The following is a 144179-nucleotide window of genomic DNA, read 5'->3' as shown; positions in this document are numbered from 1 at the left end:
GGATCGATGATTGAGTATCGACAGTTGCAGCATCAGGGATCCATTGCATCGAAGTAGGACGTATCATTGTATCAAGATATCGTAAAATTTGATAATCGGCAGTTGGAAACTTATGAAATTGCAACCTTTTAAACGATGTGACAAGGGAAATAGGCCAATAGTGTAAAATCGTTAGGGGACTCAAATAATTTTATAAAGGATTTCCCCACAAAACCAAGGGCGGATGGGCCCTTTTCTCTCTCCTCCAGCAGGATATGTGGGAACATCTGGGTGATCCTGATAAGTTACACATGGCAGCACAGGATTGGCTCCAATAAGAATGCATGGCGGCACAACATTGGCTCCGTTAAGGACACATGGTGGTACAACAAGACATGTGGCAGGAAATTTTGGTGTTTTGAGTGGCCTAAGGGCACGAATTTGGGTGACACATGTCACCACTCAACTCCCATTGTTATTTCCCCGATTGGAAACCATTAATGGGAGCGACTCAAATATATTGGGCTAGCATGTAGTCTATAAGGAGTTAAAGAACCTTAGGCGCTAAGCAATTTACAAAGGAAAAATAGCCCCCGAGAAGAAGCAAAAGGCCTTAACACCATAAGGCTAAGAACTAGGTTGCAACCCCCGGTCATATGACGAGAAATGTAGAAAGGGGCTAAAATAAAGGGGGCTAAAGGAACATAAAAACTCATTGTTTCATAACATTTTTAAGAGTAAAAGTTCTAATGAGGTGAAGCTCTGGTATAAAATTACGACACTGTTACTGGGTATATCAGGCTACTATAGCATAATACAAGAAGTTTAGAGAGATCGATGAGTCGGGCGCTACAATTCCCAAGCAACAAAGAGGTCATCACCATTGATCATTCCCAGCTCTAGAAAAGGTGGAATTCATTTAGTTAAGGAGGAAAGTGACAAGCGAAGAGATGTGGCTAGATCAAAGGCCATCATAGGAAGTGGAAGGGAGATATTTTCCTTCACCATCATTTAGTTTTCCTTTTGTCTTTTATTCTGTAATTTCTTGCATTTTAAAGAAGGAATCAAATCCTTTTTAATGATTTAGGTAGCAGGCCTACACACGCCGAGACATCTAGTTGATCAGACAACTGGAGCTCAGGCTAAGATATTTGTGTAACTATTTTCCAAGCTCTCCCTCTCCTTATAAAAAGATGGAAGAAAGGCTTAATAAGGGTTCCATAATTCTGCAGCCGAGAGGTCCAAATTCTGTGGTTCCACTTTGGTTCTGTTTGTTTTTTCATGAGGGACTTGAGCTATATATTTCTAAATGTAATGGACTGGTGATTTGGACTCATTTGAAGGATTAATGAAACTCTTCAGTGATTCCTATTATAGAAATGTGCAATATGTTTCCGTCTTTGTTTATCACTTCACGTATCTTTTTCTTCCTCTGAAATAATGTAATGAAGATATCGGTTTCACTCTGATTCATGGTTGTATATTTGTTGCTAAGTAGTAACAATACCTATGTTAACTACAAATTTACTTATTTAACTGCAATGTGCACATATTTACTTAATGTTATTTGGTGACAATGTATTCATGATGTATAGAGCTTGGGACCTCAATTATCACTCTACTATTTTTGTCATTTCACCTCCTCATTCTTTCATACTTTTGCTGGAGCTTATTGTTAGGATTTTGGTTTGTATCCAACCCTCTACATCGAATTCCCTCCTTTCCTCCTCTTCAATTTCACCTCAATACCAATATTAAGTTGCCTATTGTTGTGTGTTGGCCATCAGAATCAATACATTTCTCTTTGAAATTACCCCATTTACCCCATGTATTTAGATCCATGTATTTGTTTGAGTCTACCTTGATGAAGGACTATTGAACCAAGTCCCCTGAATTATCTTTTTCCAATTACATGACAATATGGAGTGCAACAATAATCCCTCAGATAATCTTCAAAATAACTCCTCTCTTTAAGATGCCCAAGGCACTAGTCTCTAATCAACCCAGAGGCTGTCTCTAGGAGGCTTCTATATCTTTTGAAGCACTTGTGCGATATGTGATAGAAAAATCTATAACATAATTCTGGCATTGTTACCCAGGAACGATTCAGAATATTTTTCCTTGGCTATGACAATTTTTACATTCCCTTTGTCAAGTGAGCAAGGGAATTGTGGGTTGAAGATCTCTCACCTTGGCGACTCCATTGTTTTAATATTATTATAAACATCTTGGTGAATCCATTGTCTATATCTTTATTTGATCATCCTGGATTTCAAGAGGCCTCATATTCACTCTAATTCTAAGCAACGGAAAATTTCCCCTACATCTGAACTTGAGATCACTCACCTAAAGGGGTTTTCAAAATGGCCATTCCTGCATTCTTGGACAACAAATTTTCCCTACTGGATTTTTCTTCTATTGTTCGTTATCACAATCATGTCCCTTCATTTCATGAATGGTATACCTATTTGCCTACATTTAGTGGGAACACAGATAGAAGGACAGACCAACACCTCAAGGATTTTCATGAATACATGGAACAATGGGGTATTGTTTTTAAAGATGTGAAAATTAAATTGCTCATGTATTCTTTAGAAGAAGATTTTAGAGTCTGGTACAAAGAACTACTTTGTGTCAACATATCTTCCTTAAATATATTTTATATAGAATTTAATCATTATTGCAAAATATTATATCCATCAGATGCTCTTTTTGAAGATTGTTGTGCACATTTTAATGTTGAAAATATTTCTGAGGTTAATGATATTGCTGAAGATATTTGTGGGGCTCAACTCCAAGAAAACATATACGTGCATCAAGAAGCACTACCTAGTAGTGATCAAGAAAGAGAAGGAGACATCATGTAGCTACAAACAAACCCTCAGATATGTTATTCTGCCAAAATTTAGGATTCTCCTTCTTATGATGTGTATGACTCTGATGGGGAGTCGAGCGATGCAGAACCACAACAGTCTTAGTCAAGGGAAGATGTAAAAAAATAGGAGGTCCACCATGAGGTTAAGAAGGAGGCTTCAGCTTACAATTCACATCCTTCACCTGGATAAAAATTTCAAGAACCTTCTCCAATATATGATTCATATGATTTAGAGGAGGATGAGACTGTTGCAGATGTTCAAAGGGTACTTACAAACAAGTAGGGAGAATACTACCAAAAACTACTCCTTCAAGAGGAACCAAAATTTGAGGAGCTAAGCAATGTCTGTGGCTGCTGGTTGTAGAAAGATTCCTCCCTGGAAATTGTTCAAGGAAGGGAGACAACTATAATTTTTTCTCATTAGTTCCATGATCCAATAGCTGACTACATGGCATATTTCTTTGGCCTACAACAATATACATCGATTCCAAGGTATGTGTCAAATATTTGGTTTGAAGTTCCTATGGGGTGAAAGCCTACTTTAGTCACTGATTTTCAAGAACACACCCCCATTATAAGATTAATGGAGATGATTAAAAGAGTTGAGCATCAACAATCAATTTGGGGGCACATATAAAAAATTTTGTTTGAAGATTTTATATGGTGCATGCTTGTTTTGATTTTTGAATTTCAGGAGCATGGAGGCATTAGGTCCAACACCCAAATGCTGACCTGGTACCACTGGAAGGTTGAACTCACTTGGTTAAATTGATCCCTATGCCTAAGTAGGAGTTGTATATAAATAAGCTCACTAGTTGAGCATTTAATTTTCAGTTGTTAGAGTTTCTATTTCTGCATTTTAGTATTATGAGGAAAGGACTCCCAACAAATAAATTTCCATAGAGATTTTATGGTTTTATAGATCCATTATATTTTTGACTCCATGCCCAATGGTGAAGGTTACTGGTCTGCATGTTCTCAGCACCTTGCTATCAAGGCATTATCTCCAATTGGAGCCAATCTTATCACCTACTGCAAAATTGTTCAAATAGTGCCAAATGAGCTCAAAAAAATGCAAAAGAGCAGAGGATATCATATTCATCTTCCAAGCCTCGGAAGGACTCAAATGCCAAATCATACCCTCTCAATTGGAAAGTTCTCTGAACAAGCTTTCCAATGGTACATGGAAATCCAAAAATGGACTTCGGGATCAAAAGATATGGTCTTCTGAATTTTCAAGGATTTAAGCCTTAGGAAAGAAGGAATATAGGAGGTTTGATATCGGAGATTGAATATTGGAGGTACAATAGCATGGCATATCAACGCATCACTTATCAGAGGTCCAATATATCAGAGGTCAGGGCATATTGGTGATTACACATCAGCGACACCAAGTGGATCGACGATTGAGTATTGGCAGTTGCAGCATCAGGGATCCATCGCATCAGAGTAGGTTGCATCGAAATATAAAGATATCACAATAATCGGCAATCAACAATTGATAACTTCTAAAAGTGCAACCTTTTAAATGGTGCGATAAGGGAAATATGTTGCTAATGTAAAATTGTTAGGGGACTCAAAAATAAGTTTACAAAGGATTTCCCTGCAAAACCAAGGGAGGATGGGCCCTTTTCTCTCTCCTCCAGTGGGATGTGTGGTAGCATATGGTTGGTCCCGATAAGTTACATGTGGCAGCAAAGGATTGGCTCTGATAAGGACATGTGGCAGCACAGGATTGGCCCTGATAAGGACACATGGCAGCTGATGTCAGCATGGCGTGGTGGTCTGGTAGGAAGTTTTGGAATTTTGAGGGGCCTAAGGGCACAAATTTGGGTGATACATGTCACCACTCAGGAAGTTCCACGTGGCAATATGATGATATCACAATCAAAGATCGGCGATTGAAGAATGAGCATGTCGCAACTCCCATTGTTATTTCCCCAATTGGAAACCACCGATGAGAGGGTATCCGATATATTGGGCTAGCGCATGGTCTATAAGAAGTTAAAGAAACTTGGGCGTTAAGAAATTTACAAAGGAAAAATAATCCTCAAGAAGGAAAAAAGGCCCTAGTGCCTTAAGGCTAAGAACTAGGTCACAACCCTCGATCATTGGACAAGAAATGCAGAAAGGGGCTAAAACAAAAGGGGGCTAAAGGAACATCGAAACTCGTTGTTTCGTAACGTTTTTAAGAGTAAAGGTTCCAATGAGGAAAAGATCTGGTATAGGGTTATAGTAGTGTTGCTGGGTATATGAGGCTACGATAGCGTAATATAGGAAGTTTAGAGAGATGGAAGAGTCGGCAAATGTGATTCTCGAGAAACACAGAGGTCATCACCATTGATCACTCATAACCCCATAAAATGGGAAATTCATTCAGTTAAGGAGGAAAGTGACAAGCGAACCAACCGAATCATTGTGGAAGAGACATGACTTGATCTGAGGCCATCACAGGAAGTGGCAAGGAGATATTTTCCTCCACCATTGTTTAATTTTCCTTTTAGCTTTTATTCTGTAATTTCTTGCATTTTAAAGAAGGAATCAAATTCTTTGTAATGATTTGGGTAGTAGGCCTTTTCACGCCAAGAAAACTAGTCGATCAGATAGCTGGAGCTCACGCTAAGATATTTATGTAACTTTTTTTCAAGCTCTTTGTCTCCTTATAAAAGGAGGGAAGAAAGAATTAAAAAGGGTTCTAGAATTATGTGTTGAAGAATCTAGGGAAATTAGGTTTAGTATGATTCTTCTTGACTTGATAACAATTTGTGGAGTCTTTTCACTTTTCTTGTTAGATTAATCTTCTTCTTCTTCTTAATGCATGTGTGTGTACTGCATCAAACTGCTGTAAAAAACATAAGAACAAGAACACAAGATGTTGACTCTCTACCAGGGCCAAAACATCTCTTCTCTTGAGAGGAAAACCCTTTAGTAAGTTTCTCTTATTGAAGCTTATTATTGATCAATGCCAAACCCTAGACCCTTGAATAGAATTTCCTCCAAGCACAAGTCCTGTCCTTCCTCCTTTCTACACTTCATTCCTTGACACTTCCTTCTTCCGGCACTTCATTTTCCAGCACTTCATCCTTCTTTCAAATGTTGTTAGATCTTGTTGCACTTCTTCTAGAAGAGATACCTTTGATGAGACCCTTTCCTTATGATTATCCGTTCCTTCTCTTCACCAACCAATGAACTTGTATGACTGTAATGGCAGGTATGTTATGATAGTATAGATAGCCTCCTTCTCCTAGCACATGTGACCGTAATAGGCTTTAGAACAACCCTATTACCTTTGCATTTCTTCCTTGCTACTTCGCTTGAGGGGGAGACCCTTTATGCCTATGTCTATAGCCCAAATGATGAGATATGTTTGGCAATGAGTCTCTGCTATTATGACTGCAGTCAACCTTCTTCTTCCTCTCATGTGTGACTGTATTTTCTCTAGAAACCAGCATCCAACCTTAGCTTATGCTTCCCTTTACTTTGTTGCACTAGAGGCTTCTTGACTTCGTCCTTTTTTGTTCGTTTATTATCTCCTTAACTTCACTGATTTTAGATCTATATGAGTGCGTTATAATGTAGTGGACAACCTCTATATATAGAGGATTATCCCTCCTTTTAGGCCAACTTGAGGATTGTTTGTAGGCCAACTTGCTATCTTACTTCGGATGGCTTCTTTGGTGGTGTCACATGCTTGGAGGAGACTCTTTGATGGTTCCTTTGCTTTGGATGAGACTTGACTTTGCTTGGAGGAGTGTTATTTGACTTCTATACAAACATATACATGATGCAACATGCCCTTAAGGTCTTCAACATTTTCTTTTGACTATTTGACTCACCTATAGCACTTTAACTTGTGCTAGACCTATTTTAATGAGAAAGAAACTCATTGAAATATATTATAAAAATAATATTTATTTTCTTGAATAAATACAAATATCAAAAGTACATTTATGAAGACAAAACCTATTTACATTTCCTTCAACAGTCCCTCTTAACTAGTGAGGTATTCATACAACATTACAAGGTGTTTGTCTATGTTTCAATCTTGAAGAATTCACATAAAAGAAACCTGATTTTCAATCCATCTATTATAGAATCATATCAATCATCATTTTCATAGTGCAAGGCCTTGACTAACAGCTCCATCTCTTCATGAGACCATGAGCTACAATGCTAGTGAGACCAATGATTTTAGACACCTTCATCATTTCCTCTCTGTTATGAAACCAACTCACAAAAAGATAGAAAAGATAGATCAACACCTTAGAATTCAGCCTCTTTGAGGGGGCAACCTCCTTTACATTACACAAATGAATGATTCTTTGATGATTCAAATGAAAAAACCTCCTTTCTATATATAGGAGTCTAAGGAGTCACAATATAACCCGGCTGACCTAACAATAATAATAGAAAGGCACAAAAATAACAATAGAGGGATTCTATGGGGCACAGTAATAACAATATGGGGACAATAGGGGCACACCAATATTAATAAGGGATATAACTACAATAATAATGGGGTAATCACTAGTATTATAGGGACCTAACATGCCCCTCTCCTTCAAAAAAGTGTTATCCTCAATGCTTGAGTAGTTCTGGATGCTTCTGTATAAAATTCTCATCCTCCCATGTGGAATCTTCAGTGGATAAGTTCTTCCACTTGATGAGATACTCCGAAATTGATCGATTTCGTAGCTATCGAGTGCTTGTTTCTGTGACTGCTTCCGGTTCCAATATAGTTTTGCATTCCTCGTCAAGTTCTGGAAATATTATTTGAACTGGGAGCTTGTCGCCTATAACCTTCTTTAAACATGAAACATGGAAAACTGGGTGCACTCAAGAAGTTGCAGGAAGCTCCAATTTGTATGCCATAGTACCAATCTTTTGCAACACCTTGTACGGACCATAATACTTTGGTGATAGTTTATTATCCTTCTTAACTTGATTGAGGGACATTTGTTTATATGGTTGTAGCTGTAGGAATACCCAATCACCTACATCAAAACTTCTTTCACTGCGATGTTGATCTGCCTGTTGTTTCATTCTATTTTGCGCCAACACGAGGTTATCCTTTAAGAGTTGGAGGACTTGTTGTTGATGCTTGATGTGATGTTCCACTGCTTGAACCTTAGAATTTTCTCTTAAATATGATGTGATGGATGGTGGTTGATATCCATAAAATGCCATAAATGGGGTCATTTTTGTTGCTGTATGGAAGGAAGTGTTATACCACCATTCAGCTAGAGGCAACCATTTGACCCATTGTGTCTGTTTATCAGATACAAAGCAATGAAGATATCCTTCCAAAAATTTGTTTACTATCTCAGTTTGCCAATTAGATTGAGGATGATAAGATGAGCTATGAGCTAACTAAGTACCGAGACAAGAAAATAATTCTGTCCAAAAATTTCCAGTGAAAATGGGATCTCTGTCACTTACAATAATCTTTGGGTTTCCATGTAGCTTTTGAATTGTTTCCATAAATGCAGTAGAAACTGTATTGGCTTTAAATGGATGTGATAATGCACAAAAGTGTGCATACTTGGTAAGTCTATCAACTACCACCATGATGACACTCTTTCCCTCAGACTTGGGTAAACCTGTGATAAAATCCATTGAAACCTCCTCCCAACGTTGGCTTGGAATGGATAAAGGTTGTAATTGACCCGGGGTCTTAATTGTTTCAACTTTATTTTGTTGGCAAACCAAACATTCTTCCACAAACTTTTGAATATCTGATTTAAGGCCATCCCAAAAAATTCCTTCTTAACCCTGTGGTAAGTTTTTAAAAATCCTGAGTGCCCTCCTAAGGGAGAAGTGTGCAATTCCATAAGAATCTTTTGTTTGAGTTGGGAATTCTTACAGAGGTATAAGCGATCTTTGTACCATAATGAATCATTTTGCCAGCTAAATGTATCAGATGTACTGGAATCTTGTTGTAACTTTTGAATAAGTGCCCACACTTCTTCATCATTCTTCCATTCCTCCCTTGCTTCGTTTATCCAATCTGGTTGGATAATAGAAATGGCACACAATAATGCTTCCACATCCTCATCCTTTCTTGAGAGTGCATCTGCCACCACATTTTGCTTCCCTTTTTTGTAGATGATTTCAAAGTCATAACCCAACATCTTTGTGACCCACTTTTGTTGCTCTTCAGAGGATAATATTTGTTCTAAAAAGTATTTAAGGCTATCATGATCCGTTTTTACCTTGAAGTGTCTTCCCATTAGGTAGGGTCGCCATTTCTTAAGTGCATGTAGTATTGCAAACATTTCCTTCTCATAAATAGCTTTGTGTAAAAATTTCCCTTGATTGGACGACTTTCAAAAGCAATGGGTCTTTCATCTTGCATTAAAACAACACCAATTCCATTTCTTGAAGCATCACATTCCACAATAAAGGTTTTTGTAAAGTCCGGTGTAGCTAAGACCGGTGCTTGGCACATTGCCTCTTTAAGATGTTCAAAGGCCTTTGTTGCTTCTGGAGTCCATGAAAATGCATCTTTCTTCAATAATGTTGTTAGAGGTGCTGCTATTCTCCCATAATTCTTAACAAACTTGTGATAATACCCTGTCAACCTGAGAAATCCTCGCAGATGCTTTATGGATGTGGGGATTTTCCATTCCTTAATGGCTTTAATTTTGCTAGGGTCTACCTTAACTCCTTCATGAGATACAATATGACCCAGATATTCCACCTCTTGTACTCCAAAGAAACATTTGGATTTTTGCATATAATTGTTTCTCCTCCAATAGTTGTAGCACCCTGTCAACATGTTCAACATGATCCTTCCAAGACTTGCTGTAGATTAGTATATCATCAAAAAATACTAACACAAATTTTCTAAGGAAGGGTTTGAAAATGGAATTCATCAAACCTTGAAATGTAGAAGGTGCATTGGTAAGGCCAAAAGGCATGACCAAAAATTCATAATGACCCTCATGAGTTCTAAATGTTGTTTTCGAAATGTCTTCAGTCTTCATTCTGATTTGATGATATCCTGAATGAAGATCCAACTTGGTGAAGTAAATTGATCCATGCAATTCATCCAGTAATTCATCAATGACAGGAATGGGAAACTTATCTTTAATAGTGAGCTTGTTGAGCTCCCTATAATCCAGACACATGCGCCATGATCCATCCTTCTTGTGCACCAATACTACTAGAGCAGAGAAAGAACTTTGACTAGGTTGAATTATACCAGCCTCTAGCATTTCTGCAACCATACATTCAATTTCACTCTTTTGGGCATAGGGATATCTGTACGGCCTGATGTTTGGAGGAACACTTCCTGGAATCAGATGAATAGCATGATCATGATCACGAATAGGTGGGAGACCTTTGGGAGTCTCAAATACCTTGGAATGATTGTCCAAGACTTTTTGGAGATCTGGAGAAATAGATGATTCGATGTGGAAACATCTAGTGAACATAATTGTGCAATTACACCTCTTTGTTCCTTTTTTAGAAGCTTTGTCATACCGTTAGAGCTGATTATCTTTCCCGGTTTCCCTGCAATACCCCTTAATTCAACTTCCTTTCCTTCTGCAGAAAATTTCATGAAAAGTTCTTGAAAATTAAAAGCTATTGTACCCAAGGATTGTAGCCATTGGACTCCTAGTACAACATCAACACTTCCCATTGGAATGGAAAGCATTGGGCTAGTCAATACATATTCTCCCATGGATAGCTTGATATTATGGCACTTTCCAAAGCAATTTATTGTTCCTCCATTTGCAACCATCACTTGACACTCTGGTGCTGGATATAGGAAGCAATTCAATTCTTTTGCTACCTTACAATGAATAAAATTGTGGGTACTTCCTGAATCAATCAACACTATTACCTTTTTCTTCTTGATTTGTCCTTCTATCTTGATGGTTTGAGGAGTGGTAATTCCCACCAATGCATTACAAGATATGGTCAGATTCATTTCTTCTTTATCTAGGCTTTGTTCCTGGAGTATATCCTCTTCTTTTGACCTTTCTTGCTCCTTTTCTTCTTCCTCTTCACAATCTATGTAGAATAATTTCTTCTCAACACACTTATGACCTTTAGTGTATTTTCACACTATAACAAAGCCCTTTTTCTCTTTTTTCTTCTAATTGTTGTGGTGTCAACCTTATAGGTTGTGGAAGACTAGGGGCAACAACACTTCCATCTTTATAGTTGTGAGTGGTATGCTTCCTGGTTGCCATAATTTTGCTTTCCATTTTTCTTGCTAACCTGAATGCCTTCTCTAATGAATCAGGTTCCCAAAGGTGAACATCATGTTGGATATTATCCTTTAAAGTCCCTATGAACACATCAATCCTATGCTCCTCTGGAATATTTTTTACCCTTATGTTCAATTTTTGGAACTCCTCAATGTGCTCCATTATTGAACCCTTTTGTTTGAGACTTATCAATTGGCTAAAAAAAGTGTTGCTTTTTGTATCCTCATAATGTGCTGTCAATTCTTCCGTAAAAATTGCCCAAGTGATAATTTGTTTACGAGAGAAAAGCCATTGATACCATACAAACTGATTTGGTTCCAAATATAAAGTTGCAATACGTACCTTTTGTGTGTTTTGCACATTATTGAGATCGAAAAATTGCTCCATCTGTAATATCCATGTTGCGGGATCCTTGCCATCAAACTTCCTCATATCGATTTTTGGAATATGGTGGGTCTTTGATCCAACATTAGAGTCTATGAAATCATGATTAACATTTGTTTTGTTCGCATCATGAGTTTCCTTTACTACCCTTTCACTATTTGTAATTATTTCTTGTAGAAAATTTGTCAAATCTGTCTTCAAATTTGCCATGTCTATCTTCAAATCTGTCTTCAAATCTCCCATGTCTCTCTTCAAATATGTCTTCAAATCTATCTTCAAATTGTCCATCTTAGCTTTCGCGCCCTTTATCTTAGATTCCACTCCATTTATCTTAGCTTCTGTTAGCTTTTGTGAGAGTGACATTTGTTGCACTTGGTCTTGTAATTTTGATATATCATGTAGCATTTCTTCCTCTTCTTCATGAGTCATGCTAGAGCTTTCAGGTTGCTTACTAGATGTTTGAATTTTCTTTCCTTGGGGCATTAGTTACCGATAACAATGCTCTACTATGCCCTTTGAATTCCTTCAAAATAATTTTTCAAACCAAGCTTAAGCAAAAATTAAAAAAAAAATCTACACACCTTTTTTTCACTTTGTAGGAGCTCGATATTGCCTCTGATGTATCTCTATAATTTTGGATCATCTAGTTCTGAAATTGCGATCTGCAGTAGCCCTCTGTGTCCTCTTTCCAATGCCACCAGTCTGATCCAAATTGGATTCTCCAAGGAAGAGTTATGCCAAATCTCCCACAATGACTTGATTATAGACTAGTTCAGTAGAGCAAACTTGTACGACATGCCACGTGTCCCTGTTTCGACCTTTGGCTCTGAAAAATATATATAAGAAACTACAGTCCATCCTCTTTCTGTACCTTCTTACGAAACTTCAATCTGATGCTCAAAGAGAAATTTATGACGATTTTCCCCAGGTCACTTGTTTGGAATGTAATTCAAGGGTCTGCAAAAAGACCAACTTCGTTAGATCATACCTCTGCAAATATAGTCCGAAAAGCTCTGAAATTCAGACCCAAGGTTCAGTGCGATTTCCTCTCAAATGGGTTTTTTTTTTTTTTTTTTTTTCGCTTCTGAAATGTCGCAGAAAAAAGTTATAGCGAAAATGCCACGATGACCTATTTGGAGTAGCGAAACCCTAGAATCCAAACCTTTGATACCAAATGTTATGAAACCAGCTCACAAAAAGATAGAAAAGATAGATCAACGCCTTAGAATTCAGCATCTTCGAGGGGGAAACCTCCTTTACATTACACAAATGAATGATTCTTTGATGATTCAAATGACAAAACCTCCTTTCTATATATAGGAGTCTAAGGAGTCATAATATAACCCAATCGACCTACTAATAATAATATAAAGGCACAAAAATAACAATAGAGGGATTCTATGGGGCACAGTAATAACAATATGGGGACAATAGGGGCACACCAATATTAATAAGGGATATAACTACAATAGTAATGGGGTAATCACTAGTATTATAGGGACCTAACACTCTCAAGGTACATACCCACTTGGGTGTTCTCTGAGTATGACCTTTTAAGACTATTCTTATCTTGGGTTCCCAACCCTCAAAGAATATCAGTCCTCTTGCCTACTCTTATCTTGGATGCCCTACACATCCTCAAAGAGTATCGGATGCCAGATGATTACCTAATCCTCCCATTCTTCTTCCAAGTGAATACAATAATGTTGTGTTTATCTTGTGTCTGCATTTCCATTCATGACCTTCATCTAGACTTACGGATATTAGTCCTAGTCTAGTGCATGACACATGAAATGGAAAAACAAAATTGTCACTCCTTTGTAATCAGGGGTGATACAAAAGTCCCTCTTGATCTAGGACCTGTCAAAGCTCCCCCTTAACTATGGAATCTTTCATTCATCTGCAATGTCTTCTTCGTGGGTCCTTCAATTGCTTGATCTCATTCCTTTATTTTATGTCGTGAAGTCTTTGTTCGAACTTCTTCTAGGTAGGGCACCATTCATTGATCACTTTCCTTCCCGATTTGTCATGTTATTGCTTCCTTCGTGGAAAGTGGATTTCTTGTCATACATCAGATTTTCTTGTCATTTGGATACTCCTTTGTCATCTCTCCATGCTTTGGAATACTCTTCTCATGTATGCTTCATTGTACTTGCTTGTTTACATGCTTCAACCTAGTAGCCCTTCATGAATTTATCCTGATATTGCTTCAACATTAATTTTTTCTAGATGGATTTCTTCATCATGACATCTTCATAGAGTAGACTCAGTTATTTGTTCCTTTCATATCTCCAAGGTCTTCATAGATGTCAAGGGTCCTTCCTTCCTTCATCAGAGTTTTCTTGCCTTCTTTCGGGAGATATTTTAAATGTATCTTGTCAGATAGTGATTATCGGTGATCATGGTGTTATTCACATGCTTGATCTCTTTCTTCATTTTCTTCCTTTTGGATAGATTGTTCAACCACCTTATGCTCCTTGTGAGAGCACTTATTCATTGCTTTCTTCTTGGACTAGTCAACATTTCTTCTTGTCTCTTAGTCAACAATCTTATACTCCTTATGTGAGCATAGCCTTTTGTTGACCTTCATTGCATTGTAGTACATGCCTTCGAGCATGTCCTTGGTGAAAGATATTCTTTCATACTTGATCATGTTACAGAAATATTCCCGTGATTCAATAATATACATAAGCTAACATGACTAAACTTTGATGGATACATACTTCATCTTGATTCTCCTTTGATCATCTTTACTCTATTTGATTTTTCATGGTGCGGCCCTTCTCGCTTCATCTTAGGTTTCCTGCACAACATCATATCCTTGATTCCCATGAATGGGACTTCCCAATGAGACATTTGCTTCTTATTCATGAATCTTCTTTTGAAGATTCCATCATAAGATCTTGAAGACCCTTACCCTGCAAATGTTCCTTTCCTTTTGATGATGGAGGTCTTCTAAGATTCTTATTCATGATCAATTTTCTTTCATAGTGGATGAAGTCCTATTCTAGGTATGCTCCTCCTACATGAATATCTTGACCTATGTCCATCATGCTCCTATATTCTAGAAGATATTTCTAACCATGCATTTTGTTATAATTTATAAATTCTCTTTCTACACGAGTATCTATAACTCTATGTACTTCATGTTCCTATGTTCTAGAAGATGTTTCTAGCTATGTAATTTTATTTTATTCCTACATGCTCCTGTCCTACTCAAAATTTTGAAAGAAGACTTGAAGTAAAGAGCTTGACTTAGTCATAGTAGATATCTGAAGAATCTTACTTCTTTTTCTTCTTTTCTTCTTCTTTCACCTCTTGAGTCATGTGAGCTTTTTCCCTCTTCCTTTTGTTGTTTTTATCCTTTTTAAGATTAGGACAATTCCTTTTGTAGTGTCCATATTATTGGCATCCATAGCATTGGATTTTGGACATGTCTTTGTTGTTTGTTCTTCATGGACCAAATTTGCCAAATTTTCCCTTTCTCTTGGCCATGGTAGAAAATTATTTCTCTTTTGATCCCACACCTTCCTTTTCTTTAAGTCTGGTTTCCTCTGTCTTGCATAGAGACCACATTTCACTGAGTGTGGTTGCTTCCTTCTTGGCATATATGCTTGATGTGAAGTTGCCCCAATCCTCAGGTAGAGCATTGAGTACTACAATTCTCACTTCTTTGTCATACATGACTTCCCCAAGTTCTTGAAGTTGATCCCTCATCTCAGAGATCTTCATGAAGTAGAGAGATATTCCTTCCTTTGATATCTTCATCTTATACAATTCATTTTTTAGATATATCACTTCTCCCACTGTGGATACCGAGAATAGCTCTACTAGCTTATCATAAATTTATTTTGATGATTCAAATTTGGAGACATAAGGAATGAGGGATTCTTTGATAGATTCTATTAGAATCCTTTGAGCCCTTGTCTCATCCTTATTATACTTGGCTAAGGCTTGGATTTGTTCCTTAGAAGGGATAATGATATTCCCTTTGACATGTTCTAGGAGTTCATTCTCCTTGAGAAGTAAATCAATCATGTTTTTCCATGCAAGAAAGTTATTGGTACCTACCAATTTGTTGCTTTCCTTGCAAAAATACATTGATGTATATTCAGAAGGGGACATATACTTACTTGATAGATTTTAAGATGTAGTGTATTTTCTTTCTCCTTGAAGACTTGATGGCTTTCCTTCCTAGGAACTTGATGTTCTTCAAGTTTCCTTCTCCAAGTGGACTTTCTTGATGAAGAGGTTTGCTTGGTAACTTGTAGATGATGTAGGTCCCTCTTTGATGTGCTCTTGTTTATAGGTTCCTTTGTGTAAGGCTCTTGTTATTGCTATGTAGTCTTCCTTAATTAATGATAAATGGTAGGCATTCTTTTCCTTGAGTATATTTGGCTTGATGTTTCAACCTTGTAGATGCCTTTCCTTGATGAGTGTTCTCGAGTTTCCATTTCCTTGATGCGTCACCTTAGCTCTTATACCATGTTGAAGAATTTGGGGAAATTAGGTTTAGTATGATTCTTATTGACTCAATAACGATTTTTGGAGTCTTTTCACTTTTCTTTTTAGCTTAATGTTCTTCTTCTTCTTAATGCACGTGTGTGTACTTCATCAAACTGCTATAAAAAACATAAGAACAAGAACACAAGATGTTGGCTCTCAGCTAGGGCCAAAACTTCGCTTCTATTGAAAGGAAAACCATTTAGTAAGTTTCTCTTATTGAAGCTTCTTATTGATCAATGCCAAACCCTAGACCCTTGAATAGAATGTCCCCCAAGCACAAGTCAAGTCATTCCTCGTTTCTGCACTTTGTTCCCTATCACTTCCTTCTTCTGGCACTTCATTTTCCTACACTTCGTCCTTCTTTCAATTGTTGTTAGATATTGTTGCAATTTGTCTAGAAGAGAGACCTTTTATGAGACCATTTCCTTATGATGATACCTTCCTTCTCTTCACCAACCAATGAACTTGTATGACTGTAATGGGAGGGTTGTTATGACAATAGAGATAACCTCCTTCTCCTTGCACGTGTGACTATAATAGGCTTTGGAACAGCCCTATTACCTTTGCATTTCTTCCTTGCTACTTTGCTTTAGATGGAGACCCTTTAGGCCTATGTCTCTAGCCCAATTGATGAGATATGTTTGGCTGTGAGTCTCTGCTATTATGACCGCAGGAAGGCTTCTTCTTCCTCACACATGTGAATATATTTTCTCTAGAAACCAACCTTCAACCTTTTCTTATACTTCCCTTTAATTCACTTCACTAGAGGCTCCTTGAATTCGTCCTTTTTCGTTATTTTTTATCTCCTTAACTTCATTGATTTCAGAGCTATATGAGTGCATTATAGTGGAGTGGGAAATCTCTATATATAGAGGACTATCCCTCCTTTTAGGCCAACTAGAAGGCCGACTTGAGGATTTTTTGTAGGTCAAATTGCTATCTTACTTCGGATGGATTCTTTGGTGGTGTCACATGCTTGGAGGAGACACTTTGATGGTGCCTTTTCTTTGCTGGAGACTTGAATTTTCTTGGAGGAGTGTTCTTTGACTTTTATACAAACATATACATGATGCACCATGCCCTTAAGGTCTGCAACATTTTCTTTTGACTATTTGACCCACCTACAACACTTTAACTTATGCTAGACCTATTTCAATGAGCAAGAAACTCATTGAAATATATTATAAAAATAATATTTCTTTTCTTAGATAAATACAAATATCAAAAGCACATTTATGAAGACTGAACCTAGTTACATTTCCTTCAACATTTTGCACCTGAGACGTCCAAATTCTATGGTTCCACTTTGGTTCTATTTTCCTGTTCATGAGGGACTTGAGCTATATATTTATAAATGTAATGGAATGGTGATTTTGAATCATTTTGAAGGATTAATGAAAATATTTGGTGATTCCTATCAGATCAATGCACAGTATGTTTTCCTCTTTGTTTATCACTTCATGTATGTTTTTCTTCCCCTAAAATAGTGTAATGAAGCTGCCAGTTTCACTTTGATTCATGGTTGTATATTTGCTGCTAAGTAGTAACAATAATTGTGTTAACTACATATTTACTTATGTACGTGTAATGTGAACAGATTTACTTAATGTTATTTGGTGACAGTGTATTCATGATGTATGGAGCTTGGGACCTTAATTATAACTCCACTATTTTTTCCATTTCACCTCCTCATTCTTTCATGCTTCTACTGGAGTTTATTGCTTAGGATTATGGGTTGTATACAACCCTCTATATTGAATTCCCACCTTTCATTCCTCCTCTTCAATTTTATTATAACTCCAATATTAAGCTTCCTATTGTTGTGTGCCGACCACTAGAATCAAGACATTTCTCTTTGAGATTAGCCTGATTTATATGTGTTTTTAGATCCATGAATTTCTTGAGTTTACCTTGATGAAGGATAAAACCTCTTCCATTAAAGGATTTTAAAGTAGTAGGAGACTGATTGATAGTTGGAGAACATAAATATTTCCAATAAGTAATAGACATGATACACATAGAGGATCCTTCGTCAATACCAGGGCGAAACATTCGTTTGGTTTTGAAAAAAAACTTGTATTTGGAATGGCAATTGATGTGGAAGTCTAGGTATATGAATTTCAAGATATTAGATGATAATATTAGAATCCTGAGGATCAATTGATCCAATAGCTAAAAAAGTAACTTTCTTTATGATGGACATGTTTGCAACACTTCAAGAGCTGACGTTGCTGAAGGAGACATTGTCATGTCTTCAATAATGTTATAGTTATGAGCAGCTCTAACATTTGGGTTGAAAGATGATTTTTGAACAACATCTTTGGGATGCAATTGAATCATCATGTCAGGGTTTGGTTTCTCAATCTATAATGGTTCAGAAAGAGGAGGAGGAATTGAAGCGGAAGGTTGACTAGATGGACTAGCGTTGTTTCAATTTACTACAAGACCCTTAGATCTATAATATTTTGATCTTGTTGCTACCATAACTTGTTGCAAAGACATCATCATGATATCCGATGATAAAGAAGAAGAATATGGGTTATGTGAAACCATTTTATTGTCTTGATAAGGAAAGGGATTTGTTATCACCTATGCATAATTCAAAAAATGCCAAATGAGGTCAAAAGAATGAAAAAGAGAATAGAAAATTGTAGTCATCTTACAAGCCTTAGAAGGAATCAAATCCCAAATCAGACCCTCTCCATTAGAAATTTCTCTGAACAAGCTTTCCAATGATATGTGGAAGTCCCAAAATGGATTCCCAGATCAAAATATATGGTTTTATGAAGTTTCAAGGATTCAAGCCTTAGGAAAGAAGGAATATCAAAGGTCCAACAACATGGCATATTAGCACATCGTGTATCACAGTCTGATATAACAGAGGTCAAGGCACATCAGCCATTGCATATCAGTGATTGCACCTCAACAACATGAAGCGGATGAACGATCGAGTATCGGTAGTTGCAGCGTCGAGGATCCATCGCGTCGGAGCATGTCGTATTGGCATATCAAGATATCGCAACAATCGACAATTGGAAATCGCCAACTTATGAAAGTGCAACCTTTTAAATGGTGCAACAAGGGAAATATGTCGATAGTGTAAAATCATCGAAGGACTCAAAAATAAGTTTACGAAGGATTTCCTCGCAAAACCAAGGGCAAATGGGCCCTTTTCTCTCTCCTCTAGAGGGACGCATGACAACATTTGTTTGGTCCCGATAAGTTACACGTGGCATCACAGGATTGGCTCGATAAGGACGTATGGTAGCACAAGATTGGATTTGATAATGACATGTGGAAGTTGACATCAGCATGACATGGCAGTACGATAGGACACGTGGTAGGTAGTTTTGGAATTTTGAGGGGCCTGAGGGCACGTATTTGGGTGATATGTTTCACCACTAAGGAAGTGCCACATGGTAATGATGACATCACAATCAGAGATCGACGATTGAAGAATAAGCATTTCGCAACTCCCATTGTTATTTCCCCGATTGGAAACCATCGATGAGAGGGGCTCCGAAATATCCTGCTAGTGCATGGTCTATAAGAATTTATAGAACCTTGGGTGCAAAGTGGTTTACCAAAGAAAAATAGCCCCAGGAAAGGAACAAAAGGCCCTAGTTCCTTAAGGCTAAGCACTAGGTCATAGCCCTTGGTCATATAACAAGAAATGCAAAAATTGGGTAAAACAAAAGGGGGCTAAAGGAACATTGGAACTCGCTGTTTCGTAACATTTTTAAGAGTGAAATTTCCAATGAGGCAAAGCTTTGGTATAGAATTATGGAAGTTATATTGGGTATATCAGGCTCTGATAGTGTAATACAAGAAGTTTAGATAGATGGATGAGTCAACAACTACAATTCCAGAGCAACACATAGGTCATCACCATTGATCATTCCCAACTCTAGAAAAGGGGAAATTCATCTAGTTAAGGTGGAAAGAGACAAGAAAACCAACCGAATCATTATGGTAGAGACGTGGTTTGATTAGAGGCCATCACAGGAAGTGGCGGGTAGCTATTTTCCTTCATCATTGTTCAGTTTTCCTTTTAGCTTTCATTCTATAATTTATTGCATTTTAAAAAAGGAATCAAATCCTTTGTAATGATTTGGGCATCAGCCCTTCGTACACCAAGACAGCTAGTCGATCAGAAAACTAGAGATTGGGCTAAGATATTTGTGTAACTATTGTCAAGCTCTCCCTCTCCTTATAAAAAGAGGGAAAAAAGACTTAATAGGGTTTTCAGAATTTTGCACCCGAGAGGTCCAAATTATGTGGTTCCACTTTGGTTCTGTTTGCTTGTTCATGAGGGACTTGAGCTATATATTTCTAAATGTAATGGGCTGGTGATTTGGACTCATTTTGAAGGATTAATGAAACTCTTTGGTGATTCCTATCATAGCAATGCACAATATGTTTCTATCTTTGTTTATCACTTCATGTATGTTTTTCTTCCTCTGAAAAGTGTAATGACACTACCAGTTTCACTCTGATTCATTGTTATGAATATAATTCATAACAAGTAATTAAATAAAATAAATATTAATATTAAATAATTAAATATTAATTAAGTTAAATAGTCATTAAGTTAAGTGAAAAGGCCATTCATGAAAGGACACCTACTTGGGTATATAAATGCGGGTCCTCATTGTAAACAATCATCACTTATACATTTTATATATATTAATAAATTATTATTACAAATACCTGTGTGTATTTTACATTCAAGCCTTCAAGCTATCAGTTTTCTTACTTCAACCATAGTTTTTAGGCTTCAGTGGTATCAAAGCCATGGCACATGATATAATCATGCGAATCTTTGAACGTTGTTCATTGTACAATATTCCATTACGATCACATACTGAATTCATGGAACAATTTAGTAAAATTCAAGAAGTATTTCAGTGATTAGAAAAATCATTTGCAGAACTTAAAGTATGTCGAGAAGAAAATGTGGAAGAAGAAAAAAAAGAAGAATTCGATCAAAATATTGAAAATGATCCAGATGAAGTTGATCTTGATGTGGATGAGAATGATATCAATCAAGAAGGTGAAAGAGAGGTTATTGTTATTCATCGAATGAGTTGCCAATGCAAAGGTCATGATATAATTCACATAGTGCCAATGGTTGATGATGATGATTAGTTATCCATGCCCTGCTCATTCACCGGAATAAATAGTGGCAATACAGTCATTAATGCCACTGAGAGTACTGCTCTTTTCACTGCAACCATGTGGAGAGGCATCGAGAATGAAAGGCTGGATCCTAACTGGTCTTCAATGGAGCAAAGACAAGAGCTTCAACTTATGCCTTCCAAGCAACAAGGCACATCTGAAACTTCTGAATTTCCTCAACCATATTCAAAGCCAACAGATGAAAAAAGTTCTCCTCAGTTGCAGCTATCCATTGGACTTGGCAGTGAGATCACAGAAAAGAAACTCGAGGAGAATGAGATCAGGGTTAATGAGGAAATTGAACAACAAAAGCAGCTGGTGATGAGATTGGCATGCAATGAAATGGCTTACGCAGAGCATGTACGAAGGGTGGCCAAAAGGCAGCTGGAATTAGCAGATATAGAACTTGAACGAGCAAAGAAAATAAGAGAACAGGCTCATGCAGAGCTTGATAAAGCTCGATTCCTGAAAGAAAAAGCAACCAGAGAAATTTCTGAGGCTGCAATAACTCCTCTGGAGATAACCTGTAGATCTTGCCAGCGCCAGTTTCAGTGGCCGCTGCAATATCAATCTCCTTCACTAAATGGCTTCTTGTCATCTATTAATTCTAATAAAGGTGGTGCACATGATGAAAATTGTCATGGAAAGGTGTTTCCAGAAGTTAGCATGATGAGGTACATGCAGTTCTCCAATCCAGCTATCATAGAAATTGACGAGGGCAGTCAAGATAAGAGGGTCCCAAAAGCTTCATGTTTCCCCCCTGTTCCTATTATGTATTCACCTCCAAGGCTAGTGACTGTCAAGGATCAGCAAGACTGGTAAATCCCACCTTGCATCTCCAATTGGAAGAATCCCAAGGGTATACAATTCTACTTGACAAGCATCTTGCGACTGATGGAAGAGGGATCCCAAGGATTAAAATTGTTCATGTTGACGTCTCCCGACAGAAAACTGTCAGCCCATCATATAGCAACATGGTCAATCGATTTAAAGGCATATGTAGTTGCAAAGACACTTGCAGCGTAAGAAGCACTGCAATACGGAAACGAACATGGTCTGGGTGTGGTAATTATCAACCCTGTGGTGATGATTAGATCTGCCACTGCCCCCAAAGTTCCCTACTCTATTGAGTTAATGCTTTCGCTGCTTATTAGAGAGAAACACAACATAGAATTGCTAAAGGCTCTACAAATCTTATTCAGCACACTTTCGCTGGGTCACATAGACAACGCCTCCAGCGATCATATTTTCGTGATAGAGGGTCACTACATTTTTTGCCTAGTCAACTCCTCAGGCCCAATGTTGGCACACTACGTGTCAAAACGCTATCCACAACTCAATGTCCAAAACAAAAACATGTGTGTATTAATTCCATGGTCAACCGATACACTCAAACAACATGCCCGTTCGATTTCCGTTCTCCATCCTCCGCCATTAGTCCATAAAATTTCTTCCCCGTCTGCCTTCTCACTATCCCAACACCGATATTCATTTAAAAAAATAAAAAAACAACATAACAAAACACAGTGTTGTCATCTACTTCTACTATCGTCAGTGGTATTGTCAGAGGAGCTTCCGGTGGAGAGTCTTATCTCAGCTGCCAATTCACCACTCACCACACGGACAGTCGAAAGCACAATGGTGCGTGGCCATGTTGCGAAGCGACGACAGGTGTTCTCGCTATCTCTATTGCGTGGTCTGTCGAGCCCGTCAGCGTCAACTATGTTGCAGACAAAACCCCACACCAGACAGACCCTTGACCTGTGCACGCAGCGTAAATTGTGGTGGGCGGATTAGTTGAAAAGTCGTGCCTTTTAATTTCGGTCACCATCGATTAATCCCGTGACATTTCGATACACCGATTGGTCATGTATAATTGGGTTTTCGTTGAGCGTTGGTTAAGTGCCACCAGGTTGGTGATATGTGTGTCTGCAGTTAGAGGGTTAGATGCATATGCGTGGTCCGTTAAATTGATGGGCTCGGTTAAATTGCTGGGCTCGACGTCAGGTTGAAATAAGACCAAGTTCTATATAATAAATCAAATTAAATTCATATAATTTAATTAATTAAATTATTTAATTAAAAAAATTATTATAAAAAAAATATTTCAAATATATATATATATATATATATATATATATATATATATATATATATATATATATATATATCTATATATATATATATATTATTAAAAAAAAAATTGATAACCCGAGATTCAGACAGTGTCTAGCAAATTACATATGCCAAGATGAAGAATAATGAATTACATATGTCAAGATGACAAACACAAAGATGAAGAAACTGTTAGCAATACAACTTTGAGGACAAAGCCTCTGAAGGAAGGGGCTATGTTATGAATATAATTCATAACAAGTAATTAAATAAAATAAATATAAATATTAAATAATTAAATATTAATTAGGTTAAATAGTCATTAAGTTAATTGAAAAGGCATGTCTAAAAGACATGCCCATTCACGAAAGGACACCTGCTTGGGTATATAAATGCGGGTCCTCATTGTAAACAATCATCACGTATACATTATATATATATATATATATATATATATATATATATATATATATATATATATATATATATTAATAAATTATTATTACAAATACCTGTGTGTATTTTACATCAAGCCTTCAAGCTATCAGTTTTCTTGCTTCAGCCATAGTTTTTAGGCTTCATTCATGGTTGTATATTTGCTTCTAAGTAGTAACATTACTTGCGTTAACTACATATTTACTTATGTACCTGTAATGTGCACAAATTTACTTAATGTTATTTTGTGACAATGTATTCATGATGTATAGAGCTTGGGAGCTTAATTAATGCTCCACTATTTCTACCATTTCAACTCCTCGTTCTTTCATACTTTTGCTGGAGCTTATTGCTTAGGATTATGGGTTATATCCAACCCTCTTCATCAAATTCAATACTTTCTTTCATCCTCTTCACTTTTATTACAATTCCAATATTAAGCTTCCTATTGTTGTGTGTCACCCACTAGAATCAAGACATTTCTCTTTGATATTAGCCCAATTTACCCCCTATGTATTTAGATCCATGCATTTGCTTGAGTTTACTTTGATGAAGGACTATTGAACCAAGCCCCTTGAATTGTCTTTTTCCAATTACATGACAATATGGAGTGCAACAATAATCCCTCAGATAATCTTCAAAAGCACTCCTCTTTTTAACATGCCCTAGGCACTGTTCTTCAATCAACCCAGAGGTTGTCTCTAGGAGGATTTTATATCTTCTGAAGCACTTATGCAACAGGTGATATAAAAAGCTACAACCGGATCCTTCACAACAATAGGAGTTGGAGGACCTTTTATGAATTTGGTAACCTCTACCTGATGTGGGGATTCCTTTGTATAATGATCTTCTTTACAAATTAGGCAAGGATAACAAGGTTTATTTTTCTCTTCAATAGGTTCATTTTTAGTTGGTTTCTCTTTTTGAGAAGCATTTTGTTTTGTTTTACCTTTCCCCTTCTTTTTACCTCCATATGGTTGATTCTTGCCAGTAGATGATTCTACGACATTAATTTCAGAAGTAATTTCCGGAGAAACGTTTTAACTGGGTCAATCTTGTATAGCCAAAGTCTGAGTGCTTTTAAAATTCTTCTTTTTACCCTTAGATTGATGGTTGACATAACCAATTACACCATTAGTGGTGTTAGATCCTGTAGGAGTTGAATCTGGTTGATCTAAAATTGTTGGGCGAGGTAAATTTGGGATTTTCTTGTAAAAGGCACCAGATTGTGTCTAGACTAAGTCTAAGTACTGGGAATGGGAAATTACCTGCTCTTCCATTACAACACCTCCCTTAGAAACATCCTCGGTAATGTCAAGAAGTGATGATTTTGTGAAGCGTTCAACCAAAATTTGATCTCAAATAAAAACCTTAACTAAATGATGCCTACGTCTCCATTCATGTATATGATCTAAAATTTAATTAGATGTTGATTGTTTTAGGGAAGTAAAAAGTTCAATACCAATGTCATATCGAATTGGTAGCTGGAAATGTGTGAAAAATATTGTTGCTATAGAGTTCAAATTATGGAAAGAAGTCTGAGGTAACTCAATATACCATTTGTTGCAGAACTGGTTAATGTTCATTGTAAAAGGCATAATATGATATAAGCATCAACTAATGAATTCGACGCACACCAAAGATGATATTTCATAACGTGATTTAATGGGTCATCTCCTGATTTACCTTCAAAATTCAGTATATCACTCGATAACTTGGTAGGAATCATCGACAAAAAAGGATAATAATAGATAGGATCGTTCATAAGTCAGGATAAATCTGGTAAATCTCAGGTTGCAATAAATGACAACTGCCGGTTTAGTTCTTGTTTTGGATTGTGATAACTTTGAGGGTTAAGTCCAACCCATGGAGAAGGATACCTAGGATATCCTGGAATAGCTTGCACGATTACTATTTTCATTCCTCCAGGGTAACCAGGTTGAATCATGCCAATTTTTGGTTGAAAAGGAACTTGATAAGTATTACTAGGGTATGGTTGACTCTGGAAAGATGGACTTTGACCCATTTGACCCAAGTAATATTGCCCTTGTAAAGGTTGAGCTTGCAAAGGTTGACCTTAAACAAATTGATTTTTAACAGGTTGACTTTGGAAAAATTTACCTTGAAAAGCTTGGCCTTAGAAAGGTGGGCTTTGAAAATATTGTCCTTGGAAAGGTGTAACTTGAAAAGCTTTACCTTGATAAGGTTGGCTTTGAAAAGCTTGGCCTTGATAAGGTGTTTTAATTGTCCCCGTACTAGGTTGTACGATAGGAATCTTTGTTGTAGACTAGAAAGTAGGATGAGTTTGATAAGAAAATGCTTGAGGGATAGCCTGTGTAGGTTGTGTAACATGTATTTGAGGGGTAACTTGGACAGCCGTTTGTGATACTCCCGAGATAGGTGTTTGAGGTGAACTAGGAACCGGTTGCTGAAGAGACATCCAAATAGTAGATTGAACAGGTGTTTGAGGTTTACTTTGAACAAATTGTTGAACTGGTTGCTGAATAGGTGTTTGTGGAACTCCTTGGACAGTTGTTTGTTGAATTCCCTATAAAGGTTGTTGGACAGGTATTTTAATACTTGGAATAGGTATTTGTGGAATAGATTTTCCAATAGGATGACAAGCTAATAAACTGGCACTTGTGGAGAAACTTGAAGCTGATGAGAAAAACAAGGGTTCCAAATAGTATTTGTCCCAGGATAAGGAGCACCAATCAAGGTTGAGCCACAATAGATTAACCCAGACTGACCTCAAGTATCTGACCATAATTTCTAGTAAAGGGTTGTCCTCTAGGTGTAGGATAAGCTTTGACAACAGGTTGTCCTCCAGGTGGAGGATAAGGTGGTTTCCCCTAGGCGGGTAATAAACACTATTGGGGCTTACTTGAGGATTACCTAAGTTACCGGATACCATGTGAACATATTTATATAATGCTAAATGTGCTTCGGGCATGGATGTCATGCTCTGAACAATAGACATAGATAAACTAGATGACCAAGTAGAAACTTGAGGGGAAGGAGTAGCTCCTGAAAATGTTCCAGTAAGTGACTGGTACCCAGGAGGAACTAAAGGACCACCATACAATAATGACTCTGGAGAGTTGGTAAACATAGAGGTATTAGTAGGTTGACTCCCAGGAGGAATAGTAAAAAGGAATGCAGTGATATGGAAGACCTTGACCTAAAAAATCCAAGGGAGTAGAATACCAAGGATTGGGTCGGAAAGGATCCAAATGAACTCTTGGAAAAAATATTGGTTCACCAATAGTAACTGGAGCATGAGGTGGTTCTTACTCCTTTTTTAGAGTAATATCTTCAATAATAATTAAACCAAGAGGTAGTCCAATTGTAATTATAAGCTTCCTTCAAGGTGAAGGTGGTGCGAGAGTAGGAGCTATAGCAACTGAAGGTGATTCAAGTTGAGAAATATCATACTCAGGTTCTCCAACTTCTGGTTCAATTAGTTCTATGTCTGAAACTTCTCCAGTATCATATTCACTTTGAATAACTTCAATACCTCCTGGCCCAGAATGAACTAAGCCTGGTTCTACTTCTTGGGTTGGAATCACTTCAGTTTCTTCTGTCTAAGATTCTAAAACTGTAGATGTTTCGGGTTTTTTTGAGGTTCCAAATTTTGTTGATTTTGACCTTTCTGATTTAATATTTTCCAATTGAATAGGTGTAAATTCAAGGGGTAATGACTACATTCTATGTGAATGCCTTAGTGAATCATCCACGATGAAATTTTATTAAGAAACCAAATAATATTCACAATCCACACCTAAGGTCTCTAAAAAGTAAAAACAAGAAAACAAACATGCGATAGCAAATTTAAGAGATCAAACCATGCAAACAAGATTTTCACAATGAAATCACTGGTTGGTGATGAAACCCAATGTCATAGAGATTAATGTGAAAAGTGGCTAAAGATAGAGCGGGTGGAACTAGTTACGCTGGAAACCTACTTAATGTACATGATCTGGTGCAAGTAATCTTCACTTATGCCATCTCGAGTGAATAATATCCTCCAAAAAGGTCCAAGTGAGTCTAGCCAATGTCTATTCCAGGTACAACAGAGACTTCCCCACCGCCATCACCATGGGCAGAGTAAAAAAGCTCAATCCCCTTGAAATTTCCTCAACATGGTTAATATGATGTTTACTTCCAAGTGACTCCCAAGTACCTTTCGGCACCATTTTTAATACGTGTAAATCACTCTACCATAACCAATGAAGTGGGGTCAATCACTCCACTGGATCCGACATGATCTTGTGCTTATCTCTTTTGTAAGGGGAGCTTCCGAGAGCCAAATTGTAGTAAATGCATTTACTCCCTATTGCAAGATTCTAATGTTTGTTTGCAACTTTAGAATGTTAACTCAATTCCCTATTGCAATGACCTACAACTTGAACTAATGTATGTGGAAAAGAATCCTAAAATAAAAAAAAATATCTAAATTGATTTTATTAGTGTTTTTTTTTAAGTTTTTACTTACTTAAAGCGTAAATGGACATGAAAATAATGGTGTTATAACTTTCTACAAAACCTTAATGCAATCGAACATGAAATTGTAATATTTTCTTTTCAATGAATTTCTAACTGAAGTAAGGAGAGAGTCTTTTCAAATTTTCAAAGAAAATGCAAAAAATCTTAATTTCCCACTATATCCCTTTTCATGAATGCAAATCTTCAATTTCGAATGACCCAAATGCAAAAATTAACTTTTAAAATTTCAATTCGCCTAATAACTCAAAAATCAAGAAACTTTCCTTTGACATACAATCACTCAAAAATTTCCAAAATGCATGAAGAAACCAATCAAAAACTTAAAATGAATTTCTCCTAATGAATGCTATGAATTTAATGTTGTTAAGAGTACAATTCTGAAAAACTTCAACACTGAAAGAAGAATGGCTTTTCGTTTCAAGTTCAACAAAAGAAGCACTTTCATAAAAAATACTCATTCTTGAAAATCATTTCTTTTCATTAATGAAACAATCTTTCACAAAAAAGTAAAATAAACACAAGATCTGATCTGTTCGAAAGAAGAAAGATAGGGAGACAGAAAACCAAGACCAATTGATATTTCTTTTGATAGATCTACAACACACCAGATGAAGCTTTTACCCTAATTTGTGAAAACAAGAAATTTCCAAGAAGACTCTTTCACAACACTCAATTGAACTGACATAGACTTTTTGAAGGTGTAAACAAGTGTAATCAAGCAGAAAAAACAAAATTTTATGGATTTAGTGAAGAGAAAACTCAAATTTTGAAAAATTATAGACATGTGAGCAAGAAATAGTTTAATCCAGTGCACATACACACTATTACTAAGGGCCAAGTGTGCATAAGTACACTCTGTGCCTAAAGATAAAGTGTGCACAACGGGAAAATTTTAGAAAAAATAAAAACAAGTCAAACAAATCATAAAATCCAGACTTTCAATATTTTTCAAACACTTAGAGAGGGCTATGACAAAAGGATCAAAATTCAAAACAAGGAGATGATGGAGAATGAGAAGTTCCCCAACAGAGTCGCCAATTTGTTAGGTGGACTAATCCTTCTTGCAGACAAGATGGATCTCCCTAGATCTCAAACAAAATCTAGTAACAAACAAGAAAATAGCTACTACCTTTCCTTAGCTTATGATTGATTGAAACAAGTAATATGTGAGGGATCACTTACAGGCTTAAAAAAGTTCTTGTTGAATTCCTTACATTGCCTTCCACATTTAGCTTCTCCTTGATGCTTTAAATACCATTCCATCGCTTTCCACAACTTATCCATGATGTTTCAAAGGAGATTTGCATAGACAGAAACACAAAAAGGATCAAATCATCTAGTATATAGAATGAAAGATAAATGAAACACTTAACTCATCATATATCATAAATTAAATCAATAACTAGTCTTCACCTATGTGAGTGGTCAAGGAATCTCACAAATGATATAAGAATAGACATGATTAAAAAATAAAAATTTCTTTTTATTGAATAAAAAAGGAGAAAAAACTTACAACCTCAATGCCTTGATGTTACAATCCTCTTCCCATGATCTCCAACCTTCTCCTTGGATGAAAATACTTCTAGCCCTATTTCTACAACATAATCCTACCTTTAGTGGTCCTCTCCAATATTCTAGCCTATGTTTTATTTATAGGCCAAGAGGAGGAGGTTTGGGATCCTCTTCCTAAGGGATCAGATCCACAAATGGTGCGATAGGGGATCCACAAAGACAAGGAAGTAGCTCTATGATGGGAGGGATTAGGCTTGAGTAAGCATCAACTCAAAGTTTTTAGTTGGGAAATATTTTACTAACAAAGATTCTAGACTTTACTTTTTATTTTTTTTACTTGTGTTAAGTCATGTGTGCAGGCCACAGTGTAAGACAGAGGGCACTTTTGCATAGAATCTAGTTGTCGCTTCTATGTATGTGCAGAAACTGGCTAGGGAACTGTGAAGATAGTCAAAAATAGGTTTTGGGCCTTGCTATATAGCAATTTCATTATATTTGGGTTTGTTTAGGTTCTAGCCTTGCAAGGGGATGATTTGGATTACTTTGATGGAGAACAAAAGATCCAAACCGACAGTCTTTTGCCTAATGTTACAAAATGACATGTAACAAGGAGGCGGGGATTAAGCACTATGATTACACAATGCACAATTCTTAGGGATAGTGGTTGTTTTTTTCATAGTTCCATGAGGCAAGGATGGCTAACTGGGGCTTAATATTTCATAGTGCATAGTTCAGGAAGTAAATATGAGGAGTAGTTGATCAGGCAAGTTGCAAAGAAAATAACATTTTAGAAATTGACTAAGTGTGGGATCAATGAGGTGAAAGATGAGACAAAAACATGTAAAATGACATGAAAATTATCACAAACTCATAGAAAATATACCACATAACAATGAAACACTCAACACCCAATATCAATATGTATCCATTGAAATGAAACTTTCCTCCAAGTGCGAGATTTGATACACCTTGCGACACTAGTTTTAACTGACACTAGTTTTAATTGCAACAAGAAAGTGCATAATACTTTAGGAATAAGTCCAATGCATGTCTCTATGATAGATAAAACCCATTAGTATAGGAGAAAGCATCATAACTACCTCTTAAAATTTGCGCTATGATGCCATTTCACAAAGAGCGACACTTCCCTTAACAAAAGATGACACTTGAAATTTCTTCACAGAGAGACTAAAAATCTTAGAGAACAAGTATGGAATGACTTTAACAATTAGAAACAATGATACACATGATTAAATTGAGGCTCAAAAGTTTGAATATAGGCCAAAATTTGGAGGGTGTTGTAGCAGCGACAACATGAACATACTAGGTCATTTGGGAATCTGGTGGTTTAGGGGTGTACAGAACATGCCCATGAGATTTAAACTCATATTAATATTCAACTGTAGAGGAAGACTAGTTATTGTTCTAGTTGTCATTGTTATATACATAAATGATTAAATTGTATCTGGCCTTTAATCCATTCAATCCTTAAATAAATATGCGGCATAAGAAAGGACCTGAATTCCTAGATATCTAGGGCTCATACTTTAAGGTTATGGCCTTTCCAGGTGGGCATAGCGATGTCATTAAAGGAGTTGGAGTTAAAAGTAATTCAAGGAGATAAAAGAGTAAGTGTCTAGTATCTTATTACATGTAAGTGGACTTGGAAACATATTTAGTGGAATGCGTGTTTAACCAGAGTCACATCATGTGGTTTTGTGAAACAAAATCTAATCCCTTGAGGATCAAAGGAGTCATTGTTTTAATTCTTATCTAGGTCCTCTAGACTGAATATCTAGCTAAGAAAACAAAATATTTGTGTCGTCCTTGATGGTCTCTCAACCCTACTAATTTAGTATAAATAATTTAAGCTAGAGAAGCTTGAGAGGTAGAGGATATGTGATTGTGTGTGAAATTTGAGTTTTTTCGTGGAACAATCATTGGTACAGTTATGGTGTTTCTATTGTGTGATGAGTGAGAATGAATAAACACATATCTTCGTGATCAAGAGCAGAAGAAGTTTGATAATGAAATCTATGAAATATGTGCGATAACGAAATAATTTTGGGATTAGGTATAAATATACAGACTGAACTGTATGCATAAGTGAAAGATACAAAATAAGGAGTGAAGAGGAGAATCATACAATAGTTGTGATCAAACAGAGTTGAAGATAAAGAAGGGATCTAATAGGAATCACATGTTGGTGCTTTCATTTCTCAAGGGACTGATGTATCTTGCTAGTTGGTGCCAGTAAATCAATGTAATATGAGATCGGTTCCTACAAAATCATTTAATAATAAAACATGTTTCTCATATATATATATATATATGATTATGATGTGATTGAAATTATATATGCATTGAAGTGTTTTGATTGGTTAAGCTTTACCATTATACTGATTCATATCCCTCTCAGTATAATCATATTTCCAACAATTGGTATCAGAGCCAAGTACCTTAAAGAAGAAGTTAACCATTGGAAGGTAGATCAGAAGGGATCACGATCAACCATAAGGGATCTTCTTCAAGCAAAAATACATTGTTTGATGAATCAAATTATGCATTTTGGAAAGTAAGAATTAGCTCCTACATCATGTCTCTAGGTACCTATGTTTCGTTAGTTGCTGAAAATGGTTATAAAGTTCCAATAACTCCTCCAACTAATGGACATGGAAAATTTCTCCATTCTAATAATGCAAAGAAAAAAATTCCATATTATGTGGACTATCAGACACAAATTTTGTCAAAGTGATGCACTCTAAATCATCTAAGGAAATTTAGGACAAGCTTCAAAGAAAAATGATAAGAGTTAGTTCAAAAGTATGAAAATGAATGAAGATGATAATGTTGTACCGTTATTTATTCATTTAAATGGGATATTCAATGCTATTAGAGGTCTTGGTGAGAAAATTAAGGAATTTAAAGTTATTCACAAAATGCTAAAATTCCTTCCCTCAAGATTTAATCCAAAAGTTTTGATCTATTGAGGAAATATCAGAACTTAAAAATATGAAGATGGATGCTCTTGATGGAATTGTCACTACATACAAAATGAGAATATAGAAGGAGAAGTCAGGATCAAGAGAATAAGAATTTAAAATAGCTAATGAAACAAACAAGCAAAAGATCCATGATGACTCTGGTCATGAACTAGATGAAGAGGAAGCTCAATTGGTGAGAAAGATGAAAAGAGGAATTATAATGTTCAAATGTAATATTTCATTCAAGTGTTTTGAGTGCGGTAGAATAGGTCACAATCATATAAGTGTCCTTATGAAAAATCAAATGATAGTGATGATAAATAAAAAGTCAATCTCATGACCATAAAGGAAGAGGATACATCAAAAGAAAAAGTTTGTATTGAAATATAATAGTGATTATGAAAGTGATGAATTCATGTCTGATGAAGAGAGAGGAAAAATCATATTCATAGCCATGGATGATCAGAATGTTGAAGAAGATATTGAAGGGGAAGTGGATTTTGAAGGAGAACTCATAAGTTCCCTGGAAGAGATAAGACGACTAAGGAAAAAGGTTGATCTATTACAACAAAAACTACAAAAATATAAGGATGAAGGATGTGATGTAAATTCGATCATTCTCTTGAAAATTGAATTAGAAAAAACTAAAAGAATAAAGCATATTCTAATAAAACAATTGAAAGATGAGGAAGGACACTATGATAAGTTGGAAGAAGAGATTGTCTCTTTAATAAAGGAACTAGAAAAAGTCTTAGATTAACTGAATCAAAATTTAAGGATAATAAAAGGTAATGAATAGTTAGCCATATCCTCGACTTTTAGATATATCCATTAATCAAAATTGGCCTTGGTTATGAAGAGAGCCTAAAAAACACCAAGGGAGATTCAAGCTCAATATCAGTAGAAAATAAATGCAAAGAACCTATCATCTATGCTAATGCACTCAAAAATAGTTTAAAGGGACATCAACATCATGAATCTTCTTCCATCAAAATAGGGTGAGTCATTCAAAAAAAGTTAAGATACAATCAAAGAAATAAAAAAAGGGTGGAAATGGAAACCACAAAATTATGCTAAAAGGCATTAATACAACTACAAATCAACAATATTATGTCTATGTCAAATAAAGCATGCAATTAAATTCAACAAAGTTATTCCCTTTAGCAGGAAATATACATCCAGGCACCAAAATTTCTTTTATGTATATTGCTACTCATGGAAAATTTTAGGGGCGAATTTTCGCCCTTGGGATAAATTAAGGGGTTTTATATTTTTATTGGGCGAATATTTTGTATCATAGTACATTGTTACAAATCGTCTCAAATTTAGTTTATAAAAAAGTTAGGTATGGAGGTTAGCCCACCTTATTTTAAGGGAGAGGGTAAAAAAAGTAAATTTAGCCCTTGAAATTTGGAGTTACATTCTTCCATTTTCCCTCGTTTTCAAGAAAATGTATTTATCATAGTTATAAATAAAAATATAAACACACTGGAGGTATGGTAAATAAATAAAAGCTCTTTTTATACTTACTCCAAGTTATGATAAATAAATAAAAACATAAATAAACTAGAGGTATGGTAAATAAATAAAACCTCTTTTTATATTTAGTCCATAACCCTCTTTCTATTTAAGAAGGCTCAAAAACTAGGTTTCATTTAAGTGAATCCTATGGGCCAAATACCATATTTATAAAAGAGGTATGGTAAATAAATAAAATGTTTTTTTTTTAATATTTACTCCATATGTCACCTTATATTTATGAACACACAACCGTATAAATAAATAAAAATATAAATAAAGTGGAGGTACCGTAAATAAACAAAACCTCTTTTTATACTTCAAAGGTATGGTAAATAAATAAAAATATAATAAACTATAGGTATGGTAAATAAATAAAACTTCTTTCTATATTTAGTCCATAACCCTCTTTCTATTTAAGAAGGCTCAAAAAAGAGGTTTTATTTAATTGAATCCTATGGGCCAAATACCATATTTATAAAAGAGGTATGGTAAATTAATAAAAATATAAATAAACGAGAGGTATGGTAAATAAATAAAACATTTTTTATATTTACTCCATAAGCCACCTTATATTTACGAACACTCAAAAAATGTGTTATATTTAGGTGAAGCCTATGGGCCAAATACCATGGGCCAAATTATTATTAATACCATGCAAAAAAACATTATTAGCCCTAATATTAATATTAATAAAAATAAAGATGGCACATGGTATTGACCCATGGTATTCACATGGAATGCAGCCTATTTAAAGGGGGCAATTAAACTAGCATAGATCCATATTTACTCTAGATCAAATATCGTGATATGCAAACTAACATAGAGTGAAAAAATATTTGATCCCTCTCAGGGCTTGGTAGAAGCATAGATCCATCTTTACTCTAGATCAAATATCGTGATATGCAAACTAACATAGAGTGAAAAAATATTTGATCCCTCTCAGGGCTTGGTAGATCAAGAGTAAAAATGGATCTTGTAACTTAATGTCACTTATACATTTTAACTTGGTTAAAATAAAAATCAATTATTAATTTTATTAATTTTTATAAATTACTAATAGTAGTTTTTAAACTCCAGGTCTATTATAACCCATGGTATTGACCCATGGTAATACCATGGTATTCATGTGAGCATAGACTATTTAAAGGGAAATTCTATCAGCTTAGATCCATCTTAATTCCGAGTCTACCTAGTGCTAGGAGGGATAAATAGATTTCATCCCTCTAAGAGTGGTAGATGTGGAGTTAAGATGGATATAGGTTGGCTTTTATGATAATGAAGATATTAAATAGACTTAGTAAATTATATTGTAAAAAAAATCTTAATGTGAATGGTTAAAACTACATTTAGTCACTTCACAAAATTTAGTAAAAAATACTGATATCTCCATTAATATTGGTTTTTCTGATTTAACAAAAAAAAATCAAAACAATGAAATCTTAACTCTTTACGCATCACCCTCGCAGAAGAGAGATAGTCACTATCCAGATTTCCCACCATTTTTCAAACATTCTCAATATGATATCTTCATGAAAAGTTAAGGTACTAATCTTGTATTAGTTGTTTGAAAAATATGCTTGTTTGTATAACCTTTCATCTTCTCTGCTATTCTTAGTTTGTCGTAATGATCTGTAGGGGTTGGGTTGCTGCACCATATTGTCCTAAAAGGGGGAGATTGTGCACCAAAAAGGAAATTAATCCACATGTTACAACGCTATTAAAAATGGTATGAAGGTAGTGAATTATGCTAATAAGAAATTTGATTGGGAGAGACGTAATTAAATTTTATTATTTAATTGAAGATTTCCAATTAAAATAATAATAAATCTACATTTATATATTTATATATTGATTGGAAGGCTTCTGAAAATGGTCACTTCTTTCCATTAGATCCCCTTCAGGCCTTTAGGATACCTACTACTTCATTATATTATATAGTTGGGGCTTGCTACTTGTTGGCGTGTTAGGGTAAACAAACTTGATGTGTGTTTTTTTTTTTTTTTTTTTTCTTGCAGTTGGAGTCTATGGAATAAGAAAGAAATTTGATAGCTTGGCAAAAGTGATAGCTTGACAAAAGTGGTAGAGAAAACATTAATCTCTCCTACCATGACAAACATGGCCACTAAAACTTCCAACATTGTTTGTAGGAAGTGAAAATTATTTTTCTTTTTTCCAAACATGTATGTTAGTATATTACAGTTTAATGAATATGTTTTATTATTATCATATATGGTTTCATACTTTAACAAAACATTCGCCAAGACTTCACAATGTTTTATTTTTCAGTGAAATATTTTCCAAGATCCTACAAGATTTTATAATTCAGTAAAAGATTCGCCATGACTTTACAAGATAATATAATTTGGTGAGAGATTCTCCAAAATTTGGTGATAAAATCGCCTCCCATTTTTCCTATGTATCATGGAGATTCGCCCATTTATTATACATATAAATTTAGTGTGGTTCTTAAAATTTCCCCTGTTGCTACTCGTGTAATAATTTGGTCATAGAGCAATTGATTTAAAAGTTGATGCGAGAAAAGATTATGGAAGGAGAGAATATCTTAAAGTTCAAATGAACAACTAAAGTGACAAATCTAAAGGTATGCATGAGAGTGGTATTAGAAAGGTAGTCTTTTTTCTCATCCATTGAATTACATTGAATGTTATATATGCCACAATTATTGTCACAAAGTATGGGATATCTTAAGCAGTCTAAAAAGGTCTCAAAACCAAGGAAAGGAAGATTGTAACTTCATATATAACCATCCAATATTGTGAAAAAAAAAAACAAGGGAAGCAGGAAAATTGTGGTCATATGTTATATTTCTAAAGACAAGAAAACATATGGTATATTGATAGTGGATGTTCAAGACACATGACAAGAGACCATAGTAAATTCATTAAACTAAAGGAAGAATATGGAGGCAAAGTGATACTTGGTAATAATGCATCTACAAGAATAAATGGGAAAGGAACAATTAGCATAGATGATGGAAGAACTAAGGCCCAAAATGTTTATGTGGAAGGACTAAAACACAATCTCTTGAGTGTTAATCAAATGTGTGATCAAGGGTATGATCTCACATTTAGTTCCAAAAAATGTGAAATTAGAAATGATGATACATGAAAGCTGGTCACAAAGGATAATAGAACTTCCGACAATGTGTACATTCTTGATGGAGTGAAAGGAGAAAAATGTTGTATGGGAAATATAGATGAGAGGTGGCTCTAGTACAAAAGGATGGGACACATCAATTTTGATAATATGGTTAAGATTAGAAAAACCTAGGCCATTAAAGACATTCCAAATATATCAAAACCAGATAATGTCCTCTGTAAGTCATGTTAGCATGGATACCAAACCAAGGCCTTCTTAAAAAAAATAATACTCTATGTCCAAGCCTCTCAAACTCATCCAAACAAACCCTCATGGACCAACCAAGAATCAATGAAAGGTGAAAGGTATTTTATGATGTTCATCGATGATTATACAAGATTGACATGGGTAACCTTTATTAGAGAAATATGTGAGGCTTTTGAGAAATTCAAAGATTTAGTTGAAAATGAAACTGATATAAAAATCAAATACCTGAGAATTTTTGTGAAAACCATGGAATTATAAGACAAATAACTATTTCAAGAACTCCATATTATAATGAAGTGGCTAAAAGAAAAAATGAGCAATGCAAGAAATAGCTAGAACCATGCTTATTGAACCTTAGTTACCAGAGATATTTTGGGAAGTAGTAGTTTACACAACAATTTATATCTTGAATAGAGAACAAATAAGGGTAAATAATACTAAAACATCACATGAACTATGGAATTGTAGACCAACCACTATCAAGCATTTAATGCGTATGGAAGAAAATTCTATATTAAGATAAATGAATACAGTTTAGGGAAATTTGATTCTAGAAATAAGGAATGAATTTTTATTGGATAAGCATATATAAGGGATATAGATGTTACAACAAAAGGACACATAAGGTTGTTGAATATATTGGTGTAAGCATAGATGAAGCATTTCCTTGAACCCAACCAAAACCAAATAACAACCAAGAAGAATTGGAAGAAGAAAAGAAAAATAAAGAGCATGATGAGGAACAAGAAGAAGAAGGTAAGACATTGCATCCAAAAAGCCCATCCAGGTCTATCCAAAATAATCATCCAAATAGCCATATTATTGGAAATAAAGAATCAGGAGTTCAAACTAGAAGGAAGCTTGGTAGCATAACAAGCCATGATATCTTAGCTCTGTTATCCTTGATGGAACCTCAAAACTTTTCTCAAGGTAATCAATAAGACCATTGGGTTAAGGCTATGAATGAAGAACTAGACCACATTGAGAAGAATGAGACATGGGAGTATGTTCCAAGACCTAAGGACAAAAATGTCATTGAACTAAGTGGGTTTATAGAAATAAGTTGAATGAAGATGGAAACATAGTAAGGAATAAAGAAATACTTGTATGTAGAGGATATGCACAAATCTAAGGTGGTGGACTTCGAAGAAACATTCGTTGTAGTAGCTAGACTTGAAGCAATATGAATGTTCTTAGCCTTTATAATATTTAGTGGGTTTAAAGTTTATTAGATTGATGTAAAATCAGTTTTTCTAAATGGAGAAATACAACGAGTATATATTGAGTAGCCAAAAGGATTTCAACTATTAGAAGACAAGGATTATGTGTGCAAATTGAAGAAAGCTTAGTATAGTTTAAAAAAGGCACCTAGGGCCTTGTACTATAGATTGGATAAATATCTTCAACAACAAATCTTTAAGAGAGGGGAAGAAGATAATAACTTTACTTCAAGACTAAAAATGATAAATTTCTAATCATTGTTGTTTATGTGGATGAAATAATTTTGGAAGTGATGTTGAATCCATGAGAAAAAGTTTTGCAGCTAACATGTAGAAGGAGTTTAAAATGTCTATGTTGGGTGAACTGTCTTTGTTTCTTGGCTTGCAGGTTCATGAATCAGAAAAAGGTATCTTTATTTCTTAGACCAAGTACCTTAAAGAAATACTGAAGAAGTTTGGTTTGGAAAAATGTGCACTTATGAGCACTCCCATGACAAAAATGTGCAAACTTAATAAGAATGACGAGTCTCTAGAAGAAAATTAGACCATGTATAGGTCCATGATTGGAATCCTTCTTTACTTAATAACTTCAAGGCCATAAATCATGCAAGAAATAGGTCTAGTGGGTATATTTCAACAAGCCCATTTTATGGTGGTTTCATCAATGCCAAAGGCATATATTGTTGCACATATGTTACCATTGATGTCAACTGCAGTGTCATTGATATTACAATCAGTAAGCATTATGAATAGCATATCTTTGAAGGAATTTCTTCTCTAGCCCCTAGTCCAAACTGATGAGCCTCATCATTGGGTAACTATATGGACCTTAGTTCACCTCCTAGATTAGTCAAATCAACTCTTCTCACAATTTATTACATGTTTTGATTATATTTTGTTTAATGAGATAAGTCAAAGTGAGATATTATGCCTAGTGGACTAATGTGCATTGAATGCAAGTTTGTGAGAGAAAATTAGGGAATTTTGGCAAGATTAAGGGCTGAAACTCGAATGGGACAAGGAAGAGATATTGTAGGAGTTAAATCCTCCTCATTTACTCCTAACTTATTCGAATATTCCTCCATCAATTACAATAGCTCGAAGTACACACACCCAAGTCATGAATATCAAAAGGCAGTCGAGTAAGTGACATTCAAAGAGTTATTTTTGTAGAAATTTTGAATAATATGACACTTATTCACAGAGATTATCCTGATTATACACTATTGCGGAATACATGCATAATACATAACCTCCTCTACGTTGATCATCAATTTAGCAGCATTAAAATCAATGAAACATCAATTGCATGCACACATTAACACAGTGTGTAACCCGAGGAAAGCATACAGCTGAAAACCCCACACTATTTGTATATTATAATGATGGAGAACATGTAACAATACATAGTACAATACTCCTCACAAGTACTCAGTACTATCTCCACCTGTTACACACAAACTAGCTCAGATCTGATGCCTCAAATCTCCTCCACTGTCTGCTTGCCTCTACTGCGCAATCCTGCATGAGAATAATGATGAATGGCCGAAGAAAACTCGTATTTCCTTGGCTGAACTGATGAGCCCCAAAAATGGACAATTATTTGGGCTCATCCAACCTCCTAAGTTGACTTAATCCACCATTCTCATTGGTTTATTGCATGTTTTTGATTATTTTTATGTTAATAGAGTGAATTTGGTTAGTCATTATGCCAACAAGTCTAATGGGTGCTTTGTGTAGCCTTTTTGGTCAACTTGGAGACAAAATTGAAGGTCTTAATGAGCACTTGGCAGCCAAATTCGTGGGAGAACAAGCTAGAGGATTTGTAGGAAGGTGTCCCCCTCATTTATGGGCCCTTACCTCGAATTCTCCACCATCAGCTCGGAGTTCAAAGGCCACCAAATCAATGAGCACAAGGGCAGCCAAGCAAGTCAAGTTGGACTACTGTTAACTACAAGTCTTGGGCAGCCAAGTCCCTAAATTTTAGGAGGACTGTTGGGTCCTCAAATTGTATAAATAAGAGGGCTTAAGACCTCATTTCAGTTAGTCATTTTGGGGAGCTAGTTGGTAGTCATTTTCGTAGCTAGTAGTTAGTCATTTTTGGGATTAGCTAGTTGGTAGTCATTTTGTAGCTAGTGGTTAGCCATTTAGTCATTTTGTTTTAGCCATTAGTTAGCTAGTTTGTAGTTTGATTTTCATGTAATAGATTAGCTTTGCTTTCAGCTCATTCTCAAGCTCTTCTTGTGGACAGTTTTGATGTAACTCTTCATTCTTGTTTAATAAAGATGAATCCAGCTTTGCACCAGCTCTAAATCTCTCTTGGGAGGCTGTAGCTCTTGGGGTTGGGCCCATCTCAAGCGCCCAGTACCTCCCTTGTTTATCTTTATGTGTTTTGCTGCATTCTGAGAATAAAATCTGCTATTTTGTTTTGTTATTTAGTTTGTCTTTTTGATGAGTAAAATAGCTTTTCATGTTCAGATTTACTTGATATGTTAATCACAGGGAATATATTCAGAAAAAGGCTACCAAGTACTTTGGATCTCACCTCCCCTTCAGTGGAATCATGAGCTGGGACCAATGTAACCTTGTTGCCCACAAAAACACATTCTTTGCTGCACCATGCAATTAATAGTGTTGGATTTTTAGTGGTCGAACTTGATATCAGTTTTGATTGCATGCTTCAGTTTATGATTGCTTAGTTGTAGAGTAATTTCACTTATTTCATTTCGAATAAACTTCTATCCATTTCCTTTTGCTGTTAGGTCAGATTAGATTAAAGTAACTAGGTCATAGGTTTTATATGTGTGTGTTCGTTCAGTTTGGAAAACCACTTGCAGAGTACCTATTACCCTTCCTTACCTGCACATACCCCATCCAACCGACATGTTTCATCCTTCACTCAGAACCCTTACCTTGCATTTACCTCACTCGCTTACTTTGCCATGATTCTCATCTTTTTGTGCAACATTACTCCAGTCTTCTTGGAACAAGTCCAGCCATCCACACCTTCTCCTCAACTCCATCCTCCAAGTCCTAGACCTCTTCACACCCCTATTTCACCCCCATACTCATTCCATCATCTTTTTCCCTCCATCCATGCTCCAAAATCCTCTTTTCAGAACATCCTGTAGAAATCTCTGAACATCCTGTAGAAACCCCTGCAGACATCCTGTAGAAGCCTGCAAACTCGGTTGCTGAGCATTTGAACGTTGTAGACTTCTGTGGGAAGATGTTAGAGGTCCCCTGGAACCTCTCCTAGCCTCCCTGACCTTTCCCAAGCTTTCTTCCCTTCACACTACCCCTGCACAGTCAAACCCTAATAAGAAACACTGTCATAATCACTTCCACCACTTAAGCAAAAATATAAAAACAATGTTCTCTTCAATGAAAATAGTTTAATTTCATGCATTTCATATCACTAGAAGTAATGGCATCCTTTTTAGACATTTGCACTTTCACTATTGCATCATAGAGGTCAAACTAGTCAAATTAGGGTTTACTAGGGTTTCCATGTTTTGGTTGGCTTTCAGTTCATTTTTGCAAAGTAGATTAATTTCCTTTGAGATAGCCTTCGTCCATCATTTAGAAAGCTTCTTCTTAGAGCATATAGAAGTTGGCTTGAGCCCTAGCGGACTTGTGCCAGCTGACCAAGTGACAGCTGCGACAAGAGCTAGTACTTGTGCATACAGCACCGTCGCTTCCAAGTTTGTACGAACTACCGGGTTGATAAAATTAGAGATAGGAAGCCCCAGGAGTTGTAGCATTATTGCTACAATACTGGAGCCCACCATCTTTTTGGCGTTGTTGCCGGGGAAGCGTCAGAGTATTAGTAATTGTTGCTTTTCTTCTATTTTCTTACTCTTGCCTTCTGCTAAGTAGTTTATTTCATTTCCATTCTGCAAAAGTAGCATAGACATTTCCTGCTTTCATAGATTAGCATTTCCTGCTTTCATAGATTAGCATTTCCTGCTTTCGTAGATTAGCATTTCCTGCTTTCATAGATTAGCATTTCCTGCTTTCATAGATTAGCATTTCATTTCTGCAAGCGTAGACTAGCATTTCATTCCTGCAATTTCATTTGAGCAAAATAGATTAGTCCTTTCCTGCTTTCATTTCAATTCCACATTTTCATTTGTAGCAAGGTAGTTAGTTGCAGTTCAATCTATTTCAGTTTTGCAAGTAGAAGTAGAAAAAAAACAAAAATCAACCAAAAAGATTTCATTTCATGCCTTGTAGGAGTAGAGATAAGTTAGAAAAATGATTGCACAACACCCCTACTGCTTCACACAGCCAACGTTCTCTCTTCTTCGATGGCTGTGATTAAAGAACCCCTGGGTGGACATCAAGGCATATCTAAAGAACCTCTAGGGGAGAAGAAGAAGAAAACATTCCTCTGGAGCAAATGGCTACAAGCAGAAATGTTGGGAGCAACATCTTCTCCAAAGATGAATTTGAAAATTAGATCAAAGATTTCAAGAGTGATATGAGGCAGTTTCTTGCCATGCAACTGGATACCTTGCGGATCCAACAGAAGCAAGAGGAAGCCAAGAGGGATTTGGTCATTTTTTGTCCTAGGTGCACTAGAAAGCATCCTAGGAACGAATGTCCATTGTACTCCATAGAAGTGTGTTTCATCTGTGAAGAATACCATCCTACAGATCAGTGCCCTTCCTTACCCAGATTCAAAGCTGCATATCAGAGAGCCAAAGGAGCCACTGAACCACTCCATTATATGAACCAAAGGAGGCCGCATGAACCTAGATCTTATCAGCAGGAAGTGCAAGGGACATCCGAGACCTATTATGACCCCTATCAAGCCACTTTCATGCCTTCTTGGGGCCCCCCTGCTCATCCTTCCTGGTCCACACCTCCTCCTTGGTCATATTCTCCTTGTTCCTTCACAGATCCATATTATGCCCTACCAGTTGCTCATTCATTTCACTCTTATGCTCAGCCACAGCCTCAGTGGAATGCACCTTATCAGGAGTGGAGACCCCAGTACAACTCTCATCCCGCTAATTTTCCTCCACCACCTGCTCATCCACAACCATCGCCTCCTCCTCCACCAAGGCAACCCCAAATGCCTACCCAACCACAATGCCATCCATCTCCATCTCAATTTCACATCTCCACTCACTTACCCGTACCACCATTTCCAAAACCACACAATGGAGCAACTCAACCCCATTGCAAATCTGAGGCACAACATATCCAAACAACTCCTCTTGAGCCCAATGATCTTCACCGAAGCTCAGGAAGAGTGTTGCAAAAAAGAGATCATCTTGGAAGCATTGAAGGACCAAAGGCAAAAGAAGATCCAAAAGAAAAGATCGAAGAACCAAGGGCTGCACTTGATGAAGAGAAGAGATCAAAATCAGAGATGGAGAAAGTTCCCTCATGCTTACCATCAAATCTTCCATGTATTCAAGAGAAAGATTAACAAAAAGAGGAAGATCAGAAGGTCATGATAGAAGGTGACATGAAGAATGATCCAGATCAGCAAAAGAACCAAGGATATCAAAGCTATATTGAGATATGGTTTCAGAAGGTCACTAAGTTGCAGCAGTACTTTCTTCCTCAACTTCGTTTGATCCCTTCAAAGCCAGATCATTTGGTCTCTGAGATCTGGGTACCTGTCAAAGCATGCATTTCGAGCCTTCACATCATTTTGTCTCTAATCTCGATGTGCACATGGCTCCATTGGAAGTATTCTTATACTTGAAAATGATTTTGTTTTTCAAGTAGGGTAGGGTAGGAAAAAAAAAAAAAAAAAAAAAAATGAAAATAAGAGAAAAATAAAAATCTAAGGTGAAAACCTCCTTGGAGGCGCCTTAGATTGGCTCATTGATTGAAAACCTCCATGAGGCGGTCAATGGGTTGAAAAAAAAAAGAGAAAAGAGAATAAGATCTTTGGGTGAAAACCTCCCTTGGAGGCGCCCAAGGCAGGCAATTAGGGTGAAAACCTCCATGAGGCGCCCTAGTTGTTTTTCAAAAAAAAAAAAAAAAAAAAAGAGAAAAAAGAAAAAGAAAAATAAAGCTAATCTCCATTGAATAAGTTCATGTTGCAACAATGACATTGCAGGTTAAAGAAGGACGTTTCATGACAGGAGGAGCACTCAAATCAAGGTCAAAGGACTCTTTCTTGTGCCTTCTACAGGAAACATCCTGTAGAACCTTTGGACGAGCCAAATCCAATTTCAAAAGTGAATCTGATGGTGGGAATCTGTTGATTAGGCCTACAAGCACTTGTGTGTCCATCCCTTGCCTTCATCCATCATTTTTTTCACCTCCTTGTGCTTCTCATTGTGCTTCTACAAGAACTTCCTGTAGAAATTGTGGGAAACTAGGCATGCATTTCAAAAAGTGGTTTGGCGAACATGGTAGCTTCCTCAAGGGTTTAGAAGCCCTCATGCAGTCTTCCAAATCCTCCTCCATCATCTCTATACCTGCATCACAACCAAAATTCATTTTGTCATCCCATGCAACCAAAATGCAAAGTGCCTTGAAGCAAAAACACATAGAGCAGAATTTGTTTTTGCCATAACTTGAAAACCATGCATCCATTTGACAAACCGTTTCATGGGGAATTGTACAAGGTTGATGAAAACATGCCTGAGCAGTTTCCTGCCATTCCGGTGAACGGTTTCCAAGAAATCAGCCTCCATCACCATCAGCCATTTTTGCATTTTCTCCATATCCATGCATCCGTTTCAAAACCTGTTTCATGGGGAGATGCACATGTGTGATAGTAGCCTACCCCAGCAGTTTCAGCCGATTCCGAAGCACGGTTTCCGAGAAATCAAGCTCTGAAATCTTCAGCCATTTTCCATTTTTCTAGAAATTCGTGCATCCATTGATCATGAATTTTCTATGGGAGATGCATAATGATGGTAGGAACATGCTCACCGAGTTTCAGATCAATCGGATCTACCGTTTGGGAGAAATGGCAAAAAGAAGTTCTGGTTTTGTGACCATGCAGCAGCAGCAGCTTGAATGGGCAGAGTTGAACGTGGAAACGATTGCATGCAGCTCAGATCCGGCCAGAGGACACCTGCACAAGGAAAAGCAATAAAAAATCATCAGCCACGCCCTCATGCAACCAAGGAATACAAGCATGCAACAACAGAACATGAGCATGCAGCAGCAAAAAGCTTCACGAGCGGCCGTTTGACTTCAGGTACGTGACTAAACCTTCTTCTATTACATGAATCTGATCTAAACATGGCATGAACGAATGAGATGGGAGGATTCAGCCAAGAAGAGAGCCATATTCAATCGCACTCATCAAGGCAACAATCACGCAGCATGATCAGTCATTCACGTGAAAAAAAAAACACAGTTAGTGTCAGCTGCTTGAACTCCAGTGCAGCGGATCAAGAAGAGAACATACAGTTCATAAGTAGAACATGCAGTTCACGATAGCTTAACTGTCTGCATGGCCAACACATGTCTCTGCCACCTCACTCCAAAAATCACGAAGAAATCTGAGCGCTCAGCTGAAACTCACGAACTGCTGGTCATCTGCCCTTGCCACATCGTCAACTGAAGTTTTCACAATCTATTAACTTTTCATCCTCCACCAATCTTTCTCGGCCATTTTTCAGAACCCTTCAGCTTATCGGCATTCTACAGGGAGCACTGTTTCGTTCTACAGGAAACGAGAGCCACCTACAGGAAGGCATCTACAGGAAAGGCAAAGAACAGCTCTGCGGAAGGAAAACCCGAGATTTTTGTCAAAATTCAAGCTTGAAATGAGAAAAGTAGTTAAAGCTCGTGTCCAAGGTTACCAGGTTTCTTGAAAGTGTTGATTTCAGAGTTTTTAAACGCATTATAGATCTGTTAATGATGGAGCAATCTGTTTGAATTCAGAATCTGATCAAAAGAACATATCCAGCCACCCTGTGTGACTGTGAGTTGCAGTCAAAAGCATGCATGGTGTTTGCAGGAACTACAGTTACCAATGGCTGCTGCAAATGCATTGTTGTGAGCACTGGCATGTTTACAGAAATAGGTAAAATCCAGGCACAAATTCAGGAAGCTTCAATGGAATGTCATGATTCCCCTTTGAAAGGAAGTTAGATGAATTTGGTGAAAGACTGACAACAGTGATTGGTGCCATTTGTATTCTTGTCTGGATCATGAACTACAAATATTTTCTTTCATGGGAAGTCATAGATGGGTGGCTAAAACAATATCAGGTTTTCCTTTGAGAAATTTACGTACTACTTTAAGATTGTTGTTGCTCTGGCAGTTGTTACTATACCAGAGGGATTGCCTGCTGTGATTACTACATGTTTGGCTCTTGGCACTCGTAAAATGGCACAAACGAATGCTATTGTGCGTAAGTTACCGAGCGTGGAGACTTTGGGTTGCACCACAGTGATTTGCTCGGATAAGACAGGTACTCTTACAACCAATCAAACGTCTGTCAGTGAGTTTATAGTCATAGGGCACAGTGCTGGTTCACTTAGAGAGTTTACTGTTGAAGGAACAACATATAATCCTGAGGATGGAAAAATATTGGATTGGCCTGCACATAATATGGGGGAAGATTTAGAAACTCTGGCAGAAGTTGCTGCAGTTTGCAATGATGTAGGGATATCTTGTCAAGGTCACCAGTTCCATGCTACTGGTATTCCCACTGAGGCAGCCTTGAAGGTATTGGTTGAAAAAATGGGAGTTCCAGACCAAGTGCCATTCTTAACAGTGGCACAGTGCAATTGGGCAATTATGATTGGTGGATACAAAGATCAAAGAGGCTAGCTTTATTGGAGTTTGATTGTGATCGAAAATCCATGGGTGTTATTGTCATGGAACCAATGGGACAAAATCGTCTGCTAGTAAAAGGCGCCATGGAAAACTTGCTTGAAAGGAGTGCTTTTCAACAACTTGCAGATGGATCAGTTGTTGAATTAGATGATGCATCAAGGGAATTACTCTTGAGCAAGTTTCATCAAATGAGTTCAAAGGCTTTGTGTTGTTTGGGCATTTCTACAGGAAGTTCAGAGAAAGGGCAGCAGAAGGAGAAACTGGTCGATATTTTAGCTAAGGAGGCAGCACCTGTGTTGGCCACCCTAAGCACATCCATCCCCTCCATGAACACTCATTTTTTCAGGGTTCAGGCACAATTTAGTCATGGTTCAACCTTCTACAGGAAGCTACAGGACTTTCTACAGGAAGTTCTGTATTTTTACCAGAAACATCCTGTAGAAGCCTTTGGGCAGGCCAGAATCAAGTATGGAGAGGGATTTGAAGCTTGAAGTCTGTTGAGGAGGCATGCAACCACTCTTCTCTTCCATTCTCCATGGGTTTTATCTCCTTTCACCACCATTTCAACCATCATATTAAATATACTTACACAATCATACCAAGGCTGAGAATTCTCTAGGAAAAGGAGCAGACAGTGGGAAGAGCAGAAAGGGGGAGAAGATGAAGGCTGCCACAACAAAGCTGAAAGGAGAAGGCACCCTCAGCCAAGCAGGCCAAAACAGTGAAGACTGTTTCTACAGGAAAACAGAGGATTGTTTCTACAGGAAGCCAGGGAACAGTTTCTACAGGAAAGTTTGAAAAGAGGGAAGCCAAAGGAGAAAACAGCCGAGATGTTAGCCAAAGAAGCCACCAGAGCCATCAAAGATAAGGAGAGAGATTGGTTGCTCAGAGGATGAGCAACACTTTCAGTAGGGGGGTGATGATGAGCCCCAAAAATGGACAATTATTTGGGCTCATCCAACCTCCTAAGTTGACTTAATCCACCATTCTCATTGGTTTATTGCATGTTTTTGATTATTTTTATGTTAATAGAGTGAATTTGGTTAGTCATTATGCCAACAAGTCTAATGGGTGCTTTGTGTAGCCTTTTTGGTCAACTTGGAGACAATGAAGGTCTTAATGAGCACTTGGCAGCCAAATTCGTGGGAGAACAAGCTAGAGGATTTGTAGGAAGGTGTCCCCCTCATTTATGGGCCCTTACCTCGAATTCTCCACCATCAGCTCGGAGTTCAAAGGCCACCAAATCAATGAGCACAAGGGCAGCCAAGCAAGTCAAGTTGGACTGCTGTTAACTACAAGTCTTGGGAAGCCAAGTCCCTAAATTTTAGGAGGACTGTTGGGTCCTCAAATTGTATAAATAAGAGGGCTTAAGACCTCATTTCAGTTAGTCATTTTGGGGAGCTAGTTGGTAGTCATTTTCATAGCTAGTAGTTAGTCATTTTTGGGATTAGCTAGTTGGTAGTCATTTTGTAGCTAGTGGTTAGCCATTTAGTCATTTTGTTTTAGCCATTAGTTAGCTAGTTTGTAGTTCGATTTTCATGTAATAGATTAGCTTTGCTTTCAGCTCATTCTCAAGCTCTTCTTGTGGACAGTTTTGATGCAACTCTTCATTCTTGTTTAATAAAGATGAATCCAGCTTTGCACCAGCTCTATATCTCTCTTGGGAGGCTGTAGCTCTTGGGGTTGGGCCCATCTCAAGCGCCCAGTACCTCCCTTGTTTATCTTTATGTGTTTTGCTGCATTCTGAGAATAAAATCTGCTATTTTGTTTTGTTATTTAGTTTGTCTTTTTGATGAGTAAAATAGCTTTTCATGTTCAGATTTACTTGATATGTTAATCACAGGGAATATATTCAGAAAAAGGCTACCAAGTACTTTGGATCTCACCTCCCCTTCAGTGGAATCATGAGCTGGGACCAATGTAACCTTGCTGCCCACAAAAACACATTCTTTGCTGCACCATGCAATTAATAGTGTTGGATTTTTAGTGGTCGAACTTGATATCAGTTTTGATTGCATGCTTCAGTTTATGATTGCTTAGTTGTAGAGTAATTTCACGTATTTCATTTCGAATAAACTTCTATCCATTTCCTTTTGCTGTTAGGTCAGATTAGATTAAAGTAACTAGGTCATAGGTTTTATATGTGTGTGTTCGTTCAGTTTGGAAAACCACTTGCACAGTACCTAATACCCTTCCTTACCTGCACATACCCCATCCAACCGACCTGTTTCATCCTTCACTCAGAACCCTTACCTTGCATTTACCTCACTCGCTTACTTTGCCATGATTCTCATCTTTTTGTGCAACATTACTCCAGTCTTCTTGGAACAAGTCTAGCCATCCACACCTTCTCCTCAACTCCATCCTCCAAGTCCTAGACCTCTTCACACCCCTATTTCACCCCCATACTCATTCCATCATCTTTTTCCCTCCATCCATGCTCCAAAATCCTCTTTTCAGAACATCCTGTAGAAATCTCTGAACATCCTGTAGAAACCCCTGCAGACATCCTGTAGAAGCCTGCAAACTCGGTTGCTGAGCATCTGAACGTTGTAGACTTCTGTGGGAAGATGTTATAGGTCCCCTGGAACCTCTCCTAGCCTCCCTGACCTTTCCCAAGCTTTCTTCCCTTCACACTACCCCTGCACAGTCAAACCCTAATAAGAAACACTGTCATAATCACTTCCACCACTTAAGCAAAAATATAAAAACAATGTTCTCTTCAATGAAAATAGTTTAATTTCATGCATTTCATATCACTAGAAGTAATGGCATCCTTTTTAGACATTTTCACTTTCACTATTGCATCATAGAGGTCAAACTAGTCAAATTAGGGTTTACTAGGGTTTCCATATTTTGGTTGGCTTTCAGTTCATTTTTGCAAAGTAGATTAATTTCCTTTGAGAAAGCCTTCGTCCATCATTTAGAAAGCTTCTTCTGAGAGAATATAGAAGTTGGCTTGAGCCCTAGCGGACTTGTGCCAGCTGACCAAGTGACAACTGCGAGAAGAGCTAGTACTTGTGCATACAGCACCGTCGCTTCCAAGTTTGTACGAACTACCAGGTTGATAAAATTAGAGATAGGAAGCCCCAGGAGTTGTAGCATTATTGCTACAATACTGGAGCCCACCATGAACCATGCAATCCTCATGGGAATTACTCAATCCCACTGATTTTGCAAGATCTCATGCACAACTATAGTCACAACTGATAGCAATCTCAACCTCTAACACTTGTCTCCACTGAACTGTCCATGCAATAAGTTAACTGATGTATTCTTGAGTTAGTTTATGAGTTAATAATTAGTGAATTAATTAATAATTAATTCACACAACTCATCACCAGTGTATTTTTCAATTAGACTAAATACAACTAGTTTAACCAAGTCAAACTGAACACAACTCCATCAACTCCACAATCAACTCCACCGAAACTCAACCACATGAGTTCTAACTGAAGTCCTACATGTAATAGCTCAACTGACCCACAAGAAAAGTGTATTTCCTTCTGACAACTGCATGTGACACATCCGTAGCTCGAACTGAAGTGCTGCAAGAGGATAAGATAATGTTTATAGTCCAAATATTATTAAGAGCTAATAATATTCGACTGTTCTATTTTTAGATTGGCAGTCTAAAAATTGACTCCGCCCATATGTCTAAAAATAGAAGTCCATCTATTTTTACCAACACGACCAATCATCCATAAACAACATCTTGCAACTCATAGACCACGATCCATATGTCTAAAAATAGACATAGTCTAAAAATAGACTTTGCGCCAAAAATAGCCTGCGGGCCCACTTAGTGAAGGCGACTTCTTTTCACTAAGCTCCATCATCTTGTTGCATTTTCAACACTCCCTCTCAACAAGATATGGATTATTTGCAACCCCTATCCTGCAACTCTGGAATGTTCTGCATGCAACACATTTGCCCGGTCCACTTGCTCCAACAACACTTGGAACAAAAAACACTCCCAACTGACCACTCTGTTGGGCTAGGAACATACTCTGATGTTGAAGCTCTACCTGCTGCTGACAAGTGCTCCCTCTCTGACATCTGCGCTACTGCAACATCTCCATGCATCTCGCACCATTGCACACCTCTCTATGCCACCTAGCACTGTGCAAAACACTTGTGCCTCTCGCATTGTTGTAGCCTACTAGCTATGCGTTGTCCTGGGATTCCCTACATTGTTGCTCTCTCTGCTGCTCCATCCGCATCTGTCTCTACCCAATCAGTCAGTTCCTGCTACTCCACATCGGGGCTCCCGTAGCAAGGTCTCATCCAACAAGTTGGGTACCTCAAGGATCCTGGCCCTCCTTGGGACGATCAATCCACATCACCCCACCTCCTACCTGGAGGTATGGCTGCATGTGATCCCTCAACCCACCTGGCTCGAAGTTTCCCCCTACTGGAGGTCTCTGCATGAGTAGATGTCTCTACTCGATCTCCTCTCAGCTTCCCTTGTTGTGGCTGCTCCACAACCTCCTGAAGCTGCTGCACCAATCGTGGCTCCTCCACAATCGTCTGAGACTTCTTCTGGCTCTTCATGTTGAGAGGTAATATACGCTCCCTCTCAACCACCAAGTCTCCATCAGTTGCCTCGCTACTCAAGGCTTTGCATGCATCTTGAACCTCAAGAGCATACAGGTTCTTGACCCGTGAACCAATCTGCTTCACCTGTCTGGTGATGATGTGTCCAAGGAAAACCTTTCCCTTACTAAGGACTACATCATAGCCTCTGTCTTCCAGCATCGTGATCGACACCAAGTTTCTCTTCAGTCCTAGTACATACTTGACATCGGTCAAGGTAAGGCGAGCTCCATGCTCCCTTTGAAAAATAACTGTGCCTACACCTGAGACACTATACTTCTCATCATTACCCATCGCTATGAGTATCTGGAGATCTTTCTCCTCCAAAGTACTAAACAAACTCTTGTCACTGGTCATGTGGAAAGAAGCTCCACTGTCAAGAAACCAACCACTTCCCATCATGGATGAAACCATGCATGCGAAGAGTGTGAAATCCAACTCAAACTGTGAAGCAAGTGCCTCACCTTCAGATCCTTCCCCGGATCCCTTCTTGGATTTCTTCTTTGGGCAATTAGTAGCATAATGGCCCAACTCATGACAACGAAATAATCTCACCTTTGACTTGTCAACCTTCTTCCCATCATTGGAAGAACTGGATTCAGAAAGAGAACCCTTCTCCTTCCCCTTCTTTGCTTTGGCAGCCAAAGCACAATTTTCTTCATCAGATGCCTTTGATGAAGATCCATCCCTGGTATTCCACCTGATCTCCTCTTGCACAAGATCCGACCAAAGTCTCTCCCATCCTGGAAATTTCTCCCGACCATTGACAGATTCCTGATAGGAATGCCAACTCTTCGGAAGACCAAGGAGAGCCAAGCTCACCAAGTCCTCATCATCGACAGTCACCCCCACACTTCCTAGCTCATCCCGACATTGGGTGAACCTTGTGAGATACTTGGGCATACTGTCTCCATTCTCACACTTAATGTTTCTGAGTTTATCCTTGAGCGCCAACTTCCTCTGGTCGCTCTTTCTTTGGAATAAATTTGTCAATGCTTTCCACATCAAGTATGGAGAAGCCTTTCCATGCAGGTTGGAGACAATGTGATCCTTCACGCCCTCCAACAGAATCCTTCGACACTTTGCTGTCTTCTTTTTCCAAGCCTAAACTTGTGCAGTATCAGTAGGCTTTGGGACCTCAGCCTCTATGAAATCCTTCAGCCCATTATCATCTAACACCGCCTCCATCCTGTCCTTCCATGCAATATAGTTTGAGCTGCCCTCAAGAGCATACTCCAATCTCAATCCGTTGAAAGACATTGCCACATTGATACCAAGAAAACACTGCTGCAAATTCGAATTCCACCAGCTGAAAACTCAACTGCCTCTGATCTAAAATTCATGAGAACAAAGTATTTCTCGTACAAAGATTGACTGTATGGGCTTTTACTGGATATCTCACCTTCCAAAGGAAGGATGAATCCAGAGGCTACCTGGCCCGATTACAGACTCTGCCTGAAGAAATAAAAAGTAAACACTTTCTGAATAATAGATCTGATGATCAACAGCTCTGATACCATGTAGAAATTTTGAATAATATGACACTTATTCATAGAGATTATCCTGATTATACACTATTGCGGAATACATGCATAATACATAACCTCCTCTACGTTGATAATCAATTTAGCAGCATTAAAATCAATGAAACATCAATCGCATGCACACATTAACACAGTGTGTAACCCAGGGAAAGCATACATCTGAAAACCCCACACTATCTGTATATTATAATGATTGAGAACATGTAACAATACATAGTACAATACTCCTCACAAGTACTCAGTACCATCTCCACCTGTTACACACAAACTAGCTCAGATCTGATGCCTCAAATCTCCTCCACTGTCTGCCTGCCTCTACTGTGCAATCCTGCATGAGAATAATGATGAATGGCTGAAGAAAAATTGTATTTCCTTGGCTGAACCATGCAATTCTCATTGGCATTACTCAATCCCACTGATTGTGCAAGATCTCATGCACAACTATAGTCACAATTGATAGCAATCTCAACCTCTAACACCTGTCTCCACTGAACTGTCCATGCACTGAGTTAACTGATGTATTCTTGAGTTAGTTTTTGAGTTAATAATTAGTAAATTAATTAATAATTAATTCACACAACTCATCACTAGTGTATTCTGCAGTTAGACTAAATACAACTAGTTTAACCAAGTCAATCTGAACACAACTCCATCAACTCCACCGAAACTCAACCACATGAGTTCTAACTGAAGTCCTGCATGCAATAGCTCAACTGACCCACAAGAAAAGTGTATTTCCTTCTGACAGCTGCATGTGCCACATCTGTAGCTCAAACTGAAGTGCTGCAAGAGGATAAGATAATGTTTATAGTCCAAATATTATTAAGAGCTAATAATATTCGACTATTCTATTTTTAGATTGGCAGTCTAAAAATAGACTCCGCCCATATGTCTAAAAATAGAAGCCCATCTATTTTTACCAACATGACCAATCATCCATAAACAGCATCCTGCAACTCATAGACCATGATCCATATGTCTAAAAATAGACATAGTCTAAAAATAGACTTTGCGCCAAAAATAGCCTGCGGGCCCACTTAGTGAAGGCGACTTCTTTTCACTAAGCTCCATCATCTTATTGCATTTTCAACAATTTTATCTCGAGTTTGGGAGTTGAGCCTCCCTATATTTAAGGAATTTGTTGGAGACTTCAGTTGTATAAATAAAGAGGCCTAGAGCCTCATTAGGATTCAAATTTTTGCTATAAAAACACTAGTTATTTTTGAGCTCCAAACTTGTGGAAGACATTGCTATGTAATTTTCTGTTTTGATAATGAGAATGAGCTTTTTCTTGATCCAGTACTGAGTTAACTTAGAGGGATGAAGCTCTTGGGTTAGGGACCAACCCTAGCAAAAAAGGTTCCTCTTCTTGTATCTGTATGCTTAGATTGATTTCATAGATTCATGGTTAAATTGTCCTTAGAAGTATTTCATTGCAAGTAGTGTAGATTTGATTAGTTTGTTTATTAGTTTTCTTCCATTTGTGCTTTACTTCAATAGTAGTTTAGAAGAGATAAACGACCATCAAAAATATTTCAATAGGTGTTTTGTCCTCACGTCTTCCTTCAGGGATCATGATTTGAGGAAAGGACTCCCATGCAGCTCCAAAAAGACAGAACTCTACTTTCTCATAGAATTTAGAGTTTTCTGTACTTAAGCCAGCATTTGATCAGTTTGCAAGAGTAGGACCTAGTCATCATTTCTTCCATCTTCAGCCTTATAATAGATCTCATCAATGATTCCATCTTATTCTGCAAGTTTTCCTCATGCACGAAGTAGACAGCTAGCTCATTAAACTCTATTTTCCTAGCCTATTGAAATTCTCCTTGTTTACATGATTTTTGGGCAAATATCAATGTTTGATGCAGTGCAAGTGTTTCAGAATTAAAGAGAGATCTCATAGCCAACAACCTCCTTCAAACTTCATCCATCCATTATCATTCCTTGCTTTCACTAATACGCTCACCAATTTCATCATTTTACAAGGAAACTTCTCCAAGTATGTTGAGCAAATCCAACCATCTCCCAACCTTGGTTTTGAGTTCTGAGTGATCCTAGGAATTTTCTTACCTCATTCCATCCACCAACCACCTTCCCTAAGCCTTCCATCACCTTCATCACCCATCGTTTTTCTCTCGGTTGTATCCTGTAGAAATACAGGGAATCCTGTAGGTTTTTAGGACATCTTGTAGGTTTTCCTGTAGTGGCTTGTTTTGAGGCCGAATTGAGGGAAAAACCTCTAGGAAGCCAGACAAGGTCACCTAAGGGTCTCCCAAACCTTCCAACCATCGACCAACATTCCTAATCCACCTACCACATCGCCAAAAGAGATTAGATTTGACACTCTTCCATAAAAAAGATAAAAAGAAAAACATATTTATTCTAGTAATTTACATGCACATTAGTAATGTTTGATGTTTTGAACTTACATGCTTAGGATATTAGAATTTCATACAAGTTAACTTAGCATTCTATTTGAAGCATAGTCTCTTAGCAGTTAGTTAGGAAATGGTGTGTTTTAGCATTCGATTTCAGTCTTTTTCCTTACTTCAGTAGACAAGCTTTCTCTTAGAGCATATTTCTCTCTCCCTTATTAGCAATCAAGCTTCTTCTGAATCCATAGAATTATGGCTTGAAAAACCCTAGTGGTCTCTCGCCAGCTGAACAGTGACAAAAGGGCAGAACCATCACTTTTACTTATGTATACAACACTGTCACCTCCAATTTTGTACGAACCCCGGGTTGATAAAGTAAAGCTGGTAGCCCCAAGAGTTGCAACATTCTTGCTGCAATACTGGTGCTCATCACAAATGAGAATTAAAATCACATGGATAAATAATTTACTCCAATAACTTTCCAATAGTATATGGAACGTTTCCTAACTCCAATAGACTAAGGAGAAAACTAGGTTCAAGGTGGAAATGCCAAAATAAGTGATAAAAGGAAAAGGTGTGTTGTTGGATTATGCCTCCTTGGGAATATCAATGACAAGATGGGGATCAGGCTTGTCTGAAATCTCATGGGGAGGTACCACCCATGGTGAAAACCATCATGGTTTACCAACCAACTAAGTGGCAACATGTGATTGGTTTCATCCCCCTATTGTGTACCATAACCAGGAAAGAACCCCCTGTGATACTAGTGGTTTCTTAGATTAATGTGGCACATAGGCCCCTCATTGAATTGAAACCAAAATATCAAAACAAAATCTTAGGAGGGAGCTCCAATTGCTGACGGGAAGTAAACTAGAAATTCATTGGTCACAATTCCCTCTTGCAAGAAGATTGGTGGTAATTTGATATAGTCTAAGAGTCCATCAGCCATTAGAGCATGGAAGAAAAGTTCAAGAGGGTAACACAACTAAAAACCTTGAGCCTCTAGGTCAGAGACCTGACACACATGGTAGGACAAATTGAAATAATAACATGGATACTAGGTGATAATGTAAGTTATGTATTAGCTTGAGGTGATGACACATGGCATCTACTTTTGACCTTTTTTGGTGTCTAATTTGATGATTGGCATGTGACATTTTGTAGGTACCTAAACACATGGAAGTAGCAGATAATGACATGTGGCAGTGTACTTACTTGGAAAATGAAATGGAAAAGACCTGACAAAGATGATATGGAAAGATAACCACGTGGAAACTTCTGATTGGTACTCAAACTTTCAACGTGGAAACTCCTAAAGTCTCAAGATTCATGCCAAAGACTGGTTTACTGGAAATTTTGTCTGTATTTTAATTTTCCCAAGTAGAGATCATACCAAAACATATGAGTATATGGTGGTTGGGGTGTGCAAGAAACATGTGCATGAACTTGAAACCTGGATCTAGATTCAACTGTATAGGAAGACTGGTCAATGCTCCAATTTTCATGGTTTTGTGTAGAAGTGATTAAGTTGTATCTTTCCTCGAGCCCATCTAGGCCTCAAATAAATGTGTGCCATAAGAAAAAACTTAGATTCCTAGATATATGGAGCTCATACTTTAAGGATGTGGTCCTACTAGGTGCTCATATGGATGGCATTGAAGCCCCTGGAGCTAGAGTTAAAAGTAATTGGGAAGGAAAATTATCTATATATGTCCATTAATTTATTACATGCAAGTGGACCAAGATCCATATTTAGTGGAATGTCTGTTTAACTAGGGTCACACTATGTGGTTTTGTGAAACTAAAGCTAAGTCGTCAAGGAGTTAAGGATCCATTAGTTTAAGACTAATTCAAGTCCTTCAAATCAAATTTCCATCTGAGAAAATAAAATATCTATATCATCCTCCATGGAGAGTTAGCCATGCGAAATTAGTATAAATAATTTAAGTTGGAGGAGCTTGAGATGTAGAGGATATGTGACTATGCATGAAGTATGAGTTTTTTGTGGAATGGTCATTGGTACAATTGTGGGCTTCTATTGTGCGAAGAGTGAGAAGGAACAAAGAAGTTGAATGAAGCTCTATGTGATCAAGAGTGGAAGAAGTATGATAATGAAGTCTTTGGAAGATGTGTGATCAAGGAAGAGTGTTGGGATGAGGTCTGAACAAACAAACTATTTCTGTATGTATAATTGGAAGATACAAAACAAGGAGTGCACAAAATAGAGGGGAAACTTACAAGAAATGTGATATAATAGAGCTGAAGATATAAGGAAAGGATATAACAATTAGCCCAGGTTGGTGTTCATTAATTTATTACATGCAAGTGGACCAAGATCCATATTTAGTGGAAGTTTTTTAACTAGAGTCACACTATGTGGTTTTGTGAAACTAAAGCTAAGCCATCAAGGTGCTAACGATCCTTTAGTTTAAGACTTATTCAAGTCCTTAAGATCAAATTTCCATCTAAGAAAATAAAATATCTATATCATCCTCCATGGAGAGTTAGCCATGCCAAATTAGTATAAATAATTTAAGCTGGAGGAGCTTGAGATGTAGAGGATATGTGATTATGCATGAAGTATGAGTTTTTTGTGGAATGGTCATTGGTATAATTGCGGGCTTCTATTGTGTGAAGAGTGAGAAGGAACAAAGAAGTTGAATGAAGCTCTACGTGATCAAGAGTGGAAGAAGTATGATAATGAAGTCTTTGGAAGATGTGTGATCAAGGAAGAGTTTTGGGATGAGGTCTGAACAAACAAATTGATTCTGTATGTATAAATAGAAGATACAAAACAAGGAGTGCACAAAATAGAGGGGAAACTTACAAGAAATGTGATACAACAGAGCTGAAGATATAAAGAAAGGATATAACAACTAGCCCAGGTTGGTGTCCATTGATTTATTACATGCAAGTGGACCAAGATCCACATTTAGTGGAATGTCTGTTTAACTAGGGTCACACTATGTGGTTTTGTGAAACTAAAGTGAAGCCCTCAAGGAGCTAACAATCCTTTAATTTAAGATTTATGAAAGTCCTTCAGATCAAATTTCCATATGAGAAAATAAAATATCTATATCATTCCCCATGGAGAGTTATCCATGCCAAATTAGTATAAATAATTTAAGTTGGAGTAGCATGAGATGTAGAGGATATGTGACTATGCGTGAAGTATGAGTTTTTTGTGGAATGGGCATTCGTACAATTGCGGGCTTCTATTGTGTGAAGAGTGAGAAGGAACAAAGAAGTTGAATGAAGCTCTATGTGATCAAGAGTGGAAGAAGTCTGATAATGAAGTCTTTGGAAGATGTGTGATCAAGGGAGAGTTTTGGGATGAGGTCTGAACAAATAAATTGATTCTGTGTGTATAATTGGAAGATACAAAACAAGGAGTGTGCAAAACAGAGGGTAAACTTACAAGAAATGTGATACAACATAGCTGAAGATATAAAGAAAGGATATAACAACTAGCCCAGGTTGGTGCTTTCATTTCTCATGTGTTGACGGTGATGGATTCCACCAACATACAAGGGGTCTCCTCGATGTGAAGTCCCAATTAGACCTCATGTCGTTTTGTGTAGGAGCCCCATCTGGATATAAGGTCTGACCACCATTACAAGTGATCTTAAAAGAAATTCGATGTAAAGAATACACAAGAGATCATGCACATAACTTTGGGGTGGAAATTATATAAGCTTTGTGAGACATCAAGTGTAAGGTGTAATAAGAGCTTCCATAAAAGAGAGATAAGAATGAGCCTCAAATAGAAAAGTATTAGTACTATCCTAAGAGAGACACGTGAGACCAATTGAGAATATTCATTGATTAACCTGAAAATTAGTTCACAAGATAACAATGATCATATAAACACATAACAACACCCATTCAACAAGATTCATATCTAAAGCAACAAAATAGTTCATTATCTTTAGTATGCATAACACAACATATACCACAAACATCTAAATAATAGTCTTACAACATTTACGATACATGTATGAAAGAGTGTTGGTTCCAAGATCTTTTGATAATTAATGAAATATCCAAGTACATTGTTATATTGATGATACACTATCTCCAATAGTGGAACATGAAACTACAACTTGCTTCTTCAAAATAATGGTCTTCTTCCTTATACACAAATAGAGAAGCCAAGGCCAAATCTCTAAAGGTCCAAGCCCTTTTCTTGAGTAATGAGGGATTATTTATAAAAAATTACAATGAATCTTGGGTTTCATCATGACTCTTTGACTTCCACAACCTATGGACTTCTATGTAACTCTTTATATTCTAGATATGTCTCTTCATATTCCACATGTGTCTCTTGGAATTTTTTTACATTACGTTTATTCATAAAAGAAAAAATTACATCAAAATGGTGGTTATATAGGAAAAAAATCTAATAAGACAAAAAATTCCTCATGAAGGAGAAAAAAACAAATCAATAGCTTGAACATTGTTGAGGAGTGTAGCAAGAAAGTCTCAATTTGACTTTGCCTTGGTCACCTTGAGTAAATTCAAATTTCCACATGAATAGGCAACTAGGAGGTTGTTAACTTGTGTGACATGGATCTTGTAACTCAATTAGGTAAGTAAATTCAATTTAGAGGGCTTGGAGTTCAGTTAATCATGTGTGATTGCTAATTTGTAGCAATCAAGGCCAATTATTTCAAGTTGTTTTCAGTTAAACTAGTTCTAACTGTTTATAGAACTAGTGGAAGGCTAGTTGTGCAGTGTGACAACAATCTAACTCTGTAATCATCTAGTTGACTAATCAATCAACTCAAAATAACCAGTGCATGTAATGAATTTTAGTTCCTCAGTTGTGGTTGATATTCCAAGGCAGTGTAACAAGCAGTTGTAAACTAGCTTGAGTGTACATGTGTTCTATTCAGTCATATGATCAATCCTTGGGAATTGCAAAATCAATTGGAGGAAAATTCCTAAAGAATAGGGGCCTAACTCCTTAGGATTTGCATAAGGAAATAGGAGATCAAGTTGAGGAAAAAATTGACTAAGTTGGGTCAAAGCTTCTCATTGAGCACATATATAGGTAATTTACTTGTAGGTTGAGCTCAGAGTGAACTAGCAAGTTTGATATATTCTAGATTGAGGGGTTTTTCCCAGTTGGGTTCCCTTAGAAAAATACTATGCATGTGTGGTTTTTCTAATTGCATGTTTGCGATTGTTGTTCTAATTTGTGAATTAAATACCACAGAGCAGTAGAGTAGAATTGTGTCTCTTGATTTAGATTAAAATTTCTTGGATAGTTGTAATTCTATCACCATATTTCCACAAAGATGGAGTTCATTTTTGATGTAGGAATTCCATTCTCTAAACTCTGACGTAATAACTTCAAATCTTATTGGTAGCTCTACAACATATCACATCTTCACCTCCAAAGCATATGATAATGTGGATTTGGAGCTACATTATATGGTATTCCAAATCCAGGATAACTTCATGTGAACTTTGTTTGGCCCAATTTCACAATGTAGAATAGTATTCTTGGTGATCTCCAAGCCTTCTTGATTTGTTTCTTTCTTGATTTATTCAGTAAATTATTCTATCTCCTGCATGGTGACATCCTTTCCTCTTATTTCTTAAACTGGACCCACAATTCTGTGCCAGGGACTCTAAACCACTATGCATGCAAACTGTTGGCATTATGGCTCAAGTGTTGTCCTTGATGGCAACTCATACAGATGACAGATCATAGTGCAACAGGTCAGTAGCAAAGATTGATGATCAACCTACAAAGAATGAAGAAAATAAGAAGTTCGCAGTGGCGCCGATCAAAAGGTGCAGTCATTGGCAGGTTCTGCATGCGCATCGTTTAGAAGGTGTGGACATGTTCGCAGGTTCACAGTTCAAAAGGTGCGGACCCCAGTTCACACACTTTCATGTAGATAAAATCGTGTGCACGTGGGAAATCTTACGGGAAGTCCATGGTATTTAGTTCGACGCTTTTGAACCTATGGTTTGGTCCGTGGTTTTGCATATAAAAGTTTGAACCCTGGTTTTGGATTCCTAGTATTGAATCTCTATGGTTTTGGTCCATGGTTTGAGAAAGGCCTAGACTATAAAAAGGGGAAGGAGATCATTTGGATGATACAGTCATGTGTTAAATATCTTAAGGAGAGCAAGATCTGAAATTCTGGTGATCGGTTGGTGAGTGACAGCTGGATCTGAATCAAGGAGAAACCTGAGCTTTATAAGGCGGATCTACTGATGGGTTGAGATCTCCTTGGCTCATGATCAGATTTGTAGATCTGATAGTCTGGGGTATACTTGAAGTCTGAAAAACTCTATAACTGCAGGTAAGCCATAGTGCAGGTGCGGAGGTGCACAGGTGAGCCGCAGGAGCAGGTGCGAAGATGCGCAGGTGAGTAGCAGGCGCATGTGTGGAGGTGCGCAGGCGAGCCGTAGGAGCAGGTGCGGAGATGCGCAGGTGAGCAGTGGGTGCATTGCGAAGGTGCGCAGGTGAGCCGCAGGAGCAGGTGCATAGGTGAGCAGCAGGCGCATGTGCGGAGGTGCGCAGGCGAGCCGTAGGAGCAGGTGCGGAGATACGCAGGTGAGCAGCAAGTGCATTGCGAAGGTGCGCAGGCGAGCCGCAGGAGCAGGTGCGCAGGTGAGCAGCAGGAGTAGGTGTGGAGGTGCACAGGCAAGCCGTAGGAGTAGGTGCGGAGGTGCGCAGTCCCGACACAGAAGAAGTGCGGACATCCGCAAGTTTCTATTGGTGAAGTTGCAGACTTTTCTTGAAATATGGTTTAGCTGTTTTTGTCTATTACTGCGGTGTTCAGGGTTCTGATTTGATATTTGGTTGCTGTGTGCTGAGAAAGTATTGATTCAGTTTGTGCACAAGGAAGTTGGTTGATTGCAGATCCATTTGATACTTGATGGATCAGGATCTTAAGGATTGAAATGTTTATCATTATCTGGTTTGATAAATTAGATCTGAATTATTGGCATATGTTTATGAATGGTATGATTTGGGTATGACCGATGTATGGAACAACTTGCAGATCTGAACGCAGGTTGGTTTTGGTGAAATCATTGTTTCAGTATTGGGTGATTCAGAGATTGATGATTGATTGTGTGCTTCAATGATATTGATGGGTCTAGTATGAAAATTGGATGAAATGTGGCCTCAGATTATGTGTTGTGTTTCAGGTGTATCCAGTTTGAAAATGTATGAAATGTGGTACCTGGAGGATGAAAGAGAAGGTTGTAGCCTTCTGTAGGTCGGCACCTACATACTAGTACATCAGATAGTACAAGAGCTAAGGGGGTGGTAGCTCCCTTCCACCAGTAGCTGGAAAACGAGTAAAGGTTGGAGCATTTCAGTAGGTCGGCACCTATGTACTAGTAAGTGGATCGGCTAGTACAAGAGAAAAGGGGGTTGTAGCTCCCTTCCAGGAGTGTCTGAAGAATGAGAGAAGGTTGTAGCATTCTGTAGGTTGAAGCCTGCGTACTAGTATAAGATTGCGCCAGTACAAAATCATTGTAAAAGAAGTTTCTAATTGAAAGAAGATAGAGACATATTGCAGCAGGTGGTTTTCTCCCACATTGGGTTTCCACCTTACATCATGGTGTTCATGTGTGCTTCTTGTGTGTGATGATCTGTTCTATTTTACTGCACCTGTTTACTGCTCATATGGTTAATGAAGTTCTGTTGCACTAACTAAAGATCATCATTTAATGGATTAATTGAATCATAAGTACTCTGGTTATACACGGTTTATGAATCTGAATATGGAAATGAAAAATTTATATTGATTTGATAATACTGATTCACCCCCCCCCAGTATTATTTCCAACAATTCGTATCAGAGCAGGTCCTTTGGTAGAATCTTGATCGCTTGAAGTAGATCCGTAGAACAATGGGAAAGAAGCTTAAGAAGAAAGCACCTAAGAAGAAGAAGATATCTCAGAAGAACTATGACAGTGGGAGTATTGATTGGGGAATATGTGGAAGAAGCACTTCAGATTCAGAATCACTTCATGATGAAGATGAACAAGCAAATGATCTATCAGGTATGAATTTGTTATCCTCTAGTGATACAGGTATCTATCCATTTGGAAATGATGAAAGTAATAGCAAAACAATTGAATTTTCTCTTATGGGTGAGCAAGAAAGATATCAAATAGAGGCAGAATTTAAAAGGCTTACAGACAAAATTAGAGATCAACAAGATCTATTGAACAAAAGGGAATGTGCCTTCAAAGAAGAAGCTACCAAACTAAAAGCTCAAATAGAGGAAGGAAACAAGGTAAGGAAGTTATTCAAGGACAAATATCAAAAGTTGCAGGATGAAGTAACATCACTAAGAGATGAAGTCAATGAAAAGAGCACAACAATCAAGAAACTCAGAGATAGATCTAGTTACTATGAAAGTCTTGAAGCTACGATCCTCTCGCTAAAGGAAGATCTTGAAGAATCAAAGAAGCAGAATAACGAACTTCTCCAAGCTCATGAAAAACAAGAAAATGAAGTTCTCAATCTAAGACATCAGTTGGAAGAAGGAAGAAAATCTGAAGAAAACATGAGGAAGCGGTATCTTGAAAAAGAAGAGCAACATCAGGTTAAGGTAAATATGCTAAAAGATAAGTTAGAAGAAAAAGATAAGCTCTTACGATTTCAAGATAGTACTAAGATTTTGGATGATATTCTTAGTAGTCAAAGGTCTCCTGCTATCAAAGCTGGTCTTGGTTTTCATGAATCTGTTAAAGGTGAATCTAGTAAGACAAGGGACTCTAATGCAAAATCTGAAATGCTCAACAAGGAGATGAAAGGTCAACCAAGGAAAGAAAATCTTTTACTCCTCCTATGAATAAGGTTGAATGCTATGTATGTCATAATCTTGGACATGTTGCAGCCAGATGCAGAATGGGTCAAGGTCATCATGCAGAAAGATCATCACATTCCAGGTACTTTAATGGATATTGCTTTGCTTGCAATATGTTTGGTCACAGAGCTATTGATTGCTATAGAAGGAATATGAGACATGTAAGATGTTATGCATGTAACAAGCTTGGAAATATAGCTAAGGAATGCAGGAACAAAGTATGGACACCATACCAAAAGAAGAAAACATCATCACACTTGAAGATATGGAAGAAGAAGGAAGTACAGACAGAAAGATGTGGTACAACACAATATACAGACTCAGAGGGAGCTGAAAGTGTAAAACTTCAGTGTCCTAAATCTCATACGCAAGTTTGATAAAGGGAAGATGCGTATATACGCGAGTTAGTCACTGCTCAGTCGCGTATATGTTAGCAGGGTCTGATATGATTCAGTTTATTATTTGCTCTGTTTGATAATGGTTACAATTTGCTGATGATGTGTGGAAATGTCTTGACACTTGTAAGATGTTTAGAAGTGTTTTTGCACCTAACTTGATGATGATGATGTCTTAATAATTCTTGCTGATATATGAATGTTCAGATCTGACAGTAAACAGATGGCACAAGTTTAGGGGGAGTTTATGCTTTTAATAATGCATTGTTGGCATTATGGTCCTTGGTGATGATGCTTATATATTGTTGTCATATGATTCTTGGGGTTACATAGTTGATCAGATTTATGGTTGATTCTTTGATGATACATATATGGTGTTTACATGGTGATCTTCATAAGGATAAGGAGAAGTACAAAGCTTGAATACACATCTTCATTGCTTGATGATGAGTCACTCATATGTTGCTGTCGTCATATGCATAAAGATCATATAATACAGTTATGATGCAGGATTCCTATAGTTCTTAGCGCTCATGTGGAAGAGGATGGTTGTTGTTGATGATATCAAGGAGTCATTTTGAGCTCAAGATACACTGTACTGGATACATGGATGATTATTCAAAGTTGCATTGTTGGAGACATGATGATGATGAGTTCTTACCTATATGATGATAGGTTGATACTTACATATGTTGATTGATGCAAATGTTCCCAATTGATGATACTTGGTTCATGCAGATCTGGATGATAGAATGTGAATGATTCTGTATATACAGAATTCGATTCAAAAGGATGAATTGATGCAGACATACCTTGATGACTTATACACTAATACAGGTTGCTGGTCTAGATGCTATTGGCAGATGCTTATGGAGCTGATCATTCACTATGTAAGATAGTTGCTGATGACTATCATGGTCTTATTTAGATGTTTGGTCTCTGTTATAAATTTCATGTATTTCATTCGATGTAAAGGTCATATCAAGACTCATGATGTAATAGTGTGTCTCTATCTATTGTAGTCATTTGATGAGATCTCTTTTGATCTTTTGTACCCACACTATGCAAAAGAAGGATGATGAAGTATTTCATTCATGTATTTCTTTTATCAAGGTCATGTAACGACCTATGCTGGTTCCCCCACTATGCCTGGGATGGATGATGTTATACTCTTGTGTTATCATGTGTAAACCTTGATGTATCCCACTTGGTTGGGTAGATGATTCAAGTTTGGTATATCCCCATTTTGATGGAAGATAGATGTATGTATGAGTCCTTAGTGATAGGAAGGTCATTTATGGTGTATAGAGTCATGTGGAACATCTTTTTGCAGACCTTGCTTACAGTCAGGAGGAGCATGAACAACACACTTCAGCAGAGTAGAGATTTTAGCATGTCCTCAGAGGGAGCATGGAAAAATTGGTACACCTTAGCATATACAAAGTCGGAGCTCATTCAGAGATTTTAGCAGGTACTCAGGGGGAGTTTGGACAGCGGAATGTATATCAAGGAAGAGAGTATCTTGGTCCGCCCTTTGCCCTTGATGTCAAAAGGGGAGAGTGAGTTGGTGTTGTTGCCATCAAGTCCAAAGGGGGAGATTGTTGGCATTATGATGCATGTGTTGTACTTGATGGCAACCCACTCATAGAAGAACATCTCACTTATATACAATCAGATGAATCTACAGAAGAGATATCAGATGTGACATAATACATGGGATGCAGGATAGCTCAAAGGAATCAAATGACAGTCCTTAGTATGACAAGTTAGCTTTGCCATCAAGTCCAAAGGGGGAGATTGTTGGCATTATGGCTCAAGTGTTGTCCTTGATGGCAACTCATACAGATGACAGATCATAGTGCAACAGGTCAGTAGCAAAGATTGATGATCAGCCTACAAAGAATGAAGAAAATAAGAAGTTTGCAGGTGCGCCGATCAAAAGGTGCGGTCATCGGCAGGTTCCGCATGTGCATTGTTTAGAAGGTGCGGACATGTTCGCAGGTTCACAGTTCTAAAGGTGCGAACCCTAGTTCACACACTTTCATGCAGCGAAAATCACGCGCACGTGGGAAATCTTACGGGCGGTCCATGGTATTTAGTCCGACACTTTTGAACCTATGGTTTGGTCCGTGGTTTTGCATCTGAAAGTTTGAACCCCGATTTTGGATCCCTAGTATTGGATCTCTATGGTTTTGGTCCATGGTTTGAGAAAGGCCTACTCTATAAAAAGGGGAAGGAGATCATTTGGATGATACAGTCATGTGTTAAATATCTTAAGGAGAGCAAGATCTAAAATTCTGGTGATCGGTTAGTGAGTGATAGTTGGATCTGAATCAAGAGGAAACCTGAGCTTTATAAGGCGGATCTACTGATGGGTTGAGATCTCCTTGGCGCATGATCAGATCTGCAAATCTGATAGTCTGGGGTATACTTGAAGTCTGAAAAACTCTATAACTGCAGGACTGCAGGTAAGCCACATCACAGGTGCGCAGGTGCGGAGGTGCGCAGGTGATCCGCAGGAGCAGGTGCGGAGATGCGCAGGTGAGCAGCAGGCACATGTACGGAGGTGCGCAGGCGAGCCGCAGGAGCAGGTGCGGAGATGCACAGGTGAGCAGTGCGTGGATTGCGAAGGTGTGCAGGCGAGCCGCAGGAGCAAGTGCGCAGGTGAGCAGTAGGCGCATGTGCAGAGGTGTGCGGGCGAGCCGCAGGAGCAGGTGCGGAGATGCGCAGGTGAGCAGCAAGTGCATTGCGAAGGTGCACAGGCGAGCCGCAAGAGCAGGTGCGCAGGTGAGCAGCAGGAGCAGGTGCGGAGGTACGCAGGCAAGCCATAGGAGCAGGTGCGGAGGTGCGCAGTCTCGACATAGAAGAAGCATGGACATCCGCAAGTTTCTATTGGTGAAGTTGCGGACTTTTCTTGAAATATGGTTTAGCTATTTTTGTCTATTACTGCGGTGTTCAAGGTTCTGATTTGATATTTGGTTGTTGTGTGCTGAGAAAGTATTGATTCAGTTTGTGCACAAGGAAGTTGGTTGATTGCAGATCCATTTGATACTTGATGGATCAGGATCTTAAGGATTGAAATGTTTATCATTATCTGGTTTGATAAATTAGATCTGAATTATTGGCATATGTTTATGAATGGTATGATTTGGGTATGACCGATGTATGGAACAGCTTGCAGATCTGAATGCAGGTTGGTTTTGGTGAAAGCGTTGTTTCAGTATTGGGTGATTCAGAGATTGATGATTGATTGTGTGCTTCAATGATATTGATGGGTCCAGTATGAAAATTGGATGAAATGTGGCCTTTCAGATTATGTGTTGTGTTTCAGGTGTATCCAGTTTGAAAATGTATGAAATGTGGTACCTGGAGGATGAAAGAGAAGGTTGTAGCCTTCTGTAGGTCGGCACCTACGTACTAGTACATCAGCTAGTACAAGAGCTAAGGGGGTGGTAGCTCCCTTCCACTAGCAGCTGGAAAACGAGTAAAGGTTGGAGCATTTCAGTAGGCCGGCACCTACGTACTAGTAAATGGATCGGCTAGTACAAGAGCAAAGGGGGTTGTAGCTCCCTTCCAGGAGAGTCTGGAAAATGAGAGAAGGTTGTAGCATTCTGCAGGTTGAAGCCTGCGTACTGGTATAAGACTGTGCCAGTACAAAATCATTGTAAAAGAAGTTTCTAATTGAAAGAAGATAGAGACATATTGCAGCAGGTGGTTTTCTCCCACATTGGGTTTCCACCTTACATCATGGTGTTCATGTGTGCTTCTTGTGTGTGATGATCTGTTCTATTTTACTGCACCTGTTTACTGCTCATATGGTTAATGAAGTTCTGTTGCACTAACTAAAGATCATCATTTAATGGATTAATTGAATCATAAGTACTTTGGTTATACACGGTTTATGAATTTGAATATGGAAATGAAAAAGTTATATTGATTTGATGATACTGATTCAACCCCTCCCCCTCTCAGTATTATTTCCAACACGAACATGAGCAGTTATGGTTTTGGTTGCTTGTTCACTAAGGTGGGTGTAGTTCTCAGTATGTAGTATCAACTATGCTCTATTCACTTCAGCAACTATCCTTCCCTTCTTGAACAACTTCTCAAGAAAATCTAGATACTTGACACCCCAATACTGGATAAAATCTACAACTCTGCTTGTAACGTTTAGAAGTTTCAAGATCTCTTGATATTTCTTCTGAATTTGAACCAAGGGTGCCACCACCCCATGCAAGATAATCATCTCATTATATAGCTTCCTCATGGTGTCTTCCATTAGCTTCAGTTCTTCATTTATATTTGACCATAGCTCCATCGCACTGATACTAGTAGAAGACAACCGTTGATTCTATGAAGTAAGATGATCAACCTATTGTTTTGGAGTAGCTATCTCTTTGTGTAATCATGCAACCTAACTCATAAGATATTTTGTGTTATCTTGAGCTGATATCGCAAAGTCCACATTTGATACCATGAATGCTAGGGATTTTTCCCGGTGTTAGATGCTATCAGCTTCTTTTTGGATATGGAAACTGGATGGTCAGGATAATTGGGAAAGTACCTTCATCTTTATTTTACAATCCCCTTCTACATTTGGTCGAAGGTGAGGTTGGATACATCCATGAGCTTATTGTCTAGTGGAGGAAAAATTCCCATCTCACTAAATGGGGGATGACCACCGGTGAGAGGAGGCTTAGGCTAAGTGTCTAGTTCATCTGCAATTGGTTCAATGACATCCTCCTCCTCTAACTTTACTTATAATTTATGGATCATATACTCTTCCTTTATAATTTGTGTGGATTCCTTCTCATGTAAGTTCTTCATTTGATCTTCCAGTAACCACTTCTATTGTTCCTCTTCTATTGTTCTTCTCCTTTCCTCCTTTGCTTTCTATTTTAGCAAGTCATCTTGCTTCCTCTTTTCTTCTTCTTATTTATATAAGTGCTCCTCCTCTAGTTTGTGTTCTTCTGCTAGCTCCTTTAATGCTTCTAGCCTTCTCTCCTCCTCCTCCCTTTGTTTCCTTTATTTCTCTTCCTCAATCACACCTTTGTACATTGGATCAACTGTGAACTTTCTGCCCCTTTCTTCCACTAGATCATGCTTTAGCCTCTTTCTGGGTGCTACAGTGTCCACTTGGGCAGTTTCTTCTTGTTGAATCTCTTCCATCTATACATCTGGTACATATGAAACATGGGAGGACCCTACCTCAATTCCTGGCTGATTCTTTCTTAATTCATTATACCAATTCTTTATTTTCTCATCTTCTAGTATGGTGATAGGTGCATACAACCAGTTATAATGTATCTTATCGCAATGTTTCTTCCACACTTTTTTCTAGGATTGTATATGTGAAAGCTCATTGTTCCAAAGTGAAGGTAGTTGAGTTATTCAATTTTAGTGACGACCACCTTAAGGCTCTTTAGCTCATAAATTTCAATCCGTAAAGGAAGAGTGGGTCAAGGATTCTTTTTCCTCCTATGGAGTTTTGTATAAAATCCATTATTCAACTGATAGGCTACCTCTTGCAAGACCACTTTATTGGTCACATACCTCAGCATAAGGTGAGGGGTTGTCTGACACCCGAAACATCTGATGTATGTGCCTTGCGGTGAAGAAAACCAATCAACAATATCATAGAGTTCCTTGTTCACCTAATCAATCATGCAAGGAGATTCTATCTCAAAGATCATCATGTACAATACTAAAAAGAAGTGCTCAATTTTCATAAACTCCTTGAAAATTAACATCTGATAATAATTTGTAATGAAAGTAGACAAACAAATTTTCCTATCATGGTTCAACTCCATTTCATCCTGGTGAACTCATAACATGTGCAGATACCATCTAGTAGATAAGCATACATGTAGAATTCTAGTGCTTGTTTGATTTGTAATGTTGTCTTGGCCTACTGTATATTACGTTGTAATTCATGGGAGAGGATATTTGCCCAATTCATAACTTTACCTCTTGATGCAACCAAGTTGAGAAGGAAGACCTGATTCTCCTTGAAATAATCTGCATTCTTCCGTCCATATAGTCTACAAGACATTGCTATGAGATATTGATAGACCTTCCTCAAAGATTTAGTCTGATAAAATACACCCGGTTTGGCGGAATTTTGGGGGCTCTTGGAACCAAGATTTGATAACTTCCTTGGTATTGAGATTTGCCCAAGTTACATAAAACTGTGTGTTTGCATACTCCCTTGGTATTTCCATCTTGGAATAAGAATGAATGTCATGATGATGGTCATGTCTTGCTATCAATGTGTAACAAGATCCATTCAATGGCTTTTTCATAAGGCATCACAGGGAATTTGCATGCAACTCTATGTATACTAGACCACTTGATGTTTATGTAAACCTCCTTATCTTCCAATTCTTTTGGGAATTGATTTTGCATGAAAGCATATTTGATATCCTTACATGATACTTTCAGAGATTTATCTATGAAGCATTGTGTGTATGTAAGAATAGGGATAATTGGCTTAGTAATTTCCACTGCCTCCTCGGTACTAGCTTCTGAATATTTTTTGATGTATCTTGATAGGTTGTAGGAGGTATTGTCTCGATAGATGATGGAAGAGTGATGCATGATGTATCTGTATCACCTACAAGTGGTAATTCACTCATGACGAACACCAATTAGTTTCAATAAATCCTCTAACTATCACATGCAAACTATTCAAAATACATTGAAGAAGGAAAATATGGGAAAACTGGAAGAAAAATCCTATCAGGAGTGAGAGAGGGTGGCTAAACTAGCTACTGGAAGTGAGTATTGTGCCATGGAAAAGAAGAGGGTGCATGTCAAGACAATAGTGGTTAGACAAGGCCTAACTGAGTCTTAAGAATGCACTCAAAGAGAGAGAGAGAGAGACTACTTTGTCACAAGGCGTAGCCACAAGGGACAAGGATGGGGAACAATGATCACTGAGAGTGCACTATGCACTTTCAAAGGGCTAGTGAGGGCACAAGGAACAATAATAGTGGACAAGGATGCCCACTATGGCACTATTGTGAACTATGTGCTCTTGAGAGGAATTGCTTGCTTGATGGGCACAATTTTAGTGGACAGAGGGTCCTTGTTTTCCAAAAGTATGATTTGCTCAAATATGGACTCAAAATAGCTAAGTAAAATCTAGCAACAAGTCAATAACGATGAAGGAAAAGAGCTACAAGTGTTTATAAGTTTTTTCGAAATCATGACCGGAAGGTGAAAGGTCATGGAATGCAAAGAGTCTCTAGAAACACCACTTGTGACAACAAGAAGACACTTGTAAGAGGGAGTATGGATGAAAATTCCACTTAAAAAGCAAAAAAAAATTGAACCGACATTAAGGAAAACAAAAGTTCCACTAAAATGACAAAAGAAATAAAAAATGACACTGTGCAAAACTTACAAAGAATCAACAAACTTGCAATCGAGATTGAAGAAAAACTTCTTGTGATGAGAAAATGCACTCAACCTAGAGTGAAAAATGATTATGAGAATAAATGATGAGTTGGGAAACTTGTAAAATAATCCACGTGCAAAACAAGTTCATGCATGATCACCACTTGTTGATTGATGAATGATTTAGTTACTTGAATTGGAGATGGAGCCTATTTTCTAGGAGTGCGCTCACCATGGAGAGAAATAAGGGCACATGCCTGAGGAACAAGAGGTTGAAATATATGTTGACAAGGAGTGCACTAGATTTGAAGAACACAAATGTACATTTACTTATAACAAGGAGTGTTCTCTCCTTGTGGACAAGGAGTGGACTCAACTGAATGAAAGAAGTGCGCTCCAAAGAGAGCTTGAAGTACACTCTTGGTTAAGAGGGTGTAGTTTCTTCCAACAATGCTTTTGTGAATGCCAAGTTTGGAAAGTTTTCTTTCTCTAGGAGAAATATGTGATTTCTTGCTTTTGTGTGATTTGTGTGTCAAGTGAAGAAATACTAACACCATTTCAAATAAATCTAGTGCTTTTCCTATCTTAAGAAAGACAACACAGGTGCTTCCAAAGATAAGAAGATGACATTAAGGAATATTTGACCTAGAAGGAAAAGTGACACTTAGGAATATGCAAGGATAGTTGAAACTTAGAAGAAACTACTATACAACATAAGAAAACTTGAAATGACAGTTCATGTAGGCTCCAAAATTAACTAAGGAATTTTTTTTAGAGGGTCGATGTCCCAAACACAACACTTGGCGACACATTGGAAGAACTAAAACTTCTCTGTTTAGGTATTATCTTTATGTGTGTATTCTTAGGCCTTTAGGAAGTATTGATTCACTTGATGGATTTCCTCATCTTCCCCATTTAACCTAATTATAGATATAGTCTCCTCTATTTCCTGACTCAGTGAAAAACATTACAAAACTTGGCAAATCATAATTGTTTTGATCCAGGAGAATGTAACATAGTAGGGGCGAGTTAAAGATATTCAAAGTCTTAGTTTTCATCTTTGGTATTGCTTCGATGCTAGATGGCCTGTTCAGTACCCTGACGGAGTCATTGCAACAACACAAGCATTTATTCGTTGTCAGGGATCCTGTTTAGAACCCCAGTGAAGTTGCTTGCTTCACCTCTCTGTTTAAGAATACTTTCTCTTCTCACCCTTTATTTCTTTTTAAGTTCACATGTGCTTAAGAACTTATTATTTTGTAGGGGTGGAAGAGGGATATTGACTTATTGAGAGTAAGAAAGGTTTTTCCTTCAAAGAAGGTTACATATACCTCTAATATTGATTTTCTCGCTATTAGTGTTCCCCTTTTCCTTTCACTAATTAATTGGAATGGAAAGAGAATGCCATTCAATTAAAAAAATGAGTCTTGGAATGAAGATCCTAAATAGGCACAAATATCATGGTTCTACTTATGGTTTTCTAGTCGAAATGGATCATATTTTCCATTGAGACATCATCAACTATGAAATATGTACATGCCCAAACAAAGAAGAACAATAACATGCTAGCAAGGTTTGCACGTCACTACAATTTTCCTTTCCCAAATTTTAACCACATCATCTTGAAGCTCATGAAACAACTTCCATGCATAGTCTTATTGAAAACAAGACAAGAATTAGGAACACAAGACAAGAAAACATGGTAGATGAAAACAAAAAGAAAACAATGTGATGAAAAGTAACTAAATGCAACCTATCCTAACCTAAACTAAAGAATGAAGATCGGGACTATCTAAAATTGAATTTCCAATGCAGCCATAAAATTTTCTCTGGACCCTTAAGTCAAAAGATATCATCAAGTAAAAGTGATAAAACATAAATCGCAGTAAGAAAGATAAACAACCAAAACATCTGCACAGAAACACGAAGGCATGAAGTGCAAGAAAAAAGGTGTGAGATAAATGAGTGCTCTATATGACAAGAGACACCACAATAGCACTTCTTCGACTCATAACCATACAAAACTTGATTGAAAGCATGAAGGTACTTACTATGAGCCATTGAAATCATCAAGTATGATTGTTCTAACCAATCTGCAATAGGGTCATAAAAACAACTATCCTGAAGCCCTTGGAAAGACAAGTTGATAATAGACACATCAACATCAAATGCAAGATCAATATCAGGCTATGAATCACATGGAAATTGGCAATTGTCATTGCTGGTGTGTGGGTCAATCTTTATGATGGACAAAGAGGGAGAGCTGTCAAATCGGGAAATTTGAAAATCATTCAACACATTCATTATCTCCAAGTTCAAGATCGAAGATTGACATGGAGGAGGATGTATCAATTGGAGTTCATGCATCTGATCATATATTCTATCTTAAGGGTTAACGAATACAACATAAAGATACCAAAATCCCTTAAGAATGAATCCACATACCATGTAAAAAAGAAAAGGGTGTACTTCTGTGAGAAAATATTAATATGACCAAACTCAAAATATTTATTAGGGCAATGAGAAACTGACATAACCATCAATGTAGACTGAACTGCCTCGATTTCCCAAAAAGACTCAAAATTTTAAAAATAAGGAAGCTCATCCATTGAACACATGGTAAGCTATACATCCAAACAAATCTCACTATATTTATTAACAAAAGGGACTAAATTAGAGTTGCCTGCATAAGGAGATTCACGGAAAAGTTTATCAAGACATGGAAAAAAATATTCGATAACTGACATGTCATATTCTTGATTGCGGACATATATAACCGAAATAAATTATTTAATGATCATATCTAACTCCACTTGAAAGTTATTCAAATCTAAGTCTTCTTTTGAATCATCCATAAACCTTGGACAATCATTCAGACGCATAGAAAAAAAGTGATTGAAACTTTGTTTGTACAAGGGTTCAACTTAATTAAAGGATTCAATATTGACAGGTTGATTATCAAGGCTATGAGATGAATGATTAATAGGAGAAGAAGAATCATCATCTTGAGAAAGAGAAGAAAGGAAAAGTCGCTCCTCATCGATGGACTCCTCAACATTAGGATTGGTTTTTGAATCAGATTTGTGGATTTTATTTTCAGAGTTCTGGATTTGAATAGGAACAACGTAAGGTAAATCAAAATGGGAAGGATGAGGAACAAAAGGAGTTGCATAGTCCTCCTCAGAATATTGGGGTTATTCTTGGAAAGGGCCATCCAATAGATCTAATGGAAAATATTTCCTAGAAATTTTAACCGAGTACCAAAATTTCTCACCAAAGATTCCCAATCCACATCATCACCTAGAAATTCATAACATAAGTGAATAAATCAGTCAGATTTTTTTCTAAAGATTCATGTGATTCCCTCCTAAGATGATCAATTCTATTACAAACATCTTGATAATCATACTTGTCAAAAACTTGACAAATCACATTAACTAGTTGTTTAAAAGAATGGATAGAAGCAACAGGTAAAGAGTAACACCATTGCTTGGCACAACCATATAATGTGAGGGTGAACAACCAAGCAATAATATCTTTAGAAACAATTCCACTTGAAAAAAAAATTGAACAAATTCAATCACATAATCAAGAACGGTTGTTGGACCCTTTCCATCAAACTTAAAATGTGACAAGTTAAGTAAGAATTTCACGGAGATTGAAAGCACCTCATGATTATGATTTGATGTAGCCATTTGAGGTAAGACATTCAAACATACTTTACGGGCTCAACTTGTCATTTGGCCCTCCTTCTAGGGAAAGGATGTTAAAGGTTTTGGATTCCGCCAACATATAGGGGGTCCCTAGTGTCAAGTCCCAATTAGACCTCACACCATTTGGTGTAGGAGCCCCATCCAGATATAAGGTTTGACCACCATTGTGAGTGATATTAAAAGAAATCCTTGTCTATAAAATATACACAAGATATCATGCACCTAACTTTGGGGTAGAAAGTATGTAAGTTTTGTGAGGCATCAAGTGTAAGGTATAATAAGAGATTCCATGTGAGAGAGATAAGAACGAGCCTCTAATGGAAAATTATTAGTACTATCCTAAGAGAGACACGTGAGATAAATTGAAAAGATTCTTTGATTAACCTGCAAATCAATTCATAAGATAACAATGATAATATAAACACATAACAACACCCACTCAACAAGATTCATATATAAAGCAATGAAATAGTTCATTATCTTTAGTATGCATAACACAACATATACCAAAAACATCTAAAGAATAGTCTTACAACATTTACGATACATGCATGAAAGAGTGTTGGATCCAAGAGCTTTTGATAATTAATGAAAGATCCAAGTACACTGTTACATTGATGAGACACTAGATCCAATAGTGGAACATGAAGCTACAAATTTCTTCTCCAAAAGAATGATCTTATCCCTTATGCACAACTAGAGAAGAAAAGGTCAAATATCTAAAGGTCCAAACCCTTTTCTTGAGTTATGAGGGCTTATTTATAACAAATTACAATGACTCTTGAGTTTCCTCATGACTCTTTGACTTCCACAACCTATGGGATTCTATGTAAATCTTCATATTCTAGATACATATCTTCATATTCCACGTGTGTCTCTTGGACTTATTTTACATCACATTTATTCACAAAAGACATAATTACATCAAAATGGTGGATATATAGGACAAAAATCTAATAAGACAAAAAATTCCTCATGAAGGAGAAAAAGACAAATCAGTGGCTTAAATGTGATTTCATTTGTGATGTAGGATTTCCATGCTCTGAACTTTATTGCGATAACTTTAACTCTGATTGGAATCTCTCTAACATATCACATCTTCACCTCCAAAGCATCTATTAATATGGATTTGGAGATAGACTATATGCTATTCCACAAACATGATAACTTCATGTGAACTTTGGTTGGACCAATTACACACTGTCGAATAATATTCTTGGTGATCTCCAAGCCTTATTGATATGTTTCTTTCTTGATTTGTTCAATAAATTATTTTATCTCCTGCATGATGACATCCTTTCCTCTTATCTCTCCAAGTAAACCCAGAAAAGGAACTTTATGCTTCTATGCCAGGGACTCTAAACCACTATGCATTCTAACATAAGCAACTATGGTGTTGGTCACTTTTTCAATAAGGTGGATGTAGTTCTGAGTATGTAGTTTCAATTGTGCTCTATCCACCTCGGCAACTATCCTGTCATGTTTGACCAACTTCTTAGGAACATCTGGATACTTGACACTTGTATCCTATAAAAAATCTACAACTCTGCTTGCAATCTCTTGATATTTATTCTAAATTTGAACCAAGGGTTCCACCCCCTCATGCAAGAGAATCATCTCACTGTATAGCTTCCTCATGGTGTCTTCCCTTGGCTTCATCTCTTTAGATATAACTGACTGTAGCTCCACCTTACTGATACTGGTAGAAGACAACCATTGATTCTTTGTGGTAAGATGATCAACCTATTGTTTTGTGGTAGCTAGCTCTTTTCATAATCGTGGAACCTCACTCACAATATTTTATGTATTATCTTGAACTGTTGTCACAAAAACCACATTTGCTGCCATGAATTGTTTAATATTTCTCCTTGTGTTAGATGTTATCACCTTCTCTGTGGATATGGAAACTGGATGGGAAGGATCATTGGGAAAGTACCTTCACCTTTCTTATACAATCCTCTTCTTCATCTGGTTGAAGGTGAGGCTGGATACATCCATGACCTTGTCATTTGGTGGAGGAACAATTCCCATCTCACTAAGTGGGTATGACCACTAGTGAGAGGAGGCTTAGGCTGAGTGCCTGGTTCATCTGCACTTGGTTCAATGGCATCTCCTCCTCCAAATCTACTTCTAATTCACAGGCCATATGCTCTTCCTATATCATTTGTGCGAATTCATTCTCATGTAAGTTCTTCATTTGATATTCTGGTAACTGCTTATGTTTTTCTTCTCCTTTCCTCCTCTACTTTTTGTTTTAGCAAGTCATATTGTTTTCTCTTTTATTCTTGTTCTTTCTATAAGCACGCCTCCTCTAGTTTTCACTCTTCTTCTTGCTTCTTTTCTTCATCTAACATTCTGTCCTCCTTCTCCATTTGTTTCCTCTACCACTCTACCTCAATTGTACCTTTGCACATTGTATCAACTTTGAAATTTCTGCTGCTTTCTGCCACTAGATCATGCTTTAGCCTCTTTCTGGGTTCTACAATGTCCACTTGTGCAATTTCTTCCTATTGAATCTCCTCCATCTATACATTTGATACTTGTGAAACTTAGCTGGACCCTAACTCAATTCCTAGCCAATTATTTCTTAATGCATTGTACAAAATCTTAATTTTCTCATCTTCTGGTACGGTCATAGGTCCATACGACAAGTTATATTGTATCTTATCACAATGTTGCTTGCACACTTTTCTAGGATCGTATCCATGAAAGCACATTGTTCCAAAATGAAGGCAGATGAGTTATTCAATTCCAGCATCATATGCCTTAAGGCTCATTATCTCATAAAGTGCAATATGTAAAGGAAGAGTGGGCCAAGGAGCCTTTTTCCTCCTATGGAGTTGTGAAGATAATCCATTATTAAACTAATAGGCTACCTCCTGCAAGACCACATTAGAGAATTTTTGAGGTAAAAAATGGACCTCAAAACAAAAATCTACAACAAAAATCAATTTTATAAGAAACAATAGGATTTAAGATGACGTTGTCAACCATGGGGGAATGATTCACCATTTTTGGAGATGTATATATATATATATATATATATATATATATATATATATATATATATATATATATATATATATATATATATATATATATATATATATATATATATATATATATATAGATAGATATTTCAACTCGTATTTTCAAATTATCTCTCGAAAAATTTATTCAAATTTCAAGCAGGAGCACTCATTGGATACATAATTTCATTCGTCATCTAAGGAGTACCCATGGTGCATACTTTCTATGTACCCTGCTACACAAAAAATGGGAAATACAAGAAAAAACATGATTGCAATCACGCTTTTTCATGTAGTAGGGTCCATCAAAAGTATGCAACATGGGTACTCTTTAGATTAGGAATTAAATTATGCATCCAAAAAGTGCTCCCACTTGAAATTTGAGTAAATTTGTGGGGAGATAAGTTGAAAATACGAGTTGTAAAAGTAGTTTTTTTTTCCCTCCAAAATTTGATGAGGTAATCCAATCTTATTTTATTATTTCCACCATTATTTTATAATATTCCTTAGTAGGCCCATTTTATACCTCAAAATTTCTCTAATTCCTTATTGGTCACATACTTCAGCATAAGGTGAGGGGTTGTCTGACAGTCAAAACATCTAATGTATGTGCCCTGGAGTGAAGCAAATGAATCAACAATCTCATAGAGTGCCTCCTTCACTTGATTTGTCATGCAAGGAGGTTCTATCTCAAAGACCAACATGTACAATACTACAAGGAAGTGCTCAACTATTTTGTCATAAACTCCTCTAAAAATAACTTCTAATAACAATCTACAATGAAAGTAGATAGGAAAATTTTCCTGTGGGGTGAAATTCATTTCATCGAAGTGAATGCACAACGGGTGTAGATACCACCTAGAAATAAGTGGACATGTATAATTCTGGTTCTTTTTTGGATTTTAATGATGTATTGGCCTACTTTATATTATGCTACAACTCATGGAAAGGATATCTGCACAATTTAAAACTTAACCTCTTGAGACAACCAGATTGAGTAGGAAAATACAATTCTCCTCGGAGTACTCTGTATTCTTCTGTCCATATAGTCTGGAACACATCACTATGAGATATTGATAAACCTTCCTCAAATATTTGGTCTTATAAACTGCACTCGGTCTCTAGCAGAATTTTGCAAGCTCTTCACACCAGGATTTGATAACTTCCTTAGTATTGAGACTTTCCCAAGTAGCATAAAACTGTTTTTTCGCATACTCCCTTAGTCTTACCATCTTGTAATAAGAATGAATTTCATGTGGATGGTAAGTGGAAATCTCATTCTCGCTTTCACTGCTAAGGAACAAATTCTTGCTATCCATGTGTAACAAGATCCATTTGATGGCTTCTACACAAGGCATCGCTATGAATTTGCATGCAACTCCGCATATCCTAGACCTCTTCATGTTTATGTAAACTTCCTCGTCCTCCAATTCTTTTTGGAATTTCTTTTGCATGAAAACATTTTTGACTTCCTTCCATGAGACTTTCAAATATTTATCTATGAAACATTGTGTGTTTGAACGAATAGGGATAATTGGCTTAGTAATTTCCACTTCCTCCTTAGTAATAGTTTCTAAAACCTTTTCTAATGTAGCTTGATGGGTGGTAGTGTAGGTTTTTAACTGTGTACATAAATTAACTGCATACCAATTCTAAAAAACATAAAATAAACAATGGCGAGAGCATAAAATATAAAACATATATGCACAGAGATTTTCCCTTGGATCCCAAAACTGGGACTACCAAATTGATTTTTCATTATGTTCCTTTCAATGTTACAATACATATATATACACGCTGAAGCGTCCATAAACCCCAATCCATTAACCCTAGATTAAAACATAACCATAGTTCCCTTGACCAGATCTACAAAATAACATGGAAAAAAAATCATCACGCCAAAAACCATGTGCAAAATCCATGCACAAAACCATAGGTAGGTCTGCCCACCTAATATAGGGTCCAATATAACACAACCCAACAGGTAGGAGGCATTGTCTTGACAAATGATGAAAGAGTGGTGTATGTTGTATTTGTAGCACCTGTAGGTGGAAATTCATTCATGGAAAGCAACAATTAGTTTCAAGAAATCCCATAATTATCACATGCAAACTATTCAAAAGAAAATGACGAGGGAAAATATGGGAAATTTGGGAGAAAAATCCTATTAAGAGTGAGATAGGGTGGCTAAACTAGCTACTGAAAGTGAGCACTGTGCCATGACAAAGAAGAGGAAACATGTCGAGACAATAATGGTTAGACAAGGCCTGACTGAGGCTTGAGCTGAGAGAGAGAGATACTTAGGCTTGAGCTGAGAGAGAGAGAGATATAGAGAGATATAGATATAGATAGATAGATAGATTGAGGCTTGAGCTTAGAGAGAGAGATAAATATATAGATAGTTTGAGCTTAGAGAGAGAGAGAGAGAGACTTCTTGGGCATAAGACACAGTAACAAGCGAAAAGGAGGGGGAACATTGTTCTATGCGCTCTGGAAGGGCCAATGAGGGTGCAGGGCACAATAACAATGGACAAGGATGCAAATTGTGACTTGACAGTATGTTATACACTCTTGAGAGGAATTTCTTGCTTGCTAGGAGCGATTTTGGTGGACAAAAGGTCCTTGTTTTCAATAAGTGTGCTTTGCTCAAATATGGGCTTAAAACAACTAAGCAAAAGCCAACAACACGTCAAGAACAATGAAGGAAAAGAGCTGCAAGTTTTTATAAGTTTTGTCGCAATCATGACTTGAAGGTGAAAGGTCATGGAATGCAAAGAGTCTCTAGAAACACCACTTTTGAAAATAAGATGACACTTGTAAGAGGGAGTATGGGTGAAAACACCACTTAATAAGCAAAAAAATATTGAAACTCCACTAAGGAAAAAAAAAGTGCCACTAAAACAACAAAAGATATAAAAAATAACACTATGCAAAACTTACTGAGAATCCATGCACTTGTAATCAAGATTGAAGAAAAAATCCTTTTGATGAGGAAATGTGTTCAACCTAGAGTGAATAGTGATCGTGAGAATGAATGATGAGCTAGGAAACTTATAAACAAATTCACATGCAAAATAAGTTCATGCATGATTGCCACTTGTTGATTGATAAATGGGTTAGTTACTTGAAGTCAACAAGGCCCCTATTGTCTACGAGTGCTCTCACCATGCAGAGATAGAAGGAAAAATGCATGAGGAATGAGATGGAAAAATCTTTGTTGACAAGGAGTGCGCTAGAGTTGAAGACCAGAAGGGTGTAGTTTCTTCCAAATTTTTTTTTATTACTACTAAGTTTGGAAAGTGCGCTTTCTCTAGGAGGAAAGATTTTCTTTCTTGCTTTTGTGTGATTTGCATGTCAAGTGAAGAAAGACTAACACCAAGTCAAAGAAAGCTAGTGCTTTTCCTATCTTTAGAAAGATGTCACAAGCGCTTCCAAAGATAATAAGACTACATTAAGGAAACTTTGACCTAGGAGGAAAATCGACACTTAGGAATATGCAAGGATAGTTGACACTTAGAACAAATGATAAGATGACACATGATAACTTGAAATGATAGTTCATGTAGGCTCCAAAAATGACTAAGGAAATTTTTTTGGAGGGTCGTTGTCACAATGACAACATCGGGATATTGGTGTCTCATATATATATATATATATATATATATATATATATATATATATATATATATATATATATATATATATATATATATATATATATATATATATATATATATATATATATATATATATATATATATATATATATTATATATATATATATATATATATATATATATATATATATATATATATATATAATATATATATATATATATATATATATATATATATATATATATATATATATATATATATATATATATATTGATTCACCCCACCTCTCAGTGTAATCATATTTTCAACATTAATTATATTTTTAAAGTAAAATACTAAAGAAATGAAATGAATCCCTTAAGCCTAAATTATGGTTTTGAGTATTAAAAGGGACAAACATAAGGTTATGGGTAAGTTAAATGTATTTCTAAATAAGGAAGAGAGGTTAGCACAAGAGGGTAAAATAGTGACTCGTTAGGGTGAAAAATCCTTGGATCCATAAGTAGTGTAATGAATATAATATACATAACTTAATATTAAATGATGATCATAAAACATAAGGGAACAATCCTTCACCATCATGACTAGTTAATGCATATACGTATATTGTCACAAGGTTCATTGTAAATCAATCTCATTCATTCAAATTACCAATTATATATTTTATTCTATATAGACTTCAACTCTTTGTTCATCCTCTGTTGGATATTTTTCCAATGATTAACTATTGTTCATTATGTTGATAAGTTTCTTGATACACTAAATAATTCTCGTTTCAACCTTTATTTGGTTATTCCTCAAATATTTCATGAATCTAGGGACCAAATTAACAACAAAGGAAATACCAAGTAGGTGTCAAGTCAAATAAATAACTATGCTAACAAGTTTCATATACACAATAGGATCAACATTTAGAGAGTCACATTCTTTGGTCAATGAAAGTATCTATTAAAGCTGAGTAGAACATGGCTTATGATTTTCCATTCTAATTCTCTTTAGGGGATCCAAAGGATACTCTAGATGAGATGAAGATAACTTCTTCCAATTCCATAACTTGGATGGAAATAACTTACTGTAACAAAACTAAGTCAATTATTTCAAATCTATCCTTCAATTTGAATTTAAGACCAAAAATTGGATGACCATTATTCCCATTAATTAATTCATTGGCATATAGAAAAATTAATAGAACCACATCATTCACATGTAGTGAATAAATATATAATATGATATGATTTGTAAGTCTTGGAAACCAAGTCAAATAAATAAGCTATTAGTCTTCTCATACTATGACATAGGTTCTTGTTTCAAGCAACATATATATATTTTTAGTTTGCATACAAACTTTCCATCCTGCACAAAACTTGTTGGTACCTCCCAACCAATGTTAGTAGTAAGAGAAAGAGCAATTAAGATATAATTTGTATTGGCTACAAGAGATAGGGTATCCACGTAGTTGATACCTCCATGTTGAGAAAAACCATTTTCTACCAAGCAATCCTTGTGTCTCCTAACAACACCATCTATGGTAGACTTGATCTTATAGACCCATTTACATTTCACCACATTTTCTCCTTATGGATAGGGAACTAATTCCATAGTCTTATTTTTGAATAAGCAATTATATTTTCTAGTTATAGTTGTTTCTCATTCATTCTTGTAACATTCATCTACATATGTTTTAGGATCATATATCTCTAGCGCATGTTCCACAAGTGAAACAATAACCACTTGGTTTCCCAAAATATTTCTTGAAATAGTAGCATCACCTACAAAATTGTTACTAGCCTTAATAGTATTTGTTACATAATGGGTACAATGAATCTCCCCAACAAAATGTATCGTTTAATCTCATTCATCATGAATAGAATTATCATAACTTAGCCACATCACTAATGGATTCATAATTATAAATTTGACTGATATTTAATTCAAACACCCTAGCCAATTAAGAAATTGGGCTAGCAGGTTTAGAGTTTAGACTAGTTGATTTATATTTCTTCAATAATTGGTTCAATCATGCCCTCAAACACCAAAGGAATATGTCAACCAAGTGAGACATGAGGCCATCTCATCAAATATCACATCTCATTGATTGGTCACTTCTTACTTAGATCATACAATTGATAATATTTAGACTCTTTAGACTACCCAGTGATAACACAAGATTAGCCCTTGGCTCTAACTTATTTTCCTTCTCATTCACCCAAGCTATGCATACAAATGTTGTTAGATGTTAATTGAACCTTTTACCACTCCATTTATTAAAAGGAGTGACATCCCACATGAACTTAGTTTAAAGTTTCTTTAAAATGTAATTTGAGTGGGAAATAACTTCTACCCAAAAATTTGTTGGCATTCTCTTTCCTTGAAGTGAACATCTACATGTCTTAATCAAGGTTTTCACACATACACACACATATAATTTTTATTTCCATAAAATGTCACTTTGAGATAATTATCCTTTAAAGTAATTGCTCACATATTCTCCTCCATTTTTAAATTTCAAATATTTCATAGGTCAATCATATTTCTTTACATCAAATTCCCTAAAATCCTTGAATATATTAGAAAATATATTATTCGTCTTGAAGAAACAAACCCAAGTAAAATTGAAAGAATAATCGATTTAGGTCAAAACATACTTTGCATTTTCTATAGAAGGATGGTTTATTATACAAAGATCACCATGGAAGAGCCCCTATCTTGTCTTTTCCCTTTGAGAATTCACTTTCTCAAAATTTTATTCATGAATTTACCACAAGCATAAACATAATGTAAACCTTCTAAAGGAACCATTTTAGGATATCATCCATGAACCATATTCAATTAAATCATCAACTTCACACTTTTGAAATTTAGATTACCTAATCTCTTGTGCCAAATTTTGATTTAATCATTACATCTAGATATTAGTGAAAATTATCTAACTATATTTTCACCCTTAACAATAAATAAATTAATATGATCTTCCCTTGATGTCAAGAATACCCTCAACAAAAATCTGAAAATGAGTGTTAATACCCGTCACAACCAACTTCTCTAGCCAAAATTCAACTTTCTTTCTAGTTTTGTCAATATCTAGTGGCATCACCTCTCTTTTGAATTTATCCTATAATAAACCTTCCTAGGGTTGGAGAGACACCTACAAATAGATACTTCTTTTATTAATCCATGCATGTCACGAAAGGTGGAAGGAAATAATACTTTCCTACCAAATGATACTCCATCTATCCCTAAAAATATTCCAACAAATATTTGAAATGATATTCTCGTTTCCCCCCCATTTAATAGTTTTATCACATCCCACACCTCCAAATTATAATTCCATGTAACATACAAATGATAGTCGACCTATTTACTTCCTCTATTTAGTGGGCAATTTCATACTCCCAGACCATCTATGATTTTGAATATATCTCCCATGTGAGATTTTTTTGGGAGGGGAAATCCCAAGCAATATTTTTTTATTTTATTTATGAGTTTCCTTTATTTTCCACATTATATACCACCACCATGAAGGATCCCACTCCATGATCATTGTGAATAACACCCTATAAATCAATTTTATAGTAAGATAATATGTTTTCCCATTTTGTCTCTATATCAATGAATATTTTCAACCTATGATGCATATTGAGCCTATGATTAGCTCCTTTTCACACAATTCCCATTCCCTAACAAGGTCTCCAATCTCCCCCAAATCCTCCACATATAGGATTCTCCTAAATCCCTCCCTACAATCCTCCCCGAAAAATGTACCATGATTGTGAATGTTCCTATTTTTAAATACGAGAGAAGGTAATCATTCATATTGTGTAAATCTTGACACCCCACCCCAAGGTCTAATCCCATCTTAACCTTGTTTTCATACACTGTAATCCATATTAAATGATTTTAAAGAGGGAATCCGTATAGGTGAGTCAAAATTTAAATGTCTGTGGAATAGCCTATTCAGAGATTTGATTAAACCCAATGTTTCGAACTTCTATGTGAGTCCATTTTCAGGGGAACACCCATATTCTTGAGAAGATTGGTGTGGAGTAGGCCAAGGAAAAACAAAGATATATATAATGAATAGATGAGGGGAATCCTGCAGTCGGCTGGTGGAATATATAATTAAGATTCTTAATATAATTAATTAGGGTTATTAAAGAGATAAAATAATGCAATTGGGAGATAATTTATAATAATTTTTATGTTAATTATATATGTGCATAATATTTCATTTTAAATTAATTATTTATTAATAATTTATAATGATCTTAAATTATAATAGAACCCTAAGATTCACTTTATAATCACTTAAATAGTAAGCATTTAAGATTAAGTGAAATTAATTAATGTAAGTGAATATTCTTGATATAATATATTTAGGGTTATTTTAGAGAAGGATTTAATTAAATTAGGGGATAATTATTGTATTATATGTTAATCAGTAAAAATTTCTTTTAGTATGTTATTTATTAAATTTATTATTTTTTCTTTATTTATTAATTTACAAAACATTACTATACAATTATACATGAAATCTTATATTAAAATTATTGTGTTTTATTTTAATCATTTTATGTATTTAGACTATAGAATAGTAACTTTAATCTTTAATTAATAATGTTAAATCCTATAAGTTGAAATAAATAATCTTAAGGGAATATGGCAAAAACAATTCAAGTTAATGTTAAAACATATTAGATTAAATGATTTCCAACAATTGGAAAACAGTCCATAATTCTCTCTTAAAGAATTTTTCATACTATCCTTCAATACTGAGGGGATCAATAAACTTACCTTTCATTATAATTTTCCATAATTCTTCAAAATTTGGTAGCCTCCATAATATATTTGTTATAAGTACTTCCCTCAAAACATGAAGGTGTTCGAGTCCCTGACTCTTGAGGACTTGAGTTGTGCTAGTTTGGCCTATGCCACTAAAGGCATTCCCATATTATATTTTCCTCTATCCCATAGATAACATATGCATATCCTCCTAATATGATTTATTATCCCTTTTGGAATGGTGAACAATGAAATCTAGTACACTAGAATTTCCTCTAGTACTAATTTGACTAGGGTATACCATCAATCAAATTAGAGATATTCATTGTACCATAATGAGATCTTCATCTCTATCTTTGTTATCAGCCATTCCATTCCTTAATCTATAGTAGTTTACCAATAGTTCAAATCCCATATATTTGAGACATTCCTCAAACTATTTTTTTCATATGCAACACCATTTTGATCCTTTTTTTGGTATTTCAAAACCTTGTTGAAAGATAGTTTTTTTTTTTTTTTTAATTTCCTTTCCTATAGATATATAAAAAAAAAAAAATCTTTATTTTCTTAATACACCAAAAGTACAAAAGCTAATATATCATTAATGATTAATAGATGATATAATACATCATCATTTTCTATCTTTATACCTTTGATGATACCTTCCTCCTTGAGCACCATGAGATCACTAATAGCAAAAACAATGGAGGTAGAGTGGATCTTTGAGAAAATAATCTAGTGGTTTTAAAAAAATTGGAGGCTTATGTGTTAACTAGTACTACAAAGGAAACAAAGGCTAAATCTCTTCCACCCACTTGATCAAGTTTATGCCAAATCCAACATGAAACATTATCATTCTCAAATACAATCAGTTTACTTTATCACATATCTTTGAGAGAACCATGAAAGTTGGTATGCTCTTAGATTTTCTCTAAACCAACTAAATCCATTATGATTTTTCCCCAAGGAAGTCCAACTACTACAAAGATATGCTTTTGGAATGGAGTGGTGTTAGTATTCTTGATAATTGCATTGGATATTATCATATTATACAAGTACACTTTGAAATGAGTTAACAATCATTGCAAGATGATGCAGAGTCCTTCCTTGGGATGTTTTCTATGAACATTAAACAGATTTCCCCCAAGACTTCACCTTCTTGCTTGGATTCTTCCATTACTCTTACCAAATACATGCCTACCATAGTGTATAACTTCAAAAATAGTTCCATGTCCTAGCCATCATGGACTAGTGCTTTATTAGTTGTAAACTAGTTTCAAACCTCTTGTAACTCTAAGCTCTCTGCTAGTGCCACCAAATTTGTGTTTTAGTCCTTAGTAAACATTATGTCACAACAATATGCTACTCATCAATTCCATTAAATTGGTGTTCTGGTACTTAGTAACCATTTGGTAATATTTTTAGGTTAGCTCCAATATTCCTCCTATCTTTGCTCTTTTGGGTCCCTTATATACTCCTTTATGGTGGTTACTTCTATCCTTTTTATTCTTCTAAAGTTACCACAATCAACACCTTCAATGTTTCATATGAACCAAATAACATTGTCTGCTTTCTTAGATTATGAAAATATATGATTTTTTTTCTCATCCCCCTCGAGTTAATGACATTGCACCACTTTTCTTATTCCCATTTTAATAGGTTGTCTCTTCATTCACCAATCGTTTGACTTCTTATGTCTTCCTATGAATAGGATCACCTCCCATTAATATCGAGGACTTCATATAATCCTACTTTAACATCCCTTGATTTGTCTTGGGAATTTCTGAACTTTTGTGTGTATCCATTCCTTTGTTTGTAAATTAACATTACAAAAGATCTATTCGAACTACAACATGTTGTGCATTATATGGGTGATATATTTTCCATTCTTGATGCACAAAATTAGAATATTCGTCACATTATGTAATACTATATTTTTTACCCAACGAATAATTGGATCATATTATGCATAAATTGTAAATGCATGGTTATCATGATGAGAGTCAAGCTCCATGAGCTCAAATAAATAATCACATGTAAATGATGTAAATATACTAGTGTGGATTCATATAATAAAGTTCAAAACCGAGTACTAACTAGTGAATGTATATGCATGTATATGATGTTAATATACTTATATGGACCATGTGGTAGTCTTGCTAGACTCAAATTTGGCTTGGAGTGTGTGTGTGTGTGTGTATACATACATACTCCAAGATGGTTGTCTAGAACATGAGATGGGATATTATTTCACCAAGGAAAAGAAAAGGGGCATATGGAAAAGTAATCATCTATTTCAAAATTTGAGCCTAATATCTCATCTCTTTTCCATCATGTGCTTTAAATGAACCCATCCACCATCATTTACTTAGAAACCAATCATTGAATGCATGTAGATGTTGGTGGGAAAGTGTGTCTGCTCACTTAGTTATTAGAGCCTAGTTTGAGTGTAATAATTATGGGTAAGCATAAGAGTACCTCATTCCCCTATTAGAAAGAAATTTAGCCATCAGTCCCTCATTCATTCTCATTGTCACTTTCATTCTAACATTCTATGTGGATGTTCTACACTTCTCATGTTGTGTTATCTATTTCTAAACATGGACAGATATTTAAATTGACCAAATAAACATTTTGAAAGGGTACTTTGAAAACCTTTGATGTGATTCGTAAACTGACATGGATATTCGACTAGATAGTTTGTCACAACATATATGATAAGTTATACTAAAAAATCCAAAATCTACACTATGAGGGTTTATTTCTCTTTAGATTTATGGATTTGTAAATTATTGTTTATTGCATATGAATGCAAATTATAATTATGCATAAACTATACCCAAGATTGGCACAAGATATATCCTCAGAAACCCTTTCAAGAGAAAACCCAACTGGAAGGTGAGGTCACCCTACTCTCTTACTCTAAATAGAAAATGGTTGCGAATATAAAGAAGTAAGGTATGTGGCCCATGGGTGACTACAATGCACAAACCCTCTCTATGTTATCTCTCCCTATCCCTCTTGACTACTTTTATTTTTTGTGGAACAAAATTTTCTCGAAAAGAATGGAACCCCTTTTCCTCCTAGTAGCCCAGTTATAACACAACTTGATAGCCTACTAGTGGTTGTTTGACCCTTTCAACTATTATCTAGAGTTAAAATATGAAATATTATAGATTCTTATTCATATTTATCACATGGATAGCCCATTTTCCTTGAATAATGGGGGTTGAGATGGCATCCTATTGAATTATGGTGGCCAAAATATGAAGGCCAACTTCCAAGTGGCATAACTTTGTCACACCGACTCTGATTAAGGAAATTCTTGTGTTGGAAATAATACTGAGAGGGGGGTGAATCCGTATTATTAGATCAATAATTTAATTTTTAAAATTGATTTGTATACGCTACTTCAGCTTAGTGAACTAGCGCGTATACACAACTGTACTTAATGCAAATAGCGTATATGCAGAGATCTTTTGATTTACCCAAATTATCATGTATTGAATTTTAACTAGTGTATTAGGAATTCATTAGATAGTGCAGTAAAAATAGAATAAAGCATCACACATAAGCAACACACATGAACACCAAGATATAAGGTGGAAACCCAATGTGGGTGAAAACCACCTACTACTATCGTCTCTGTCTTCTTTTAATAATAATAGAATTATGTTTACAACTTTTGTACTAGTGCAGTCTTATACCAGTACGCAGGCTTCTACCTATATAAGGCTACAACCTTCTCTTATTCTCTAGCTTCTACTAGAAGGGAGCTACAACCCCCTAGCTCTTGTACTCGCTGATATGTTTACTAGTACGTAGGTGCCGGCCTACAGAAGGCTACAACCTTCTCTTTTCTTTTAGGGACCACGTTTCATAAATTTTCAGACTGGATCCATCAACAACATCATTCAATCATCAAATATATCTACATCAACCAATCTCCTTTTGAACCAACCACAACCAAATCAATCAATCACTTTGACAACCCATCAATCTGATCATTCAGAATGCTGTCACCAGAATATAGTAACCAGAACCCAAAACAGAACCCAGAACGCTGCAACAGGAAACAGAAGAAACTAAAACATATTTTATAAGGTATACACTACTTCCATGTGTCAAACCTGTGTGCATAAGTGCTTTCCTCAAAGTGAACTAGCGTACAGATCTGCAAATCAAATTTATGATGTATACGCTGCTTTGATATGCAGAACCAGCATGTATACGCTTCTTTTCTAAAGTGAACCTGTGTACAGATCTGTAACTGATGATTTAAACATTACAACTATTCCAGATTTCAGATCATCATATTTATAGACTACAACATGCGCCAGTTATTTAGATACATGATCAAACCACATAAATATAATTCACTTCATGCCTTAAGATCCTGATACATCATTGGATCTTATCCTTCATCATCAGCTAAGGTTCATCCTTGGTTCAGATCCAGCAATGCATCATAACTCAATAACCTGCATACTAGATCTAACACTTCATCAGATATTCGATACTTTCACACCTTGGCCTAATGATCTTCTCCTCCTTTATAATTTGTAGGCCTTTCTCAATACCATGGACCAAAACCACTTAGGACCAATACCTTGGACCAAATACCTAGGTTCAATACCTCGGACCCAATATCTTGGATCAATACCATGGATCAAAATACCATGGACCAAATACTTCGGACCAAAAGTTTATTTTTCCAAGGTATACATAATTTTCCTTCTGTGAAAGTGCGTGTGTATGTATATGCGACTTGTATACAGTGAACTTGCATGTATACACAGCTTGGTTAGTGGTGAACCTGTGTATACCTCTCTTTCTTCATTCTGTGAAGACTGATATGTAATTCTTTGCTGTTTACCTGCTATACTGTGATATTTCATCTAAGTGAGTTTCCTTCTGAACTGATTCCTTGAAGCTGCCCTGCATTTCATCACATCTATAAACACTATTGTCATGCATTCTGTCACATCTAATATCTCTTCTGTAGATTCATCTAGTTCCCATATACATGAGAGTTGTTCTGCTACAAGAGGGTTTCCATCAAGTACAACACATACATCATAATGCCAACAATCTCCCCCTTTGGACTTGATGGCAACAACAACCATACCAAGTCACTCTCCCCCTTTGTCATCAAGGGCAAAGGGTCATGCTCCTCCTGAGTGCATGATGAATTCTCTAATATACTGAAGTGAGCTGAATAAGCTCCCATGATCGAGTCCATGCTCCTCCTAAGAATAAGCAAAGTCTGCAAAAAGATGTTCTAAAAGAAGAACATGACTCTATACAGACATCCATCTCCCAACCAAGTGGGGATATACCAAAGTTGACTCATACACCCAACCAAGTGGGGATATATCAATTGTTTATACATGTAAAAAACAAGAAACATTACATCATCCATCCCATGCATAGTGGGGTTACAAATGAGGTCTTTTCATGACCATTACATTAAAAGATATACATGATATATATAACAGAGACCAAATATCCTAAACAAGACCATGATAGTCATCAGCAACTATCATCAACAACATCTATCAACAACATTTAGATCAGCAACCTGTATATGTCCATCATTAGTTCCCAAAATATCATCAACCATGTTCTCCCCCTAAGCCTGTTCCACGTGTTCACTGTCAGATCTGATCATTGCATATGTCAGTAGGAGATATCAAAGCATCATCATCATTAGATATACATCAAGTGATCAACAACACTATGAGGACCAATATATAAGTAGATTGAAACCATCCTCAAACAAAGCAGATAATTGACAGAACCATAGCAGACCCCCTTTTCCTAAGTCTAGCCCACTACTTTTCTTCAAGCCAACATATACACGACTGTGCCCATAGAAACTAGTGTATGTATGCGACTATTCTTCATGAAACTTGTGTATAACCACCTTTCTCTGAAAAATAGGATTTAACAGTAGGATGATGAAGAAACTACTCCCAACTTTTGTTTGAGATATTCAAATGTTTCTCTGGGCAGTGGTTTAGTGAATATATCAACAACCTGTTCTTTGGAGGGAACATACTCCAATTTGACCTTTTGTTCAAGCACTTGTTCACGTAGGAAATGATATTTGATGGGTATGTGCTTGGTCTTGGAGTGCATGACTGAATTCTTTGAAATACTGATGGCACTTGTATTATCACATAGAATGGAGATGGGTGGAGTATATGTGATCTAAATGTCTTGCAAGTTTTGCATCATCCAAAGTAGTTGTGTGCAGCAAGATGCAGCAACCACGTATTTTGCTTCAGCCGTAGATAATGCAATTGAACTTTGTTTCTTGCTGAAACAAGACACCAACCTGGAACCCATATAGAATGCACCACCACTAGTGCTTTTTTTGTCATCAACACTTCCTGCCCAATCTGCATCTGTATATGCATGAAGTGTAAGATCTGTATCTCTAGGATACCATAAACTAAAGTTTTGTGTTCCTTGAAGATATTTGAAGATCCTTTTGACTGCTTGAAGGTGTGATTCCTTTGGATTTGCTTGGAATCTTCCAACTATTCCCACTACATGCATGATGTCTGGTCAGGTACCTGTTAGATAAAGTAGACTGCCAATCATGGATCTGTAAGTTGGTTGATGTACTGCTGTTGATTCATCATTTGAGCTAAGACTACATCCTGTTACCATTGGGGTACATATTGGTTTAGAATCTTCCATGCTGTACTTTTTCAGGATTTGTTTGAGATATTTGGTTTGTGAGAGAAAAATACCATCTTTATTTTGTTGAACTTGTAGACCAAGAAAATAGGTAAGCTCACCAAGCAAGGACATTTCAAATTCTTGTTGCATTACTGAAGCAAAATTCTGACTCATGGATTCTTCATTGCTACCAAAAATGATATCATCAACATACACAACAATTATTAGCAATTTACCAGTGTCCATCTTTGTATATAGATTTCTATCTGCTGACCCCTTTGAAAAACCCTGTTGGTGGAGATATTTGTCAAGACAGTAATACCATGCCCTTGGAGCCTGTTTTAGACCATAGAGAGATTTTCTGAGTTTGCATACAAGTTTTGCATCATTTCCAAGAATGAATCCTTCTGGTTGTTCAATATAGACTTCTTCTTCTAAGTCTCCATTAAGAAAGGCATATTTTACATCCATTTGGTATACTTTGAATTTCTGAAAACTAGAAAGAGCAAGAAACATTCTTATGGCTTCAAGTCTAGCAACAGGTGCAAAAGTTTCTTCAAAATCTATACCTTCTTGTTGAGCATATCCTTTACAAACAAGTCTGGCCTTGTTTCTAATAACTTCTCCATTTTCGTTTAGCTTGTTTTTGAATATCCACTTAGTTCCTATGATATTCTTATCATGAGACCTAGGAACCAATTCCTAAGTATTACTCTTTTCAATTTTCTCAAGTTCTTCATTCATGGCCTTGACCCAACATTCATCTTTGCATGCTTCATTTACATTTTAAGGTTCAGTGGAAGATAATAATGCTAGATAGCTTGAAGCTTCGGCAATGGTTCTTCTAGTCTGCACACCTGCCCCTTTTCCCCTAAAATTTGAGTTTCTGGATGATTTTTCTGAACATACCTGGACGGAGTCTTTTCTTCTATCGTTAACTCTTCTTCTAGTGCTTCATTGGTTTCTTCTTCAGAATCAGTGTGATTTGATGTGGGAAAATGATCCTCATCTTCTTCATTGTCATAATCTTCGGTTTTTATCTGTTTTGGATTTTTGCATGCTTCATCAACCACAACATCAATACTTTCAATAATTTTCCCAAGTATTTTATTATAACATTTATATCCTTTACTTCGGGAAGAGTAGCCAAGAAGAATACCTTCATCTGCTCTGGGTTCAAACTTACCAATTTTTTCATCAGTCCTTTTGATGTAACATTTGCTTCCAAAAACTTTGAAGTATTTTATAGTAGGAGTCTTACCATACCAAAGTTCATGTGGAGTTTGAGTGTTGTTTACCCGAACATTTGCTTGGTTGAGAATAGTGACGACGGCGAATGCAGCTTCACCCCAGAAGGTTGCAGGAGTTCCAGATTCATCTAGCATAGCACGAGCCATTTGTTGAACAGTCTGTTCATCCTTTATACCACTCCATTTTGTTGAGAATTCCTTGTGGTGGAGAACTGCCTTTTTATTCCATGTTGTTCACAAAAGTCAAAGAATTCATCTGAGGTAAATTCCCCTCCTCGATCAGATCTTAGGCATTTGATTTTGCAATCTGATTCATTTTCAACAAGGGCTTTGAAGGCTTTGAATTTTTCAAATGCTTCATCTTTATGCTTTAGAAGACCTATCCAACACATTCTGGAAAAATCATCAATGAACAATATAAAGTATTCTTCTCCACAAGGTGACTTTTTCTTTAATGGTCCACATAAATCAGTATGAACAAGTTCAAGAGGCTTAATAGCTCACCCTTCCTTTTTGATGAAGTGAGATCTGGTTTGCTTACTGAATTGACATGATTTTCATATAGTATTTTCAAGAATGTTGATATTTGGAAGATCACGAACTACCTGGAATCTGCATTCTTTTCTTATTTGAGAAAAGCTTAGATGTCCTAATCTTCTGTGCCATAGCCAGTTTTCATCATTTTTGCTTAGATAGCTCTGTTGTTGTCCTCCCTTGAGTATGTATAGGTTGTTTGGAGTTCTTGTCCCTTTGATCACGGTTTCTCCTGTATCAAGCTCATGAACAACACATCCATTTGATCGAAACACTAATTCATTTCCTTGATCACACATTTGACTCACACTCAATAGGTTATGCTTTAAGCCATCAACATACATAACATTCCCATCTTTAACTTTTTCTTTCAAGAAAACAGAGCCTTTACCTTTTATGACAGTAGGAGTGTCGTTTCCAAATGAGACACTCTTTTCTTTTTCTAAGGCATTATATGAGTGTAGTTTTTCTTTGTCACCTATCATGTGTTTTGAGCATCCACTGTGATGTACCACTAGTTTTCTTGTCCTTCTGCATACAAGGCTATACCACATCTTTTTGTTTGTGGTTCTTTCTTTCTCCATACTTTGGGATTTAATGAATATTTCTCCTTTTGAGCTATTTGCCAAAATTTACTCTTGCATTCAGATTCTTCATGGCCAAAGTTGTTACAGATTGAGCATTCTATTTCATTTTCAAGAAGAGAAAGTTTATTATAGGAACTTTTCTTGATCCCTGTCACATTCCGTTGATTTCGTGCTTCTCTAGTCATGATATTTTTGTAAGCAACACATTGAGCAGATTTGTCTCCAAAATTGTGAGATGAGAAACATTTACCATTAAAGAAGTTCCAACAATTAACGAATCTACTGACTTGGTGATTGTAGTTTCTATTGATATTTATCTTTGAAGCAAATTGAGTACGATTTACCTGAGGTTGATTGTGGCTTTTGTTCATCCTTGAAGTAAATTGAACCTGATTCACCTGGTGATCTGCTTTATGCCTTTGTTGATGATTGTCAAATTGTTCGTTGCTCTTTGCTACATCAAGATAGCTTTTAGTGGAGGTTGACAACTTCTGTGATTGAGATGTTTCTTCAGTATATCCAAGACCTATCTTTATCGGAGGAGAGCACTGCACTTTGATAATTTCATTTAAGGTTTCTAATCCTTTAGCAAATATAAGATTGAGAGCTTTTGTTTTCTCAAGATCATTTCTTAGACCAACAATTTCACATTCTAGCTTTTCATTATGTTTTTCTCTTTCAACAAGTTGGTATGCCAAGGTATCTATAATCATATTATTTTCTTCTAAACAGATTTTGAGTTTAGATATTTCTTCATAAAGGTCATCTTCATCTAAAGCATCCAAAAAATCATCATCCTCATAAGCCATCAGAAGTCTATAGTCATTACTATTTTCATCTTCATCACTATTTCATAAACCATCACTATTTTCATGAGTATAGTAGCTCTTTTTACTTAGTCTTTGTTTTCTATTCCATTTTGCAGATTCCTTTACTTTATCATATTTATCTTATGAGGACATTTGGCAGCATAATGACCGACTCTACCACAGGCAAAACATTTGAAAGGTAGTTTACCTTTGAATCTTCCGGAACCCTGTTGAAGCTTCTTGACAAAGTTTGCTTCCTCTTCTTCTTCTTAAATATGTCCTGATTCATTGATTTCTTCTTTTCCTTTTGCTGAAGCTTTAAATGCGGCTTCTCTCATATCTGATGGACCTCCTTTTCTCATCTCAAAGGTAGTTAAGATTCTGTGAATTTGTGTCATAGTAATATTCTATAGATCCTGCTTTTCTTCTATGGCAGATACTTTTGATTCAAATTTAACAGATAAGGATCTTAAAAAATTTTCAACTAAGGTAACTTCCTTTATCTCTTCACCTAGATTCTTCATGAAATTAACAATCTCATCTATATGTAAGAAGTAACTAGCTATACTTGCATCATTGTGTATCTTGAGAGTTTCATATTGAATTATGAGAGTTTGCAATTTAGCAGGTTTTACTTGAGAATCTCCTTTGTAGCTTAGAATGATTTTGTCCCATATTTCTTTGGTTCATTTGAGTTGCATAACTTTGACAAACTCTGATTCTGACAGACTTCCCGATAATGTATTGAAAGCCTTGGCATTGGTTTCATATTGCTTTTTACCTGGTTTCAATATCTTTAGAATATCTATTGACACATCCCCTGATGATGGACTCACTTGGTAGTCTGAAATGTTGGGTTCATAAAAATCTATAACAAGTCATTCCTCCTCTATCTAAAACTATCTTCACCTGTATGGATTCATTATGTAGGAATTACTGATGGAAATGTATATCCTCCTTCCACGATTTCCTAGACATCTGTTCCAAGAGATTGAAGATAGGTTGTGGTTCTTACCTTCCAATAAACAAAGTTTCTCCCATCAAAGATTGGCGGTCTGATGGATCCCTCGCTTTCTTGATTACTCATGATGATGGATCTTCCTTCAAGCGATCAAGCTTCTTCTGAAGGACCTGCTCTAATACCAATTTTTGGAAATAATACTGAGAGGGGGGGTGAATTAATATTATTAGATCAATAATTTAATTTTCAAAACTGATTTGTATATGCTGCTTCAGCTTAGTGAACTAGCACGTATATGCAACTATACTTAATGCAACTAGCGTATATGCAGAGATATTTTGATTTACCCAAATTATCATGTATTGAAATTTAACCAGTATATCAGGAATTCATTATACAGTGTAGTAAAAACAGAATAAAGCATCACACATAAGCAACACACTTGAACACCAAGATATAAGGTGGAAACCCAATGTGGGTGAAAACCACCTACTGCTGTCGTCTCTATCTTCTTTTAATAATAAGAGAATCATGTTTACAATTTTTGTACTGGTGTAGTCTTATACCAGTACACAGGCTTCTACCTACAAAAGACTGCAACCTTCTCTCGTTCTCCAGCTTCTACTGGAAGGGAGGTACAACACCCTAGCTCTTGTACTAGCTGATATGTTTACTAGTACATAGGTGCTAGCCTACAAAAGGCTACAACCTTCTCTTTTCTTCTAGGGACCACGTTTAAATTTTTAGACTGGCTCCGTCAACAACATCATTTAATCATCAAATATATCTGCATCAATCAATCTCCTTTTGAACCAACCACAACCGAATCAATCAATCACTTTGACAACCCATCAATCTAATCATTCAAAATGCTATCACCAGAATATAGTAACCAGAACCCAAAACTGAACCAAAAACACTACAACAGGAAACAAAAGCAACTAAAACATATTTTATAAGGTATACGCTACTTCCATGTGTCGAACCTGCGTGCATATGCGCTTTCCTCAAAGCGAACCAGCGTACAGATTTGCAAATCAAATTTATGATGTATACGCTGCTTTGATATGCAGAACCAGCGTGTATACGCTTCTTTTCTAAAGTGAACCTGCCTACAGATTTGTAACTGATGATTTAAACATTACAACTATTCCAGACTTCAGATCATCATATTTATAGACTACAACATGCGCCAGTTATTCAGATACATGATCAAACCACATAAAGATAATTCACTTCAAGCCTTAAGATCCTGATACATCATTAGATCTTATCCTTCATCATCAGCTAAGGTTCATCCTTGGTTCAGATCCAGCAATGCATCATAACCCAATAACCTACATACTAGATCTCACACTTCATCAAATATTTGATACTTGCACACCTTGGCCTAATGATCTTCTCCTCCTTTTATAGTTTGTAGTCCTTTCTCAATACCATGGACCAAAACCACTTAGGACCAATACCTTGGACCAAATACCTAGGGTCAATAACTCGGACCCGATACCTTGGACCAATACCATGGATCAAAATACCATGGACCAAATACTTTGGACCAAAAGTTTATTTTTCCAAGGTATACATGTTTTTCCTTCTGTGGAAGTGTGTGTGTACGTATACGTGACTTGTATACAGTGAACATGCATGTATACACAACTTGGTCAGTGGTGAACCTGCGTATACCTCTATTTCTTCATTCTGTGAAGACTGATCTGTAATTCTTTGTTGTTTAAATGCTATACCGCGATCTTTCATCTGAGTGAGTTGCCTTCTGAACTGATTCTTTGAAGCTGTCGTGCATTTCATCACATCTGTAAACACTACTGTCATGCATTATGTCACATCTGATATCTCTTCTATAGATTCATCTAGTTCCCATATACACGAGAGTTTTTCTGCTACAAGAGGGTTGCCATCAAGTACAACACATACATCATAATGCCAACATCTTGTGATTTTAGAAATGTATCTATGTGTAGAATAATAAAAAAAATGATTGTTGATATTGCGAAAAAGTTCTACCCACCAAAAAATGTTGTTTGATGCCTAAAAATGCTCTCTAAAGGTTTTAGATTGCAATTTGCCAAATTGGTCCCCTTCGGTAAAAATGGTCCTACGAGTTGATTCCTACCATTTTCCACTCTAAGAGCATTTAGATGTATGAAAAACAATATAATAATTCAATATGGATAACAACTCTCCATTTTGAGAGGATTTTTCCCTAAAATATTCTACTAAGTGAGACGAGGAAATTTTTCCTCCACTCTCTCTCGAGTGTAGCATCCAATGTTTCTTGGAAGTTCTCCTTTCAACCCAATATGCCAAAGATTTTGTTTCCCCTATCCTATAGTTATAGACCTCTTTTGCAAAAAAAAATATCTTTTGTCAAATATGCCTAAGAATTTGGTGCCAAATCCTCTACAAAAGGTAGGACTTTCTCCTCATCTTGATCTATCATGAAAGGCTCAAAGAGTTTCGGATTCCTTACATTAAAAATTGAGTAAATGCACATGTACGAGGGTAGACTAATTCTATAGGCATTATCTTCCACATTTTCTAGAACCTCAAAGGGACCATACTGCAGAATCTTGAATTTGTTACCAAGACCTTGTAGCCTCTCCTTGTTCAATTGTCAGCATACTCCATCTCCTATCTTGAACAACTTCTTTGTTGTGTGTTTATCATGATTGGAATTATATTTTTCCCATGACTTTTTACAGTATCTCTTATACCTATATATGGATCTACTTAATATTCTCAACAAATTTTTCCATCCTTAAGGCATCCTATGTAAGATCATCCCTTACCCCTCCTTACTACCAATATGTAATATCTAAAGGTGAAGGTGGAAAATATCAAAAACAAGTTTCAAATGGGGACTTACATGTAGAAGTGTGGATTGCTATGTTATAAGGCCGTTGTATATATGCTATATTTTCATCACAGTTCTTCATATGATTCTGACTGTAACACGTCAAAATTTGTACCAATGTCCTATTGACTACTTCTTCCTGCCCATCTATTTGAGGATGGAATGTTATAGACCTCTTCAACTTTGTTTCCATCTTCTTCCACAATGTAGTCCAAAATGCATTGAGAAATCTTGTGTCCCTGGAGAAATAATGCTCCTCAATATTCCAAAGTGCACCCAAACTTGTCCAAAAAACAAAATTGTTACTTCTTATGCACTAATGGTCTTTTTATATGGAAGTAAAACAAACATATTGCTGAACCTATCAACTACCATGAACATGTAGTCATGTCCCTTCCTAGTTGTTAGTAAAAATCCCACAAATTTCCATGGAAATGCTTTCCCAAGGACAAGTGATTATAGGTAAGGGATGGTATAGACCATGTTTCCTATTACTAGGTTTGTTGTTAAAACAAATCATGCATCCTCTTATGAACCTAACTACCTGTTATTTCATCTTAGAATAATAGACATACCATTGCAAGTTGTCCACTTTTCCTTACAACAAAGTTCCCTGCAACCTTGGAGGCGTGAGCCTCTCTAATCAACTGCAATTTCTCACATTTAGGAACACATAGCTTATCTAGCCTATGGAGTAACTTGTCCTATAGATGGTAGTCAACTATCAATTGTGTTATCACCATCATACATATGAATCTGACTCTTAAATCTTTGAAACATCTCCTTGAATTCATTATCCTTTGAATATGCCACTTTTTATGCATCATAGGTGAATGGATCCCTATTCATTAGATTTCCTAAAGTTTCGATCTATGATGTGGATGGCCTTGAAATCATGTTGACCAATTTTTTTGTGCTCCCTTCTTATACTTTATCTCTAAATGAAACTATTATAGAAACCCCATTCATTTATAATTTCTTGTCTATTGTAGCTTACTCTAGGATTGTAGGTATTGTAGTGGTTGGTGATCTTTGTGGATTACTATCTTTTTTTTGCATCAGATAGTGTTTCCACTTCTTCATAAATTGCACTAAGGAATAAAGCTCCTTGATGTAGGTAGGGTAGTTAAGAATTGCTCCATGGAATACTTTATAATGGTAGCATACAAGCCTTCCTCCTTGCATCAAGATTTCTCACATAACATCTACTTGCATCTGTCTCCACTTTGAAGGGCTACTACAAGTTCAGTAATTCCATACTTGGCGCTTGACTTATCTTCTTCTTTAATTCATCAAAGTCACCTTTTGGACCTTTTCCCACTAAAAACTCTCACCACTTGCTTTTATGGTGTGAAGTGGTGCTACTACTATTGAAAATGAGGCTAAGAATTTCCTTAGGTACTGTGTTTCCCCAATGAAAATCCTAATCTCAAAAACATTAGTAGGTATCTACCATTTCATTATGGCCTCCATCTTTGCAGGATTTATCTTCAACTCTCCTCCACATATCACATACCCACCAAATACTGCTATGCAAACTCACACTTTTTGATATTTGTCAGTAGTTGGTGCTTCTTTAATGTCTTCAACACCTATGCCAAATGTTAGTTGTGCTCCTCCTAGGTAGCACTATATACCATTATATCATCGAAATAGAAAACAATAAATGAATCTATACAAGGGAAAAATATATCATTCATTAACCTCATAGACATCGTTGGTGCATTGTATAGGCCAAATGGCATGACTAACCACTCATACAAACTTTTCCTAGTTTTGAAGGTGATTTTCTAGGTATCTTCTTCTCTGACTCGAACCTGCTGATATATAGACTTTAATTCTAGCTTGGTAAAGTATTTCTCTTGCTGCAATTGATCCAACATATCATCTATCTTGGGTAAGGGGTATCTGTTCTTGAGCATGATTTTCTTCAGCATCCTGTAACCAATACGCATCCACCAAGTCCCATCCTTTTTTAGAACTATGATGATGGGTGACCCACATGGTGATGTACTCAGTCGAATGACAGATTTTTCCAATAGTTGCAACACTTTTTTCTTCACCTCACTTACTAATTATATAAAAAACTAGCTATAAAACCCAATGTTTGGCAATGGGGAGTTCAACAACAACCAGATCTTGCACTCCATTTCCCTCTTGGGTGGTATCCCTTTGGGATCCTAGAACATATCCTTGTATTCTTGTAGAAACTATTCCAATTACTAATTATATTTATTATTACACCCCTCCAAGGATGCCTTTACTCTTATTGACTCTTCCACTTGATACTTTTTTTTAAATAATTAAAAAAAAAACTTTTTTCTAGAACCGATCAGTTTCTTGGCTTGGTTGGCACATACTAGTGAAATTTTTGAGTTTCCTTTGTGTCGCTTGATGGTGAATGATTTTTCATCCTTGACAAGCTAGTATTGGTTGGCTATCCACATGAAGATTGTATCCCACATGTATATGTAGGGACTTCCAAACACCATCACACATATATCAAGGGAAAATACATCTAGTTCTACTTCATTAATAAAATCAACACCGATAATAAATCTAATTTTTCACTTTTTTTACCATTATCTCTGCTTCCTTATTTACTCACCCCATGGATATGGGATTGGATGATCACAAAATTCTAATTTTTAATTTATTGACTAGCTCTACTACAATGAGATTCACTTACGATCCTGAGTCAAACAAAGCATAAATCTTGGTATTTTTAAACTATATCTTAATTAATATGGAATATCTTAGTCTTTTCATTCTCATCCTATTGTTGAATGCTACTCATATTCACCTCCATTTGCACTAATGTATAGATGATATGCTCATCCATGTATGAGATTATTTCAACCTAGATTCTCAAATCGGTGGCCATGAGATTCTTCTTCTTATTATCCTTCTTTGTGGTCTTTGGGCTAATCTCTAGATGTGACTTCCAACACTTCTCCTCTATATGACCACCAATATTATAATGGTTACAATTGTTGCAGGATATTTGCAATAGTGCATTGTGGGTACCATAATTTTTATCTTTCCCCATTTCCACTTCTTCTTCCCCTCCATATAAGCAACTAAGTACTCCTTTTGATTTGATCCACTTTATTTCCCTTTCTCCTAGTTGATGTTCTCCAGGTACTCTACTTGTACACAAGCCTCATCTACTGATTTGGAATTGAACAACATCACTTGCTTCCAAAGATGGCTATGTATACCCCCTAGATAATTGAGGAGTACAATAAAGTTCTTTGGGGAGATACCCAACATCATGGCCATGTTTCTAAATTTTGAAGTGTACTCCTATACATGTTGCCCCTACTTCTACCTAAAGTAATGCCACCAGATCCAGTTGTCCTTGACATAACTAATAGGGTAAAATTGTGGCTTTATGATGGTTTTAAATTCCTACCACTTGGTCACTGGAGGATATCCCTCCAGCCTCAAGCTTCAAGGTATCCATGTGGATTTCCCACCAGATTAGGTCATGGCCCTTTAATTTTAGATGCACAAATGAAATATTATTTTCTTCCTCTATATGATGAACACTCAAATAAACTTCTAATTGTTGCAACTAGTGATTTAGCTTCAAAACATTGATCCCACCTTGATATGGATTGATATCAAATTTTGCATCCATTTGAAAAGGGACCATGAATGACTCATGATACTCAAATTGAGTTGATATTTTTTCAAGTCCTTTCTTTTGCTTGTTCTTTGTTTCTTCCTAATCTCTTGATCTCCCCTCTTATCAAACATCTGCATTAGAATGACCATCTTCTATGAATATCCAATATTATTGATATGGGCCAGTTTAAGGAGATTCATGTTATGGTTTGTATATGAAACTAGTGCTACCATTTGCGAAAACCTCTCCTCTACAGGATCATGAGGGTTATTCACAAATTAATCAACCATGACTGGGGTTTTATGACTTTTGGCTTAACTAGTCTAGATCCACTACAAATATCCACAATATACCCAAAGAAACATTCTCTAATACCAATATGATCTATAAACTATTGTGGATATTCTATTGGATAATTCATCACAACATATATGATAATTTATACTTAAAAATCCAAAATCTACACTGTGAGGGTTTATTTCTCTTTAGATTTCTAGATATATAAATTACTATTTATTACATATGCATGAAAATTATAATTATGTATAAAATAGAGAAAAATAAAATAAAAATCACAAATGATGATTGACACGATATGTATCTTGGGAAACTATTTCGGGAGAAAACCCAGCTGGAAGGTGAGGTCGCCTTGCTCTCTTTCTCTAAATAGAAAATGGTTGTGAATATAATGAAGTAAGGATTGTGGCTCGTGGGCTACTACAATGCACAAATCCTCTATATGTGATGTCTCCCTATCCCTCTCAACTACTTTACTTGTTTACGGAACAAAATTCCCTCGAAAAGAAAGGAACCCCTTTTCATCCTAGTGATTTGGTTATAACACAACTTGATAGCCTACTAGTGGTTAGTTTTGACCCCTTCAACTCTTAACTAGAGTTATAATATGGAATCTATAAGATTATTATTCATCTTGATCACATGGCTATCCCATTTTCCATGAATAATGGGGGTTGATAACTTGATATGGCATCCTCTCAAATTATGGTGGCCAAAACATGAAGGTCAACTTCCGAGTGACATAAAATTTGCATGGAAACTTTGATTGAGGTGATTCTTGTGCCATTGGAAAGGCCTCTATGTGTATAATAAGAGAATAAATTTGTGAGGTGCTAAAGTGAAAAAATTTTACCCCCAAAAAATGCCATTTGATTCCTCAAAATGCTCTTAGAAGGTTTCAAACCCCAATTTTCCAAACAGGGTCCCATCGGTAAAAATGGTCCTATGAGCTAGTTCCTCCACTTTTTCCACTTTGAAAAGCATTGAGATAAATGAAAAAATATAATTATCCAATCTATATCAAGATGAGAGATACATGGCTATAGGAGAGAATAGAGGTTTTGTTATTTAGGAATCATGTACCCATTGTTTTATTGTTGCTCACTACATGATGGGGATTCAAGTATTATTATTTTAAGATATTCCAAGAAATATTTGATATATGGATTTTTTCTTCCTAAATTAAAGAGTACTATAAGAAAAGAATATACCTAGAACCTATTGATCAAAACAATGGAATATCATCCTTGTGTTGTATAGTATAGTGGAAGATATTTTTATGGCTACTTGGTTATTAGATGAGATTCTCATAATGCTATGTAATGAGTAAAGTAGCTAATATGTGAGAGAAACAGGTTGGTTTAAGTGAGTTAAATCATTTAGGCTTCGTTACTTCACCTTAGTAGCCTCATAACCCAATACATGGATTCTACTAGAGGTAAGCACTTGTCCCATTGTGTTATTTTATTGGATACAAAGCAACAAAAATATCTTTCTAAACATTTATTCACTATCTCAATTTTCCCATCAGATTGAGGATCATAAGATGAGCTATGAGCCAATTGAGTACCAAGACAAGAAAATAATTTTGTCCAAAAATTTCCAGTGAAAATGGGATCTTTGTCACTTACAATAATATTTGGGTTTACATGTAGATTTTTAATTATTTCTACAAATACGGTAACAAATGTACTAGCTTTGAAAGGATGCGATAGTGCACAAAAGTGTGAATACTTAGTAATTCTATCAACTACCACCATAATGATACTCTTTCCTTCATACTTAGATAGACCTGTGATAAAACCCATTGAGACCTCCTCAAAATGTTGACTTGGAATGACTAATGGTATAGAAGACATATGGTCTTAATTGTCTTGACTTTAGTTTGTTGGAAAACCAAAAATTCTACCACAAATACTTGAATTTCATATTTAAGGCCATCCGAAAAGAAATTATGCCTTGACCCTGTGGTAAATTTTTAAAAAATATGAGTGCCCTCCTATAGGATAGGTTTGTAATTATAAAATAATCTTTCATTTGAGTTTGAAGTTCTTACATAAATATAAGCAATCTTTGTACCACAGTGAATCAATTTTTTATATAAATGTATCAAATGCACTAGGATATTACTACAACTTTTGAATGAGATTCCATAGTTCTTCGTCGTTCTTCCATTCATCCCTTGCTTTAGTTATCCACTCAGGTTGGATAATAAATGGCACAAAGCAATGCATCCACATCCTCATCCATTCTTGAGAGTGCATCTGCAACAACATTTTTCTTCCCTTTTTGTAGATGATTTCAAAGTCATAACCCAACATATTTGTGACCCATTTTTGTTTCTCTTCCGAAGATAATATTTATTCCATGAAGTATTTAAGATCATCGTGATCTATTTTTACCTCGAAGTGTCCCATTAGGTAAGGGCGCCATTTCATTAGGGCATGTAGTATTGCCAACATTTCTTTCTCAAAAGTAGGTTTGTGTAAATTATTCCCTTGATTGAATGAATTTCAAAAGAAATGGGTCTTCCTTCATGCATTAAAACAACACCAATTCCATTTCCTGAGGCATCACATTCCACATTAATAAAGGTTTTTATGAATTCTGGTCTAGTTAAGACCAGAGCCTACCACATTGCCTCTTAAGATGTTCAAAGGCCTTAGTTTCTTCTGGAGTCCAATAAAAAGCATATTTCTTTAGTAATGTTGTTAGAGGTGCTAGTATTTTCCCATAATTCTTAACAAAGTTGTGATAATACCCTGTCAACCTGAGAAATACTTGAAGATGATTTAAGGTTGTGGGAATTTTCCATTCCTTGATGGATTTAATTTTGTTATGGTCTACTTTAACACCCTCATGAGATACAACATGGCCCAAATATTTGACCTCTTGTACCCCAAAGAAACATTTGGAATGATTTACATACAATTGTTTCTCCTCCAATATTTTAAGCACCCTGTTAACATGTTGAACATGATGTTTCCAAGACTTTTTGTAGATTAGTATATCATAAAAAAAATACTAACACAATTTTTTTAAGTAACAATTTGAAATTGGAATTCATCAAACCTTGAAGTTTGGAAGGTGCATTAGTAAGGCCTAAAGGCATGACCTAAAATTAATAATTACGTTCATGAGTTTTGAATGTTGTTTTCAGAATGTCTTTTGTCTTCATCAAATTTCATAATATCATGAACAAAGATCCATCTTGGTGAAGTAAATCACTCCATGTAATTCATCCAATAATTCATCAATGACAAGAATGAGAAATTTATCTTTAATACTGAGCTTATTGAGCTCTATATAATCTGGACACATAGACCATGATCCATCCTTCTTATGCACCAATACCACTGGAGAACATAAAAGACTTTGGTTGGGTTGAATTATACTTGCCTCTAGTATTTAAGCAACCATACATTCAATTTCACTCTTTTGGGCATAGGGATATATGTAAGGAATGATGTTTTCCAGGAAAAATTCCTGGAATCAAGTGAATAACATGATCATGATCATGAATAGGTGGGAGACCTTTAGGAGTCTCAAATACCTTGGAATGATTATCAAGGACTATTTGGAGATCTGGAGAAATGGGTGATTTTGATGTTTGAACATATAGTGAGCGTAATTGTGCAATTACCCCTTGTTATTCATTATTCAAAATATTTTACATTCCATTAAAGTTTATTATATTCTTAGGTTTCCCTATGATACCCCTTAATTTAATTTCCTTTCCTTCCCAGAAAAAAATTCAATAAATTTCGTAAAAATTAAAAGTTATCATCTCCAAAGATTGTAACCATTGGACTTCTAATACAACATCAACACCACCCATTAGAATGGAAAGCAATGGACTATTCAATACATATTCCCCCACGGTTAGATTGATATTATGGCACTTCCCTAAGAAATTTATATTTCCTCTATGTGTAACCATCACTTGACATTATTGTGTTGGATATAGAAAGAAATTTAAATCCTTTGCTATCTTACAAAGAATAAAATTATAGGTACTAATCGAATCAATAAAAATATTACCTCTTTGTTCTTGATATATACTTCTATCTTGAGAGTTTGAGGAGTGGTAATTACCACCAATGCATTACAAGAAATGGTCTAATTTATTTCTTCTTTTTCAAACCCTAGGGTTGGTTCCTAGTGTATATCTTCTTTTTTTGATGTTTCTTGTTCCTTTTCTTCCTCCTCTTCATAATATATGTAAAGTAATTTATTCTCATAACACTTATGACCTTTATTGTATTTTATATCACAAATGTAACAAATCCCTTTTTCTATTTTTTCCTCCAGTTGTTGTAGTGTCAACCTTGTAGGTTGTGGGAGGCTAAAAGAGGCAACACTTCCCAAATGTGAACCTCATGTTCGATGTTATCCTTTAAAGTCTCTATGAAGACATCAATTAGATGCTCCTCTGGAATATCAAGTACCTTTATATTCACACTTTGGGAGTTCTCAATGTGCTCTATAATTGCACACCTCTGTTTGAGATTCATCAATTGGATAACGAAGGTATTGTTATTTGTATCATTATAATGTGCTACGAACTACTTTGTAAAAATGGTCTAGGAGACAAGTGATTTACGAGAATAAAGCCATCAATACCACACAAACATTGGGTTCTAAATATAAAGATGAAATGTGTACCCTTTATGTGTACTACACATAATGTAAATCAAAGAACTACTCCATATGTAGTATCCAAGTTATCAGATCCTTCCCATGAAATTTCCTCATATCAATCTTTGGAACGAGTTTGGTCTTGAACCCAAATTTGGAGTCTCTAAAATCATGATTCACATTCATTTTGTTCTAATCATGAGTTTCATGGAATACCTTATTAACATTAGGAAGCTTTTCTTATAATAACTTTATCAAAACTTCCTTCAAACCTTCCATGTATGCTTTTAAAGTTTCCATGTCCCCTTTTAAACTATCCATATTAACATCAGTTTCTCTTTGTGAGGGCGAAAATTGTTGCACTTGGTCCCCTAATTTTGAGATATCATGTTACATTTTTTCATATTATTCATGCCGCACAGTAGATCTTTATGGGGGCTTAATGAGTGTATAATTTTTTTGTTTGGGAGGAATTTGGGAACTAATTAATGATATCCATGGTTCATTATGCCCTTTGAATCACTTCAAGTTATTTTTTCAAACAAAAGTTATGCAAAAATAAAAATACACACCTTTTACAAGCTTGATTTTGATCTTGTTGATAAGGTTGACCTTGAAACTATTGTATCTTTGTGATTTTGGCCTTCCAAGGTTTGAAATTGCATCCTGAGATATTCTTCTATATCTTCTTTCCAACGTCACTAGTTATACTAATATTGGATTATTTAAGATATAATTATGTCAAATCTTCCATGATGACTTGATTATGGACTAGTTCAGTAGATTGAACTTGTGCATGATGCCATGTGTCATTGTTTTAACCTTATACCCTTAAAATCGTGCCTCAAAAAAAATTTCATGCAATTTCAGTAAATTTTTACGAAATTCAAATCTGATGTTCGAAGGGAAAGTTATGACAATTTTCTTCGAGACACCTATTTGAGACCAAATTTTGGAGCATATAGAAACCCTAACTTACTTGGACCATATATCCGAAAATATAGTAAACAAAGGTATGAAATTATAACCATATGTTCATCAATATTTCAACTCCATGTGGTAGAAATTTCACAGTCTAAAGCTTTACGGAGAAAAAAAAAGTATATAAACCCTAACTTACTTGGACCGTATCTCCGAAAATATAGTAAAAAAAGGTATGAAATTGTAACCATATGTTCATAAAGATTTCGACTCCATGGGGTATAAATTTCATAGTCTGAAGCTTCACAACTAAATAAATAAATAAATAAAATAAAATTATATCGAAAATTCCACGATGTCCTGTTTGAAGCAACAAAACCCTAGGATCAATATCTTCCACGATGACCTGTTTGAAGCAACAAAACCATAGGATCAAGAGCTCAGACACCAAATATTATGTGTCTAGATCAAAATAACACATGAACATAATAAAATATAGATAACAACTTGATAAAAATCCACTTTGATCTCCCTTTACATCACATAAATGAATGATTCTTGGATGGTTCAAATGACAATACCTCCTTGGTATATATAGGAGTCTAAAGAGTCAAAATATAATTAGGGTCTACATAACAAAAATAATGTAAGGGAAAAAAAATAACAATAATGGGCTTATGTGGGGCACAATAATAACAATATAGGGGATATAATCGTATTATAGGGACCTAACATTTTCACAAAACATAAGGTGTCCAAGTAGTTTGTCCCATAAATCCTTCCTACTATTTCTAGGTGCATAGATACTTAGGATGGATATGTTCTTCTTGAACTCTTTTGAGTGTAAAGAAGTGATCAAGGCAATATTTAGATATAAAGAGTTGTTTAACACAAAGTTAAAATTCCATCCCATTAGTAAGCCTATAATCTGCCCAAAGAAATAGTAGTAGCAAAGTTACAAGCCATAAAAATATGATAAGGTGTGCATCAAAAAACATGTCTCTTGAAAAGATGAAATGATAATTTTCTGTAAGAATGTTAACCCCTTATTGTATCTCTTCTTGCAATAAAATCCAAGACCTCTCATGTTCATGAAAACAATTATTATTTCTTATACATTTTTGGAGCTTCACCTACTCTAAGGGCTACCTTTACAGTTCGTTCTTCATTGCATGTACCTCCATGTTTGCATTTTCATTTGGTAGTTGTAGATATGAATTCCTTCCAAAGATTGGGCTATGTCATTGAGACATGGATATAGTCAACCCTCCTACTGGGGTTGATTCCTATTTATTTAGTTTTCCTCTTTAACATATATGATAATTACTAGAAAAATTTTGGGTCCCTCTCTCCCCAAAGGAAGATGAATTGTCCTCCCTCCCTTTCACTTCCAAAATATCCTCTAACTGCATAGTTTCTTCTCCTCATCCATCACCAAAAACCATTGAGGGGATAAATTTTTTCTCTTATTTTGTAATTCCCTCTCCCCATTTTGAAAGGATAGAATATGAAGTTCATAGTGTGTTTTGAATACATTTCATGGCTTCAATTCACTACATGAATTTTCCTTTACTCATTTACACCCCTTCCCCTAATGTTTCTTTTCTCTCATGGGATATACTTCTCATCTATTTTGATATTGACATGTTGATGTCTTATTTTGTATGCTTGAGCCTCTTAAAACTTCTTGTTATTATCTCCTTTGATATCTCACAAAAAAATTATTTATCTCTACTTCTTTTCCCCTAACTTTTTCTTTCCTCTAGTTTCTATCCTTGTTGCACCTTCCTCCCTTTGGTACTAGTTTTGAGGATCTTCTTCCCCTTTTTTTTTCCATCGTTGATTTTTTTCCACTAACATTTACTTGTATTCCATTTCTCTTTTAAATATATTTCTCCCATAACTTATTGTATTCACTATCATTTTCATCTCTCCTAATTAATCATCATCTTTTTCATCCCTCCATGCATTCTTTACACGACCATGCCCTCTACATTTGATACACTTTAACAATACATTTATGAATAGTTTAATGCTTGGGGATATGAGCTTGACCTCACTTGGATGTCCAAACCATATGGTATAATATCCTTTATATACAACTTAAAGAGAATTTTGGCCACAATCATATGCTCCAATTTTTTCATTTTCTCATCTATTTCCATGTATGTTGTGAAGTTATTCCCAACGGATTTTAAAATATTATCTTCCCTGAGCTCCATTGTGAAATCCAACATTTTAACATGAATATGTATGTGGTTGATACATTCCATAATTGTATTTACAATGACACATTCTTTTGTTGCTACAGTTTAACTATAATAATACCAAACCTTTCAAGCAATTTTATGTCAATCTACTTATGCCTTTAAGACAAAAATAGTAAATCCTAAACCCACCAAATTAGATGTTGGTATATGCCCTATGAGTTTATTTCAATTTTTTTTTAGAAACAACTAAATATTCTCTTTCATATTTTTTCCATTGAACCTCCCAATGAGAGATTTTTCCATGTATGTCTCTTATTCATCTTACCCTAGTTTATTTGATCAATAACTTCGTTTCCTCTTGCCTTTTATTAATAAAAAAAAGATAATCTTTTTCATTATTTTTATTGATATATTCCTTCCTTATCATGTCTTCTTGATGTCCTTTCTCCCCTCTAGCTATAAACTTTCTCTCCCTCGTGATGGGTTCTATTTCTTTGAGCACTCAACAAGATCATAGAGTTGATCTTCCCCTATATTTGAGAGATTGTTGATAATTTCATGTTATAATCCCTTTGATTCTCCATACAATCTTTCCACTACATCATGGGATACCTCCCAAATGCTTCCTCTCTAGTTCCCAAGTAACTTCTCCTTTTCAATAAAGCACTAGCATGTCTCATTTTCCAAATTATTTCACCTACCTTTGAATGTCGATGCAATATGTGATTCCTTGTCAAGGCATGGTTGACAAAACCTTGTTACATCTCATGTTGCTCTTCCTCGTGTAAGTTTAAACCCATATCATTGATAGAACCAATTTTGGATCCATCCTGATCTTCTCACGTAAAATATAACTACCTACCAACCTATCCTACTTATTGGATTTTGATCCTTTTCTTATCTATATCACCTTTTGAAAAAGAGGCCTAGTCCACAACCCTCACTTTAAGAATATTTGAGTCTTAAAATGTTGTGTATCTATATCAAAAAGAGCACAAAAACATAAGAAAATATAGATCAACGACTAGATAATAAGCCACTTTGAGGGGGAAACCTCCCTTTACATCACATAATTGAACAATTCTTGGATGATTCAAATGACAAGATCTCCTTGGTATATATAGGATTCCAAATGGTCAAAATATAATTATGGCCTACATAATAATAATAGTGTAAGGGTAGAACAATAACAATAGTGGGCATCTATGGGGCATGCAATAACAATATAGGGGTTGCACTTGTATTAGAGGGACCTAAAATGCCTCTCTCCTTCAAAAAATTGTTTTCCTCAATGCTTGAGTAGTTTTGGATGATTTTGTATAAAATATTCATCCTCCCATGTGGAATCTTCAATAGATAAGTTCTTCCACTTAATGAGATACTTTCAAATTGATTGATTTTGTAGCTACCTGATTCTTGTTTGCATGATTTCTTCAGGCTCCAATATGATTTTCCCTTCCTCATCAAGTTCTAGAAATTTAGTTTGAAATAGGAGCTTGTTACCTATAACCTTATTTAAGCGTGAAACATGGAAATTGGGTGTACTTGCGAAGATACAAACAACTTTAATTTGTATTCCATAGTACCAATATTTTACAACATTTTGTAAGGGCCATAGTACTTGGGTGATAATTTGTTATCCTTATGAGATTGCTTGAGATAAATTTGTTTGTATGGTTGTATCTGCAAAAATACCCAATCACCCACCTCAAAAATTCTTTCACTACAATGTTGATCCACTTGTTGTTTCATTTGATTCTATGACATAGTCAGATTAACCTTTATGAATTGGAGAACTTGTTATTGATGCTTGATGTCATCTTCCACTACTTGAAATTTAGAATTGTCTCTTAGAGACAATGTGATGTATGGTGGATGATATCCATAAAGCACCATAAATGAGGTTATTTTTGCTAATGTATGGAAGGAAGTGTTATACCACCATTCTACCAAAGGTAACCACTTGACCCATTGTGTTTGTTTATCATATACAAAGCAACAAAGACATCATTCCAAAAATGTGTTCATTGTCTTAGTTTTCCCATCAGATTGAGGATAATACGATGAGTTATGAACTAATTGAAAACCAAGGCAAGAAAATAATTTTGTCCAAAAATTTCTAGTGAAAATGGGATCTCCATCACTTATAATAACCTTTGGGCTTTTGTGTAGCTTTTGAACTGTTTCCACAAATGCAGTAGCAACTGTACTAAATTTGAAAGGATGAGATAGTGCACAAAAGTGTGCATACTTGGTAAGTATATCAACTACCACCATGATGACAGTCTTTCCTTTGGATTGAGTATACCTATGATCAAATCCATTGAGACCTCCTCCCAATGTTAACTTGGAATGACTAATGGGGTTAAAAGAACCAAGGTATTAATTGTCTCAACTTTATTTTGTTAAAAAAAACATTCTGCCACAAGCTTATGACTATTAGATTTAAGGTCATCTGAAAAAATTCCTTCTTGACCTTGTGGTAAGTTTTTAAAAATCCAAAGTTCCCTCCTATAGGAGAGGTGTGCAATTCCAAAAGAACCTTTTGTTTGATTTGGGAGTTCTTACATAGATATAAGCGATATTTGTACCACCATGAATCATTTTTCCAAATAAAAGTATAAGATGCACTGGGATCTTGCTCCAACTTTTGAATGAGTTTACACTCCTCTTCGTTTTTCTTCCATTCATCCCTTAATTTAATTATCCAATCAGGTTGGATAATAGAAATGACATAGAGCAATGTCTCTGCATTCTCATCCCTTCTTGAGATTGCATTTGCAACAACATTTTGCTTCCCTTTTTTGTAGATGATTTCAAAGTCATAACCCAACATCTTTGTGACCCATTTTTGTTGCTCTTCTAAAGATAATATTTGTTCCAAAAAGTATTTAAGACTATCACAATTTATTTTTACCTTGAAGTACCTTCCCATTAGGTATGAGTGCCATTTCGTTAGAGCATGTAGTATTGCCAACGTTTCCTTCTCATAAATAGGTTTGTGTAAATATTTTAACAATGTAAACTTTGAAATGGGAACTGATATTGTTGCCTATTTCGTAGAGATAGCAAAAAAGTGACCTGATTTTGAAAAGGGGTGATGCAGAACACACATGTTTTTTTTAGAGCATAGTTTTTGGCACTTTAATTTTTTTTATGTACATTACGTTTTAGAATGGTAGTGATTTTCATGCTAATTTTAAAAAGTGGGTATTCTGCATCAGACCCTTTTTTTAAAAGACCTATTTTTTGACTTTAAATTTTCTAATGTATGAAATGTAAATAATTATTTTGTAAATTTAATAATTTTTGAAGTGGTCATTTTCTTCATATTTTCTTGGTTTTTATTTTAATTTTAATTTTTTTGTAGTGAGGTTTTTATTGTTTTGCATTTTTAAATTAGAAGGTCAATATTTTGAATTTTCGATATTCTACATATTTATACATCCTTATTTAATTTTTCATTCCACATAAAATAGTTGTTTCTAAAAAACAATATTTTTTAACAATGGACATAAAAATAACCATTTTTAACATAAAAATAACTAAAAAACTACACGTTTTGATAATTTTTTGCTAGAATTGACATGTCAAAATCACAATTTTTATACGAAAATTTTAACTAAAAATGGTTAAATAATAAATTTTTTTATGAATTTCATGTCAAAAAAATAATAATAATCACCTTTTTTTTCAAAAAATAATGATTAACTTAAAAATTAATGCAAAAATCACATATTACAAATATTGAATGCATAACAACCTTAATTGAGTGTTTATTCTTCTCATAAAATGTCAAAGTCAAAACATTGCAAAGCTTGATTTCCAAGCATAGCTTAAATTTAATCAACAATGTCACGTAATCCAAACTCTTCGTCCTCTAGAGTTTCATCATTGTCTTCTTCCACAATATTGTCTGCTTCCTTTTGCTCATTTTCCTCTTCTAATGGATCTTTGATGTCTGTGAATCTCCCAATGTATGTCTTTTCAAATTCCATGTAATGGTGGTTGAGGTTCCTTTGCCCTTTTTGCCACACATGATTCACTAAAGTCCACTTTCTTCAACCCAATTTCTTGCATTGCATCTAAAAGAAATTCAAGAGCATTAATTCTTTGCTGAATGAATTGCACTGTATTGGATCTTTTTCAATTGCAATGTAATTTCTTCATTTTTGAAGGCAACATGTTAGTGTTGTACCTAATTATCAAACACAAAAGAAATAATGAACTAAATTAGTACAATGACATATTAATTAAAAAATAATATATTGAAATTCAATTCCATATAATAAAACTTACCTAAGCTAGAAAATAAATCCAGAACCCAATCTCCTTCATTTGAACATATGTCTATAAGATAGTTAATCTCCTTCATTTGCTTCTTTGTCTTCATATGTTAGTTTTCCCACAACAGCATCATAAGTCAGTATTTGGCTATGACTCTTTCCGTCTACCCGATTAAAAATCACAGACATATGGCTATCATCTTTTTCCCAACTATCAATATGAATGAACTCACAATCATTTATAAATTGTTAATCTTCATGGTTAAGAAGATTTGACTTTTGTCTGTAACATGAAATAGTAAAAGTTCATTTAACTTGTACATAAATGAATTTTTCAACATTAATCAAATATACATTTTAAATGTCTTACCATGTAAGCTGCATCCTTGAATTTTTTGCCCCTTGAAGCTTGACAATATCATTGCCAATTGTGTGTCTAAATAAAATGTCACAAATCTCCATAATGGTGATGACGTGACTTCTACAAATCCCACAACCACTTTACTAAGAGCTTGATAAGTATAAGGGTCACTATCATAGTCAATGTTTGGAATATTGAAACCATGGGGAATATCTGCAATAATTAGGGCATAATCCCTTTTAGGTATGAGTTTAACAATGTCTTCATAGTCGCCTTGTATTACTTGATATTGAATAGTGTCTAGCCCATTCCAAATGAAATGATTAAGAGTTGGATCAAGTTCAACATTTTTAATATGTTGCTTCCTCAGTCTTTCGATCTTTATTTTTTCAATAAAGGTTTTGAAACTATTTGGTGCTCCATTATCATCTTTCCTCATCTTTTATAAAATAAACAAATATATGTGTAAGTTATAAATTAAAAATAGTACACAAATGAATAAAAATGAATGTATAAATCAAGATACATTTTTAAATGCAAGATAAAAATCTTTTAACGTTGATGTAGAACTTGAATCTGGATAGTTGCGTACAACATCATCCCAACTATCTTCATTCAACAATCTAACCATTTGTTCTTGAATTTTCATGTAAACTTTATGACTGCATAGATAAAGTAACAAAAAGTTAATATAATGATATGTATAACAAATACTACCAAGAAAAACATGTTTTATTTAAAAGATAATTATAATCTAGAAATAAAAAATAATAATTCAACAAACTTACTTTTGAAATTCTTCAGACATTTCCTCCAATGATAATTCCCCTGACCTCACACGAGATAATATTGTTTTGATAATTTTTTCATCTTTCACTCCTTGGATCGCCCTCCAAAGTGTGATAGTCACATCGTCTGGAAGCTGCTTCATTTCAGGAGCTGATTTACTAATGCTACATATCAATGGCTTAGACTTTTTGACCCTCTGGTTTTTAATGCCAATGTCTTCCCACATGCTAAAAATCTCATCAATCAACTTCCAAACATCTCCAGTTCTAAATGCCAATTGGAAAATGTTATCAACACCTCTGAATAAATCACTATTTTTGTTGCATTTTCCACCTTTTGAATTGGCTTTCTCTTCAATTTGATAGCCTATTTCCATACAACATTCCTTTCAGAAATCTGCAGTAACATTTATCCTATCCCCACCACATTTTTCTTGAAATTCACTATAAATAAATCTAACCCTCTGGATAAAAGTCATAAACATCCTATATTCATTATCTGAATTATGATCCCATGACACTAACTTTGCTTATGTATCTAATAAACTAGCATAAATGATACATTTCATTGTTTCAATACGTGGGTTATTAGGATATTCCTCCATCAATTGTCTTTGAGCTTCTACAGAATGGTTCCCCCCAAGCACATAATAATTGTATTCAAAACATTTTGACTTATCAAATGCTTCTTTGTTGGGAACTTGAAGTGGATCAACAAGAAGCACATAACTAACCACATGAGAATATGGATTGCACCTCATCAAAGTCTTCAAGTTGTGAACATGCAGATGATGTGGCTTTCTAACTTGATATTGACATTGCCCTTCACTTGCCTTACAGGTTTTTTTGGCATTAAGCTGAAATGTACGACCACCATCAATTAAGTTTCTCTTTGTCAAATTATGTCAAATGGAATTTTGTTTTGTTTTGATACTGCCATCCTCTAAATTAGCTCCTGGTGTAATGATTTCTCTGCTTTCTTTTGAAGTTTCACTACGTTCTTGACTGTTGGTAATGGCCACTTCAAAATCTTCAACTTTACTTTTTTTTGTCATAACATTCTCACTAGATTTATTCTTGGGCATTGTTATTTTTGGTCTTTTACGACTTTTCTCAATTCCAATGTCATCTTCAGTAATGGCAACATATGCTTCACTGCCAGTTTCAACTTCATTGTCTTCAAAAGTAACTTGTTTACCCTTGCTAGATTTATCCACCAGAGGCTGTTGACACTGAGTAAAAAATGGTGACAACTTTTATGATATCATGCTTTATGAAATGAATGCCTCCCAACCTAATTGAACAACTTTCAACAAAATTATGCCAAACAAAATATCATATGTCAATAAAAACAAAGTTAAAAAATATAGCGAGACACTTTCAAGAACACGAAATACAAATATAAATAACAATATTTATGATGTTTTGTGTCATCCCATTTACGATTTGTTTACACAACTTTGTAGATACCTCTCTCGTGTCATACAATGAATGTGATAGTCGATATTTAATCCTTTCATGTGACTTGGGAGCTTTTGTAAGTATGTAAACAACTTCAGTGTTTGGTACCGAACACATATCTATGACCCTTCCCATCACCTCATAAATTCCATTATCATTTGGTATATCAATATATAGATATATATTCACATTTTTTCTTTCTCTTTCTTTCACATATGAGATTCTTAATGGAAATTTCACCTATTTTGAATTCTTCCAGTCTGAAATCATCTTCTTATCACTTGAGGCACTTGAAAGATTTGTAGCCATGAGCTCAGGTGGAGTTCGTTCACCAATGTTTTTTGAAGATGCACCTTTAAGATTATTTGGTCCAGAAAGATTCAGAGAAATCTTCTTTGATGCCATTTTCCTGAAAAATAGAAACACATAAATCAGTAAATAACAAAAACATATTAACTTAAATTAACAATGAAAATATATCATAAATTTTTTATTTGTATAATCAGAATCGCCCAGCCACCCCTAACAGCCGAGCGGGTCTGTGGGCGGGAGGGCAGGTGAGGGACGGCAGGGCGGTGTGGGCATCCGGGCGGGTGAGGGCGGGCGGGGTCGGCGGGGGTTGAGGGAGGGCGAGCTGGTTGGGTGAGGGTGAGAGGGCGAGTGAGGGCGGGTGTGGGCGGTCGGGGTGCGCGGGTGTGGGCGGGCAGGTGGGTAGTGGGTGGGGGTGGGTGGGAGCGAGCGTGTGGGGGGGGGGGGGGGGGGGGTAGGTGCAGGTGGGCGGGAGGGGTGGGTCGGATGAGGGCGGACGGGGCGGGCTGAGCGAGTGGGGCGGGCAAGGCGGGCCGAGCGAGGGTGGGCGAGGGTGGGGCGGGCGAGGGCGGGGCGAGTGAGGATGGACGGGTGAGGTGGGGCGAGGCGGGCAGGCGTGGGTGGGCGAGGCCAGGCAGGGGTGGATGAGTGGGTGTGGGCGGGCAGGCGAGGGCGAGGCAGACCGGGTGAGGGCGGGCGGGCGTGGGCGGGTGGGCGAGGGTGGGGCGGGTTGGGCAGGAGAGGGCGGGTGGGCGTGCAGGCGAGGGCGAGTAGGTGGGTGGGCGAGTGGGCTAGACTGGGTGAGAGTGGGCGGGCGAGGCGGGCAGCGTGGGCACGAGCAGGTGGGTGTGGGCGGGCGGGCGAGGGAGGGCGTGGGTAGGCGGGAAATGGCGAGCGTGGGCGGGGCGGGTCGGGCGGGCGAGGGTCGGTGGGTGAGCGGGGTGGGCCGGGTGAGGGCAGGTGGGGTGGGCGGGTCGGGTGGGCGAGGGTGGATGGGCGGGCAGGCGAGGGCAGGGCAGGTGGGGTGGGTGAGGGCGAGTGGGTGAGCAGGCGAGCTGGGCCGGATGAGGGTGGGCGGGCAGGGCGAGCAGCGCGGGAGCGGGCGAGTGGCTGTGGGCGGGCAGGGAAGGGGAGGCCAGGCGGGCGGAGTGGGTAGGTAAACAGGAAGGGCTGGGAGGGGGAGATTGGGCGGTGAGGGCAGGGTTGGTGGGCGCGGTAGGGGAGGCCGGGTGGGTGGGGACAGTGGAGTGGGTGGGCGGGTGGGGAGGGGTTGGGTGCATGGGCGGGCAGGGAAGGGGAGACCGGGCGGGTGGGTGGGAATCGCCCAACCCCCACAGCCAAGTAGGTAGGTTGTCGAGGTGGCACAAGGTGGGCGCCACAGCCCCACCCCACACCACCCCGGCGGCCCGCCTGCGCGGGTTGGGAAATTTCGGGAATCGCCCAGCCACTGCGCGGGTGGGCAGGCAGGCCGCCGGGGTGGCACGGCCCAGGCATGGGAGTGGGCGGGGAGGGCGGGAGAGGGGGCGGGCGAGGGCAGGCAGGGAGGGTGGGTGAGGGGGTGGGGCGAGCGTGGGTGAGGGCGGGTGGGGAGGGCAAGTGGGCATGGGAGAGGGCAGGTGGGGTGGGCGGGGTGGGCGAGGGCACATGGGGCGGGCGGGTGAGGGGGCGGGCATGGGCAGGTGAGGGGGCGGGCTTGGGCATGGAGGGTGAGTGAGGGAGTGGGCATGGGCAGGGAGGGCAAGTGAGGGGGTGGGGAGGGGGTGTGGGGCGGCGGGGGGGGGTGTGGGGGGGCGGGAGGGGGGTGGGTGGTAGGGGGTGTGGGGACGGGTGAGGTTGCGGTGCCCACCCTAGCGGCCCGCCCGCCCGCTGCAGGGGTTGGGCGATTCTGAGAATCACCTAACCCCTGCGGCCCGCCTACCCGCCACGAGGTTGGGTGATTCTGAGAATCACCCAACCCCCGCGGTGGGTAGGCGGGCCGCCGGGGTGAGCGCCGTAGCCCCACCCACCCCCACACGCCCTACCGCCCCACCCGCGCCCTCACACCCCGCCCGCTCGCCCACCCCGTGACACCACGGCAACCTGCCCACGGCTATTGGGCGATTGAGTTTGGTTGGGGCCCACCATGCTCACGATGGACGTAATTGTTATTTTGGCTCAGAAAAATTTTAATTTAAAAAAAAAAAATCTTCTTCATTAAACTAATTTAATATGAAAATTTTCAAGGAAAAAATTTAACTTAGCTTTGAATTGCGAGAATTCTTCGTTGAATATGTTGTTTATAGCAATGCAGCTGCTCCACAAATTCATAAATCTTTCTACAAACTTCAGAAAACCTAGATGTGATGTGAGTAATAGTGATAATGGAATTTAGTATATAAGTGAAATTACGGAGATGTTTTACCATACGGTTAATGTGGGATAATTTTTTTAAATATTATAAAGCGAATATTGTAGAATTGTTTTACAACGGGGTGAATGTGGGATTAATTTGTTTTAGAATATATTATAAAAAAAATTTAAAAAAAAAAAATATTCAATTGTTTAGTAAATATTATATACTTTAACTATTAAAATAATTAATGTAGAAGTTGTAGTTTACAATTTTAATTTTAATGATTTATTTCATAAAAAAATTTGGTTTACATTTTTCAATAAATTGTAGAATAAAATAATGAAAGTAAATAAATTTAACAAACTTTTTGGAGGGAAATATTTTCGCGAAACGTTTTGGAGGGAAAATTTCATTCTCTAAGCTATATAATATCTTTAGGAGACTCTCCATTTGTATCATTCAACATCTTCTATTTGAAAGGGATGGATTGTTCTGATAGTGAAGTTTCGATTTATACACCATCAACATCTTCATCGCATAACAACTCTATTCATATTGATGAATATAGCGGGAATTCTTCCACTATGAATAGAAAGTCAATTCTTCCACTTAGTCCTGATTCTAAGGACTATGAGAGCAGCACTGATGAAAGAGGGGATGGAGAATTTCAAATAAATAAAGAGTCACAGATTCCACTTAGTCCTAATTCTAAGGACTATGAAAGCAGCAGTGATGATGAGCTTGATGACAAATTTCAAAAGAATGGATTGTCACGGTGTCCACTTAGTCCTAATTCTAAGGACTATGAGAGCAACAGTGATGAAGAGCATGATGGTGAAGTTCAAAAGAATGGAGTGTCACGGTGTCCACTTAGTCCTAATTCTGAGGACTATGAGAGCAGCAGTTTTGAAGAGCATGATGGTGAATTTCAAAAGAATGGAGTGTCACAGTGTCCACTTAGTCCTAATTCTAATGATTATGAGAGCAGCAGTGATGAAGAGCGTGATAACGAATTTCAAAAGAATGGAGTGTCAAAGTGTCCACTTAGTCCTAATTCTAAGGACTATGAGAGCAGTAGTGATGAAGATCATGATGATGAATTTCAAAAGTATGGAGTGTCACAGTGTCCAATTAGTCCTAATTCTAAGGACTATGAGAGCAACAGTGATGAAGAGCGGGATGATGAATTTCAAAAGATTGGAGTGTCACGGTGTCCACTTAGTCCTAATTTTAAGGACTATGAGAGCAACAGTCATGAAGAGCATGATGATGAATTTCAAAAGAATGGAGTGTCACAGTGTCTTCTTAGTCCTAATTCTAAGGACTATGAGACCAGTAGTGATGAAGGACAGGATGATGCACTTAGTCCTAATTCTAATGAGTATAAAGGTAGCAGTGACAAAGGATAGGATGTAGCATCTTCAATAAGTAAATAGTCACATTTTCGACGTAGTCCTAATTCTATGGACTATGAGAGTAGCACTGACAATGCACATGAGGAAGAATATCCATTAAACATCGAGTCAAATTTTCGATTCAGTCTGAATTCTAAGGACTATTACAGTAGCACTAAAGAAGGGGAAAATGAAGAATATCCTCCAGGTCAATATTTGAAAAGCAGAGCTGATCATGGTGTGGATAAAATTCCTCTTAATGATGATGAAAATCCTTATACAAATGATGATCCAATGATGGAGATGTTGCCAAGAAATATTGTATCGAGGAGTAGGAGCAGATCTTTTCGTATCAATGCAAGTTGTTCTAGTTATACAAGGGGTAGAGCAGAATATCTGATGAGAAGAAGTTCTATCAGCGCTCTCATTTCAAGTGAATGTTGCAAAAAATATTGCTTGAAACATATGGATTTCAAATTTGCATTAGAAAGAAGGAAGAGATATTTGTCAATGAATAAAAGCACGCAAAATTCATATTTAGTTGGGTGCATGCAATCTACATTGTCAGGTTATGATTATCATATTAGGACTTTATTTATTTGTAGAAAATCTTTCAAAATGTTTCATTCAATTGGGAATTTTTGTCTCTCGAGAATTCAAGAAAATTTGGAAAAGGATTCCACATTTTATTCAGAAGTACGTCATAAAAGATAGTTTGGTCCATTATCAAATACTGCAATGTCATGGATGAAATATTTATTTTCAAAGCATGGAGAGTGTATGCCAAATAGAGAGACAATACATATTCCAGATAATTTTTCAAGACGGGAAATCTACAACTTATACAAAGAATATGCAGAAGGTGCTAAGGGACATGGCCGGTTTATTACATATCCATATTTTGTGAAGGTATGGAAGAAAGAATTCAACAATGTCCATATTCCTAAGAAGACAAGGATGGGGATTTGCAGTACATGTGCTTCTCTTAAATAAAAAAGGGACAAATGTGAAGGGTCAGAAAGAGGTAACCATTCATAACTTTAACTTTTAAAATTGTATAGTCATCAACTATGAAAACATATTTCTTAATGACTTTCTTTTATGTTGTGTAGATATAATTGTCAAAGAACTTCAAGAGCATTGCGAACAACAAACAAATGAAAGGAAGAAGTTGTACAAGCATCGAAAGAAGTGTTATGATAATCCGAATAAATATTTGGGTTTGATAATTGATGGCATGGACTAGAAGAAAACACTTTTACCACATTTTGTTCGCACACCAAAAAATTTACAGGAGGAAAATTTCAGTTTCACTTGGTCGGTTGTATGGTCTTCAATGGGAAAATGTTTCCAAGGGTGTACTTCACAACTCCAAATATTCATAATTATGCAAATCTGACCATAACCATAATTCATGATGTGATTTCTCATTGGTCTGGTAATCTTCCTGAAGTTTTGTATCTACAATTGGACAACACTTGCCGTGAAAACAAAAATTACATTGTTTTTGGACATCTAAACATGCTTGTTGAATTGAGAATTTTTCAAAAGGTAAAGGTTGGTTTCCTTCTTGTTGGGCACACTCATTACCATATTGATCAGAGGTTTAGTCATTTTTCAGTCACATTGAGGAGGAAGGAAGTTGGGAGCTTGCCATCACTAATTGAATGTATTAAGAAATCATACATGCCAAAGCCTAATTTTGATGTGTTGGAAGAAACTGTTGACATGTGAAGGTTTATTCTGGGATCATATGGTGAGGGGAAATGCATTGAAAAACTTAATGACATTAGCTTCCAACATCAATTTTGTATCAAAAAAATTGATGGGAAAACACTAATATGGGGAAAGAAGTATTCAACTACTGCAGAAGGGGCACCGACATCAGGTTTTCAATTTTTGAAGTTCATTCCAGATCATCCAATATTTGCATCAAAAATATTGTTATTACAATTAGTTGGTGAAGTTCAAAATGCACGCAGACAAAATAGAGATACAAATTATTTTGATTGCCTGGAAGAAATAAAAAAATGTATTAGATATACATATGAGTACTTTGACATTGCTAATTCAGTTTGGTGGGAGTCATTTTTCAATAATCAAAGTGATATCATTTCAACAACAACAAATGAAGATATACCTTTGAAAAATCCATTTATTTGGCCACAAAATGTGTCGAATGAACATGAGGAAATAAACATTATTAAACAGCAACAATCTCAAGGTATTATTAATTCTTCACAGGCAGAGGAAAGAGAGATGTATATTGGTTCCAGAAGGTCTTGTGCACAACGTGAAGCCATGGAAGACCTTTACAGGGGTTCAGTACAGGATATTAAGGAGGGTTGCATGATTGCAGTGCTAGCAGATGGAGATCCCAATGGCTATCCATTCTGGTTTGCTAAAGTTATAAAGGTATTTATAGAAAATGAGGATGTTACAAGTGTTGAGGTACATTGGTATGCCACAAATACACACCCATTCAATGGTGTGTATAAGCCAGAGATGGTAGTTGACAAAACAATGGCGGAAAGAGAAAAAGAAAGGGTACAAATATAAATCATCGTCGCACAGACATATTAAAATTGGAGGATGTTGACATACTTGTTTATGACTTCAATTTAACAAAGAGAGGAACTCTTCGCTTCAAGACGATAGAGATTTTAAAAGGTTGTTGAGATGGGAGTCTGCTGAAACCAGTCGTAGATCTAGAAGAATTTTGAAACCTAAAATGTTGGGCATGCATGTGGACTCAGATGGGGCACTAGTTGACCAAAGAGAAGACTATGGAACATCTTCGTTAGCACCCAGTCACTCATCTGAAGATGTGAATTCTGATGGTGTGCAAGAAAATATGAGTGATTTTGAATAATTGTTCAAGATAGTTTATATAACTGATGTATGCATTGTATCTTGAAATAAAATTAATGATTTCCATATGGTGTTAAATGAAGTTATGAGGCATTTTTATGTTGTTGGATTATATGTCTTAATTATGATATTTTTTATTGTTTAAAATATATACAATACAATATTAAATTAGAGATATAATGTATGTTTTATTCAATATACAAATAATGACTTTTGAATTCATTTAGTGATGTAATTTTTTCATAATGTCATGGTTTTTTAATTTTATAGTTGAAAAAATTTCAATTTCTTTTGTATTTAGCATGTTATGGTTGAAAACATGTTGAATTTATACTTAGGAAAGAAAAATGATATTCTACCAAAAACATTAATGTGTTTTTTTCCTCATAAACAACTTTGTTTGGCACATAAAAATTTGGTTTTACTAGCATTTTGTAAAAAGTTTGAAAATTGACCCGAAAAAAATCACCATTCTAGTATCATCACTTTTTCGTTTTGAAGCTATATTTTACACGAAAATTTTTTAGTAAATTTCGTAGTCACTACCATTTTTAAAACATGTTCAAAATTGACCCCTAAGAAATAAAATCATCGTTCCAGTATACACACTTTTCGTTTTTAGCACTGTTTTTGATGTTTTTTCAAGGTTTTTTTGCTAGAGTTCCCATTTCAAAGTTTACATTGTTCTTTCCTTTGATTGAATGACTTTCAAAAGAAATGGGTCTTCCTTCTTACATTAAAACAACACCAATGCCATTTCCCGAGGCATCACATTCCACAATAAAGGTTTTTGTGAAGTCTGGTGTAACTAAGACCGAAGCTCGACACATTTCCTCTTTAAGATGTTCAAAGGCCTTAGTTTCTTTTGGATTCCAAAAAAATGCATCTTTCTTCAGTAATGTTGTTAGAGGTGTTACTATTTTCCCATAATTCTTAACAAACTTGCGATAATACCCTGTAAACTCTAGAAATCCTCAAAGTTTCCTTAAGGTTGTGGGAATTTCCCATTCCTTGATGGATTTAATTTTGTTAAGGTCTACCTTAACACCCTCATGAGATACAATACGACCCAAATATTCCACTTCCTATACCCCAAAGTAACATTTGGAGAGTTTTTCATACAATTGTTTCTCCTCCAATAGCTTGAGCACCCTGTCAACCTGTTGAACATGATCTTTCCAAGACTTGTTGTAGATTATTGTATCATAAAAAAATACTAACACAAATTTTCTAAGAAAGGGTTTTAAATTGGAATTCATCAAACCTTGAAATGTGGAAGGTGCATTAGTAAGACCAAAAGTCATGACCAACAATTCATAATGACCTTCATGAGTTCTAAATGTTATTTTCAACATGTCTTCTATCTTCATTCTAATTTGATGATATATTGAACAAAGATCCAACTTGGTGAAATAAATTGCTCCATGTAGTTTATCCAACAATTCATCAATGAAAAGAATGAGAAATTTATCTTTAATACTGAGCTTTTTGAGCTCTCTATAATCTAGATACATATGCCATGATCCATCCTTCTTATGCACCAATACTAATGGAGAAGAGAAAGAAATTTGACTAGGTCGAATTATACTTGCCTCTATCATTTTTGCAACCATACGTTCAATTTCACTCTTATGGGCATAGGGATATCTACAAGGTCTAATGTTTGGAGGAAAAATTCTTGGAATCAAGTGAATAGCATGATCACAATTGTGAATAGGTGGCAGATCTTTGTGAGTTTCAAATACCTTGGTATCACTGTCAAGGAAATTTTGGAGATCTGGAGAAATAGATGACTTAGATGTTGGAACATCGAGTGAGCATAATTGTGCAATTACCCCTCACTATTCCTTCTTCAAATCTTTTTTCATGCAATGAGAGCTGATTATAATCCTAGGTTTCCTTACGATGCCCCTTCATTCAATTTCCTTTCCTCCCCATAAAAATTTCAATAAATTTTATTTAATATTAAAAGTTATTGTCCCCAAAGATTGTTACCATTGGACTCTTAATACAACATCAGTACCACCCATTGGAATGGAAAGCATTGGACTATTAAATTAATATCCCCCCATGGTTATATTGATATTATGGCACTTCTCTGAGAAATTTATTGTTCCTACATTTACAACCATCACTTGAAACTTTGGTGTTGGATATAGAAAGAAATTCAAATCCTTGATTATCTTATAATGAATAAAATTATGGGTACTACCTGAAACAATCAACACGATTACCTTTTTCTTCTTGATATATCCTTCTATCTTAAGAGTTTGAGGGGTGGTAATTCCCAACAATAAAATACAAGATATATTTGGATTCATTTCTTATTTTTCAAACCCTGAGGTTCGTTCCTATTGTATATATTCTTCTTTTGATGTTTCTTTTTCCTTTGCTTCTTCCTCTTCATAATATTTGTAAAATAATTTATTCTCAGCACACTTATGACCTTTACTATATTTGTTATCACAATTGTAGCAAAGCCCTTTTTCTCTTTTTTCCTCCATTTATTGTGGTGTCAACATTGTAGAGGCTAGGAGAGATAATGCTTCCATATTCATAGTTGTGAGTGGTAGACCTCCTTCTTGCCATAATTTTTCTTTCAACTTTTCTTGCCACCCTGAATGCATTCTCGAATGACTTAGGTTCCCAAAGGATAACCTCATGTTGGATGTTATCCTTTAAATTCTTTATGGATACATCAATCAAATAATCCTTTCAAATATCAATTACTTTGATATCAAATCTTTGGAATTCCTCAATGTTCTTGTGAACTAAACCCTTTTATTTGAGATTTATCAATTGGCTAAGGAATGTATTTCTCTTTGTATCTCCATAATGTGCTATCAATTCCTCCATAAAAATTATCTAAGTGACAAGAGATTTACGAGAACAAAGCCATTGATACCATATAAACTGATTGGGTTCTAAATATAAAGATGCAATTCATACTTTTTGTGTGTGTTTCACACCATGTAGATCAAAGAACTTCTCCATTTGTAGTATCCATGTTACAGATCCTTACAATCAAACTTCCTCATTTCGATCTTTAGAATATGGTTGATCTTCAACCCAAAGTTATATTCTCTAAAATCGCAATTCACATTCCTTTTGTTCTTATCATGAGTTTCACAAAATACCTTGTCACCACTATGAAGCATTTCTTGTAGCAAATTTGTCAATCCTTCCTTCAAACCTTCCATTTCCCCTTTTAAACCATTCTTCAAAAACCTTCCATGTCATATTTTATTTCTTCTATTAACCCATCCTTCAAACTTGACATGCCCCTTTTTATGTTCTCTTATAAACCATCCATGTTAGCTTCCAATTAATTTTTGGTTTCTCTTTGTGATAGCGAAAATTGTTGCACTTGTTCCCTTAATTTTGATATATGATGTTGCATTTCTTCTTCTTCATGCATCATAATAGATATTTCTATGGGCTTAATGGGTGTATATATTTTTTTTTGTTTAAGAGGAATTTTGGAACCAATTAATGATATATATGCTTCACTATGCACTTTGAATCACTTTAAACTATTTTTTCAAACATAAATGCAAATTTAAAAATACACACCTTTTAAAGCTTTTTTTTGAGCTTGTTGATACTACTAACCTTGAAACTGTTGTATCTCTGTGATTTTTTCATCCTAAGGTCTAAAATTGCATCTTGTGGTATCCCTGTGTGTCTTCTTTCCAACACCACCAATTAGACCAAGATTGGATTCTTTAAGATAAAGTTATGTCAATTCTCCCACGGCGACCTGATTATGGACTCATTAAGTAGTTCGAACTTATATGGGATGCCACATGTCATTGTTTTCACATTTGGTCCTAACAATATTACCCAATGAATTAAAATCCATGCAATTTCAGTAAATTTTTATGAAATTCAATTTCGATGCTTAAAGAGATAGTTATGATTATCTTCCTTGAAACACTTGTTTGAGGCTAAATTTTGGAGCATGCGGAAACCGTAACTTCCTTGGACCATAGCTCTAGAAAATATAACAAAACAAGATATGAAATTGTAACCAAATGTTCATAAATAATTTTCCTTCAAGTGATATCAATTTCATGGTTTGAAGGTTTGCAGAAAAAATTATAGCCAAAATTCCATGATGACCCATTTGAAGCAATAATACCCTAGGATTAAGGGTTATGATACCAAATGTTATGTATGCAAATAAAAAAAAAAATCATAAAAACATAAGAAAAGATAGATAAAAAACTAGATAATAATCCACTTCAAGGGGGAAACCTCCCTTTACATCACATAAATGAATAATTCTTGGATGATTCAAATGAAAAGACCACATTGGTATATATAACGTTGATAAATCTAGGGCATCAAGAGATGGTTGATTTCTTTGTTTATGATAATTTCTTGTGATAGAATTTTTACTTCTTGATTTTGATCTTCTCTTCCTGAGTTATTATTATGTTCTTTTCATCAATACAATTACCAAATCATTAACAATAAAGATATAAGAGAGATAATATATAGGATTGTCATCCAGGGCCAAAACCTCTCATTCTTTGAGAGGAAAACCCATACGAAATGATTCTTATAGAACCTTCAATTGACGAATACAAAGACCATGACAAAGACCCTTGACACTAGATTCCTCCAAATACCAAGTCACTAGCCTTCTCTTCATTGCTGCTCTTCCTCTTCTTCTTCTAGATTCCTTCAAATTCCTGGCCTCTTCTTGTAGGTATGCAACTCCACCACATAAACCCTAGATGTTTTTCACTCCTTGTATAATCTCCTCAAGAGGGATACTTCTTTCACCTCCTTACTCGACCTCCTAGAGCAAGGTATTTTCCCAAACTTGATCACCCTTTTATGACTGCCAATTTCGGTATATCCTAGCCAATTTTAGACCTGCAATTTCTCGCACGTGTGAGGCTAATCTGGCCCAAAACAGTCCTCCAATGTTGATCCTCTCCTTTGCTATCTTCTCATCCTCCTTTGCTGATCTAGAAGCTCTTTCTTTGTATGTTTCTCACACCTTTTTCTTAGACTTGATCCATCGAATTTCTTGTCTCCAATGAGGCTGAGTATGGGTATATATACTTGCTTGTCATGATTGTTTAGGCCTTCATGATCTTTGGAGTAGGCCAACTTCATCTTCTAGGATTATTTCTTAGTTGAAGGGCCAACTTGATGAGGGCTAGTGACAAGGTCTTGGAGGGTGACTTTACATAGACAAATATGACTCTTTTACAAAGTGTAATATGCCTTCAATACATGACAATGACTCTTTAGACTTTTATGACTAGATGACAAAATTCCTAAGAGCTCAAAATGAGAGCCTTTACTAAAATAAAATATCTGGCTCATGAAACCCACTATGAAAGCATTACAATAATTTTATTTTTCTTATTTACATCTCTTTACATAAAATCACAATTACATGTCATTATGAATATCGAACCTAGTTACAATTTTCAAATCTCCCTCTTAACTAAGCAGGTATTCATAATGGTACTTGGTCATTCTCAACCTAAATAATTTCTCATAAAAAGAATCAGATTGGTAACCCATTTGTTTAGCATCATATCAACTAACATTCTTATATATCAAGACCTTGAATAACAACTCTATCTCTCCACAAGATCTGAGCTCAATGCTGGCGAGACCAATGATTTATAGACACTCTCATCATTGTCTCTCTCAGAACATACCCCACCTGGGTTCTCTTAGGGTGTGTTCAATCAGGACTATTCTTATGTTAGACTCCCCAGTCCTCAAAGAATATAAGTCTTCTATGACTACTCTTATCTTGGATGCCCTATCTCATCCTCAAAGAGCATCATATGTCAAATGATTACCCAATCCTTCATTATGTTTTCCTAGGTGAAGACTAGAATGATGTGTCTATCTCTCCCTCTTAATTAGGGAGGACATATATATTCCTATAAAGGAATGTACTCATTCCTACAGAAGAAATGTACCTAATCTCCCTTTTGGCTTAGGAATTTCCAAGTTTCTTCCAAGTATGAAACGTGTTTCCAAGCTCCCTCTTAAATAGGGACCTACAACAGATCTTCACAACCAGGTGCTTGAAGAACTCATTCCTTTGATGTCATGAATTTCTTTGTCACAGAGTCTTCATATTTTGGGACTTATTCATAGGGAATAGACCATCCATCACTTTCTTTCATGAGTCAATCTGTCATCCTTCCTTTCATAAAAAAGTGAGCCATCAGTCTACATCTGGACTTGCTTCATGTTATGTTGCCTTTATCATGCTTCCTTCTTAGGAAGGATCTTACATCCTTCTACATGGTTCTCTCTGAAGACATCCATAGTTATTCCCTTTGGCAGCCTTGCATAAGCCCATCCAGATACTAGTTCATAAATAAGAAATTAACTCTTAAATCATAATTACCTTTGTGATGGCCTTTCATCATGACATATTCTTGTAGGAATTAGCATCCAACGTACATGTTGACACATCTCCTAAAGATATGTAATGTCAAGGGTCTCCATCTTTTCCAGACTTCCATCAAAGTCTACATATCTTTATGGGAGATATCAAAATCTTTATGGTATTCCGGATGTTTCCTGCCTTTTCTATTGTTGCATATTCCATGATCTCTTCCTTTCTTTCTTCACATATTTCATTCTCAGGAACTTCCAATTAGAGTTACTCAATTGTATTTAATCACCTCATACTCCATATGTGGACACATTATGTTGATTTCATCTAGTAAATATGTGACCCATGCATTCCTACATACTTTGTGGGAGGAGATCCTTTCTTTGATCCTGCTTCTCATTGAGCCATGTTGCCTACAACCATATGACATGAATACCATAATATCAAATGTAAGGATACATATCTCATCTTTCCTTTGGGTCGTTTGGATTTCCTATAGTATTGAATTGAGACTTCTGTGATCCATATCAAATTTTTGAAGGATTCTTCGGCGAAAATCACATGGAGAAATTTTTGTCAATCCGTTTCGAACCAACCAGTGTGGTTCATCGTCAGGAAAAGTTGAATGAGCAGATCTGGCTATGCACTTTAAATAGATAGGGCAGAATATCCACTGACTCAGATTTCTCGATGAGGTAACAGCTAAAAAGACAACAGCTAAATTTGACCTGATAACGGCTAGTTTGACCATGATAAGAGGTATTATATTAATTTATATTATTTATTTATTTTATTTATATAAAGGAAATTTCAGTTATTAATATAGAATAAATTAATATAATAAGTAAATCATAAAATAAATTAATTACAAATCAATTAATTTTAAATATATTAACAACGAAATTAATCTTATTAATATTACCGGGACTCTGCCTTCGACCACCGTGGTAAGTTATGTGATTTTAATCAGGTTTATTGTCTGAGTAATATAGGTGAGGCAGGAATTAAGAATAAGGTTGATTGCGTCCTTTTGAATAACGCTAGGAATATTGAAAATTATAATGGGAATATTAACAATATGGTTAACATGGGTAATAAAAATGATAACGCCCGTGATAAGAATATTAATAATTATAATACTAATGAAATTTGTAATATTATTGATGATAATACTAATGAAATTTGGAATAGCATAAATGATAACGTTATTAAGAATTCTAATAACAATAATAGTAACTTTATTAATAATATCAAAAATCATAACTATAATAGTATTTACAATAATATTAATAATTAAAATAATACTATTAATAACGGTGATAATAATATTAATAATTATAATATTAATGATATTTGCGATGAAAATAGTAATAATAACATTGACAGTATTAATAATAATAGTAATATTAATAAGATTAATTTCGTTGTTAATAATGAAGATAATAACACTATTAATAATACTAATATTGATAATAATAATATTAATATGGTAAATAATAATGAGAAAATAAATAAATATTGTTCTAGGAATAGGAGGATAATGAACAATGATAATAGGTTAACAAGGCTTAACTTACATAGAGACATTAACTCTAAATCGGGGAAGAGTCATTTAAGTGATGTTAACCCTCCCCCTTCCTCTCATATTAATAATAAAGTTATTAATTTATCTAGTTTTTCTTTTCCTGCTTCTGTTTTTAGCGTTTTAAGCAAAGGTCTAAACTTTTCCTTGGCCCCTAAAAAGATCCCTGTAGATGACATTATTTGTGACATAGAATTTGGAATTCGGGGCTTACCTGATAGTATTAAGAATACTATTAGGCAGGATTGTGTTGTTATCCTTAGGAAGGCTAAGCCTCCCAGGAGCAACCGTAACAGAGATGAATTTGAAGCCCTAAAATCCTTAAATCAGAACAAAGATATTGTTGTTCTGAAAGCTGACAAGGGGGGGGCTTCTGTCATTCTTAACAAGGAAGACTACCGCAATAAAATGTTAGATCATCTTCATAATAGCGGTAGTTATAAGAAGCTTCCCAAAAACCCGTTAAAGAGGATCTCCAAGATTGTGGCCCTTGCTATTAAATCCTGTGACTTAGTGAGTCCCCTACACCAGAAACTCATTGAGAGCAATCCTATCACGCCTAGAATCTATGGGCTCCCTAAAATCCATAAGGAAGGAGCTCCCCTTAGGCCTATCGTCAACACCATTGGAGGTCCCACCTATCTTCTTGCTAAGTTTCTTGCCTTGAAGCTTAAGCCCTTAGTTGGTCGTACAACATCCTTCGTGAAAGACTCGGCCTCCTTTATTGAAGAGCTCAAGGACATCAAGCTGGACCCTGGAGACATTCTGGTCAGTTTTGATGTTGTTTCCCTCTACACTTGCATCCCTATAAATGAGGCAATGGATGTGATCAACCGTCTTACTGATCCTGATACCGCTCGGTTAGTTGAGATCTGCCTCACCTCAACCTTTTTCAGTTTTGAAGGAGAGTTCTTTGAGCAAACTTGTGGGGTTGCCATGGGCTCACCCCTATCCCCTGTGGTTGCTAATCTATTTATGGAGGATTTTGAATCTAAGGCTCTGAACTCAGCCCGTCTCCTACCCAAACTTTGGAAAAGGTATGTAGATGACACTAATGTCATCTGGTCTCATGGCCAAGAGGAGTTAGATCTCTTCTTCGATCATCTCAATAATCAATCCTCGGCTATTAAGTTCACTATGGAACAAGAGGTTAATGGTTGCCTCCCGTTCCTTGATATTCTTATCTCTAAGAATGAGGATGGTTCCCTCTCCCACCGAGTGTTTCGCAAGAAAACTCATACGGAGCAGTATCTTCATGCTAGTTCCCACCATTTCCCGGCCCAGAAGTTGGGGGTTCTCAACACCCTTGCAACTCGTGCCTTAAGGATCTCTGATGATAAGAGCTTCGAGGAGGAGAAATCCCACCTCCTTAATGTCTTTGTTGAAAACGGTTATAGTAGACACTTGGGACAAAAGGCTTTCCTCAAAGCAGCTAAGAATTCGTTAACCAAAAGAGGGCCTAAAGAGCGGATTCCTAGTGTCCATCTTCCATATGTTCAGGGGACCACGGATAAGATTGCGAGGGTTCTTAATAAGCATAATGTCCCCGCAACTTTTAGACCTCTCAACACCATTCGTAAATCCCTCAGATCTATAGAGGATCCCATCGACCCTAAGAACATGAAAGGGGTTTATATTATTCCTTGTTCTTGTGGGACCCCCTATATTGGTGAGACTGGTCGCTCCATTAATCAAAGGAGTAGTGAGCACACAACTGACCTCAAGCATATGAGAACTAAGTCTTCCGCTTTAGCAGAGCATGTGGAGAAAACCAATCATCATGTCTGCATCGAGGAGGCTAGTGTGATTGCTAGAGTGTCGCAATTCCATCACCAGAAATTTAGGGAAGCCCTGGAGATTGAAAAAAGACCGAACAATCTCAATAGAGAGGATGGTTGGAAGATCAGTAGTTGCTGGATCCCAACCCTCTCCTCCTAGTCGTTTTCTTTCTTTTCCACCCTTATTTCATCGATATATTAATTTTTTATATGGTAATTTATTTATTTTTATTATTATTATTTATTTATTTTATTTATTTTTTTATTTTTTTAATTTATATGTAAAAACTTTTTGACTATTAATTTAAATTTAATTTATCTACAAAAATTAATTTAAATCTATTTTAATTAATTAATTTAAACTTTAATATGGTAAAATAATAATAATAATTATTATTATTATTATTTTGTATCAATTTAAACTTAATTTACATAAAGTGAATTTTAAAATTAATCTATTTTAATATACTATATATATATATATATATATATATATAGATATATATTACCATTAAATAGACCTTGAATTAATTTTTATTTCCAACCCTTGAATTCTCTAATTCTTTTTTGATGAATATTTATATTACTAACTAATATTTTTATCTAACAATTTAAAATTAATTTTATTAATTAATATATTTAATTATTTATGTATTTATTTATGTTATTATTATTATTATTAATTTTACTTTATTAATATATTAATATATTTGAAATTAATTTATTTTATGTTTTACCTATTATATTATATTGATTTATTCTATAACCGAATATATATATATATATATATATATATATATATATATAGATATATATATATATATATATCCCCTTATCATGGTCAAACTAGCCGTTATAATTGATTAATATTTTTATTTAACAGTTCAAAATTAATTTTATTCTTATTCTCGTTAATTAATATATTTGAAATTATTTATTTATTTATTATTATCGTTTAATGATTTACTAATTTTACCTATTCTAGTATACATTTCTAACAATTTTTAAATTAATTTAGGTTTATTAATATATTTAAAATTAATTTATTTGTAATTAATTTATTTTATGATTTACTTATTATATTAATTTATTCTATATTAATAACTGAAATTTCCTTTATATAAATAAAATAAATAAATAATATAAATTAATATAATACCTCTTATCATGGTCAGACTAACCGTTATCAGGTCAAATTTAGCTGTTGTCTTTTTAGCTGTTACCTCATCGAGAAATTTGAGTCAGTGGATATTCTGCCCTATCTATTTAAAGTGCATAGCCAGATCTGCTCATTCAACTTGTCCTGACGATGAACCACACTGGTTGGTTCGAAACGCGTCAACAAAAATTTCTCCATGTGATTTTCGCCGAAGAATTCTTCAAAAATTTCCTATAGTAGTTTCCTTTGAATGAATTAATTCCTTTGATCATCATACCATCATTCGAAGAATTCCACAAGTTTGAAATTTTTGATGAAACACTTACTTCTCCTCATGATCGATGAACCTTTCAATGAAGATTCTATCAGAGAATCTAGAGGATCTTGCATATCCTATCTTGCAGATGTTATCTTATTGACTAATGTATGATGAGCCTTGTCCTAGATGACTTCTTCCTTTTTTCCATAAGTATCTTTTGAGCTTTCAATGATATTTCCAAGAGTTATACCCTACATAGCTATAGATTTTGTCCCACACATCCTTCATGTTACCTATGACATGATATCTTACTTCCAATGCTTCTACCATGATGCCATTATAATATGATGTATCTTATAGTATTTGTAAAGCTTCCTATCTATAATTTACACTAGAGAAGAATACCTTATAGTGAAGGAGATTATTTCAGTCATATTAGAGATCTCTCACTTCCTCCTTCTTAGGCTTCTTTGATTCAGGTTCTTCCACTTCTTTGGTAATATGGTATTCTTCCTTATTTCTCTTGATATTGTCCCTTTAAAGTTTAGGACAATCTCTTCTATAGTGCCCATATTCTTGACATCCATAGCACTACACCTTATCCATGTTCTTCTTTTTCCTTTGAGGACCAAATTTACCAAATTCTTCTTTTCTTTTTGTCATAGCAACATATGCTTGTTTCTACTCATTTGATCCCACATTAGTTTTTTCCTTTAGTCTAGTTTCTTCGATCTTTCATAATGATAATAGATCCTGGAAAGGAGTGACTTCTTTCTTCCCATAGATACTTGAAGTGAAGTTGCTCCATTCCTTTGGTAGTGCATTTAATACTACAATGGTCATTTCTTTGTCAAAAATTATTTCGCCTAGATCTTGAAGTTGATCTCTTGTTTATGAAATCCTCATAAAATATGAGGCTATTCCCTCTTCCTCTGAGATCTTCAATTTGTATATTTATTGTCTTAGAGAGATAACTTCTCCTATAGTACTCACAGAAAACAACTCTGCCAACTTTTTGTATATTTCTTTTGAAGTGTCTAATTTTGATACATATGGGATGAGAGTCTTTGATGAATTCTATGAGAATCCTCTGGGCCCTTACTTCCCCTTTCATGACTTTAGCAAGTTCTTGAGTATCTTCTTTGGGAGGTTTAGTTATTGACCCCTTGATGTGATCCATGACTTTATTCTGAATAAGGTTTAGGTCGGTTCTTTTCTTCCATGCAAGAAAGTTTGAAGCTCCAACTAATTTGTTTCTTTCCTTGCAAAAAGACATTTTGATAGATTTAGATGAAGTCATATACTTACTTGAGTAGATGCTTCTTTTCTCCACTTGCTTTCTTCTGAATCTTGATTGAGATATAGAAAGTAGAAGACTATTCCTTGAAAGATTCTTTGATGAGAGAGAGTTTGCTTTACAAACCCTTTTGAAGATGATGATGATGTTCTTTGATCTAGCCTTCCTTAGTCTTTGAAAAGCTTCTACTCCTTAGATGATGGATGAGTGATGATCTTCGGAAATGCTTCTAGATGGTCTTTCTTTCTACTTCCTCCTTGATGATGATTCCAAGACTCTTCGATCTAGGGTTTCAGTATGATGAAGATCTTTATCTCTTGCTTGGTATTCTTTGTCTCACTTTGATCCCTTTCTTGAAACTCGATCCTTGTGAGTCTCCTTGATTAGATTCCCCTTCTTGACTTTAGCACCTTAGCTTTGATACCATGTTGAGAAATCTAGGGCATCCATAGATAGTTTATTTCTCTGCTTATGATAATCACTTGTGATAGACTTTTTTCTTCTTGATTTTAATCTTCTCTTCTTGAGTTATTATTGTGTTCTTTTCATCAAGACAATTACCAAATCATTAAAAATAAAGAGACAAGTGACACAATATATAGGTTTTTTAGCCAAGGCCAAAACCTCTCACTCTTTGAGAGGAAAACCCAAATGAAATTCTTCTTATAAAACCTTCAATTGAAGAATACCAAGACCATGACAAATACCCTTAACACTAGAGTCCTCCCAAGACTAAGTCACTAGCATCCTCTTCAATGCTACTCTTCCTCTTCTTTTTCTGGCTTCCTTCATATTCTCGACCTCTTCTTGTAGGTTTGCAACTCCACCATAGAAACCCTAGATGTTTTTCGCTCCTTGTATAGTCTCCTCAAGAGGGAGACTTCTTTCACCTCCTTACTTGGCCTCCTAGAGTGAGGTCCTTTCCCAAACTTGATCACCCTTTTATGACTACCAATTTTGGTCTATCCTAACCAACTTCAAACCTACAATTTCTCACACGTTTGAGGGTAATCTAGCCCATAACAATCCCCCAATGTTGATCCTCTCCTTTGCTATCTTCTCGTCCTCCTTCGTTGATCTAGAAGCTTTGTCTTTGTATGTTTCTCGCACCTTTTTCTTAGACTTGCCCCATCGAATTTCTTGTCTTCAAATGAAGCCAAGTATGGGTGTACTTGTTTGTCATGACTGTTTAGGCCAACATGATCTTTGGAGTAGGCCAACTTCATCTTATAGGATTATTTCTTCGTTGAAGGGCCAACTTGATGAGGGCTAGTGACAAGGTCTTGGAGGGTGACATTACATAGAAAAATATGACTCTTTTACAAAGTGTAATATGCCTTCAATACATGAAAATGACTCTTTAGACTTTTATGACTAGATGACAAAATTCCTAAGAGCTCACAATGGGAGCCTTTACTAAAATAAAATCTCTTGCTCATGAAACCCATGATGCAAACATTACAATAATTTTATTTTTTTTCTTTACATCTCTTTACATAAAATCACAATTACATGTCATTACTAAGACCGAAACTAGTTACACTTTTCAACATATAGGATTCTAAAGGGTCAAAATATAATTAGGACCTACATAAAATACTAATGTAAGGGAAAAAATAATAACAATAGTGAGCATCTATGGGGTACACAATAACAATAAAGGGGTTGTGATGTCGTCAAATACCTGCGTGCACCAATCTTCAAACCTTAATGGCTACAGCCCCTTTAACTAGTCTCTGCGGAATGATTCACTACAATAACCTAGCCTTGAACAATTAGTGTTATCGGAACTTTATAACACAACCCTTAACCTTACGCAATCCTTAAGCCGCATATGAAACAAACCCCACTTTATAACTATGGAATGTTGGACTTACGCATAAATCCTTCATATTTGCGTTATTTCTATTATATATCTTTTATAATAGAAATATGCTATAAACATGCCTTTTCCACTTTTAACGCGAGCTCTGCACAACTATCGAGGCTACACTTTATTGCAATCACAATTGGGTCTCTGCGAGGTTCATTAACATAGGCTCTATTGCATCTGAAATGCGATAGCACAATATCGGATTCCAAATATTATTAACAACACCCATATAACTTATTGTGTCCATTCATCGCATGTCGCATTACTTTCCTCCAATCTCGATCATCGTTTCATCAATGATCGGTTTATCGGCTGTCACAACATCGCAATTCTATGACCACTGTCCCTTGACACCTCTGACTTCCAGTTTGCGATTAGATCACGACCGTTGATCTGGTTTCGATCCAACAGTCCTCGATCAATCGGCGATCGCTCATCGCAACTGCCCAAAGCCCAGTTCCGATAACTTCAAAAGGATTCCACCGATGCGATTTAATCCTAGCCATTGATCATAAAGATCCAACGGCTACAGTCCAACGATGCTTTGTTCTTTTTCCCTTCTCTTCAGTTGGGTTTTTTTTGCCTTTTTGTTAGGGTCCCACCCTAACCCCCTTATTTATGTAGTAGGATCGAGTCATAGTTATATTTAAGTAAAGAGTCAATAAAGCCCATATTAATAATTCTAAGTGGTTAACCCGCATTTAATGATGGGACCACAGTTAGTTGCAAATGGGCCATGGTATTACATAGATGGTATTAATAAGAACCATGGTATTGCTCCATGGTATTGCATGTATGAGTCATATATAAAGGATAGAGACTCCCTGTGAGGAGCATCGTGGCTTATTTTGTAATCGAGCTCTGCTCTATTGGAGGTTGTCCCCTCGAAGAGGCAAGTGAACATTACTTTCTGAATAGTAAAATACCTGCTATTATTTCTCATTGTTCTATGTTCTGGGTATATTTCTACGCATATTTGGTATTCTTCTATCGTCTTGCAGGTTAAGAGCATAACACTTTTCTTCAGTTGTTTTGTGGTTTTGGGATTTCTTCAAAGGTTCTTTCTTTTGCTATTCCGCTATGCAATCCTTCTCTCCTGAACTTAAACTCTGTGATTATTTAATCACGAATGCTTCAAGCATTTCTTTGGTTCTTCCTTCGAATGGATTCAACGATCCATCATGATCCTCCACCTCGTTCTCACTCTTTCCTTTCTGTGTATTCGCTCTCCTCTTTGTGTTCGCCGAATTCACCTGCACACACACACACACACACACACACACACACACACATATATATATGGTACAGAAGCTCTGGTTCACAGTGAATTCATCATTCAATCATTTGAAACACACAATTATATTGATTTGAATTTATCTTTGCACATAACAAATAAACAATGGATGCAAATTAAGACTCTGTCTCTCTCTATGGCCTGCTCTCTTAATACAGTTGGCTTCTTTTACATTCCACCCATAGGCTTACAACCATACTCTAATTTGGCTAAATCTCTACTCTTCTTTCTTGTTTCCTTTTCAATACATCATTAATAGTTTCTTTTACAGTTCAAGCAACTTTTCCTCAGTTATGAAACAGTTTCTCAACAGTTTTTTCAAATAGTTCTTAACTAATCCTAACTTAATCTATTTGCCTAATTTAAGAACTAACAATGGCTGAGTCAGCCTTAATTTTAAATGAAACAAAATAAAATAGAAACAAAAATATTTCCCAGTTGTCGCCTCTTCATTCAGATGCTCCTGCATCAAGCTCCTGGGGTAAATTAAATTCATGGCTCCTATCCATGAGCTCTTCAATAGAGTACTTGGTGCTTTGAATCTAGCCAGCATCCAACCAAGAACTATCTTCAATAGGATGACCCTTCCACTTGACTAGGTACTGCAAATATTCCTTCCTTTGAGTCCATCTAGCCACCTGGGTATCTAGGATTTGTTCGATCTCTAGAGGCTTTGCTGGGGGCATTTGTTTAATCCATGAATCATTCTCTTTCTGGGTGTCCCATGTTCGTCTTTCCGAACTGTCTTCGTCATCTGCCGCAATGTAGGGATACAGATCTGCCACATTGAAAATGGGTGAAATTCCAATACCTAGGGGTAACTGCAGTTCGTAAGCATTTGTAGAAAACTTTTGAAGAATCCTGCAAGGCCCAATTTTTTTCCATTTCAACTTGTTGTATTCGCCTTTAGGAAACCTCTCCTTGTGTAGGTGTGCTAATACCATGTCTCCTACATTGAATTGTACCTCCTACCTTTTCAAATCTGCCTTCTACTTGTATCTTTGGCTGCTGTTCTGTAATTTTAATTTCACCTGTTCATGAAGATCGTTGATTTCCTTTGTGAAATCTTCACCATCCGCACTCCTGCGTTCCAACTGTCCCAAATCCCGTAACTCATGTACTCCACGTGGGTGCATTTCGTATAGGATCTGGAAAGGACTACTACTCATGCTTCAGTTGGGTGAATCGTTATGAGAAAATTCCGCTTGTGCAAGCACACGATCCCACTGTCGAGAATTTTCTCCAACCAAACTCCTCAATAAATTTCCCAAACTTCGGTTCACCACTTCGGTTTGGCCATCGGTTTGTGGATGATAAGCTGAACTGAAGTTTAGTTTGGTGTCTAATTTCTTCCATAAGGTTCGCCAAAAATGTCCTGTAAATTTAACGTCTCGATCCAAAATAATAGACTTTGGCAAGCCATGTAATCTGACTATCTCGGTAAAGAACAAATGTGTTATATGTGTGGCATCACTGGTTTTCCTA

At 36.2% G+C, this 144179-nt stretch overlaps 1 protein-coding gene and 1 pseudogene across 1 annotated transcript; both read left to right on the top strand.

Annotated features, from left to right (window-relative positions):
* The first annotated feature begins 21108 nt into the window (after positions 1-21108).
* Positions 21109-21963, top strand: LOC149192450 (uncharacterized). The gene has a single exon (XM_089406933.1). The coding sequence runs from the start codon at positions 21118-21120 to the stop codon at positions 21961-21963; it is 846 nt and encodes a 281-aa protein (XP_089263059.1). The 5' UTR covers positions 21109-21117.
* An 11184-nt stretch (positions 21964-33147) lies between these two features.
* On the top strand, positions 33148-120784 carry LOC149192449 (calcium-transporting ATPase, endoplasmic reticulum-type pseudogene; annotated as a pseudogene).
* Positions 120785-144179: the final 23395 nt, after the last annotated feature.

This window comes from Pinus tabuliformis, chromosome 2_2 (genome assembly GCF_031772625.1).
Source record: "Pinus tabuliformis cultivar Carrire ecotype Pingquan chromosome 2_2, CPIR1, whole genome shotgun sequence".
Taxonomy (NCBI): Eukaryota; Viridiplantae; Streptophyta; class Pinopsida; order Pinales; family Pinaceae; genus Pinus; species Pinus tabuliformis.
This window is presented reverse-complemented; position numbering and strand designations above follow the sequence as displayed.

Excerpts from the sequence above, each read along its gene's own strand:
- LOC149192450 (XM_089406933.1), top strand. The coding sequence starts at position 21,118 with ATGCCCTGCTCATTCACCGGAATAAATAGTGGCAATACAGTCATTAAT.